Consider the following 122,500-nt stretch of genomic DNA (forward strand, 5'->3'; position numbering starts at 1 on the left):
ATTCTTTTCTGGTTTAACACCATATTAAAATGGTGTAAAATATTTGTTATTTTAAAATTATAACCTTATAACTATTGATTGATCATAGTTGCAAACCTAATTTGATTGGTTGTTGTAAATTTTAAATGAGATTTGCTGTTTTATGTTATTAATTGATGTTATTGTGTCACTCTTGTTCCTAGTGGTATTCTTATAAATTTTGTGAAATTGATTGAAACTACATTTGAGAATAACTGCTAAAGTGAGAGCCTCATAAATTTGTTAAAAATTTATAACTAGCGTTTGTGGTATATATTTTAAATAGGTTTTTGTCCAAGTTGAATATTGTGGGGTGGTTTGGCCACAGAATGATAGAATAGTCCCACAGTTAAAAAAATATATATAATGTACAATATTTTTGCTTTCTAAACAATATTTAATATTAATATTTATTATTATATAAACAATTTTATAAAATCATTGGGCATATATAAGAAATTATTGTATGATAAATTTATTAGATGTATTTTGAAGATATAATAAATTAATAGTTTTTAGATATACATTTAAAAGTTAAGTACTTTATAATTTAATTTAAAAATAATTTTCCAAAATTCTCCAAAAACTTTGTGTTTGAAAATGTCATTTGTTCTAATGGAATGCATTTCTTATATTCGCATTTCTTATCATTTAAAGGCTCACCGTAGCTGACTGTTTGTAGCCACTATATCGATTAGCATGTTTAAAATACACCATTATAAAATGCAAGCATCAATATTTAAAAAGATAGTTATTATGCCAATCGTTAATAATTATCTTGTTGCATTTTTGCCCCATGTTCCTAAATCTAAAACTCGCTGTATATTACATATGTTTCAAATGGTACACAAGTATATCCCCCCCAAAAAAAAGAAATCCTATAGTGATACCAATCTCCCATTGGCTATTCAAGCTTTGAAGATGGCACTAAATACAACATAGTCATAGATTACTTCAAAAAGATTTGTCCACTACATGGCATAAATCTCACTTAGATTACTCACTTATGTAAAAAATAAAAAATCTCTGGATGTGTTTTGCAATCCAAGTATCACGAAGAAGAAGAAATTCTCCATTAAACAAAAAAAGCAAGTGGCTCAAGAATGAAAAGGAATTTTTTGCTCAATCAAATAAAGCATATGGCTCAAAGAAAAGGAAATCCCATAGTTTAAAATCATTATTAAATCAAAAGCTACCAAGTTCATCAAAAGCTTATAACAGAAACAGCAAAAAATATCTCACTTCTGTTTGTGCGGTTTGGCATAGGTGGATTCATGAGAAGACTGGCTCCAATACGTTTCTTATCATAAATGGGCATGTGAAGTCTACTTTTGCATCGATATGTGCACAGAATGTGCTTAATTTGACAAAATATAGTAAAGCTTCAACTCTTTCTACATTAGGAAATTCCCCCATAAAAGGCGAAATGGCTCCTATAAAAAGCGAAATCCCCCCATATAAGTGTGTACTACAAATCGATGTTCATGAGTATAAATAATATATTTTTATTAAATTTTTAAATGCGGTCTAACTTAATATAATTTATTCAATATTATTCAGTCAATGGAGTACGGAAAAAGCGATCAGGTTGAACAGACAACATTAAAGCAGCAAAAGTGATGAAATCACCCCAGTCTACCCTATATATGTATATATAATAGTATATAATATATGTATATATAATAGTATATAATATATGTATATAAAATAGTAAAATAGTATAATATAGTAAAATAGTAAGTAGTAAAGTAGTAATATAGCAAAAAAAATAGTTAAAGTAAAAGTTATAGTAAATAGTAAGGAAAACAATTGCGCCATCATAATATATAAATGACACAATTTATCAACCTATGCGATACTAGGATGCAGCATTAAAGAAAAAATAGTAAGGTTTAAACTATTATTTGGAACGCTTTTAAATAAATTAAGTTTGAACCATTAATTGAAACACTATTAAATGAAAAAGTATATTAGTTTTATACTTTTATTTTCTCTGATTTATCCTTAAATTTATCATTGGTTAAGTTAGATTCTCTTTTCAGTTTATGGTTTGTTTATTTTTAATTTTTTCTTTTAGTTAGTTTGATTTTTTCAGCACATTTTTTAAACATACAAATAATCAATATATGCAAAACACAGAAGCTAAATTGTCAAAAAAAAAAATATACAGTTTGTGTACTGAAAAACTTTTTTTTGTATATATGTATATATATTTATTCGGTATATGTATATATATATATTTCGGTATATATATATATATATATATAGATCTGTAGTTTGTTCTCTTTGGGAAGAGCGGAAAGAAAAAAGTGATTCTTACGCCAACATATACGTCACTTTTAATTACTTTTGACTTTTGTCCAACATTTGCGTGTTGTCAGAAAGTAAAAACCATTAATTTAATTACAAATTAATTGTTTTTTATAAAAGCCGCAAAAACGCAAATTTAATTGACCAGAATGTTTTTTAAAACATTCTGAATGTTTTTAACAATATAAACAATGTTTTTATTTTTATTTTTTTTATTAAATTGTTTTTATTTTTGTTTTTTTTACTGTAAATCATGCGCGGAGTGTTGCTACATCGACTATCTTATAGCCTGACTCGCTAGGGAGTGCTGCTACATCGACTGACAAATAGCCTGACTCGCAAGGGAGTGCTGCTATATCGACTGACAAATAGACTGACTCGCAACAGAGTGCTGCTACATCTACTATCTTTTAGCCTGACTCGCAAGGGAGTGCTGCTACATCGACTGAGGGTTTGGTTGGGGCAGGCAGTCTATCAATTAATTAAAAAAAAAATCCGGTCTTGTATTTTAACTTTTACTTTTTGTCAACAAAATATGGAAGAAAACTTTCAGATAACATATAAGTGTATATATATATATATATATATATATATATATATATATATATATATATATATATATATATATATATTTATATATATATATATATCAATATTCTCAATCTTTAACACATATAGTCAACTTTCCAACTCGTTTTTCAAACAATCTGAATCATTTACCTTCTTTACTCAATTTATGTCTTGTTTCTGATCTAAGTCAGTGCTTAATTTCTCCACACTCACTTTTAGGTGCTTCTAATCACTGTCTCTAAAACTACCATCTCATTCTTCTTCATTATCAGAATCCCCTTATCATTGTACTTTTTACAGCTACCTTAAAGCTGATTGGGACTCTTTCAGTGATTTCCTTTATGATGGCCCTTATGTAGAAATCTTTCGTCTTCCTGCTGACAAATGTGCTACTTACTTAACTTCTTGGATTCAGGCTGGCATAGAATCCTTTATCCCTTCTTGACAATTCCAAGTCGAGCCTCACTCTTCTCCATGGTTTTTCTCTAATTGTGCTGCTGCAGTTTCCAATCGTAGTCATTACTTTCATATCTATCGGCAAAACAATTCTCCAGAAAACAGACATCTGTTTACTACTGCTAGAAACCATTGCAAAAAGGTTGTCTAACGCCAAAAGCCCACTATTCTCAGGTTACAAAATCTCGTATTTTATCTCAAAAACTAGGTTCTTGTAACTTCTAAAGAATCTTTAACAGTATCTATAACAAGGGCAAATTTGTTAGTCTTCCTCTTTTGTATGGTTCAGATTTTGTCACCGCACCTAAAGACAAAGCTGAATTGTTTGCTAAGAACTTCTCATCAATATCATCTCGTGGTTCCACTAGTCGTATTCCATCTGATATAGCCAACAAACAGGTTAATCCATTACCTGTTGTTTGTTTCACTGCAGCTTTTTATTTAAAGTTATTTTTTGCTTAAACTTTTCTACAGTTTGTGGTCCGGACAACATACCTGTTATAATCTTGTAGAAGTGTTCTCCGGAGCTGTCGTCTGTACTTTCAAAACTATTTAACAAGTACTTATCAGAGTCTTGTTTTCCAGCATGCTGGAAAGAAGCATCTGTTATCTCTATTTTCAAAAACTCTGGAGAGTGATCTGACTTGTCTAACTACCGTCCCATTAGTCTTCTTACTATCACAAGCAAGGTTTTTGAGTTTTTAATTAACAAACACTTAATCTCTCATCTTGAATCTAATAACTTACTTTCTGATCATCAATATGGATTTCGATCTTCTTGTTCTACTGTTGATTTGGTAACGTTAATAACTGATAGGTTTTATCATGCATTAAATATATGTGGAGAGCCTAAGGCTATTGCTCTTGACATTTCTAAAGCTTTTGATAAAGTCTAGCATGCTGGTCTTCTCCATAAGCTCTTTTCTTATAGTGTATCAGGTAAAATCTGTTAGAGGTGGGCAATGGGATTACTATAAAACATAGAACCAATTTTTTTTCAATAGAAATTAGCAAATTTTGAATATATATTTTTGTCTGTTTACCTACTTCGACTGACAAATAATAGAACATATGAGGAATGCTTCTACATTAACTGACAAATAGGTAGAATATGCAAGGAGTACATCGACTGACAAATGCTACATCGACTGACAAATAAGTAGAATTTTTTTTAATTTATTAATAAAAGATAAGGTATTTTATAGTAATAATATATAGTAATATATTAATAAAAGATAAGGTATTTTATAGTAAAATTAAAATCGATTATGCAAGAGTATATATATATATATATACATATATATGTATATATACATATATATATATATATATATATATATATATATATATATATATATATATATATATATATATATATATATATATATATATATATATATATATATATATATATTGTTTAGATGAACAACTGATTAGCGGGACTTAACGTTTCATGCCCGAAGGCAAATCAGCTGTTAATACAAACAAAAAATGTAAACAAACTGTTATGAAAATGTAAAAGTTAATGTCGAAAGACTTCTGATATTATTAACGAAAGTAAAAAATAAAATTAAAAAAAAAAAGCCGTTATAATGTACCAGTCTCCTGTGTCAAATAAAGAATTTTTTTGAATGCCGACACAGATACAGTTTAGTTTTTTTTATTCAGTAGTTTTTTATCATTATGTGATAAAATAACAACTTTTTCATATATATATATATATATATATATATATATATATATATATATATATATATACTTTTAGTAGTAAAAATCATGTAGTTATTTTTATTTAATCTCGTCAAAAAATCAATTATATATATATATGCGGTAGTGGTGTAGTGGTAGAGCGCTCGCTTCATAAGCAAGAGGTTCCGAGTTCGATTCCAACCACGTCCCTGGTAGTACCGCGCTCAACTTGTTTCTCCATGCAGCGACCTTGTTCGTGTTTCGGAGTTGTAGAGTTGAGAGAGGGTTATAACCACAAGTAGCCTCTTCATCTGTAATGGCCTTCTTGGCCTTGGGGAGGTGAATTGAATTAAAAAAAAAATATATATATATATATATATGTATGTATATATTTAGCTGTGCATAAGACATATAGCCACCTTTTGAGGTTTTAGTACATACTTTCGGGGTTTGTGTTTGGGCAGGCATTACCTATGTATAAAAAATATCTTATATTGCTGTTTTAGTTTTAAGTATTTTAAGTAAATCCTTGGAGGTTGCTATTTTAGTATAGTGTCATTGTTATTAATAAATATAGATTAAGTTCTTATACACAAAATTTAACTTACTAAAACACTTTAAGTTTTACGGACTTTATAAAAGTTATTTTAAGTACAGTTAAGTAAGTTTTAAATAAGTTTAAATATATTTAATTAACTTAATTTTTAGTTAGTCTTTATTTGAGCTAGATCTTTAGGTAATGTTGGTCAGATGCAAACCCACAGAATCTTTTTTGTTTAGAAATTTTTTGCTTAGATTTTATTTTTGATATTCTGAATAATAAGTGATTTTTCTAAAAAGTTTTTTTAATCAATGCTTTAACAAACAATCTGGATACTTGTAATAAATCTGGATACAGGGTAATTCCATGTCAATTGATCAAAAAGTTTTTTAAAATGTCACCATATAACTCAGATTTTCCTGATTTTTATACTGTTGAGAGTACTTAGTAAAATAAGAATTCCTTGAAAATATTACCCTCTAGTTCCAAGAAGATCCTGAAATATGACTGTTTCACTTTTATCAGATATTGGTCAGGCCCCTCTTGTCCCCTCAGAATTACAATGTTTATTTAGAGGTTTCAAATCATATAACTTATTTGATCTTTTTACTTAAAAATTTGTAAATGGCTATTTTCAGGGATGACGAACTCAATGAAATAATCAGAAATGTAAAAAATTTATTAACTACATATAATTATTTTAAAATACAAAAAAATTAAAGTGTCAAGGTTGTGTTAAGATGTGCTTAGATGCGTCAGTAATCAAAGTTTACATTCGTCCAGTTGTTGTTAGTGGTGCATCAGTGTTATGTTGATAAAACCCAACACCTTTCTGCTCTAGATGGTCAAAAAAGTTTGTTAAAAAGATAGCATAAATGTTACCATAACATCTTGCTCAATAATGTGAACTACATTTATCTTACCAATCCAATGAAAAATATCAAATTCACACAAAATTCACCAAACTTTAATCTATATTAATTTACTGATTAGGTTGTATACTTTGAATACCATAAAAAGAAAACATGCCTGTTATATTAACATCTTCACTTGTTAGTTTAAAGCTAATAGTATCTACAGGTTCTGGGTTAAGTTGTTAGTAGCTATTTTTTTGTATTTTATTTTGGAAATAAATAAAACAGAACAAGTACAAACGAAAAATTTTTTGAAGAAAACATTTTCAAAGTTATCTTTACTTTATTGAAAAAGCAAAAAAAAAAAAAAAAAAATTTCTTTGGAGAAACTAAGTGAGGCATGGCTCCAGTGCCATGTCATGGACCCTCTGGTCATCTGCCCTAGAAATAATTTTAACAAACATTCATCAGGACTACAAAAATGCTGAAAATTTCAGAGCTCCAGTTTATCTGGAATGTAGTGAAAAATCTATCACAAGATTCCATTACAAAAAAGTGGAGCACATGCCCTATTTTCCCCCCTCCCTAATGTCTTGGGTCCAATTGGAAGCAATTTTAACATGCATGTTCATTGGCATTACAGAAAAGCCAAAGTTTCAAAGCTCCAGCTAATCTGGAAGGTAGTGAAGAATCAATCGCAATACTCTGCTACAAAAAAGTGGGAACCATGCCCTGTTATTCATATATGGAAATCCATATACTTGGAGATCAAAATCCTTATATTATGTTAAAGATAAATAAATATAGAATGATGTGAAATAATATTTTTTTGATATCATAAAGGCCACTCAGGTTTCTTGAGCATTAAAATCAGATATATAAAAAATTGACTAAATTTATTTAAATTGATAATTATAGGTACTTAATAATTTTATACACTTCTGATCATTTTATTGGATTCATCATCCCCCGAAAATCGCAAGTTTTTAAGTAAAATAATCAAATATTTTTAAAGTTATGTGATTTGAAACCTCTAAATAAACGTTGTAATTCTAAGAGGACAAGAGGAGGCTGAACAATATTTGTTAAAAGTTAAATGGTCATATTTTAGGATCTTCATAGAGCTAAAGGCTATAATTTTTAAAAAATTCTAATTTTACTGCTTACTCTCAAGAGTGTAAAAAATTGGAATAATTTGAGATGTATGGTGACATGGCCTGGGTCAATTGGCATAGAATTACCATATGCACATATTTTGTTTCATACTCATCAAGTTTTAAATGTTTTTATATAAATTTAGAAATGCTTCAAAAAAATGAAAAGAAAAGAGACATTTTATGCTGAAAATATGAGTCAAACTTCTCTCTCCAATTCAAGTAGTCTTGGTAATCCTAGAAAAATTAGTCGCAAAAATGAGCAAGAAGAGGATTCGATAAATCATGAGCAAAAGTATGATCGTCAATTGCGTCTATGGGGTAATAATGGTCAGCAAGAATTAACTTCTGCAAAGGTTTGCCTTCTAAATGCTACAGCAGTTAGTTCTGAAATTTTAAAGTGCTTGGTTTTACCTGGTGTAGGAAGCTACACAATAGTAGATAAGCACTCTATTTCAAATGATGATCTAGAATGTAATTTTTTCATTAAAGATGATTGTTATGGGATGCCAAGAGCGCAAGTTGTTTGTAATTTAATTCAAGAGTTAAATGGAGATTCTAAAGGTTTTTATTATATTGAGGAGCCTTTGAAAATGTTAGACAATGATCCTGAATTCTTTAGGAAGTTTACCATTGTTATTGCATCAAGACTATCAGAACATGATCTTACTAAGTTCAGCAATTTCTTATGGCAGTTTAACATACCTTTTGTTATATGTGATAATTTTGGATTTTTAGGGTATATGAGAATTTCTATCAAAGAACATGTTGTTATTGAGTCACATCCAGATAATGTTCTTAATGATTTGCGCCTTGATAATCCATTTCCTGCTTTTCTGGATTATATCAATGATATTGATTTAGATACTATGGATAACTACACTCATGCTCATACTCCTTTCCTAATAATTTTGTATAAATTTTTGGATGTTTGGCGCACTTTAAGTAAGAAAGAATGGCCCAAAACAAATCAAGACAAATCTGAAATAAAAGCTCTAATAAAACAGTATGCAAGAATAAATGAAAGTGGTTTAGTTGAAGAAAATTTTGAAGAAGCTATGAAAAATGTAAATACTGCTTTTACAACAAGTAAAATTCCAGATCAAGTATTACAGTTATTTAACTGTAACATGTGTTTACGTCCCGCTGGCCCAAATATGAAATTTTGGATATTGGTCAGTGCACTTAAGGAATTTGTAAACCAATTCAAATGTCTTCCATTACGAGGAACTCTTCCTGATATGTTCTCTGATTCTGTTCGATATATTTATCTTCAAAATCTTTACAAAAACAAGGCTAATGAGGATGTCAATAATCTAACAAATATTGTGAGACAAGTGTTATATGACCTTCAACTTTCAGATGCCCTATTTACAGAAGAAGAAATAAAACTTTTTTGCAAAAATTCTTTTTTCTTACATGTTTATCAAGGTGAAGCTTTTCATGAAGAATTAAAACCAAGTGTAAAATTAAATTTTGAAGAAATGGCTGATGATTTTAAAAGCATATACACAACTATTCGCTCTATTTATTATTATTTGAATACTTCTAATTGCTTAGATGGAAAAGATGTTTATAAAATTTTTGAAGAAATATCTAATAAAATAACAAATCAACTAGGAATTTCACAAAGTTATTCTATGGACCACTTTGAAGAACTTCTACGACTTAATTTTAATGAGGTGCATGTAGTAGCATCAGCCATGGGAGGAATTTGTGCTCAAGAAGTTATAAAAATTATTACTAAACAATATATTTTATTGGACAATACTTTTCTTTACAATGCTATTAATCAGGAGACAACAACAGTAAAGTTGTTAAGATAATAGTGTTTTGTAAGATTTAATATTGATGCTAATCCTTTAATCTTTATTTACTTTATTTTATTATTATTCTAAAAATACACCAACATTCAATTTAAAGATCTTGTTTAAATTGAGTTTATAATTCTTTACAAATTAAGCTTTTCTAGCTAATATTATGTTAGATATGTTTCATTGTAATTTTTTCTTTAATTTTTTTTTCTTTGTCATGCCTAGCATGTTTATATATCTTTTTGCAATAATAGTTTACTCATTAGTGATGTTGAGTTGTATATTTGTTCTTAGACCTCTGTTGATTTTTACTCAATATTTTTTTAAAGGATTTTTGAACTAAAATTTATCATTTTGCTAATGACACTTTAGCACAGCTTGTGTTTTTGCATGGTTCATGTTTAACATTAAACATTAAAAGTGATAATTTCAGAGTATTTTTTCAATAATATTGTAGTCCTGATATAAATGTAGTCAGAAATTTACCAGTACAAGTTTAAGTTTATGTTTATAGAATTGAAAAATGTTTGTTTGTGTTGCAGAATTGATTTTTAGTTAAACTGATTAACATCAAAATACAAATACATTAAAGCACTTTTAAATTTAAATTTTTTGAAATTAGGCAAAATATAGTAAAATCACTGATGTTGTCTTAACTCAGGTTATCATGGCAGAGTTACTTGTAGAGTCTTAAATTTTGATATAACTTTTTATAATAAAAATTGCTATTTCTTACTCTGTTTTTTTCAAAACAGTTTTATTGCTTTTTTGCTTTTTTTTTTTTTTTTCTATTGATATTGTTGGATATTTAGGGCTCCATTTATGGTTCAAGTTTAAAATATCAAAAAAGCTATTTATATATTGCGTGGAACAGTTTACCTATGAAGATGCTGTTTTTTATTTTTTTTTATATGGTACACTTGATTAATTACCATAAGATAATGAATTATTGATCCTTATTATGAAAAATTAATTCCTAATTAACTCTTAATACAAAATAGGTTTTTTTTTTTAAAAATTTATAATTTAAAAAAAAGAAAAATTATTTTACATTTTATTAAATCAAATTTTAACATTAGGTTTATTATTTTTTGAATAGTTTGTATTATTAAATGTTAAATTATCTACTTCTTATTAAAAATACACCCAAATGTTGTTTAAATCTAAAATGTTTGTTCAGATATATACACTTAATAAATTAAGATATAATTAATGAGTATATAATCAAAGATAAAAATAATGAGTATATATGTTTGTGCATGCACATGTACAGCCCTCGAAAATTAGGAAATTAAGATTGGCAAACAATTGCTGACCTCATTTTTCCTCATTAGGAAAAATGAGGTTTTGCCAACCTTAATCTGTTAGATTTGCCAACCTTAATTTGTTAGAAGTTGGCAAAAAAAAATTAATACAATGGTTTTACCATAAAACATATTAACACTTCTATGTTGGCTGTTAGGTCGACATATATCAACCCTAATTCCGTTGAATTAGGGTTGATATATGTTAATTATGTTGAATATCAACCCTAATTCCGAGGGCTGCATTTATTATATATATGCAGCCCTCGGAATTAGGGTTGATATATATATATATATATATATATATATATATATATATATATATATATATATATATATATATATATATATATATATATATATATATATATATAGTTTGTTGCATTTAAGAGTACGGAAGAAAGAAATGATTCTTATGCCAACAAATACGTCACTTTTAATTACTTTTAACTTTCGTCCAACATTTATGTGTTGTCAGAAAGTAAAAAACATTAATTTAATTACAAATTATTTGTTTTTTAAAAAAACCGCAAAAGCGCAAATTTAATTGACCAGAATGTTTTTAAAAAAAATCTGAATGTTTTCAACAATATAAACAATGTTTTTATTTTTATTTTTTTTTAATAAAATGTATTTATTTTTATTTTTTTTTTAAAAATGTTGTTGTTTTTTTTTACTGTAAATCATGCGTGGAGTATTGCTACATTGACTATCTTATAGCCTGACTCGCAACAAAGTGCTGCTATATCGACTGACAAATAGCCTGACTCGCAACGGAGTGCTGCTACATCTACTATCTTTTAGCCTGACTTGCAAGGGAGTGCTGCTACATCGACTGAGGGTTTGGTTGGGGTAGGCAGTTTATCAATTAATAAAAAAAAAATTGCGGTCTTGCATTTTAATTTTTACTTTTTTTCATAAAATGCAGAAAAAACTTTCTAACAACATATATGAGTTTTATATATATATTTATATATATATATATATATATATATATATATATATATATATATATATATACAGTGGCGGCAAAAAATAAGGACAAATACAGCAGAAATTAAATCACTGCAACTTTTGTCCAAATAATTACCAGATAAAAGCGTCATAGCTACATTTATTGATCTCTGTTGTGTTGACATGTCAATATCTTTGCCCTTCCTGTTTACCTTAGCAACAAGCACATGTTTTTTTAGATAAATTAATATAACACATTGGAAAGTTGTTTATCATATTTTAAGCATAGGAAACAAGACAGTAGAGGTAAGTGATGTGCCTTCATTGTGATACTAATGTCATCATTATTGATTGGTAGAAAATATGTGTTCATTGTATTACCAATCACATATTGAGTCAGTATATACCATTTAAGGTCATTTAAGGTCATCTAAAGCCCGATATGGTTACTGAGAACCAGCAGTCAAGGGTAACTATTGAGTTTTAAGGTATTCTCCACCAAGTTTTTTTACTTTAGCTAATTTTTTTTGTGTTTTATTATTTATAGCATCTGCTTCCATTTTGACAGCTTCACTATCAGTATTAATATTATTTTGTCTGTTTTAGTTTAATTTAATGATCTAATATCTGTATTTTTTGTTGTAGAAAAAATGGCAAAATATCGTTGCTCGTCCCAGGAAGAGCGCCTCCGTGCTGTTTTCATGGCAGAAAATGATGAAAATTATAGTAAAATTGCAACAATTCTTGGTACTACTGCAAGCGGCATCAGGAAAATTGTTAAGAAATATCAGAATTCAGGTTCTACAGCAGACAAGGCACGTTCCAGAAGGCCAAAGAAGACGACGAATCATACTGATCGGGTGCTGGTCCGCATGTCACTTTAGGATCGTTGCCTGACTGCACCACAACTAAGCCGGAGACTGTTGGAGGAACATGGAGTTAATTTGGCCTCCAGAACTGTGCGGAAGAGACTACAAAAAGCTGGATTAAGAGGGTGTGTGGCAGCAAAGAAAGCTTTGCTCTCTGCCGCCAATGTCCGGGGACGGTTAGTCTTTGCCAGGGAGCACAAAGACTGGACTGTCGAGGACTGGAAAAACATTATTTTTTCCGATGAAAGTTTATTTCAACTATTCTGTGGAGCAAAAAGACTGATTGTTAGAAGAAGAGTTGGTGAAAAGTTTAAAAAAGACTGTATTGCACCAACTGTGAAACATGGCGGTGGTAGTGTTATGATTTGGGGGTGCATGTCTGGACACGGGGTAGGGCAGTTGTATCGGTGCATTGGGTCCATAAACCAAGGACAATACATTAGGGTGCTTCAGGACTCTATGCTACTATCTGCTGATCTACTATCTACTCTGTTTGGACAAGGAAATTGGTTTATCTTCCAGCATGACAATGCGCCATGTCATAAAGCAAAGAAGGTAACCAGTTTCCTTCGTCAAAATGGAGTGGACGTGCTCGACTGGCCTGCTCAGAGTCCAGACATGAACCCCATCGAGAATTTATGGAATGTCATGTCTAAGAGCATTGAGGGAAAGAAACCATCCAATTTGGATGACCTGTGGGTATTGTTACAAGGCGCGTGGAACAATATACCACAGACAACAATCGATGATCTTTTTGCCTCAATGCCTAGCCGTATGAGGTGTGTGATTAAAGCTTGTGGATACCATACCAAATAATAATAAAACAATGTTTATTTTACATATGTGTTCACTCTGTATGTAGTGTTCAATAATTTAGATAAGAAAACATACATCTCTTAAAATCTCTTTCGTTAGAACCTTTTAAATGTAAAAAATGCTAGATTCTGTCGGATTTGTCCTTACTTTGTGCCGCCACTATATATATATATATATATATATATATATATATATATATATATATATATATATATATATATATATATATATATATATATATATATATATATATATATATAAACAAGGGCTGTTCTAGACCGTTTTTGACAGTGTTAAACATATTTGGACGCCAGTTTGGGTGATGCCAAAATTAAAAAAAATATTTAGAGGTTTTTTTACAGCAAATATTGTTTTTTTCACAAAAAAATGATGATATTCAGCAATATTTCTGGTAAATTTCTTCAGTATGAATGGGGGTGGGGGTGTACTGCTGCCTAAATTATTTTCCTAAAATAGCCCCTGATATATATGTGTGTATATATGTATATGTATATATATATATATATATATATATATATATATATATATATATATATATATATATATATATATATATATATATATATATATATATATATATATATATATATATATATATATATATATATATATATATATATATATATATATATATAGGGGAAAGGGGGCTAAATAGTACCCCCTAAGGAAAAAAATTAATAAAAATAAAACTAAATGTAGGAAAAAGTTTATTTATAGATAGAAACAAGCATTGATGAAACTAAAACAAACAATCACGATTTCAAGATGTGAATATTAAAATAAAGAGCACACTAATAAAAACTAAAAACAAACAATGTGGTACTAATTATCCACAAGAAGGTTCAAATAGTACCACTAGTGAAGCTAATAAGGGTATGAAGAAAAAAATAAGCTCAGCACTAATAATAAGTAATAAGTAAAACAATAACTGGTTCATTCTACACTTGTAAAATATATTTATTGACATAATTCACATATATAACTATCATGTGACCCATTTTGAGACTCAGATGATGAGCATGCAACATGTACCCATGCTCCACAAATTAAACACTGGATCATATCCTCCTCATTGTCCTCATCACATATGAAGCAGTACCAACGATGCCCTTTGTTATCTTTAGAGGTTGGGGTAATTAGTACCACAGGTACGATTTACCCTACCATCACAGGTACGATTTACCCGGCTATGACTAAACATAGTTTTCTACTTCAGTGTTTTAATGGCCAAAGTGAATCAGAAAAAAACATATTTATTAATGAAGAAGAATGGATGGGCTAACACCATAAAAAAATATAAATAAGTTACCTATATCCACGCCTGCAAGGTATGACTAGTAGGACTGTAACTATTACATCAAATAGTGTAAAAAAAGGGAAACAGACTTACCTCCTTTCTTTAATGTTCGATTCCGCCATTTTTTGGTCAGTATACATATTTCATCTGCTGGCTTGATTTTATCATGTTTCTGCCAATTTCAACGAATCAGAAAAAGAACAATAACGCTGGTACGAATTGCACAGCGGTACTAATTACCCCCCTTTCCCCTATATATATATATATATATATATATATATATATATATATATATATATATATATATATATATATATATATATATATATGTATATATATATATATATATATATATATATATATATATATATGTATATATATATATGTATATATATATACAGTTGTGTGACAATTTTTTATGGCCGCCTATGAATTTTGATCATTTTGAAGTTTAATTTTTTCATATGAAGAGTAAAAATTCACTATTGAAAGTTAATCTTTTGTTTAAAATAAAGTTTTAGCTTTTTTTTTGCTACTGACAACACTGTCACTTTTGACAGCCATTTTGTATGATGCCATCTTAATTATAATCTTTTTGCTGTACACTTGTTAAGTTTTATTACCAGAGTTTTGAATTTGTTTATTAGGTTATCGTCAAAATATTTATCTAAATCAGTAAAAATATTGTTTCTTGAATATTTTATTTTAAATTTGATTATTTTATTTTAAAAAAGTAAAATAATTGTGTTTGATTTGATATTTTTAAAGTTATGAGTACCAAAGCAAATTCTTAACTGCAGTATTGAAATGTGATATCTTATTTTAGTTATGGAGAAAAAAAAGGACTTGTTACCACAAAAAATTGCTTAAATCAGGGCACTTTTAGTAAATACTAATGTGGTATTTGCCGGGTTTTCTGTACAAAATATACACACAAAAATCTCTAATATGGAGAACTTGATGCCAAAGAAGGTTGGTAAATGTGAAAAGAAGAGAATCCTAACACCACGCGGGAAAAGAATACTTACCAAGATTGTTCTAGAAAATACACAGGCCATCAACAATGAAATAACTAATAATAAGCTGGACCAATCTGGAGTCAAAATGTCAAAGAGAACGGTTCAATGTAGCCTACACTATCTTGGTTACATTTCACGACATCCATCTAAGAAGCCTAAACTGACGCCAAAATGATGCAAAAAAGGCTGAAGTGGACAAAAAAGTATAGGACTTTAACAGAAGATGATTGGAAATAGGTAAAATTAGTTTAGATGTATTTAAAATATCCACTTTCTTACACAAAACTTTAAATATTCACTTAACAATCCTTGTATAATATTTTAAGGTATGCTTTAGCGACGAGAGTACTTTCTAAGTTTTAACAAAGAAAGCTCTATATATAAGAGGAAAAAAAGGGGAAAAATACTTATTGGACTGCATCATTCAAACTGTTAAACACCCCACCTCTGTGATGATCTGGTCAGTGATATGTGGAAGCGGGAATGGGAAGGCTCTATATTGTAGAGGGAATACTGAATTAGTTACAATAAAAAAAGTCCTGGAACAAAGGTTGTTGCCACAAATGGTAGAATGGTTTAGTCCAGGCGAAAAAAAAACCTTCATTCAGGATGGGGCATCATTTCACACGGCTAAATCAGTTAAAAATATCTATCAGAACAAAATATTTTATTACTTGATTGGCCAGGAACCTCTCCTGACCTAAATCCTATAGAAAATGTTTGGGCGCTCCTAAAGAAGCAAATATCTAAAGAAAATATTACAAATAAAGTGTATTTAATAGAAAGAATTATTCACCATTGGAACCATTATAAAGAATTGAAGGTAGTGGCTGAAAAATGCATCAAAAGAATGCGAAAAAGGGTTCTTACAATTATAGAGGCAAGAGAAGGAATCACCAAATATTGATCTTGAATAAATTTGTAGTAATATTTGAATAATGAAATTTATTAACAATTTATTAAATGTTTTTATTTGTCAAAAAAATACCCATTTCTTAAATAAATATTTCTTTTGAGTACATCACAAAAAAATATTAAAATAATAGACTTTGAAACTTGTAAAAAATTGTGGGTGGCCATAATAAATTGTCACACGACTGCATATATATATATATATATATATATATATATATATATATATATATATATATATATATATATATATATATATGCATGCATACATACATTCCAACATACATACATAATTACATATATATTTTTTAAGTTGTTTATAAAAAATATGCTTATGCTAAACAAATATTTAGAATTAAAAAAAATTACATGGAAAACAATCACTTATTTTCTTTTTCAAATGATGTAAGTCAATTTTTTCATTTAATTGTAACATTTGAAGTTGTTTTTTAAAATTTTGAAGTATTTAATAAACTGACTTTGACGTTTGTTTTGTTTGCTATATATTTTTTTTCCTTAGTTTTTGCTTTTATAGATATTTGAAGCAATGGAGAACATGGAACTTAGATTGCTTGAGATGCAAATGTTTTGTGATGAACAAAACAAAAAGCGTCTGGATTTGGAAAATAAAAATTACATCAAAGAGAAAGAGTTTTTAAAGCAAAAACAAGACCTTGAACTAGAAATATTAAAGCTTAAAAAAGTTTATATTCATGACATGAATATGAAATGTTTAAAAGGTCATTTTAAAATATTTGTATATGTTTCAATAAAAGTTCTTAAAAATTCTTTTGTTTATTGTTCTGTTAATAATTTAGATAATTTTGTACCTCCATTATGGATCCAGAGCAACAATTTCGAAAAAGATGACATCATTGCTCAACTTAAAGAACAAGTTCTAAATTTATATTTTATTGTTAAATTTTATAGTTTATATATATATATATATATATATATATATATATATATATATATATATATATATATGCATATATATATATATATATATATATATATATATATATATATATATATATGCATATATATATATATATATATATATATATATATATATATATATATATATATATATATATACATACACACACACCTAAAGCAAAGGGCTTAGATATACAGTTTGTGGTAAAAAACAGCTTTTCCATTGTCTGTGGTTTTTAAACTGACAAAATTAAGGTTAGATTATAACAAAACACATTAAATTTATTATGGAAACTAATTAGGGTTAAAAAACCACAAAAGTGCAAATTAAAAGACAACAATGCTTTTAAAAACACTCTAAATGTTTTTATTTTAATTTTTCTAAAATAAAAACATTATGAATGTTTTTATTTTTATTTTTTTAGTGTAAAACATGTGCAGAGTGTTGCTACATCCACTATCTTATAGCCTATTGCTACAAGGAAGTGCTACTAGATCAGCTATCTTATTGCCTGTTGCTACAAGGGAGTGCTGCTACATCGACTATCTTATAGCCTGACTCGCAACGGAATGCCGTTTTATCAACTGAGGGTTTGTTTAGGGCAGGCAGTCTATCAAATATCAAATTAAAAAAAAAAAGTTTTTAGAAAATATTTTTAAATTTTTTCCAGTCTTAAAAATAATTTTTTTTTAAAAAAAGACCTAAAACTTACATTTTATTATAAAAACTTAAAAATCACCATGCAAGAGTATATACATTATATATATATATATATATATATATATATATATATATATATATATATATATATATATATATATATATATATATATATATATATATATATATATATATATAGTTTTATAATTTGTTGCATTGGGAAAGCACGCAAGGAAAAAAATGATTCTTACGCCAACACATACCTCACTTTTAATTACTTTTGACTTTCGTCCAACATTTGCGTGTTGGACGAAAGTCAAAACCATTAATTTAATTACAAATTATTCATTTTTTGACTGACAAATAGCCTGACTCGCAACGGAGTTTTGCTACATCTACTATCTTTTAGCCTGAACCGCAAGGGAGTGCTGCTACATCAACTGAGGGTTTGGTTGGGGTCAAAAATTGCGGTCTTGCATTTTAATTTTTACTTTTTGTCAACAAAATATGGAAAAAACTTTCGGACAACATATAAGTGTTTTTAAATACGTTCTAAATGTTTTTAAAAATGTTCTAGTCTTTGAATGTGTTTATTTTGTTTTAAAAAAATAAAACATTCTGAATTCTGTTTTTTTTAAAATTTTTTTACTGTAAAACATGTGCGTGTGTTGCTAATATATTATAGCCTGACTCGCAAGGGAATGCTGCTACATCGATTGACAAATAACCTGACTTGCAACAGAGTGCTGCTACATCGACTGACAAATAGCATGACTCACAACAGAGTGCTGCTACATCGACTGACAAATAGCCTGACTCACCACTTGCATTTTATAGTAAAAACTTAAAGACAACCATGAAGTGTATATATATATATATATATATATATATATATATATATATATATATATATATATATATATATATATATATATATATATACATACATACAGGGCTCGAAATAAGCGCCAGCCATCGGACATTTTAAATTTATTTTTTTCTAAAAATTTTAATGTAATAGTTATTTTAAAGCTTATAGAAACTAGTACTTTTTTTTGCTCTAGTAAATTTGAGTTGTTACTGACATTTGTTTTCACGCTAAATTTTTTCACTATTAAAAGTGTTTATAAAATTTTAACCTAGAAAAAGTTTGAAAAGATTTATAAAGTTATACATATTTATATAAATATAATTACATATAATACTCTTTGATAATTTAAATAAAATGGGTTTATTGTAAACATAATTAACTTGTTACTTTATTTAACAAAGTAATAAGTAAACTTAATAATTAATGTTTTAATATATTTACATGGTGGTTGATGTATTTAATAATTTTGTATTTTTATTATACATTTTTATTATATATTTAATTCTGTATTTGATAATTATATAATTTATGTATATAATATACTTACATAATAGTTTATGTATTTAAAAATTTACAAAGCATTTCGCATATTATTATAATTTTTAAAAAACATAATATAAATATATTGTCCTTTTCAAATTTTAGGTTTTTGAGCTTAGATTTTTTCTTTTTCTTCAAGATTTTTTTTTTGTTAGATAATTTATCTTACAAATTGTGTGGGCAGGTAGTAAAACAAAATATTTTATGTGTGGTCAGAAATGGTGTTCAATCACACTTCTTTAAAATTTACCGGACATGTCCGGCAAACTTGAGTCTTTATCGGACAAATTGTCAGGTACAAAAAAGTTTGTTAATTCAAGCCCTGTATATTCAAGCCCTGTTTATATATATATATATATATATATATATATATATATATATATATATATATATATATATATATATATATATATATATATATATATATATATATATATATATATATATATATATATATATATATATATATATATATATATATATATATATATATATATATATATATATATATATATATATATATATATATATATATATATATATATATAACAATAAATGCGCATTTAGATAAGCCCTTTGATGTCACACTGAAAAAGCCTGCTACCAGGGGCTTCAGTACATACATTGACTATCTTATAGTGGATGTATACACTGAAATTATATACTATCTTTACATTATCTTTTTAATTATTCTTCATTTTTGAAAAAGTTATATGCTATAAAAATGAGCAACACTAGTAAGCATATGCTTATCTAAATACGCATTTATATATATACATATATATATATATATATATATATATATATATATATATATATGATATATATATATATATATATATATATATATATATATATATATATATATATATATATATATATATATATATATTTATATATATATATATATATATATATATATATATATATATATAGTTCTATAGTTTGTTGCATTTGGGAAGCACAGAAGGAAAAAAGTGATTCTTACGCCGACATATACGTCACTTTTAATTACTTTTGACTTTCATCCAATATTTGCGTGTTGGACGAAAGTCGAAACCATTAATTTAATTACAAATTAATCGTTTTATAAAAAAACCACAAAAACGCAAATTTAATTGACCAGAATGTTTTTAAAAACATTCTGAATGTTTTTAACAATATAAACAATGTTTTTATTTTTATTTTTTTAATAAAATGTTTTTATTTTAATTTTTTTTACTGTAAATCATGCGCGAAGTGTTGCTACATTGACTATCTTATAGCCTGACTCGCAAGGGAGTGCTGCTACATCGACTGAGGGTTTGGTTGGGGCAGGCAGTCTATCATTAATAAAAAAAAAAAATTCCGGTCTTGCATTTTAATTTTTACTTTTTGTCAACAAAATATGGAAAAAACTTTCAGACAACATATAAGGGTTCTATATATATTTATATATATATATATATATATATTAGTAAACAACCCAGCTAAAAATGAGACATTTTGCAAATCCGGCCCTGGCAAAATTGTAAGATTTAGCTGGGGTTAATAGCCGGGGCTAGAAATAAATTTATAATTCTTTATATATTACATTTTTATACTTATATTTATTTACTATTTATTAAATTCTGGCATATATTTATGCCAGTACCTAATAAATAGGGACAGTTACAGTAAAAGGATACAACTTGTTGTTGAATGAGAAGACAAGCAAGAATGAGTTTTGGTTTATTGTAATAGAGATCATAGCCCGTTTGAGCATTGACCATGATTAAAGAAACAGCATAAAAGAGGAAGGCTAAAGCCTGCTGCCACTAATGGTAATGATGATAATGATGACAATGATGATGATGATGATGATGATGATGATGATGATGATGATGATGATGATGATGATGATGATGATGATGATGATGATGATGATGATGATGATGATGATGATGATGATGATGATGATGATGATGATGATGATGATGATGATGATGACAATAATGATGATGATGATAATAATGATCATGATAATAATGATCATGGTCATAATCATGGTTATGATCATGATGATTATGTTGATCTTAATGATGTTCATAAATGCATATATACACAAAATCAAACATAAATTTTGAAAAACAAAATGTACTTTAGGATGTATAAATGCTTATGCAACCCCGGTCTCAAACCCGGCCCTGCCCCGGCTATATTATATCAAACCCAGCCCCAGTCCCAGTCTAATATCAACCCCGGTCATTGACTTATATATATATATATATATATATATATATATATATATATATATATATATATATATATATATATATATATATATATATATATATATATATATATATATTATTATTATCATTAATTAATTTTTTTTGTTTGTATTTTATAGCTTTAACTATTTGTTAATTTCTTTTTTAAGAATAACATTCTTCGGCTGTCTATTGAAGAAAAAAATGCATACATCGAAAATTGTAAATGGAAATTAAAAGAAGCTGAAACAACTATAACATTATTGACTGCTGAACGCACTCAAATTGCCCTTGAAGCAGATGAACTTGCCTTACGTGTTGATCAGTATGAATGTGCATTAGATTTTGGAAAAGCTCCAGTGAATAAATGTTCTTCAAAATTAGGTATAAAAAGAAAAAAGTGAATTATATATATATCATAAATATATAATATTTATATTATGTGTGTGTATGTGTATAAATATATAATATTTATATTATGTGTATATATGTATGTATGTGTGTGTGTGTGTGTATGTGTGTGTGTGTGTGTGTGTGTGTGTGTGTGTGTGTGTGTGTGTGTGTGTGTGTGTGTGTGTGTGTGTGTGTGGGTATGTGTCTTTATATATTTGTGTGTGTGTATAAGTGTGTGAATGTGTTACCAAAATTTTATAGCTTGTTTAGATCGAGTCAAAAGTACTTACCCTAAAAATGGTAATTCTGTTTCAAGTATAAATAGTGTACCAGATACTGAGTATGATGATTTTAGTGACTACGAAACTTCAGGTAATGCTCTAGTGCGTGCTGCAAATTTTGCAAACATTTGTGCACTTGATGAAACACTGGATTTCAAGATGGAGTTAGATAAGCAATCTGTTGCTAGTGGAAATGACATTCTTTGGTCTGCAAAATTTCCTTCCAGTTGGCTTTCTACTTCTATTAGTAGTTTGAATAAAAATGGCTCACATAATAGTTTGCAAAATATACATGACTTTTTAGATTCATCTGATCCAAATATTAATGATAAATTTATTATTAATCAAGTAAATCATTTAGAAAGCAGTAAAAATGATTGGTACCCCTTCAGCAGTGATACGGATATTCCTTCTGATACTAGTGCATCTTCACCAATATCAATTTTCCCAAATATAAGTAATGTTAAAAGGAAACGTACTTCAGATATTGACTCTAAAACTGTTGATTTATTTAGTGGCAATTTTTCGAAATTATCTATGGAAGTACTTTCCCCAATGTCTAGCAACTATGACATTGATGATGGTGAATTATTTTTAACAGAAGTTAATAGCAAAAAATCTGGATTTAAAGAATTTGAAAATATCTCTCAGAACCAATTTGTAGTCGTACCCCAAATTATGCACACAAAAAAATCCGACATAATATCATCTGATGAATTATCTTCTACTTTTCCCACAAAATCAAATTTGATTGTAAACAATGATAAAAATGAATTAATTGCTGATGTTTTAGGAAAAAAATTTCCTGCCTTCAGCAAAGATTTGAATTTATCAAGCAATTATTCTGAGGACTTAAACAAAAACATTGATGAAATAGATTCAGTTGTTAATCTTGAAAATTCTGCTGAAAGTGGTATTTTTTGTTCTGATAAATCAGAATCAGATATACGAAGTTCAACTTCATCACTATGTCGACATAATTCTGACTGTTTACCTGAGTCTTCTGCTACTTGTAAAAAAAAATTGACACGTAATCAAAGTGATCCCCAGTTTGGTTGCCAATATGTAAAGAAGATTAAGAAGCCTCTTAGTTTACAAAGATATGAGGAATGGCTTGACAATGGCAAAATAGGCAAACCCCCTGTACAAATATCTGAGTAAGTTGTGTTTAAAATTTATCTATTATGTAAAACAAATTACCGTTATAAATATGGGTAAAATTTTGATATTTTTAAGGGATTTTTATTTAAATATTTTACTTGTTTAGTTTTACATAAATTACACACACACACACACACACACACACACACACACACACACACACACACACACACACACACACACACACACACACACACACACACAAACACACACACACACACTCTGCTCAACCACATGTACATCTGATCTTCATCTTCTCTCTGCTAATACTACACTTTATAAATAGAGAGTTGTCTAAATTGAAACAGCACCTTAATTGGAACACTAGCATTTATTTTAAAAATAATGGTCTGACGCTTAAGTTTTGCATTTTTCTAGTTTTGAAAGTTTATGAAACTAATGCGCCTCAAAGAATGCACTTACGCCAACAATTTAAAGCTTTTTTGCATCATTTTTTTAGGTTATTTAATTTGGTGTTTGCACTATATTGATTGCACTGAGTAAATATAATTCTGTGGGTTATACATCTTTTTTTGTTTAATGCGATGAGATTTAAAATGTAAGTAATAACATAAACTTATCTCTGATATGGGCATTTTATTAAAAGAAGCAAGCTGCTCTGAGGAATCGAAGTGTTTCGATTTAGAAAACCGGTTGCCTTGATTGGAGCAAAATGGTGCAATGACAAAATTGAATATATTTCCAATGCAATCCAATATTTTATTCTAATTTAATAATTTCCAATTAAATCCTGAATTCCTGTTCCTAAAAGTATGGTTCCAATTCCTGTTAAATTTTATAATTTTACCAGGGCTGGGTTTATCAAAAATCTCATATTTAGTTAGGCTAAGAACCCAGCAGCTTACCATCTATAGCATCTTTGTACTTTAATATTGCAATTTCAATTTGATATTGTAAAAAATAGAGAATATCTAAATACTGATATGTATATACACACATACACACAAATAATAATATTAAATGTGTAATAATATTGTACGTTTATTTATGTGCATTTGTTTAATTGGTGCATTTGTGTTATATAAAAATATATATTAGTGGAAAAAGTCACATAGCAGGTTTCAATAACTACCTATTTTTTACAAGCAATATTTAAGTAAAAAAACTGTTTACAGTAATACTACAAGAACTAACTACTTTAGTAGGAGCTTTTTTTTAAATTATATTTTATAGCAATATAATTATCTTTGAACTTTGTGGAGTACTTATGGTTGACTTCTTTTAAACAGGATTAAAACATTTTCAGAGATTTTGAAAATTAATTCATTGTGCAGACTGAGTTTAAAAGTATTTAAGGCTTCAATGGAGATCTTCTTGTGTCTTATAATGCGAATGGAGATCTTTGACTTTGTTATAATTCTTGATTTTTTTACCTGAGCAAATATAGTCAGTTTTTACATATCATATTCCAAAATTTAATAACAAATGTATATCGACATTAAGTTAAATTCACCTCTTCAAGGGTTCAGAAGTAAATTTAACTAAATATAAAAGAAGCCACTTTTGTCAAAGCTAATCTTTTTTTTTTCTAAAGCTTTTCTTTTTTTTTTTCAAATTTTCTCAATCCACTTCTCTCTCAATTCCAAACTCTGAATCACTACCCTTGTAAAATGAAGGATGTTATAAAACCTCGGCTATATATATATATATATATATATATATATATATATATATATATATATATATATATATATATATATATATATATATATATATATATATATATTTGTGTTTGTTGTTTGTAGGTGTTTGTTATTTTTTAAGGGTTTTAATTATTTTGAATTAGTACTTCATGGTTAATGATTGCCAATAAAAACTTTAGGTTCCATGTAAAATAGTTTTTTTTGCATTTTAAGTATAAAACGCTCTGTTTTCAAAATTAAATTAAATTCTTTTTAAAGTATAAAATAAATTGCTTATTAAGGTGAGCACTCTGATGTCACACTGAAATAGCCTGCTGTCGGGGGCTTCAGTACATACATAGACTGACAAATAGTAAGCGACCGGGGCTATAGCCGGCGCTAGGTTTGATAACACATAGCCGCGACCGGGGCCAGGTTTATGACCAGGGCTGCATAAATATTGATAGATCCTATTAAAATGTTATTTTTAATTAAAATTTATGATATGAGTTATAATTAAAAACAATACTTTTATAGGATCTATTAATATTTTGTAGTTTTAATGCAGCCCCAGTCGTAAACCCGGCCGGGGCTGCATTAAAACTGATAAAATTGATAAATCTGACAAAATTGATAAATCTGACAAATAGCCTGACTTGCAGCGGCGTGCTGCTACATTTTTTCTTTTCTTTCATTATTCTTCGTTTTTTTTCTTCTTTTTTTAAAAATGTCATATGGTATAAAGATAAGCAAAACTAGTGAGCAAATGCTTATCTAAATACGCTATAGAAGATATATATATATATATATATATATATATATATATATATATATATATATATATATATATATATATATATATATATATATATATATATATATATATATATATATATATATAGTATATATATATATATTAGGGTGTTTCAAAAAAAACGACTTGATTTTTAACTAACATTGTTTTCCATAAGTCTTACTCCTTTTTTGTCCTTTTTTTGGATGAGCTGAGGGAACTGTTCCCATTATGCATTTTTTTTTTTTTACTTTTATTGTTGTTTGACCAAGTAGAAAGAATTAAAAATTTAATGTTAAGCATAATCTATTAATTTATTTTAAGCATAATATATTACAATATTTGAGTAATGAAGATAGAAAAAATAAAAAAATGTGTTTTTCAAGCATTTTTGCGTTATATTTGTATTCTGTTTGATAAAATGGCTTATATGTTGGAAATTTGAAAATATGTATACAGATATGCACAAAAGTTTATACGAGAGTTTTTCATAACTGTGTGCCAGTTTTTCTAACATTAAAGTTTAACGGATATAGGTTTTAGGTTTATTTTTTTTCGTGTTTTGCTATTTATGTTTGTATCGCTAAAATAGACAAAAAATAATATTCACACATACTACACTACTTCCATAAAACTAATTAAACGTTATATAATGTACTTTAATGATGACACAAAAGTTTATTTAAGTTAATTATACATTTTTCACACTTGATAACTAATTAATATACTTGATTACCGCCATAAATTATAAATATTAACCCTTAAATGCATGATTTTTTTTAAAAACATTAGAAAAATGTCAACTCAATAAATTGTGCTGCGACAAAGTAAAATCTCTCTTGCACAGCGATTTTAAAAATATTGGCAAAACATGTCATGGACCGATGCAAAAGACAAAAATGGTGCAGAGAACATTTGCATTGGGCAGTTGAAGATTGGGCAAAAATGATTTGGATTGATGAGTCAAATTTTCAGTTTGTGAACCGCAAAGGAAGAATATACGTAATTGAGAAATATTGCAAGCCTTATTTACAAGCAAGCAAGGTGGTGGAGGCTTAGTAGGCATATGAGGATGTTTTTCCCACAAAGGTCTTGGTTTTTGTGAGCTATATAATGGCCGTATCAACTAATAAACCTACAAAAACCTTTGATTCCATTGACATGGCAATTGTACGGCAGAAGCAAGCAATACATCTTCCAGCAAGATGGGGCTCCAGCACACACAGCTCATATGATTATAATAATATAATTATATAATTATGTTATTATAATTATACTGTATAATTAGTTTCTGAAAAGTTGTTTTTATAACTTTTTTGTTTTTAAAGAAAGAGTTCTTTTCATAATCAGTTTTTTTGTTAATTGACTTCCTGCTCTTATATTTGTTTGAGAGATTTGGTGATTTTTTTTCTTTATGTGATTTATTGATCAAAACTACATTTAAATAAAGAATATTTAAATGATATTTATAATGAATATGTAGCAAATATGAAAAAAAGGAAAGCTATCAACTTGACAGACTTGTTGCTTCCATCAAGGTTGGTGGACAGGCTGAGTTTCTTGGGATTCCTCATTTTAATCGAAAGTTGTGTTAAAAGTAAAAATTGAAGATATTTTTGATTGACTGCAGGAACAGTTTAAGAAAGCTTTATTTTTTTCTCAAAACATTATTAAGAAAAAAACAATGAAGAAGCTATTAAAATTCTGAGCATACTGAATACTTTGTTAAAAAAAATTTCTTAACGTTCTGTTTTTATTTAAATGTTATTTAAGAATTGACAACAATGCCATAGCCTTGTGATGAGCCACATGTACATATAAGTATGATGTACAGACTAAGGAAGCCTTGGCCTGTACATCATGCTAGATTTATGGCAAAAGGTATATACTTTCTGAAGGTTTATCTCTTTCTAGGCAGCAATTCCAGCCTAACTGATTTTAAGAAAAATGAAATAGGAGGTAAGACTTTTTTACAGCTGTGTTTTACTCTGAGTGGTTTGTAAGGGTTGGAATTCCTGAAACTGTTTTATATCTGATGCCATTTTTACGCTTTACAAATTTTGAAGTTTTGGATAATTCTTTTTTTAAATTACTTTTTTGTTTGCATGAAATATTTAGTAGTCTATATATAGTATATATTAGGTCTATATATAGTAAATAGTCTATATTTATATAATTTAATATTTTGCATTAAATATTGTTGTATCATAGTCTAAAAATTTTTGAATATCAAGGCTCTTTGACAGAAGATATTCAAAAAATTAAACCTGATCAAGCAAAACCTGTTTTGCCTGAATTCATTATAATTTACATATAGTTACATAATATTCATTATAAACTTCTAAAGAGACACATGAAATTTTAAACCTATAAACACATTTAAACATGATAAAAAATAAATATTCAAGTTTTATAAATAAATTTTAAATATATGTCATTGTACAATGTGGAACAAAGTCATAAACTACTAATCGCCATTAAATAATGTAGTTAGACTAGTTAAATAAGGTACTAAGACCTAAATATTGTAGTGATGTCTCTGGTTAACAAAAATGTACAAAAATGGAGTGACATAGCAAAGAAGCTGTACTAAACTCTAATGCTTACGAATTATACTGTTGAAAGAAAACAGGTTTAGTTTACTGAACTTTCTTATGTTTAATGATACTCCACCAAGTCTGACTCCACTGATTGACAAGAGTTAATTTTTAAATGTTAAATCATGCAAATGCAGAAAAATGTGGCTTAAGACTCCAGCTGAGATAAGGGATCTTGTTTTTTTTTTTTTTTTTGTTAACATTCCCAAGGCCAATATGGCCACTACAGATGAGGAGGCTACTTGTGGTTATAACCCTCTCTCTATAACTCCGAAACACAAACCTTGACAAACAAGGCCACTGCGAGGAAAAACAAGTTGAATCTAAATGAATATTACCTAAAATTTAAACAGTTTGTAATTAATCTTGAAGTCATTGCAATGAGAGGACTATAAAACTGGTTCAATTAAATATTTATGTTTGTAATGTTGCTTTTGTTACAAATTTCAAGTTATTTCACAACCTAACTACATTTAATATATTATGGAGTAAGGTTGTGAAATACATCAAATATCTTATGTCCTAAATAAAATAATTAAGAGACATCGTTGCTGCAAAACAAAAATATCTTAAGTCTATTTTTTGGCAAAAATTTTGGCGGAAGAAATCTTGCTCTAATAAGAGTAAAGTAAGAGCTTCTAATAGTCCGACAACAAGAACGATTTTCAAATTTCACAATTTGAGTTTAAATATTGACTTGTAAGAAGATGATCGACAATCCAACGTTGATCTTGTAATAAAAGGCTCCTTGACTCTAGCTCTGATTTGTCTGCATATTGATGTATATTGATACTCTGCAATGGTTGGATAACCGTCAATTTGTAGATCAGACCAAATATCAGCCAAAGCCTGTCCAGCAAAACCAAAGTTCTGTTTTTCTAAATTTTCATCTATTGTCCTGCCTGATTTAAAAAGATGTTGGTTATTATAAGTTAAAAATGATATTAATATTTTGATAAATTAACTTTTGTCAATGTAACTACCTTGAGAATCAAGATGAGTTCCTTAATGTTTGTGCGGAAGAATCACCCCAGATAATTCTTTACTTAGAGGTGCCATTCGTCGCTCAGCTCTGTTGAATGTACTGCGGCCTCGAGTGTTCGTCATGATGAAAAGAGCGTCAATGTTATTCTTCAAGAAATGGTGAATCCCGATTTCAATTACTTTCTGGTATCTGGGATTTTTGTCGGGTCCTCCATCGACGCTAAACACAACGATAGGTTTAACCATATTAGTTTGAGGATCTCTGGTAATAGAGTCAAATTGTTTGATATCCAAGAGCCGCTGAAAGTCTAATCCATGAACGAAGGCGGTCGAGGATGTGCGTTTTCCTGATCGAACAGCAATGTAAGTAGGTTCAGAATAAGTTTTTCCGAGACCATCTTTTTTGATCGTAATTCCAGCGTATACAGATAGTATAAGCTTGTGTTTAGCAGCCACGACCCAGTCGTGGTCCGGGAGAGTAACTCGGTACTCCAAATGCATCAACAACGGCCCCTGTTTTTTGGCTGCTGTGATTTCAATTGGCACTCTAGACTTGTCATCTTGGCTAATGAAACACACTTCATCTGGCCCTAAATTAGAACAAACTTCTTCCACATATTTTATAGTTGAACTGCAAAAGAGTCCGTCAACATGTTTTAAATGAGATTCATTCCGAGAATTGATCTAACAGGGACTGTTTTGATGTGCCTTTTGCCTTCTACTGTTCCATAACTTCTCGGAAGTAGACGAGTATAGAGGGCGCTCTTGCTGATAGCAAATCCAATTTTGTTCATCTCGGATGTCAATTTGTCGAGAGTTTTAATGCTCTAAATAATAAAGAAATATATTTGGATATAGTTAACTTTTTTACAGAAAACGGGACTGATTTCGTAAATTATATTCAAATTAAATTTTGAAATTAGTTGTTAACATTTCAAGGATATTTACAATAGTGCAAGTACTAATTAAGAGTAAAATTCTAACAAATAAAATATTTACAAACATAGCTAAGCTATTATTACCCGAAGAACCTCTGACCGACGTCTTTTATCAGCGGACGAACCATGGAGAGCAATATCCATAATTGCCTTCAAAACAAGAGGTTGATCTACTTCTAATGACGGTCGACCAGGTTTCTTTCTGATTTTTAGTTTTTCTTTGACTTCTGGATGCTCCAAGCAGATTTCCTCCATTCTAGCTTTTTTCAGTTCTCTAGTTTTCTTCTGTTGAGCTTGATCATACTTTTTTTTGGCCAGTTCTTTACATAGATGAGCTAGTTTCTTCTTTTTCTTTTTCAAATCATCCTCTTCAGCTTCAGCAATGAATCCACTTCTCTTTCTAGTCTTCAGTCCAGCAACTTCACAATTTAAAGCTGCAATCTCAGACAGAATTGAGTCGATCTTGAGCCACTGTTCTTGCATTTTTTTGATTTTTCGTGGTCAACAAACTCAAAGTTTAAGCACTTTGTTCATCATCAATAACAGATCGCTCATTGGTGGGCTCAACAAAATGTGAGGAATGTCAAATTCATGTGGAGTATACGTGGGCCAATACTCCAAAACAGACTGTTTTGGAGTATTGGCCCAAAATGATAATTGCTTGCTCTTGAACTTAATTGCGTTTTCATTAAATAAATTGATTAAATACATTACTCTTGATTCAAGATCCTTATGCACCAGTTTCTCTTCTTTTAAAGAATTCCATAGACTATGGACTTCTTTCTGGATATTAGCTTTTTTTTTATCGGGATGAGCATTTCCATACAAGACCATCAATAAGTTAAGTAATGCGGTTTTATCCATATTTTAATATTGATTTATTAGTATCGTTTACATCACAATCAGAATAATGATTTTGCTCATCGTTAGCGCAAGCTTTTTAAAAGAGTTTCTTCAACTCGCTTGGGAGAAATTAACGTTTCGAGTTTTCAATAGACTTTATGTGTTTGCATTGCATCACGTTTTACAATCACCTAGAGAGCAATTAGAGTTTCGTATTTGAAATAACGACAATTTAATTTCAAAATTGACAAATTTATGAGTTTACTTTTATGAGTTTACTTTGAACCACATTTTATAATCTGCTAGGGAGCGAATAACGAATTTGAATTTTACATACAAAGAGTTAATATTTCTAACATAATTTGATTCGCAGTCAAATGATAATATATTAATAAAACGATAGTAATTTTTATTTTACGTTAGTAGTTGTTATTTATTTAATGTATCTGAGAAACTTATTATATTATTTATAATATTATATTATAAATATAATATTATATTAAAATATAATATCGAATTCCCCACATTTAATATTAATTTCCCCACAAACAAAACAACATTTCTATACTATTTAGTAGATGTAAACACTGTTATAATCTGCTCATTAAAACTAAAAAAGTAATTTAAATTGACATTATTTTGGCCTCAACACCTCCCTCCCCATTTTCAATTAGTGTCAAACTTTTCAGTACTCCCTCTTCTTCTCCTCCCCCTCCCTTCACCCCCATACATTTACTGACATCATTTATGGATGAACCCTAAATCAAATATTTAAATTTAATAATCATTCTCAAAATTATAGAAAATTAATTGTTGTTAAATACTAATAGAAAAATAACATAAGAAATTCTAATTTATTAATTAAATTTAACTTGAAATAAAATCGCTGTTATTGGTATAACTATGTATTTGCATAAAGGTGAGTTTCCACTCATTCGTTTTTTCACGAGAAAGTGAAGGAAAAAATAATCACGTGGACATGCGTATTATAAGTTTTAATTTGTCCATAGTAAAACTATGCATACTCACGTGATTGTTTTTGCCCTTTCCTATCCCGTTCCCGTAGAACGGATGAGTAGAATCTCACTTTAACTGTGAAAATGTCTCTTTGGAAAAACTTTGTAAGAGTTAGGATTTTTCCAAAAATAAAAAAAGACACACACCCCCACCACACACACACACTCCCCGGTGTTGTCAGCACTGCTTAAGTCTTAGTGCAAACTCTATTTCAAGTAGTACATGTGCTTTGCCGACTAAGTTTATTCAAAATATTGAGAAGCCGTTTGCGTCAGATACTTTCGATATTTTGATCAATGCGGATATTATAGTTATTATTTTTTTTGTTTTCAACTGAGGTTAACGACTATTAATATTTTATTACTTATCGGCATCGACTAAAATCTTTTACTACCTATCTACTATTATTTCTCGGCTAACTTTTTCAAAAAAACGCCTTTTGTGAAAAGAGTTTTTATTATATATGTCCTTTATGATAAATACTAGATAAAAAAGCCAGCACAATAAAATTTTCAAAATATTGTTTTCAAAAATGAAAATGATCAAAACAGGCATAAATCCTTTACAGTATAAGTAGTATAATTTAAAATACTCAAAAAAAAAAGGCGTTTTTTTTTCTTTACTAAAAAAAATATTACTAGCTATTATATATGGAACTATTTTATACGGAACAAAACTAGGGTGCATCTATTAAGATGACGTTAAATATAATTCTAAACAAATACATTTAGCTTGAAGTATAAGTTAAATGTTTTATGATTATAACTAACTGGTACCAGAAATTTATTTAACAAGGAAAATAGGTTCTTTTACTTTACTGCTCGCTTCCATTTAAAACGTAAATTAAATACGTTTAATAACAAAAAAAAAAATTTATTACAACAAACTGTTACTAGAAATTAAAAAACAAGAAAACTGCTTTACCACTTGTTTGAATTTAAAAAGAAAAAACCAAATTTAAATGTTTGAATGAACATTTTATGACTATAAATAAAAAAATAATTACTTCGTTGGAACAATAGCATTCAATCACTTGCGATCAAAATTCTTTATACAATTTATTACATAAAGGGTTTCCTTTGTGTTTGAGAAATGCGTTAATGATTTAGTTGTTTTCTCGATCCATTTACATGAATACCCACCAGTGAAAAAGAAATATATATTCAAAAGAATACTTTTAAAATGAAGGCTGCAATAATATATTAAGATTAAAATAAAGCCAAATATATAATTCTGAATAATAATTGATATATACTGATTAAAATAATATAAAATTCTTAGCTAATGTTAATTCTTTATAATCAAATTTTAATTTTTAATTTTAAGAATTGTTAATTCTTAATAATCAAAATTTGCCGTGTCGTTGTTAATTTTGTGTTGATTTCATATTCATCTTCAATAAATGTTGCAGATGGTATATTTTATTTGGAGTAAAAAAGGTAAGAAGAAAATAAAAAGTCTCCACGAATTCCCCGAACACATTTTAATCTCGGCGGGGGAGGGAGTGGGGAGGTTGGGAAATATTTTGACAAATTCCCTATTTCGTCAAAACACTGAATCAAATTTATTCCTTGTTAACACCCTATATATATATATATATATATATATATATATATATATATATATATATATATATATATATATATATATATATATATATATATATATACATACATACATGCATGCATGCATGCATGCATGCATACATACATAAATACATAAATACATATTAAAGTATAATATAAATACATATTACAATATAAATACATATTAAAATACAATATAAATACATATTAAAGTGGGTCTTAAAATATCAAATTTTAGCTGAACAAATCAAACATACTAAATAACGTGCTCCTTTATTTCCTGAAAAAGATGGTATAAAAATTTTTGAATAAAAAATATTTTTAGGGGTCTCAACTGACCCTTGAATATTTTGAATTTTTTGAAATCTTGAAAAATTTTTGTAAGATATTACAAAAATTTATTCATGAGTATGTTAACCTGGTACTTAAAAGAAGCGAAATTTTATAAAAATTTCAAAAATTAACCATATTTCATGAAATTTTTTAAAAAAATTTATAAACAAAAAACCTTTTTTTAAAATAATAAAAAAATATTCGTTTTAATGCATTAAAATCTAGAATAGTTTTATTAAAAATAATAAAAATCATAACTATTTTTTAAATTTTTATAAAATTTCACTTTTTTTGAGTACCAGGTTGACATACTTTTGAAAAAGTGTTGAAAGATAATATTAAGGACCCATTAAATATTCAAGGGTCAGTAGGAATTTCGAAAAATATTTTTTGTTCAAAAATTTTTCTACCCTCGTTTTCAGCCAATACAAAAGCAAATTTTTTAGTTTGTGCTTTTGGTGCAGCTAAAATTTTATATTTTTCGACCCACCCTTATATATATATATATATATATATATATATATATATATATATATATATATATATTTATATTTTTCACAATACTGTATATATATATTTATATATATATACAGTATTGTGAAAAAGTTAAGAACCACTAAATAAAAAAAAAATTTTTTTTCAAATAAATTTAATTAATTTTTATTCTATAGATAATAAAATAGTCTTTTTTTTTTCAAACATATTAAATATAGCATGAGAAAAAAGAAAAAAAATTTTTTTTTGAAAGTTAGTTAATAGAACCTATAAAAAATAAGGATTAAATATTATGTGTTAATTTTTTTTTATATTTTTTTTGTGAAAAAGTTAAGAACCACAAAGAATTTTTTGTGCTAAATGCGGCGGAAACGTCTTTTTAAATTAATTTTTCCCTTTTTTTTAAAACATTCTTTTAATGACCTGAGTTATTACCAAAGAACCAATAAAAACATTTGAAAAAAAATAATTTTTTTAAATACTTTTAAAAAAAGTATTTAATTTCAAACAAAAAAAAATTCTTTCCTTTTGAAAAAATGAGCAGAAAAGCTATTACCTATGAAGATCGTGTAAAAGTGGTGCATTTTCACCAGGAAGGTAAATCCGCCCGCGAAATTGGAAGAATAGTAAAGCGATCATATAGTTCGGTGCTAACAATCATCAAAAGATTCAAAGAGACGAAATCTTACGTTGATCGCCATCGTTCTGGAAGACCGCGTTTGACGGCACCCAATGATGATCGCCTTTTAATCAGGTTGGCAAAGAAAAATCGAAACATGCCGTCGCATGAATTAAGAAGGGAATGGAAGCTTTCAAATGGACGTCAAGCCTCGGCATCACTTGTGCGTAGGAAACTATTAGCTAACAATATGTTATGGAAAAAAGCTGTTCTAAAACCGCGACTTACCAAATGACATATAAAAAAGCGAAAAGAATTTTGCCAAAGCGTCAAAGAATGGTCTAAATAAAAATGGAGGACAGTAATGTTCAGTGATGAGATGAATATCGAGGTTGATAACCGAAAAAACCGAATTATGATTCGCAGGCAGCCTTCAGAAAAATATAATCACGATTGTATCGTTCAAAGAACAAAACAAGGTAGCGGGTCGGTTGGAATATGGTGCTGCATGACATCTTATGGTCTCGGTATGTTTAAATTATTTGATGGTCGACTCAACTCTACTTATTATGTCGATATTTTAAATAACAACTTGTTACCGTCAATTGATGCACTTGAGCAAAGCGTTCCGTTCATTTTTCAGCAAGACAATGCACCATGTCACAGGGCTAAAATTGTCTCTGAATGGTTCGAAAGTAAAAATATTGAGCGTCTAACTTGGCCACCAAATAGCCCAGATCTAAATTGCATTGAAAATCTTTGGAGTTGGCTTGATAAAGAGATTGCCAAGGAAGCACCAAGGAGCCTTGAGGAGTTACGCAATATTTTACCAGCAATACTTGGAAATGTTCCCAAACATATTTTAGAGAATTTAATAGACTCAATGCCAAATCGTATAAATGAGTGCTTAAAAATTCATGGTAGAATTACGCGGTATTAGGTGGTAAAAATTATCGTTTTTTATTCTGTGGTTCTTAACTTTTTCACAATTTTTTTAAAATAAAAATTACCAATAAAACTTTAAATACATTTTTTATATTTGTTTAAAAGTTTTTATAACTATTTTTATTTTTTATTTTGTCTATTTTCTAAAATTTATTATTATTATTCTTTTTACCAGAAAAATATATTCGGTTAAAAAAAAATTTAAAAATAAAAATAAATTATGATTTGTTTTTTTTGTGGTTCTTAACTTTTTCACAATACTGTATATATATATATATATATATATATATATATATATATATATATATATATATATATATATATATATATATATATATATATATATATATATATATATATATATATATATATATATATTATATACATATATATATTATATACATATATATATATTATATACATATATATATTATATACATATATATATTATATACATATATATATTATACACATATATATTATTATATACATATATATATTATATACATATATATACTATATACATATATTTATATATTAAATATTATATACCACGTTTTTTTAGATGCTAACGACAAATACGATATAATGGGTTTATAAATTATTTGTGTTTCTAAAAAATAGAATTATGACGTAATGTATTATTTCTTGAATAGTCTTTTTACTATCTTTTTTATTTACGATGATTTTTTCAGTTATTTTGGTTTTCTTTATTTTTGTAATTATAAAATTTAATAAAGACATATTTTTATATTTTTTTATAGAATAAAATAATCATTATTATTATTTTTTATTTTTTTTAATGCCTAAAAAAAGAAATAAAAAATTTAGGCGCTAAATTAAAAGTTTTGTTTGTTGTTGTCCGTTTAAACTCTACAAAATTTTCAACTTCTTTTAACTACCAAAAATTGTTTGAATTTTTGTATAACATTGTAATTTTTTTTTTATTACTAAGTAAGTTTACAATATTTATTTTTTATGCTTTGTTTGCCACTACAGAAACAACTATTTTATTTTTAAATGTTTACTTTAATATTAAAATATTTAAAATGTTATCTATTTATTGTAGTAATTACATAAACCTAACAAAACTCGTATTTATTATGTATTATAACGATACTTCTTGTCATTTTATTGTGTCGAAGATGATCGTTATTTTCCTAGGCCGCCCCAAATAAAAAAAAAACGAAAATGTTCCACAATATGCTCAAAGCCGTTACACAAATTGCGAAAATTTTGTTTGTTTTATATATCATATTTATATTTTTTTGGATGGCATCAAACTTTATCTTTTAACAACTTTTATATTTTAAAATGTTGTGATATAGCAGAGAATTACGTGCAGGCCCGCCGTGAGCTTTTGCGGCGCCAAGGGTCAAAATTTCCCAAGCGCCTTACTGAAAGTGAAAGCTGATCTAATGATCCATAATTCAATACATATAATAAGCCATTTGATAACAAATCAAAGAGGATAAAAGAATATAGAATTTTTTAATTTTAATTAATGAACATTTGAACAGTTTATTTCTAGATAATTGCAATGGTCTTTTGACTTGGTTATACACTCATACATAAAATGATAAAGTCGACACTAGAACATGGTAGAAACAGACCAAAGACAATCATTAAACACTATTGGATGTTAAGAGCAAAAATTTGTCTAGAATACAACAGCTATTGTTGTTTCAACTTCAGAGGAAATTGATCTTTCGAGCTTTACTCATGGCGAATTTGGAAATCACTTCACCGTAGCACAACTTTTTGGCAAGATCATGCTCAATGGAAATAACCAGAAGATTCGTGAGTCGTTCTTGGCTCATTGTAGACCTTAAAGCTGTCTTAACTAGAGCAAGCTTACTAAAAGATCTCTCGCCTTCCGCAACAGAAACAGGGATGGTGTTGAAGATGCGCAGCAAAATGCAGACTGATTCGAAGAGCGGCTGAAGACCTTTCTGGTATATTCCATTCAATAACGTCATGGAAGTGAGAGATTCTTTTGGACCAAAAAGATTGGATTGCTTCAGAGCATCGAGGTGGCGGACCTCTTCAATAAGTTTCTCTTCCTCAACATCGGTCGCGTAGATTTGTGCCAAGACCTTGCATTTCTCCTCCAATTGGATAGGTGCTTCAACACTTTCTTCTGGTTCTTCTTCATTTGACATAACAAGAGATTTCAATGACCACAAGAACGAAAACATATTCGTCGTCTTCTCAGCAGCTTGGAATCTATCGCTGACCTGCTGAATAAGAGTATTAAGAGCGGTATTGAATACGCTCACCTCAAACTCTTTTGCTTCGTCTTCATGGAAATGAGCGGTGTTCCTCACCTCTTCGTGAAAGGTCTTCCTTTTTTTCGTCCTCTTCTTCACAAATTCTGATTGAAAACCAAAAGAAGCAAGACCAGATGCTATCAAACGTGCCTCATTAATGATGCTGGTCCAAGATGATCTCAGTCGATTTAGATCTTCAATAAGAGTCTTAATGAGTTTCATCTCGTCGTCCAAGGAGATATTTTCTGATTGGAGTGCAAGGCTCACGTAGTTGATTGATTGAAGAGTTTTATACCAAAAGGTTTTCATTACGATGAACTCGAATGAATGAACCCACTTCTCCAGAGATTTTACTTCATTCAATTGATCAGCTGTTAGATCAAAATCGCGGAGCTTTTTCAAAGATTCGAGGATTTCCCTGGATCGCTTGACTAACGGCTTCACGGCCTCGATTCGCGCACTCCATCTGGTTTGCGACGTTTGATGAAGGGACAAACCAGTGGTTTCAAACAAGACTTTCCACCAACTAGGGCTTCCACTGAAAAGATTGTAAAGTGATTGGACTCGGCCAAAGTAGTTCTTGACTTCAACCGAAGATTCAGCAGAATGAACACCAGCAAGGTTGAGACTATGAGCGCTGCATGGCATATAGAGAGCTTGAGGATTTTTTTGCAGTATAATCGCCTGTACTCCTTTGTATATACCGGACATGTTCGCTCCATTGTCATATCCTTGACCTCTGCAGTTTTTGAGATTGATTCCATTTTGTTCTAAGACGTCCATAATAAGCTTGGCAATGTCAGCACCTATCTTTCAAGATTCTCGACCCTCAGAAAGCGCTCCTTCACGGTCCATCTTTTGTCAGTACCAAAGTATACAAAGCGAAGAACAAAGGTGATTTGCTCGGTGTGAGAGACGTCCGGAGTCCCGTCCACAAGAATGGAATAGTAGATGGCCATATGAGCTTCGTTGATGATGGCACCGTGAACGATTCCTCCGCACTCTTTGATGAATTCATTTTGAGTGCTCCAGCCCAAGTATTGGGCATTCATTTTGTTACCTTCTTGTTGGCAGCGGGAAACTTCTTTTAAGTGTAGTTGGAGAGTCTTGTTGTGCTTGGCCAAGAGCTCTAGGGTAGCTAGAAAGTTGCCATTGTCGTCTTCTCCAATCATTTTTGATGAACCTAAAAATTATAATAATAAGACAGATTTACTTAAAACAATAAAGAAACATTTGTTTTATTTTATGATGATTCTATGATGATTTTATATTATGATTTATGAATATTATAACATTTTTATTTAAAAGAATAAAGAAGAATTTGTTTTATTTAATGATTTCCAAAATATCTAGTTAATCTTATAAATATAAGCTAAATAGATTTAAAGATAGTCGGTATCACAATAGAATAATTGTAAATAGATTTACCTCTGAAACTAAGGTTTCGTGACGCTAAAAAAAGAGTAACATCTAAGATGCATCGTAGAATTTCACGCCACCTGGCTGCTTCATTTCTTATCGAGTTTTCAAGAGCTGCATCTATTCCGCTTTGATTTTCTAAGCTTTCTAGCGCCGTTTTCCATTCTATGTAAAAGTTTCGATGCTGGGCGTTATTCTGGTGACTTTTGACTTTCTCAGGTAGCTTGTTCCAGTTGCAGCTTATTCCATCATTCCATCTTAGAAGGTGCGACTGGTGTCCGATCCCAAAAGATTGTTTGCTTCCAAACAGAGAACACGGAAAGCAAATAAATGATTTCTTAGATACACTCCAGACCAGCCAATCTCGGCATGTCTTCTCCCCGTTGAGAGAAGTTTCGTAGAAAATTGATTCAGGAACCTTCTTCTTATTAGAATCTTTCGGGAAAGCTGAAGGATTTCGAGGAAGCCCCTGTAGAAGCACAGAATCTCTTTCCACTTTGGAAAGATGTGCTGCCCACAAAGCAGGATCATTGGAAGGAATGGTAGCGATGGGTTCTTCTGTTGGCAACACCTTGAATGCGAATGAAAAAGGAACGAGAGCTTGGCAAGTTTGCAATAATATCTTACGATAAACTAATCGTTCGAGAGTGGATTCGAAAGGAATAGTAATTATTATTTTTTTTATTTTTATTTATATTTGTTATCTTAAATTTATATTTTTAAAATGGAAACTAATCGATTATTTAGGAATAATTTTGATAATAGCGCTCTGATTAATATTGACATAAATAATCTTGAACCTTTCCTAATAAACAAATATATACCGTTAAAAAATCAATCAGATATTAAATTTTATAATGATGAGGAGGGATTATTAAATATAAGTCCTTATTACTATAGTTCAGATATCTCATGTATTACTGCTGACATAAATTCAACTGCATTATCTATCCTACACCTTAATATAAGGAGCCTCCAAAAAAATTTTGAGAAATTTAAGCAATTTTTATTCAGTGTCAAAATTAACTTTCAAATTATATGTCTAACCGAAACATGGTGCCGCGATAAGGAAATTGAAAACAATTCTAATTTTCAACTTAATAATTATAAAGTTTTGCATCAAATTAGAGACTCTGAAAAAACAGGTGGAGGATTATGCATTTTTATCCACAACTCCTTAGATTTCAAACTACGCAAAAATTATTTTGCTGTTACGCATGATTTTGAATTGTTATCAATAGAAGTTGTAAACAAAACTTGCAAGAACGCAATTGTACACGTCATATACAGACCGCCTTCTGGTAATAAAAAAGCATTTAACAAACAAATTAAAAGCTTAATTATAAGCGAAGAATTATGTGGCAAATGCGTTTACTTCGTAGGCGATCTGAATTTAGATTTACTTGAATACAACAAAAACAAAGACGTCAGAACTTTTTTCAATATTATGTTTCAAAATGGATTTATTCCTACTATAAATAAACCTACTCGAATTACAAAAAATACTGCTACTTCAATTGATCAAATTATAATTAATAATTTCAAAAACGTAAAAATTAAAACTGGAATATTTATTACAGACATATCTGATCATTTTCCGGTTTTTATAACAGCACAAAAATCGTTAAATCAACCTTCTAAAAAAGTAAAAACTAAAAAACGAGTAATTAAGGACGCTTCTCTTGTGACATTTATTAGCCTTTTATCGACAACAAACTGGGAACCCGTTTTGAAAACAAAAAATGTTAATGAAGCTTATGATAAATTTTATCATATATTTGAATGTCACTACAATAAAGCATTCCCAATAACAACTAAATTTATTAAATCAAAAACTCTACAAAATCCCTGGATAACACCCGGAATCATAAAATCTTCGAAAAAAAAGCAACGATTGTATGAGAAGTTCATTAAAAAAAGGACTTTTAAAAATGAAACAAACTATAAAAACTATAATCGCCTTTTTGTGACGATTGTAAAGCGCTCAAAAAAATTTTACTATAGTAGCCAATTGCTAAAATACAAAAATGATATACAAAAAACTTGGAACATAATAAAAGAGGTTATAGGTAAAAAAGATATGAATAATAGTTGTTTACCAAAAAAACTAATTATAAATGACTGTGAAATTATTAACGACGCAATAATTGCTAATTCGTTTAACCATGCATTTGTTAGCACAGGTCCAAGTTTAGCATCAAAAATAAATAAAAGTCAAACTTGCTTCAAATCATACCTAAACTCTAATAATAATATAATGGACAATAATATGCTAACAGAAACAGAATTGCTAGATGCCATGTACTTACTTAAACCAAATAAAGGTAATGGAGTTGATGATGTAAGCAGTAATGTAGTAATTAAATCAATGCCTTATTTAAAAATTCCGCTTTTGCATATATTTACGCTCTCTTTAAACCAAGGAATCTTTCCCGATAAACTTAAAATTGCAAGGGTAATACCTATACTAAAATCAGGAGATGAGACTAGTGTCTCCAATTACAGGCCTATCTCCATACTATCATGCTTTTCAAAGTTATTAGAACACATTATGTATAAAAGATTGTATTACTTTTTAGATGTAAACAATATTCTCTATAGTAAGCAATTTGGGTTTAAAAAGAGCCACTCTACTGATCAGGCTATTGTTCATCTTGTTCATGATATTTTTAAATCATTTGATGAAAATAAATATACATTAGGTGTATTTATTGATCTCAGTAAGGCTTTTGACACTGTCGATCATTACATTTTACTAACAAAATTAGAAAACTATGGTATTAAACATACAAATATTGCGTGGTTTAAAAGCTATTTGTCAAATAGAAAACAATACATTTCTTATAATGAAGGTAAAACAACCAATATGAACATAACATGTGGGGTTCCTCAGGGATCTATATTAGGGCCACTCCTATTTCTCATTTTTATTAATGATTTAAGCAAAGCTTGTACCGAACTAGATACAATATTATTTGCAGATGACACAAATCTATTTTATGCACATAATGATATAAATATTCTGTTTAAGTCAGTAAACAAAGAGCTATTAAATCTTACTGAATGGTTTAATGCAAACAAATTATCGTTAAATGTAACCAAAACAAAATATACTTTTTTCCATCGTTTTCATGACCGAGATAAAATTCCATTGAAACTTCCAAAACTTTGTATTGCCAATCAGGACATAAAAAGAGAAACCACTTTAAAATTTCTCGGCGTGCTTCTTGATGAAAATGTGACGTGGAGAGATCACATACAATATCTCGAAAATACAATCTCAAGGAACATAGGCCTGCTATGCAGAGCTAAGCCTTTTTTAAATCCAACTTGCTTAAAGCTTTTATATTTCTCGTTCATTCATTGCCATCTTAATTATGCAAATATTGCTTGGTGCAGTACAAATAAAAATAAAATAAAAAAACTATTTAATAAACAAAAGCATGCAATCAGAATCATTTCCAATGTGGGCCGTTATACACACTCCCAAGCATTATTTGTTAATTTAAATATAATGAATGTTTATCAATTAAATGTCTATCAAGTTCTTATATTTATGTTCAAAATTAATAAAAATGTATCTCCTAAAATTTTTTACCCATTATTCAAAATAAATCAGAATAGATATCTCACCAGATTTTCAAATAACAGTTATATCCAACCCAAAAGTTATTTTGCGGCGACCGAATTTTCAATTTCTACTAGAGGGCCGAAATTATGGAATAAAATATTAACTAATGAACTTAAAACAATTTCTATGCTAAATGAGTTTAAGAATAAATTAAAGCAAAAACTACAGATGATCGACGTAGCGCTCAACTTTTTCTGAAGTTTTAATGAGGCTTGAAAAAAAATAAAAATATATATATATATATATATATATAAAATTATGGTTTATAAGAATTATTCACATATTTAAAGGTATATGCTGGTGTAAAAGGAAAGCTTCAGGATTATGCGTATTTGCTTGCTTGCTTATTAGTAATATAGTTTCTTTGTACAAATTCCTTTTTTTCTTTTTTTAAAATTTTTCTTGACCAACACAAAAACAAAAAGTTAAAGTAGGACTTTAGGACCGATGATTTTTATTCTATTAAGTCTTTATAAAAATGTTTTATATTATATAGTGTTACGTTTTTAAATTTTTGTTGTCTTATATTTACGGTATAGACTAAGGGGCTTGGTGATAAGACCAATTATGTCTTCTTCTTGCCCCTGCTATTTGTATTTATATTATGCTTTACGACTTTAATAAATTTATATAAAAAAAAAAAAAAAAAAAAAAAAAAAAAAAAAAAAAACACCTGAGAATAAATTTTAAAAAATCTTATTTTATTAGCTTAAAAGTTTATTAACATCATTTCTTTTAAAGAGGTAGAACTTACCAAAATATTCTCTTCATTCACAGCTACCATTCCGATTTTTGATAGGGGCGCTCCCGAGCTTTCAGAAATGTCAGTGACATCGTTTTCAGTTCCAACTTATAAAAATAAGTTAAGAATTTATATAACATTGAATTAATCAAATGGGAAAATATCCTTTCACGGGAAAACGGGGATTTACTACTTGAATCGATTGACTTGGCAGGAAAGAGTTTGAAGCAGTAGGACTTTCATCTTCTCCTTTTTTTGTAACTGTAATATCACAGTCTTGATGAGTGCGTTTGTTTTTTTCCTCATTCGCAGTTCTTTGAGCAGCATTCTTTCTTACTTGACAACCAGAATCTTTCTTTTTAAAACCAGACATGTTTTAATTCTTTTTGAAACAGCATCCGCTCATAAGCAAAGAACTGTTTGAATTTCTTCTTGATTGGGTCTATCAGACTATCACATCGATATCACGTGTTTCAAAATTGTTTCAAATTTTAGAGATTTTAAAAATTAGAGAAATAAATTTAATAAAATTATTTTAATATTTTATATCAATGTCAAACTACTTGGATTTAATCTAATCTCTTTTTTTAATAAAGTAAAAAATCTCCGTTTTTAATTGAATGAAAATCTCCGTGCACTAAAGTTATTTTAAACATTTAATTCAGCGGGTTGTTAAATTATTCATTAGTATTCACTTTATTTGCGAGTTTTCGCTATATAAAAAGAATCGCTTTATTTAAAACTAATGCTTTAAAAGTAATGCTAATTTCTTAGTTTTAAAGCATTAATTACTTTTTTTATTTAAAAAGTCCAATTATGAAGCACTTCATTACAAAGTTAAAAATTTAAACTAAAAAAAATTGACCGGCCAAAAAAAGCAATTGACCGTCCATTATATGTTTTAGCTGGTCAAATTGACCGGCTGCTTTTGATTTCTTATTTTCCACGCTGCTTCCCAGTACTTCATCTTTTTTTTAAACAAACATGAAAAAAAAAATTATTTATATTCGGCTTCGTGCGCCCCTGTCGACCTGGCGCCCGGGACAAAACAACCCAGTAGAACCCCCCTCACGGGGGCCCTGATTACGTGTGCCCTAATTAGTGCCCCAGGGAGAAAAGCCACAACTGACCATAATTACTTATTTTTACATAATAATTATTATTTTCAAAAAAGTTCCAAAATTGCTGTATTTAATTGTCTTGGTGATAAAATCGTATTTTTAACGTTGTCAAAGTTTTTAATTGTAAGCCAAAGTTTTCAGAAACTTAAATGACATTCGCCGTATAAAAATATAATTTAAGATTAAGTATTTTTTTGATGCTAACGGATGATGATGGTATAAATTTGTTTTCAAAATTAGTTGAAAAATCATAAAAAAAGTGTTTTGTCAAAAATTGATACAAAGATATTAATTGCAATCTGATTAACTCATTAGTTAAATTTGTTTTTAATAATTGTCGCTTCCTTATATCATCGAGTATCCATTATTTATGTTACTAATTTTATGTACAACAATAAATAAAATTTGATTGACAAATATCTAAATAGAAATAAACCCAGTAAAAAAAAGACAAGTTTAAATACGTTAAAAAAATACGCGTTTTCTTGTGTTCACAGTATATTGACAGTATAGCCTATTTCGGTAGCAAAGTGTCCTAAAGTATTGAAACAATATATCAGTCAAATCGATTATTAAAAAACCACTGCTTAATATAAATCTGCGATGTTTTCGCTTAAATTAAATTACAATAATATAGCGTAGCAGTATGTAGGTAATATAGTGTAGTACCTATAAAAGCTAACTAAATCCTTTTTATAGAAAACAGAAACATGCTATACAAGCGAGTAGCTTTAAAAACAAAAAAGAACATGCAAAACCACTTTTTGAACAAACGCATTTATAAAAAAATTAACTTTTTTTAAACTCAATGTATGTAATGTTGTAATTCTCATAAATCATAGCAAAATGCAAAAAAACTCAGGCCAGGTTCATGATCATTACTAGAAGAAGTAAACTCTGACTTTACAATTCAATTGTTAGGGCATTTGGTTGAGTAAAGGGATATATGTATATATACATATATATATATATATATATATATATATTATATATATATATATATATATATATATATATATATATATATATATATATATACATATATATATATATATATACATATATATATATACATATATATATATATATATATATATATATATATATATATATGTATATATATATATATATATAATATACATATATATATATATATATATATATATATATATATATATATATATATATATATATATATATATATATATATATATATATATATATATATATATATATATATATATATATATATATGTATATGTATATATGTGTATATATATATATATATATATATATATATATATATATATATATATATATATATATATATATATATATATATATATATATGAAAGTTGTTCAGTTATTAATGATTCAATCTTGTGTAAATACCAGTAAATTTAAATAGTTCATCCATCTTCACAAGAAAGTAGGTTCTGCAACTATTTATTATGTATATAAGTTTTTCTTAAGTTTTTGTTTGTGAGTAAATAAGGGGGGGGGGGGGGAGAGGGATTGTTTTCCAAATGGTAATTTGTATGCATCTGCGTATCGTTATCGAAATATCGATACAAACCGATGTTTTTTACGATAATGGGTTTCGATATGAATTCCTATGATCCGATATGTTTCGATATGATTCCGATAAAATATCGTTTGGGTTTTGATATGCACTATATCAGTATCGCTTTTAGCGATAAATATTGCATAATTTATCGCTAAAAAATGTATAACGATATTTATCAAAAACTATTCCATATAACCAGTATATGGAATAGTTTTTGCTAAGTTAGGCCTTGCTAAAATAAAATGCTTATTTAATTTAACTGCAATATCGCCTGAAGCATATAAAATTTTATCATTGACTTTAATACCGTTAGGCAAAGAGCCTGATTTAGTTTTAGCTTTATCAGTGATTTCTCTTAAAACTTACCAAGTGCGTTTTGAGTTGTTGTTGTTTTTTTCAAGTAAGTAAAGATAGTATTTTTTTTGATATTTTTTCTTTATCTTTCGAACTCTCTAGCATAATTTTTGTAAATGGTTTTATTTTCAACTGATTTGGATTTCATGTACTTAATATATAATTTTTGTTTAATTGCGGAGGATTTTCTTAGTAGGGGAGATGGGGGCGCATTGATCGCCGGGGCAGTATGATCTTTTGGCTTTTACTCGTTCATTTTTGCCTTACTAGAAGTGAGGTTGCAATTTAATTAACCATTATGCTTCCCTAATTGATTATTCGTAATATTTTTTCATAAGGTTATTAGCGTCAAAAAAAATAAAGAAAATATTGTTTTTCGTCATAAAAAGTAATTTTTTTAAATCATACTATAATTCAAATATATTAATATTTAGATGTCTGTATGGGTTAACAACAATTTTATTTTAAATTTGTAAGTGTTAGGTGTATAATATAATATATAATTTTTATTTGGCTGCAATTTATACAGTAGATATTGCTATCAATATGTTACCTATACCTATTGGAGTACATTGATCTTTGACTATGCGGGGCCCATTGATCGGAGGATCAAAGTGCCCCATAGAAGACGAAGTGCCCCATGTTTTTGTTTATAAGCAATACAGTTAAACGAATGGAATTGTATTTATAATTAAAAAAAACAACTATATATAAACAAACAATAGCTTTTAGCATTTCATTTTTTAAATCTACTTATGTTATAAGCTAGTAATAATAATACTATTATTTTATAATATCAAAAGAATAATATTTAACATAATAACTAAAAAATATTTAACATAATATTATTATGTTAAATATTAGCATTTATTAAAAACATATGTTTTTATTGATATATTTTTTTACAGATCTTAAAATGGTTAGAAATAGAATTAAAAAAACAAATAAAGTTGCTATACCAAGTGAAACAATGAAAGTAGCTGTTAATAAAGTTTTAGAAGGAACACAACTGAATGTTGTAGCACGTCAGTTTAACATAGATAGAATGACTTTAAAAAGATATTGTCGTAAAAAGAGGCTTAATCCAAATGAAGCTTTCAAGCCTAACTACAACAATAGACAAGTTTCTACAGCAGAAGATGAAAAAAGTTTATCAAGTTATTTACTAATTGCATCAAAAATGAACTATGACCTTTCAACTAGGTCAACGCGATTATTGGCATATGAATTTGCTTTAAAAAACAATAAGATATGCCCATCATCATGGATCAAAAATAAAATTGCAGGCATTGATTGGTTGCAAGGTTTTATGAAAAGACAGCCAGAGTTGTCTCTACGAACACCTGAAGCAACGAGCTTCGCTCGATCAACAGCTTTTAATAAACACACTGTAAGAGAGTTTTTTCAAAATCTTAAAACGGTAAGAAATCGATATAAATATAATCCTAACTGTATATATAATGTTGATGAAACTGGTTTAACAACCGTTCAAAAGCCGGTAAAGGTTTTAGCTGGTAGAGGAAGCAAACAAGTTGGAAGAATCACATCTGCAGAACGAGGAACATTGGTAACTACATGTTGTGCCTCTAATGCTATTGGAAATTCCATTCCTCCATTATTTATTTTTCCTAGGGTAAAGTTTCATGATTAAATGGTTAAGGAAGGACCTCCTGGATGTGTGGGATTTGCAAATCCTTCTGGTTGGATGAACTCAGAAATTTTCATAGAATGGATTAAACATTTTGTTAAATATTCAAACTGTTCTCAGGAATCTCCAGTTTTGTTACTTCTCGACAGTCATGAAAGTCATATTTCTGTTAAAGGCTTGGAGCTTGCAATTCAACACGGAATTACAATGATAAGTTTTCCTCCCCATTGCAGCCATAAATTGCAGCCATTAGATAGAACTGTTTTTGGACCATTGAAAAGGTTTTACAATTCTGCATGTGATAATTGGATGGTTTCAAACCCAAGACCAATGACCATTTATGATATTGTTTCAATAGTTCGAGAACCGTATACAAAAGCTTTCTCACCATCTAATATACAGACAGGATTTAGAGTAGCTGGCATTGAGCCATTCAATTCTGAAATTTTCAAAGATGACGAATATTTACCATCATCAGTTACAGATAGAGCTGCTCCAGATACAGTTACTATCACTCCTGTCAACAACATGGAATCTGAAATGATACCAGCACATGTTAATCACATAGAGTCTGAAATAACTATAGTAAATATTGAAACAAGTATTTTAAACAAAGTGTCAACAATTGTTGCTTCTATAATCTCACCTGAGGTTTTAAAACCTTACCCAAAAGCATCTGCCAGAAAAAAAAATGTTAAAAGTAGGCAGTTAAAAACAAGGATCTTGACTGATACTCCTGTCAGAAATGAAATTCGTTTGTCAAAAGAAAAGAAAATTTTGAAGCAAACCAAAAATCAACAAAAAGTCTCCACAAAAGATAAGAAAGAAACTAAGAATTACTTGCTTAGGAATAAAAAACAATGTAAACCAAAAGCTGCTTCACAACTTGACTTTCACAAATGATGAAATATTCTTAATCAAAATATTGTACTTTTAACAAGTTTTGTAAACTTAAAAGTTGTATTCTTATTTCAGTCTTTATATTTCAGTTCTTATAAATTTCAAGTTGTTGTAAAGTTTTAAACGTATATAAAGCGGGTAGCTTATAGCTGCTGTGATTTATACATTTTTTAATTAAAAATTCGACTAGTGGGTTTAACTGCTATATTTAAAAAATCATTAAAAAATTTAGATGTATTATATGTTATACAATATTACCCTTTGACTAAATTATTTACAAGATTTAGTTATAGAAGTGTTAAACGTTTAGATAATATTACGCATATAAGATCAATGTGCCCCAAGTCGGAGATCATAGTACCCCATAGTTTGGGGTACATTGATCTTTTGAGAGGGTTGTTTAAAAGTTAAAATTATTCATGTTAATCATTTTTTTAAATCAAAATATTTAAATTTTCCAAAAGCCAGATAGTTCTACATGTGTTTCGTAGTTAATAAGTTTTTACATCTCTTTCAGGTTCTGCGCAATTTTCAAAACACTGCTACGGCGATCAATGCGCCCCCATCTCCCCTACATCGGTTATCCATGGGGATGTTATTTTTTTAAGCTTTTGATTTATTTCAATTTTAGGAAAATTTGCGTCATAAATATCATAGAATGTTTCAAGAAAATTGCTATAAGCTAAGTTGGCATCCTGAAAATGATCAATATGGTGCCAATGAAGCATTGATAATTGGTCATTAAATGATGCTAAATTTGCTTTGCTAAAAATGTGTTTACAAAAGCTATTTTTTTTATCTAGTGTTAATTTAGTACCTATTTATGGAGAAAAAAATCGGAAAATGATCTATGATATCGCATTTAATGATTCCTTTTTTGAGAGAAACGCTCCGTTTTTAAATAAGTCATAAAACTCTTTAATGTTGTATTTGACATGATACTGTAAGCAATCAAAATTAAAATCATCAATTAAATAGTTTAATTTCTTTTCGTGGTTACTTTTTTTAAAATAACTTTTTTTTGGTTTTGGTTACGGTTTCAATTACGGTTTTACTGAACCGAAATTACCTAGTTAATTGTAATAAAAATGTTTTTAAAATCTCTCTGGAAAAAAGTTTTAGAATACTCTTTAATTTACTTAGATATACATTATAAGGCTATTAAAATAAATTTTTTTTATAAGGAAAGATGTTAAAATTTTAGTTTGAATTAGTATTAAAATTGTAATTGAACAACATTTTAAAGAATGCCAAGACCAAGGACCGAAATTTGGAATCACTTTGATGAAGAGGTCAGTCCTACACCTGATGAAGAGCGACTTGTTACTGCAAAATGCTCGTATTGTTTTGCAATTTGCAAGTTGACGGACAGAAACACATCTGGCATGAGATCACATTTGACAAGGAAGCATCCTGTTCAGTTTGCAGGCCTGGAGAAAAAGCGCTATGTTCCTTTTGATGAGTTAGAGCAGGTGCAATAAAGTTTAGAAACGTTTTTACTTTTTTAATTTAAATATTAACTTTTATTCTCATATGTGCTAGTTATTATTACTATTACAATACCAAGATTTAACAAGATTTAACGATAAATGTCAATATATAATACAAAATTTAATAAATGCTGATGAATGTTTCAATATTAGGTATTTTAACAGGTTTCATATTAATTTTAAGACCTGCAATGAAGACGAGGCTTATGAGCAGGTCCGAGATGATAAGACACCATTAGTGTTGGGCAGTAAAGTTAAACAAGGAAGACTTTCCGGACCATCAGCAGAAAAGGTCCAAAATCTAAAGCATTGGGTCAAATACAAGCCACAAGACCGTGAACAGCTTAGACGAGACATTGAAATTGTCAAGTTTTTGGCCCGTTTAAATTTGCCATTCTCTTTGATTGAACATGAAGCTTTTAAAGATTATGTTCACTACTGGAACCCAAAAATGAATGTGAGGACTGCAACAACACACTCTCGGTTCAAGTATGCAAAATTTTAATTGTTTTAAATAAATTATTTTTTAGGGTGGGGAGTTAATTTAATGGGAGTTCCAAGAGAACTAAATTTTTTAAAAAGCTACTTTTTTAAGACCAATCCACACCAAGTTTTTTTTGGTTTTCTTAGTAGGTAACTAAACTGATATGTAACGAGAAATACCAATAATAACTAATTTTTTATTTTAATTTTAGGTTGACGTTGTTGTACAAAAATATGAAAATCTGTGTGGATGACATTTTAAAGGAGGAATTGCCAAAAGTAGTAGAAAAAGGCGGGTCCTGGGCCAAAAATTTTTAACCTATAAACTCTCCATAATCTCTACAATATTTCAAGCTAACTATAATTTCTACAATATTTCAAGCTAACTATAATCTCTACAATATTTCAAGCTAACTATAATTTCTACAATATTTCAAGCTAACTATAATCTCTACAATATTTCAAGCTAACTATAATCTCTACAATATTTCAAGCTAACTATAATCTCTACAATATTTCAAGCTAACTATAATCTCTACAATATTTCAAGCTAACTATAATTTCTACAATATTTCAAGCTATAACTATAAATATAATCTCTTCAATATTTCAAACTATAATTCACAATATTTAACTATAATTTCTGAGAGTAAAAAGAAAAGTAATATAAAGAAAATAATTTCAAAATTATAAAATTAATTTTATAATTTTTGTTTGCAAATTTAACATTATAACTAGATCATAAAAAATCAATTCTAATCCTTGCAAGAATTGGAATCTCTACATAAAATATAGCTACGCATAATAGTAAATTACCCCTATTAAATCAGAAAAACTTCCAGATTTTCCAACTTGCTCATCACCAGAGTTTATTGTTACTACAAATCTTCTACCATTAGTAACGCCAGGCATGGAGTCATTTTTACCAAAATTTCTGTAAAAAGAGATAGTAGTTGTAGAATCAATTTTTGGTTTTGACTGATACAATAGTCCAGATGATCTATTAGCAAATGAGGTAATATGAAAGCCATTCTGCGAATAAAGATAAAAATCTACTAAACCAGATGAGCAGTATATACATCTGCTATTATTGTCATATACAGGAAAAATTGTATAATTACTATATTTATAGGGTGTCCAAGGTTGAATAACTGAGTTATTGTTTACAGGAGAATTGATTGCGTCATACATGCGTACTCTTGATTCCCACCAACTTCCAGATCTACCAATAATATTCATTCTAATTTATTTTAAATAAACACCATTTCTATTATCTGCAGTGTTCAATAATATATATTCATTACCATAAGTTGAGTTCAAATATCTAAATGTTGATGAGTATAGTTTAAGATCTGAAATAAATGGGGGTATTAATGAAATAATATTTGCTTGTTGTGTTGAACTTATTGTAATAAAAGGTTGCAACCAATATGTAAGTAGATTTTCAGTTTTATTGTATAATTCAATTTTTAGATTAGTTCTAAATGGTAAATCAAGTGTAAAGTATCCTCCTAATTCAATATTAGAATGTATATTACAACCTTGTAAAGAGTTAGTATAAAATGGTCCACCAAGTGGAGCGAATAATAAATCACAAGCTGAACCTATAGTATTTATTCCAATACTTCCTATGCAAAGCGTATTATCTGCATATATCTTAATAAATACGTTACTTGATACACTTCCATTAGGATTTGTTCCTTTAAATTCATGTTAAACTTGAATTTGGTACTATTTCTAAACTGCAAGAATTAGGTATTATTGTGTCAACATAATACTTTGTAGCAGCATTATTTGGATTTGTAGGTTCTGCTACATTCATTAATTTATTTGTATTCATGTCAATATCACTAGTTGCATTGTTTTGCCCATCTCTTCTAATAAACAAACTATTAGCTTGAGATGCTGTTAATCCATTTTGTTGTACGTAGAATTTATCAACAGGCATTTTATATATTGATAAAAAAAAATTACCATAGATTATTAATAATATTCCGAAAATCATACCCTTCATCTAGTTTTTTTAAAACATAGAGACACAAACACAGAATGAAGTATTTCCAAACTGAACTCTATCACTATTATAATAAACAGAGTCTTTTAAATAATTAACAACTTCAACAGATGGGGGTTGTGCATAAGAGTCAAAACTTAATTTTTTTACACCGTCTTTGTACCAGCAAATCTAATGAAAACCCTGTGTACTTGAATCTCCTGTATTTAATATTCCACATTCTTTTCTTTTTGCATTTTTGGGTAAATGATCTCTTACAAATACACCTTTAATTTTTTTAATTTTAGTTTTTTTGCTGCTTCTAACAACTGAAAAGTTTGTTAAAAGTTCATTAGGTAGAATTATTCCTTCAACATTAATAAATTTGTTCATTTTTATAATATTGAAATATTATGAACATTTTTTATATATAGATTTCAATGTGATTGTAGTAACCTTTATATGGATCATATTTATCATTTTTTTGGCTGTAATAGATGGAAAAATCTACATTGTTAATACAGTCTTCACCGTAATATTTGTTTATTTACTGCTTTTATTATTTTATCAACTTCATCAATCTTATTTATCATTATTTTTATTATCCTTATTATACTATTTCCACTAATTAATAAAGTTTTTAATTTCAGCTTTCGTTTGTTATTAGTATTACTAGCATTTTCAATTGTCATTCTCATTTTATATATATAAGTAATTTATTTAGATCACTTTTAATATTTTTTTTTCTTGTAAAAAATTATTTTTCCATGTTGCTCATTCCTGCTGCCTAATTTGTGGATCCAAAGGATCTATTGCCTAATTGACCTGTTTGCTATTGATTTCTTTTAATTTGTAGTGCCCATATGCTAGTGTGTGAATTCCAACTTCTAAAAATTTTATTGCTGGATGCTTTGGATCAAATTCACTTGTATCAAATTTGCTTTTAACATCTTCAGAAATATCAGCATAAAAATCTTTTTATTTCGTATGCTAAAGAATCAGTATCTGTAAATAATAGTTTTGCTCGATCAGAATATTTATTCTTTATATAATCGTAATGAAATTTGTACATTAGAGTTTTACTTAAATCTCGAGTACACATGCCTAAGTAAATTGGTTTGTTATACATTAATTTGGTTCTCCTCATGTGAATCGCTATTAAATTTTCATCAAATATCGTTCGACTCTCGAAGTTTGGTCTTGAAGCTAATTTAACAGCTTCATTTCTATTCGTCGCTAATCTAATATCAACTCTGTTCTCGATGTTCTCCGATGTTATTCCAAATACTGAGTTGTTCATTAGTTCGAAAAAATCTTTTTCAAAATCATTCGTTGCCTTGGTTCTTAGATTAGTACTTAGCTTTCAGGAGCAAGTGGGTAGTCATTATGATCATCATGCAGATGTTCAGAATAATTTAAATCAACTTCTAGTATACATGGAATCGATTTCCAGTTTTTCAAATCATCTTCATCCATCCATTTAAACCCATGTGTTGGAAGTGGCTTACTCATCGCCCATCCATATAGATTGTTAGCGTCTAGATATTGGATGAATGTTGATTCTTTGCTTTTATCATATGCGTCATCCATGTACTTATTATTAGATGTTCCTAATCTATTTGATATCATACTGATTCCACCTCTTATTCCTTTCTTTATCATTAGTATCATATCGTAATCGCTTATTCAATACGCACTGAATCATGTGTATTACAATAAGATTTGTGTTTAGATAATGATTCTTCAGAATTAAACCCAAGTAAGCAATTTCTACAATAGTGGATAGTACATTTTTTCTTGGATGTTTGTGATGAAAGTAATTTGCTCAAACTTTTTATTAAGCAGTAATGATTAGATCTTCGGATCCATAAGAATTAGTTTTACTATTTGAGATTAATGATAAATCTATTAAATGCTGACGATCATTATTCTTTGAAACACGTAAAGGATATACTGAATTCTCGTATTCGTATACATTCACACTTATATCTTTATTGTTATTCTCAAATTGCGAAACTTGATTTAAAGATAATGGAAATTCTATTTTTTTCCCAATTAATTTTATTAGATTGTATTATAAGATCTTTTTCAACACTTTCAGGATGATTATCTTTTGGATTTAATGCTCTTGTAACACACCACTTAAAGCATTCATTATCTTCATTTTTTATATTAATGATTGCTTTTTATCTGCTAAACATTTATCAAGTTTAATATAAGATTTAGCTTTAAGAGTATTGTACTCTATAGTATTTATATCCATCTTTTTAACAGAAGCAAATCTCCAATTTGACCCTAGCTGTTGAAACGATGATAAATTTTCTAAAATTCTCAACTTTGCTGTTTCATAAAACTCATCTAAACCTGTTGATTCTAATACAACAGTACTCTTCATAGTAAATGGAACAGTTGTGGTTATAGTTTCTCCTGTTCTAATACTAGTTTTCTCCATTTCACAAGTGAAAACTATATTAACTTTTGATTTTCTATTTTCTTTAAGTATTTTAATTGCACTTTTTTTAGCAGTATTCATGAAAGATATAGCATCATACCCTTTTATTCGTTTAACTGAAAACTGATTTATTACATTCTTAACAGCTGATTGTGATAATTTAAATTCTATCGGATTTTTGGTACAAATTTAAAACTGTAGATTTTAATTCATCAACTTTTTTATTCACAACCTTTTTAATTGGTTCTGGAACATATGATACAATCCAATCTGCAAGAGAATTAATCTTTTTATTTATTTCTTTTCTAATTTGTGTAATAGGCTGAAAAGGTGACGGAGCTAAAATTGTTGATGATATATCTGGAACAGGCTCATCAAGTAGATACTCCGTATCCATGCGAAGTATATTTCTCCGTTCAACTGATTGCATCGGTGTGTGCGATAACTCTGTAATAAGATCACTTTTTCGCATATTATAATAATATTTAATTCCTCGCTCGTTAGCGATTTGTTTTAATTTTTTTACCGTTTTATTTTCCATTTTTATATATGTAAGATTTTTTTTATATAAAAAATTTCTTTATATCATTTCAAAATATTTTTTCTTTCATATGTAAAGTTTCATATGAAATTTAAATGCATCCACATCCTCGAATTCTGTTATAGATCCTTTGGATCCATAAGAATTAATATTTAACTTTTCGAAGTTTTGCAAGTTGACGCTCATTTTGAACAGTTGGTATTCTGTATACAATAGGTGACGGAGTTAAAATTTTTGATGATATATCTGAAACAGGCTCATCAAGTAGATACTAAAGAATTTTTAAATATGAAAGATAATAATTTAATTGCATTTGGATTTTTAGATAACCATTCAAATTTTACTTTATCTTAATTATCTTTTAATATTTCAATTGCATTTGGATTTGCAGATAATTGCCACCAATTAACTTTATCTAAATTGTTTTTTAATATTTAGCATTTGAATTTTTAAATAACTGATACCAATTAACTTTATCTAAACTATATTTTATTATTTTAATTGCATTTGGATTTTTAGATAACTGATACCAATTTATTTTATCTAAATTATTTTTTAATATTTTAATTGCATTTGGATTTTCAAATATTATTATTAATTATTAAATCCCATTTTTATATATCAAGATTTTTTTTTTAATTTTTCAGAATTTAATATTTCAATCTTATAACCATTATCAATCTTCCCATCACGCAATTCAAGATATCTATATCCATGCCCAGTTTCTCGCATAGCACTATATAAGGATTTATATACTGTTTCTTCTCCTGTTTCCATGTTTGTTAATTTAATAGTGACTGGTTTTTTCTTAATTGTTCTTAATCTTTCATATTTTGGATCTATTTCTTTTTTCTCGTCTTTTACTGGTCTTCTGTATTCTAAGTCTTCCAACTGACTTTTTCTCATTTACTTCTTTTACTGGATGTATTCTAGGTCTTCCAACTGGTCTTTTCTCACCAGTTGCTTCTGTTGCTTTTGACATGATTGATTCTTTATCTATCAACCCATTATCTACAGCAATCATTAACAATGTAACATAACATTTTAGATGTTTGTGAAATAATATTTTATTTTAACAACTTCTGCAAGTTTTCTCTTGTATAATACATTTTTATTATTTAAAGATAAAAAATTTTTTAAATCAATTCAAAAAAAAGTTAATAAACAACGTTCGATTTATTTCCGTCTGATTGAAAGTGCAAAAACTTATCAGATATTACAACAGCAAACGATTCAGTATCTGCTGGAACAGCTGCTTTAAATGTTGCTTTAATTTGTACATCTACTACTGATGATTTTAATTTTTCTGATTGTCTACTAACATCAAAAACTATAAGTGGGTATAAATCTTTATAGTCTGAAGGAGTTATGTTGCTTTGTGTTATCAAATCGTTCATTCCATAAAATTTTTCACTAAATACAGATGCATCTCTATAAGCTCTTGAAAATTGATAATTTGGAAATGATAAGTTATAGTCAACAGCTGGATATCTTTCTTGATTAAGCATAATGTACATATTTTTCAAGTCACAATAATCAAATATCGAAGAATTAACTTCTTGATTTCCATCCTTATTTGTTTAGAATCCAACAATGATGTATCTTGGTTTTTCTGGAGATGTCTTTACGCTAAGTCTCCAAGAAAACGTTGTAGATTGTGGAACAGTTATAGTATGACACTGCCTTGCGCGAAAAGTTACTGGAAGTGTCACTTTTGATTCAATACTTTTATAAAGATTAATTCTCTCTAATTCTGATGGAATCACATGTGGCATGAACAATGATATTCTATCAAGATTAACTTTTCCTGCAGCTGCAAGAGCGTTTCTAAAAATTGCTTCGGTATCACCTTTTCTAACAAGAGTTAGTGTACGTTTAAATCCGTAAATAACTTTGTTGTAATCATCGCAGAATCCAAAAATGTGTCTTAAAGGTATACAAAATGAAAATGTTCCCTTTGTAGTGGGTTTCTGAATTATAAATGTTTGTCTTAATGTAAACCTGTGTTATCAACTGTTGTTGTTGTGAAGAATCTTTGTACTACAATTGATTTAATCCTTGTGCTAATTGAAAGTCATTTGGGTATTTAAGCACTCCTAACATTGTTGTAGCTTGACCTGGATAAAAAGCTGACTCTATTTCTTGGTTTGATAATTGATATGATATTTGACTAAATAAGTGCGTAATACCATTATTTGTGAGTGGCACTACATCTGCATTAACATAAGCTGTCCCATCAAGTTTAAGAAGTCTTCCTTCAAACAAGAGATAAGCCTCAGATCGAAGTGTGAACAAATCTTGTTGCTCAATGTTAATTCCTATTTCTCCAGCGCTATTTAGATTTATGCTAGCTACTGGTTCATATTCATGGAATTCAAATCTTTCAATTCCATCATCCACAGTTGGGATTTCTGTAAAATTTAATACATCAGAAGTTGCCATTTTTTATATACAATATAAATTTTTTTTTTTTAAATGGAAAATAAATATAAAAAAATTAAGCCAATCGAAGACCGCGGCTTTTTTTTACTAGATCTTCTATCCTTATAGCATTGTTGTTTTTATTGCAGACCCCATCATTATATTATTTATATTTGGTGTAACTTCATCAGCTTTTTTATTTAAATTTGAGATTATGTCATTAACTATATTATTAATGATTGTATTTGGTTGTGAAACTTTAGAAGATGCTTTTCTAATTAATTGTTTTCCTTTTTCAACTGCGACATCTTTAGCAGCTTGTATTGCTGATGTTGAAAGTTCTTTCCCTGCTGATTGAGCAGCAGTTATTGCAGTTTTTCCTAAATCGCTAGCAACTAACCTCTTCAATATTGCTGATGACACTCTTGTTACATTTGATGATGCTTCTCGTTTAAATAAATTTATCAAACTTTCAAATATACCACTTCCTCCAACAACTTGCTTCTTAACATATTTCTTATTTTTAACAAATAGCATTTTTATGTACGCAATTTTTTTTAATTTTTTACTCATATTATCATATTCATATTATCATATTGCTAGATTATTTTGTATTGCTTTATATTGATAGTGATCAATAACACTTGTCTTAACAATTCATCACAAATTGCAACAGCTTCATTTCTTGATCCAGTATTACCTGCTCTCCACGCAGCTATACATAATTCAAGCCTATCAAGTAGTGCAATAGGATCGCTAGGAAGAATTATTGGCCCTATTCCTGTTCTCTTTGATTTAAGCTTTCTAGTTCTCTTTATATCTCTCCAAGTGGGGGCTATTATTTCTTTGTATTTTTCACTTCGAGATGACTTTGGTTTTCATGAATCAGTAGTAATTGCTTCTGTTTGTATTATTATATCTCGATAATTGTGAAGATCATCTATATCATATATTTCCTTATTAGGGTTAGACTTTGTTAGTAATTCCCAAAGACCAGGAGTACCAATGTATTTTATTCCATTTATATCTATATCATCGTTATTAATTAATATTGGAACTTTTTCTATAAAAAATTTACCCTCTTTAGAATGTATTCCAAATGTAGTGTCTGTAGACTTTTTACTACAAGTATACCTAGTAGTATACATCTTAAGATAGTTTGTTGCAATTTTTCCTAACTTTAAAAATATTTCCTCATCAGAAGACATTATTTCTTTAGATCCATAAGTAAGTATTTCAGGATATGCATTTGAAAAGGTAAGTGCAAATTGATTAGCTTGATCTTGCAATTTAGATATATCCTCCTTTATTCCAGATTGACTATCAATTAATAGCTTGTACAATTTTGACAAGTCTATCTGCAAATTAGAATCTCCAATCTTTTCACTAAGATCATTTTGCTGTATTCTTTTTTTACTCTCTGATAATTCTTTTTTAATTTGATCTCTCTTTTCAGTGTCGGTAATTTTTAAAAATGACATTGTGTTTTTATATAAAAGAGATTAAAAAACACAACAAGTTTATGTTGTGTTTTACGTTACGTTTTACGTAACGTTTTACGTTTTATGTATCGTTTTACGTTTTACGTTTTATGTAACGTTTTACGTAACGTTTTACGTAACGTTTTACGTAACGTTTTACGTAACGTTTTACGTAACGTTTTACGTTACGTTTTAGCAAACTTTTTAAATAATCAATATTAAACGTTCCACAAATATTTTTAATCTCAAAGTCTTTATAAATGATATCATTTGTTTCTAATAATCTTAATATAAGTGCCATTGATAAAATACTTTTTATTCGTTTTTTTTCTTTGAAATCATACTCTAATTGAAGTACATATTTATCTATAATTCTTAATTTATCCTGTTTTTTAACATTATTCCATTGTTTAAGTGGTTCTTTAATGTCTCTTTCTACACAATATAAATCACTATCTTCATTCCAGATAATTTTATAAAGTTTATTTCTCTCATCATCACTATAAGTTGATGGTATCTGAAAGTTTCTATAATCAGTGATAAATATAGAGTGACTTCCTGAATCAACAATAACACCTCCTTTTCCAATTCCAAAAAGTTTCAAATATTTTTTTTTATTCAAATCTCTTTCACGTTTACTATATTCTAAAAAGAACGGATATAAATACGGATATTAGTTTTGAATCAGCAAGCACTTTAATCGTTTCATGCTTTTCTGCTTTTAAATTCATTTTTTTATCAATTTGTCCGCCTATTATTGATAACACACCTGCTCCTAATGCTGCACCCTCACATGCAATAACTACTGGTGCTGCAATTATTGTTGATAAAAAACCAATTCCAATAGTTCCAAGTGCCATAGTGCTTGCCAATTTTTTGTTACCGGTATGATTGATCTTGGTTTTTAATTGATTTTTCTTCAGGTGCACAAGGAAGAGTTGAATAAATGTTATTGTACATTTTATTATTGTATTCCATTTTTAATAAAAATAAATGAAAAATTAACACAATAGATTAACAGAACAAAAACAATCTCCTTTTTTTATTAACACATCAGAATAAGAATTATTTACAATTGTTACTATAATATCATCAACAGACACTGCTATTATACAATCTTGTAAACTTAACATTTTTAATCTAAGTTCGTGTTTTAATGAAACTAATGCAACACCTTTTCTTACAAATATCCCAAACTTTAAAACAACATTTTACTGTGATAAAAATTTTATATTAATGTCTTGTTGCGCAAATACATTATATCTTCCATTTATTAATATTGCAGGATGCTGTAAATTTTTATGTGGTTTAAAAACTATAGGAGATGGTTCGGGTTTTTTATATTTGTTTATAAATTTATGCACTGGTATGCTATTTGGCATTTATATAAATTTTATTATATATAATTTTTATATTGAGTTTTTAAGAAATCATATTCAAAAATAGAATATTAGCAAATGGAGAATTTGGTCCAAATAATAAACCTGAACCTGTGGGATTATAACCATTTCCAGCACGTAAGTACAGACCATCACCTAAAGAACCTCCTTAACTCCATGGTCTCAAATATAAACCAGATCCTGCACATGTTAATTTAACTCTTTGTCCATTCTTTTTCATGTACACAATACCATTTCCAGCAATTTTATTAATCAAAGTTGATCCAGCTGCTGAGCCTACTCCTGAAAGCAGTCCTGTTGCAAGTGATGGTATAACTCTTGATGCTAAAGTACCAAGAAACGCTAAAAGTGCACCAATAAATCCACCCTGGTTAAGTTTAATGGTTCTTGAACAATTTTATATCCAGGATCAACACTTGGGAAAAATGAATATATAACGTTTTCTGTTGTTCCATTTGCATAGGATGATGCTATTATATCATTTGTTACACTTATACTATTAATACATAAAATGTTTACTATATTATTTGATTCATGAGATCATGTTGAATATACTTGACTGTTAAAACCAAGAATAGATCTAATTGAATTTATAGGTTTAAAATCAACTTTATAACCAGCTTCAATATTAAAAGTTGTTTCCAATGTGTTATTATCTGCTGAAAATATAATACTAGTTTCAACTCCATTAATAATTTTACTATTTTCAGTAATTTTTTCCACAATAGACTTATTTATAACATCAATCTCATAACTACCTTCTAGAATGTTTATATCCAAGTTGCTCCATTATCTGAACTATGTCTAAAATTGTTATTTGAAGAATCAACATTTGGAAAACTATAGAATGTATCAAGACCAACTAATGCCATTTCAAAATCTTTATCTTCACTTAGTTGTATAATAGGAGCAAACTTCTCTTTTATATGACTACTTTTATCATTCAATATTATATACATTTTTTTATATACAAAAAAATTATTTTGAATTTTAGATGGTAAATTAGATGGAATATTTTCCATTATATATTTTAGAGGATAAATCTATAACAACAAATCCATGAAGCTCTGACCAAGCAATCTTGCACAATCTTTTAAACTCATCTATTGACATATCACTTGAAACATGATCTCTATAAATATGTTTTAAATTCTTTGAATCTTGAGGAAATAAGCAAACAAAATTGGCATTTTCTCTAATAGTTTGTCTAGGTAAAATAAAATAATTTTGTGCAAGATAGAAACAGTCTACATTACTATGCCTTCCTCTTATGTAACATTTTTCACACTTATTTTGTTTTGTGAATTGCAAATCATCAAATATCATCAAATTATTTTTATGAATATCAAGATCTTCAGGATCTGGTACATCTTCAGCTGTTTCATAAAACTTACACTCTATATCTGTTTTCTCATTCAAATTTTTTGAAATGTCTTTAATTATAAATTCTGGATTTGCATTTAATTTTTCTATTTCACCTTGAAGCTTAAACAATTCAAGAATAACTTCTTTTTGTAATTATTTTTCAAAAGAGCTTTTTAATATTTTGTATTCTGTTTGAAAAAGAGATTTTCCAAAAACTTGTAAATTATTATAGTCTAACCAAGCAGGTCTTAAAAGTAAGTTTAACAATAAAGTAGTTTTTGCACAACCAGACTTTCAAACAATAGTTCCTCTTCTACTTTTAGGTAACAACTTGTTATTACTTTGCTTATTTTTATTAACATTCCATGATAAATCTATAATGTCCATTTTTTATATTTAGTAAGTAAAAAATGTACTGTGTCAAATGTAGAAACAAAACAAACACACTAAACCAGCGAAGCGTCGTGAGCAAAAATAATAGAAATATGTCACGTGGAACTTGCGCTACTTGTGGAACAACAAAAACTCAATTTGTATCATCCACTTTGCACGGATCCGAAGGATCTAATTCTAATGGGTCTGAAAGACCTAAAACAGGAGGTTATTTAGTTAGTTCAATTAATTCAATAACTAAAAAAATAAAATTACCATGGGCAAAGTTCCCTGGTGAAATGCATTTACCTGGAATGAACTTTGCTGGTCCATGTACTAATTTAGATGAACGATTAACTTCTACTGATGCATATCAAGAATCGAGTAAATCTATAAATAGAGTTGATAATGCAGCTTATCATCGTGACCTTGCTTATCAACACTTTATAGACACTGCAAATAGAAATAAAGCTGATAGAATAACGATTGAAGAAATGGATGCTATAAAAAATCCAACTACTCGTGAAAGAATTGAACGAGGTATTATAAAACCTATTATAGCATATAAAGCTATGTCTGGATTAGGTATGAAATGTTCATACGAAGTAGGTGTTGAAAAAAGTTTTGAAAAATCAAAGAATTTTCATGGATCTGAAGGATCTAAAAAAACTCAAAAAACAACAATCGATCAAAGAAAAAAACTTAAAATGGTGTGACGAACTTGCAAACGAACTTCATAAACCAGTTGTAAAACATTTCAGAAAAAGAAAAGTGATTGTAAATGGAATCAATGAAACATGGGCTGCTGATTTAGTTGACATGCAATCTTTCTCCAAATTCAACGACGGTATAAAATACTAATGGTGATAGATGTTTTTTCACAGCATGGATGGATTGTTCCATTGAATAGTAAAACTGGAGTTGATGTTGCTAATGCTTTAAATAAAATCTTTAAAGAAAGAAAGTGTAAAAAAATATGGTTAGATAAAGGCTTAGAATTTTATAATAAGCATGTTAAGGGAGGAAGGTGTGTGTGTGGGGAGGAGCGTTTCACCCCCCAAAGAAGGTGATTTTCAAGTTATAATCGTTCTTTTTACGAGTTTAATCGATTAGTAGGATATTTGACACAATTCAATTGGGTTTTAATTTTTTTAAGAACTAAGTCGGTGCTTGTTGTTGACGTGAACTTTTCTTGACCTCCTCCCCTCCCCCTTGTCAAAAATTTCCCGACCCCTCTTCCCTTTATTTTGCTGACATAATTAATGGATAGCCCCAAAGACATAATTAATGGATAGCTCCAAAACATTAAAATTAATACATTCAGCGCCTAACTTAATAAGTTAAGTTTTGTAGCAGTGCCGGTGCGAGCTAGTTATGCGTCCCAAGCGAAATTAGTAAAATGCTAAATAGATAAATATATTTAAAAAATACTATTAAATACACTTTTTATTATTTCATTAGATTAATTTAAACTAACTTCATTTTCAAATGAAAAAATAGCCAAGTTATTCAACCAAACTTCTGTCATAGACGATCACAAATAAGTTTTTATCAATATTAGTTTACTAAAACTTCTTTCACCGCTAGCAACATAAACAGAAAATGTTACAAGAATCTGCAAACTCACAGATTTGCAACTAATATTTAGTCCTCCAATCAGTTTAATGCATTTCTAGTATAAACAAACTTCATAAGTATAAACAAGCGTCAAATAAAGTATAAACATCATAAAACAAGCGTCATATAAAGTATAAACGTCATAAGCAAAGTTGGCTAAGTTTATATGCATACATTAATTAGGTGACCTAATTTGTAGTATGAATTGTACATTCTAACATTTCGTGCAATATCTACCCTCTTTCTCTATACTATCTTTCTAACTCGACTTCTTCTGACTTTCACTCTAATTCCTTCGTTCTTCTTGAAACCACTTTCACTTGGTCTGTGAAGCGGGTTATGATAATCTTTAGTGAGCTGAACTCGCCTTTGAGGAACTTGGTAATTTGGCCTCTGCATGGCTATTAGCCGGAGGAGAATATCCACAATCCCAGTTCAATTCATTGCTAACTTCTGTAATTTTAAACAGTATTCTCTTAAAACGCTCGATTCTACACTTCCACCGGGTTTCACTTAATGGTTTTGGATTTAATGATCTAACATGCTTTTTAATATATTCTATCTTCCAACAGATGCAGCAAATAAAGCATAAGTTCGTTGAACAACGCCAAAAAAGTAATACTCATAATTGAAGAAGAAACGCTATTACCAATTAGCAATAATTGAATGACTTCCGCAAGGCATAAAAACGCGCGTGAATTTTCTTTTAAAATCATAGCTTATTTTTACCTTTTACATTTTTATAGCCTTGACCTTTACAATTTTCTATTTCCAAATTAAAGTCTTCTACATTTTCTATAATATTGTCATATAAATGTTCCAAGATAAGTTTATTTCTTTTCGAAAATGTAACTTTATAATAATTTACCTTTTATTATATACAGTGGGTGATTAATAAATATCAGTAATAAATAATACTATAATCCTTTTCCAATAAAATTCTAGTAGAATCAAAAACAAAGTTTGAATTGTAATATACGTGCGATTATTTCCATGTTGTAGGGAAGACCAGGGTTAGTTGGAACGTTTTTTTTTATTTGTGAACTTGTGGCCAAAATGCAAATATTTTTTGAAATTTTTTTATTGCCTTAAAACTGCTTACTAAAGCACACAAAATTCACAAATAATGATTAAATTTAGTTATGTAGTTTTTAATGTATCTTTGATTAAAGAGAAGTAAATAAATGTTCCAACAAACCCCGCCATTGGGGCTAGTTGGAATAGATAATGGGGTTAGTTGAAACATAATATGAAAATTTAAATACGACATGTTTTATAATAAAAATGCACTTTAACATAACACAAGTACGTTTTATGTACTTATATATATATATATATATATATATATATATATATATATATATATATATATATATATATATATATATATATATATATATATATATATTTAAAGAGAGAGAGAGAGAGAAATCAGTCGTCAACACAGAAGTCACAGATGTATTCGGCAGCATGTGAGTCTGCGCTTGAGCATGCCCTTGAGCATGCCTCTTGAGCCCAAAGGTAACACACAGAGCACATAATCCACTTTTTTCCCGGATTGGACTCACCAAACAGTTTTCGGCAGTATATGCATGCTGCTTCTTGCTCGCTATTATTGGTTAATGAAGACTTTTTACGGTTTTTAGGTTTTTTTGTCTCGCATTTCCTTTTAATACTCTTATCTTTTACAGAATAGACTTTTTTTGTGTAATTTTTGTAAGTGTTTTCTTTTCTGGCACTTCGTTTTCAGTATTTGTTTGTATCTTCTTTTCTTTTGCTACTTTGTTTCTGGCAATCTCGTCTATCTCCGGTGTATCTGTTAAAATGCGAATCCTTCCTTTTTTGGGGCCAATTTGTTTTGAAACTCGTGGTGTCGAAACGTCCAATATTGGCCGAACGTTTTCAATTTCTTCAAAAATTTCTTGTGGGGTTTTTGCTACATCTACTAGTGGAGTTTTGAGAAGTCCTGGAGTTAATGGTCCGATATGCTTAGTATTATTTGGTTCTACATCTGAATAAAGGCAAAGTATCACATTCAAAATTCATATAAAAAATCACAAATATTGTTATTATTATAATTACCAGTAGCCAAGATAGGAAATTCTTGGCTGATAGTAGTTAAAGCAGGAACTTTAAACTGTACCATAGTTACTGCTGGTTCAAGGTAGTGTGTAACTTTGAAAGGCATATATTCGACATCCGAAAAAACTTCGCGATCGAATGATTCCTCTGACTTTAAACCCTGATTCCGCAGACAGATTCCGCTGACTTTAAACCTTGCACATATGTTTTTTGTTAGCATTGCCAGAGGAATTGCATAGCGTACACAGCTTAGAATGTTATAAGTAGTCATTGTTTTGCCTTTATTTGCATTCATAATTGTGTCACATGCAGTGTTGGAGAATTTTTTAAAAGGAAAGTAAACAGATCTGTCAAATGGCTGCAGGTTGTGTGAACAGTGAGGCAGAAAGGACAACATAACAACTCCATTGCCCTTCTCAAAATCCAAAAATTCTAGGTTAAAGTGCGATTCATGATTGTCAAGTAGCAATAAAGCTGGTCGTTATGGGGTGCATTGTACGTGAGTCACAAAGTGCTTCGTGAACAGCAAAAAACTCTGTCCATTCATCCATCCGGATGGATTCGTAATTCCGATGCATCCTGTTGGACCATCACGAACAAAATGGTCACAAAAATTTACTCCAGGAAAAATAAACATTAATTGAAGCGCTTACAGCACAACACACTGTCACTAATTTTCCTCTCTCGGCCGGTGTGACAGTTCCAATTTGCTTCACTCCCTTTCCGGCAACAATCTTTTGTGACTTTTGTACAGTTGTACAACCAGTCTCACATACATTCCAACTATCTGTTGCGGTAAAGCTGTGTTTTTGTTAGTACCGAATTCAGATTGTTTAAATATAAATTCACATTATATCTGTTAAAGCTGGTGGCACGACTCAACGATGTAGCTTCGGGCGTTTTTATTTCAAGCTCTGGTTTTCTTTTTAGAAACGAAGAAAACGACTCTGCACCAGCACGCTCGTTCAACAAGCCACTGTCAACGGCGTGCGGTAGCAATATTTAAATAAATGAAAACACATGCTAAATAATAAGATCCTTGATTTAAACTCTAATTTAGTATGCCAGTATGGATAATTATAGAATAATAAGAATAATTTATGAGCGATAATAGAAGGAATATAATTTATGCCTAAAAGCAAAAACGTTCCAACAAACCCCCATTTAACCAGTCCTTTCTTAAACAATTTAATTAAGGTACCCCATGCACAAAACCCTATAAAAAGCACATTAAAAGAAAGCCCACAAAAAATACTATTTAGATGCTATCAAATTATTTTATTATCTTTAATAATACAAGATTACAAAGAACAATACAAAAATCACAAAAAGTTACTTTCATGTGTACAATTCTCTAAAATCTTGAGCAACAATTAATTTTCGCAATTTATTTTATCTAACAACAAAATAGTATGTATTTTAGTTCTTGAAGCCTTCGTTTCTTGTTTGTAATAACAAACTGCTCGTTAGTCGGCGCAAAAGTTTAATGTTTCAGCTAACCCCGTGTTCCGACTAACCCTGGTCTCTCCTAAACATTATTAAGTCTTAAAGTTATGGAAAGGTGTTCTATATAATTTATGCGAGGTCGGCCGTCTAAAATAATGGAAAAATACTTCGATTCATAAGCACAATCCAAAATATGGCTTATTTTCATATCTCCAAGTGTACTTATTAATTTGTTTTGAATAGTTTTTCCACTGTAAAGAATATGAATTTCTAATTTGAATGCTATTTTAATATTAAATCAAATTTCCCTGAAAAGTCAACAAGACCAAGAAAATTCCCATTATGTGGAACAAACATAACTTATAACAAGACCCACAACATGCTAAATTGTTTTTTGAAATAATGTTGTTTTTTTTATTGTATTTTTTCTTGCGCTATCAATGATTGTAAATTGTTATCAATAGTTTTATTTTTATCAAGTATTTATCTTGTCTTTATCCAATTTCTTTCATATTTTAAGTGTGAAACTGACCGCTAGCGCATTTTCAAACGCTCGTGAATATTTCAAATTTGACGAGCCAAATTTACCCAACCCTAACCTAGCCTAAAGTTTGAAAAATAAACAATATACATAATTTTTTGATTTCGAATAAACCTTTCTAAGAAAATCTTAGAAACTTGAGAATTTAACAAAATTTTATTCAATATTCTTTTAAATTTTTGATATTTAAAAACAAAATTTGTTAAGCTTGTTAAATTGAAAAAATTCATTTAGAATACGCATTATTTATTAATTATTAGGTAATATAGATTGACATAAGACAAAATAGCATATCGTGATATGTGAATTATAAGGTTCTATCTCCCATTTTTCATATTTAGAAAATTTAACTTTCTTGGTTTTTATTATTGCTATAATCATAATTACATTCCTTTAATATATTAATCATTTTTTAATATATCAATCATTTTTTAATATATCAATCATTTTTTATTTATTTATTTTTTACTGTTTTTGTTAATTTCAACTTTATTCAATAAAATTCGAATTTAAAGCATTAGGAGTAGAGTTATATTCAAATGAAAATGAAGAAAAAAGCTGTGTAGTTGAACGTTGGAATAGAACAATAAAAGAGAAAATGTTTAAGAACTTTTCAGCTATTTCTACTAGAAATATATTGACGTGTTAGATGAAATGGTAAATACATACAACAACACAAAACATTCATCATTTAAAATGACACCAGTTGAAGCTAGCGATAAATAGAATGAGAATATTTTTTGGTTCAATCTAAATGGAAATTCTCGATCAGAGCCTGTAAAACTTATGTTTTCAATCAGTGACAGAGTTAGGATAACTAAAAAGAAGACAACGTTTGAAAAAGGATACACACCGAGTTGGACTGAAGAAGTTTTTACTGTTTCAAAAATTCAGTTTACACATCCACCAACTTATAATTTAACTGACGATAATGGCGAAGAAATATAAGGTACTTTTTATGAACAAGAACTGCAAAAAACTGATCGCAAAACTCAAAAACAAATCATTAGTAAAGTGGTATGGATATCCTGAGTTGTTTAACTCTTGGGTTGACAATAAAGAATTGATAAGTCTGATTTAATAGGAGTAAATTACTATTATGCGTTGCTATATTCTATGCAGAGATTCCAATTCTTGCTAGAATTAGAATTGATTTTTTATGATCTAGTTATAATGTTAAATTTGCAAAAAAAAATTATAAAATTAATTTTATAATTTTGAAATTATTTTCTTTATATTACTTTTCTTTTTACTCTCAGAAATTATAGTTAAATATTGTGAATTATAGTTTGAAATATTGAAGAGATTATATTTATAGTTATAGCTTGAAATATTGTAGAAATTATAGTTAGCTTGAAATATTGTAGAGATTATGGAAAGCTTATAGGTTAAAAATTTTTTGCCCAAGACCCGCCTTTTTCTGCTACTGCCAAAGACCACTGCAATCTCAACTGACCTCTGGCAAAGCAGAAACAATGATGCATACTATAAGCCAGTACATTACACAATGTGAGTGAAGACTTCCGTTTAAAGATGTTTGTGATTGGAGTTTTTCCGTTTTCCGGACAACATACAGCTGAAGCCTGAAATTTTATTTTTATTAGGTTAAAATTTCTGTAAATTAAGTTAACCGTTTGAATTATTTAGATAACTTTTTGTTACAAAAAAGCAAAGCCCGCTATTTAGTTTAAAATTAATGGCACAAATTAATACTTTTATTTATATCTAAAATAATAACAAAAATATCAAAAAGCAAACAACTAATTTTACTTTGCTTTTCAGGAATGTCTCAGAGTTGGCCGGAAATAATGGAGTTTCGTCCTTAATGTGTGTCCATGATTCAGCCGCTATTACGAAGGCAGCAATTAACAAACGCAATTTTGTAGATACATCTCTTTTGTGATCATCTTTTGAATTTGGCAGTTAAAGCAACTGTCAAAGAAACAAAAGGTTTTGAAAGTTTGGATCTTTACGCAGCAATCCAAAGAGCAACTGAATTAAGTTCAAGATGCCACAAGTCATCTTTGTCTGAGCAAAGAATTAAAAAAGAGGTAACTAGTTTTTAGTTTAACATCCTTTTTAGCTTTTGTAGCAATTTAGTTAATAGTTTAATGCAATACAAGCGCAATTTAAACTTCTCAGTACACTTTGTGCGACAAAATATTTCTAATGATAGCTATCATTAATAACTGATAAAATATTAACACTTAAAAAGTAAAAACATATAACATAGTTAATATTAGTTTTTAATAATAGTAAATAGTACTAATCACCTTTTATGCTATGTTTCTTTTAATTCTATTTTAATTTTTAGCAAAAGCTGTTGCTTGATGACAGTGATGTTGTTGGCAAGTATAAGTTGAAATTTGTGAAAATCATCACTCCCGTAAAAACACGCTGAAATTCAACTTTTATGATGTTGGAAAGCATTGTAAAAATGCGTCGTATCCTCAGCACCATTGAGACTCATCTCCATTAGAGATTTCATCAAGGCTGGTGGGGCATCACCAACAGCACAAATGTTTCACCAAAAATTGGTGAAAAACTTGGATGTTTGTTTTCCAGACACTGGTTGTCAAAACCTTTTTTACTCTGTTGCCAACTTGCTTAACTCCTTGTACAAGGGAAGAGCTCTGAAAAAACTGGGTAGATTTGATGAAGCCTATGAGGCACTGATTACTCAATCCGATGCTTACCAGGAATGGATTGCTGCAACAAGATTATTTAATGAACGGTTACATGCTGAAATCCAAGGTCATGTTTCAGAAGATGATCCCTTCTATAATGTTGGAATGGAAGAAGCTCCTGCACTTATGACTTCCTATTCTGGTCCGGCTCAACCTGCAAAGTCGGACATTGTCACTGAATAGGAAATATTTCAAAAACTCCCGGGGGTTGTTGGTGTGGACGTGGTGGAATTTCGGAGAGCAAATATGTACAAATTTCCTCTCCTTGCTCAAGCTGCTAAAAAATGGCTATGTGTACCTGTTTCCTCAGCATCTTCAGAAAGAGCTTTTAGTGCCGGTGGTGAAATCGTTTCTTATAAAAGAACAATATTGCAGCCTGAACAAGTTGAAAAATTGTTGTACATTCAGCAAAACTACCCTAAGATCAGGTTAGGTTTCATCCTAACCAGTCAGGATGAAAAAGAAGAATTGTTTGAAGAGGCTTCTACCAATGACTCTGAGAATTCAGCTGCTTCAAGTCAGGGACCTTCTACTTCAACTCTTACATTAGCAGTTGAAATGGATGACTAACTTAAAATAATAGATTGCCTAAGTGGCGTCATGGGTCTATTTCACTGCTTAGAGTTCCTAAAATTTGCCATATAGTGATTTAGTGATTTCAATAAACCTTGTCTTTGAGATTAAATTTTAATATTTTTCTTATATTAAGTCACAAGCACAAACTTTAACATGTTAACCATGTCAAGCCAACAATTTATTAAGTAAAACATTGTTATTTTTTGTTTTTAGTTGTTTTTTGCTTCAGCTTAAGTCTTAAATGAATTAAAAAATTAAAATTACAAATAAAGTTTTGTTTATTTCTTTTTTTACATTAAATAGTGCACTTGTCAGTAATTTTATTAAAGTTATTTAGGTTTTTAAAAAAATTATTTTTTTAGTCAGAAAAAGTAATATCGTAATGAACCGATAAGTATCGTTATCGTTTGAGTTACGATATGAGTTACGATATTTATGGTAATTGAACGATAAGTATCGTAGTGAATCGATAAAAATCGAAACTTTATCGTGCAAATTTAAAAAAAAAACTTACGATACGCACATTCCGATATCTTATCGTATCGTAATAAGAAAAGTTTCGAGACGCAGACCCTTAGTAATTTGTAAAATATCCCCCTTTTTTGAAATATTCTAAGCACAATTATCTGCCGAGGCTACATTGATTCAATGTTGCAGTCGGTAAGCATATTTTGAAACCCTATACAGGCTCAGAATAGCCAGAAAAATGAGCAATCTGATTCGCTGATTTTGAAAGAGAGGCAAGTGCGATTTTGTTGAAAAATATAATGAAAATCAAAACAAACAGATTTTTTAAATAAATTTCAAAGTAATGATATACTAAGTTTATCAATACAAGTCATGTGTTACTATCAACACAGGAAATTCATTTTATTTTAGTACTTTTTAGAGTATTTAAAATGTATCAAAATCTATTTGTACAAGAGAATTTTCACTCGTAAATTTCAATAAAGTTTATCTTGGTGATGAAGATTTTGTCTATTGTTTAATTTTAAGAAACGAAAAAAAAAAAATGTGTTGAAGTAAGTTTGAAAAAATCTAAAAATATGTTTCTCTTAAGATATGCTCTTGGCCTTAAAGCATTCTCAAATACATAGTTTATATAAGTATGTTGTACGAGACTAATAGTGAAGCACTTTTGCATACAAAGTTTATATGCAGTTTTATGTGACTACTAGTGAAGAACTTTATTTATAAACTGATTTACATGTTTATTATAAAGAGTTGAAAATTAGAGTTTTTTAAAAAAGAAAATTTGTACTAATTGCAAAACTAGTTTACATGTTCCATGTCAATATATGAGCTCTGAGGAGATTTTGTTTTCATGCTTTGTTTCAACCATAGTTTGGAGGAGGCTGATATATTTTTTTATTAAGTAACTTTAATAAAACATTGTGTTAAACCATTAAAATTTTTTTTAAAATTTATAAAAATTTTGGCAGGCTGCATTAAGTTATAAAATATTTGAAAATTTAACAAAAGAAGTGATATTTATCTACACTATCTATATTTGTCTACAGAACAGTAATTTTTGTACAGTTACATATAAACACTGACATTAAAAGCAAGAAAAAGTATTGAAGTCAAATAAGTTGACCAAATAAAAGTGGATTATGACATAAATAAAAGTGGATTATGGCAAATGATTGTGGCATTTTTTGTATTGCGGTAATTGAAAAAAAAAATGATTTAAAAAATTAAACAAAGTGGTTAAAATCAATCGTTTTAATGAAAAAAGAGTAATAAAAAAAAGAAAAGAAAATTATCAAAAAAGGAGAAAAAAAATTGTCATGCTATGAATATTTTTGCTATTATAAAATGTGTTTTGTATGTATAAACTCTTGAAATATTTCACTTGAATTTGCATGTGTGCAATTTTGCAAGATTTCTAAATGTGTTTCTTATCAAATATAATGTTCATGTTCTATAAAGCATGCTTGATACAAAAAGTGAATTTTTACTCAATACAAAGTTTATATGCAATTGCACCAGACTACTGGTAAAGTACTTAAAATATGCAAAGTATAAATTTTAAGCTGAGGTATAGGTTGTTCTAAGCTCGTTACTGCATCTTTATACCAACTTGTTAATTATAAACAGTTTAACATTTAAAATTTTGGAAAAAGAAAATTTTTACAGATGTTTTGCCAAACTAGCTTACATGCTCCATATAAATCTACGAACCCTGAAGAAGTTACTGTTCAACCTAAATTTTGAGAAGGCTGATAAGGGGTACATCAATATTTTTCTTTATATATTATATAGGATGAAAATTGGATATTAATCTAATGGAAATAATTTGAATAATAAATTGGATAATAATCTATTGGAAAATTTAACAAAAAAAGTGATATTTGTTTTTTCACAGAACATTAAAACTTTACTGAGTATTAAATTCAAAAAATTTAACCAAATAAAGGTGAATTATGGCAATTTTTGTAATAAAAATAACTTCATCAAGATTAGCTTTTACATTTGAAGAAGCAAGTTTTCAAAAAAATTGTTAATATTACATCAAAATAAAACATAACGCATCTCTGTTTTTATATTAATAAACAAGAGATATTCACTGAAATTTGAAAAAAGAACACTTGTTTTTATTGGTTATATTAAAAATTATACAATAAAACTATAAATAAAATTTGTAAATATGGAGTACATTTTATTTAAGATTTTTTTTCTAATTTTTTTAGAGCAGACATATTTTCTTTTTCTTCTAGAGTATATAATGTAAAATAAATGATTAGCATTATAAATATGTAAAATTTATCAAAGTTTGCTGCTTTATTTAATATTATTTACCATCAGTTGCTATTAAAGGATTTTATATTAATTATAGAATACAATAACGAGTATTTTGTTCAGGTTAAAAGCTATATATCAACAAAAATGTATTGAGTTTTGAAATTGAAATAAACAACAACATGAACTTATTTGAACATATTTGCAATCTTTCTTGTTTCTACCTTTTTACACTTAGTTTTTCATAAAGGTGTGGCAAGTTGAGAGTTGTTGCTTTTCGGTAATCACTATATCAAAACACACTTGTGGACATCAGGTTATAGATTTTTTCTAATAGCTTACAATGCTTTGTGATCTTTTATTACTATACATTACCAAAGAATATCTAAATTTGCTCTTGCTTACAATTGCTTTTAATTTAAGAGTGTTGCAAATCATCTGGGCTAGCTATAACAACTAATAAGCAAATCAGCGAATCCGATTGCGCATATCTTTGCCTATTCTGAGTCTGTATAGGGTTTCAAAATATGCAGTCGGTAGATGGTAACAATTACGCTTGTCAATGTCACAGAATTTTTTTTTATGTAGATTTATATAACTATAATATAGCTATCGTCTATATCATATAATATATATTTTTATTGACATATAATATTTTATTGACAAATAGTGTATAAATTTTATTGACAAAAAATTTCTAAAAACTTCTGCAAAACTTATAAACCTAAATGATGATTTAGGTTTATAAGTTTTGCAGAATTTTTTTTAGAAATTTTTTGTCAATAGGATGGTAATCATCCTATATCTATCTACAGCTATATGATATATCATATATCTATATAACTACAGTTATATAGATATATCATATATCTATATAACTATATAGTTATATAGCTGTAAGATATATATATATATATTATATATATATATATATTATATATATATATATATATATATATATATATATATATATACATATATATATATATATATTATATATATATACATATATATATATATATATATATATATATATATATATATATATATATATATATATATATATATATATATATATATATATATATATATATATATATATATATATATATATGATTTTATTGAAAAATCAGAAATCAAACTTTTTATTTATTTAAAAACTAGAAAAATGTTACTTAAAAGTAGGGTTGAGAATACCGAACCAAAATTCCAATACCGGTATTTCAGTATTAAAAATTTATAATCCCGGGATTCTGGTATTAAACCGGTATTATTAGATTTCCTTTAATAATATAAATGAATGAATAATATAATTAAAAAAAGGTTTGACAATTAAAAAAAGCTATATTAACTTATTTAAAGAATAAAAAAAAGAAAAACAAATAATTATATATTAAAGTTAAGTATTTTCCTCTTATGCCATTTGTCTCAAAAATTAATATTTCTTTTTTTATTGAGCTTGTGAGATTTTTTTATTTCGGTCGATTCCACTCTCAGATAATCTGGTGCAAATTTTTTTTGATATTGCTATTTCCAACTTTTCTTTTAAAGTCAGAGAAATTTCATTTCTTTGATCAACTTCATCATTATCGACATTGAATATTATATTTGTGTCTATTATATTGTTGGCTGAAGTAGATGTTGTTGCAAAAGGTGCAGCTTCATAATGCAAGTTGGCCACACCCAGTAGGTTGGTATTGCTATTAGGTAAAACCTTTACTTTAACTGTGGCAAATAATAATGCATTAAAAAGTTCTAATATTCTTGAAAAACTAACCTTAATCAGAGAAAACAAAATGCTCAAAAAAGAAAATAAAAATTTAAAAAGAAAAATTGAATCAATGATGGATTTAAAATTAGATTATTTTAAACATCTAAAAGATTTTGAAGATGTGTCTAACAATCTTCAAATGCTTGTTTCAAAAAACTTATTAATGGAAAGTGAACTAAACCATATTAAAAAACTTTATTGTAAAAAGGAAAAAAAGCTTAACATTATTGAAAACAAATTAGAGTTAGTTAAGGCACACAAATAATCATTTAGCGTTGGAAACTTAAAAAAGTTAAATGCTGTGATGCTCAGTTGGAAATAAAAAAAGAGCGAAATCAATTCCTTAAAAAAAGAAACAAAATGTAAAATATCACAATTTAAAAAAAAACTATTATGAGTTTGATTCTAGAAAGTTCAGAAATATTTCAGAATTAAAAAGAGAAAAACTGAAGTTGCAAAAAAAAGTAATTTTTATTTTGTTAAGTAATTTAAAAATTACTTTACAAAATAAAAACATTTATATTAATGAAAACAATATAAAAAATCTTATAAGTTTATAAAAAGAAGTTGCAACATTATATAGTAAGACAAAGGTTTTAAAAGAAGAGAATCAAAAACTTCATAAGTTGGTTTTTTTGTTGGCTGATGAGGAAATAATAACTTTTGAAGATGGTAGATATTGTGATGACATTAGAGAAACCATTATGAAATTGCTTTCAATGAATGTAAGTATGAATAGTGTCAACGATGTCATTAAAGTAGTACTAAACAAATTAGCAAAAAAGATTGTATCTAGGCTGCTGTTAAATGCAGTTTATTCAGGAAGCTGCATTGTTAGGTCAATTTCAAGTTGCTGAAGCAATGCTTGAAAATGATTTGACTAATAAAAACTCTAATGTTGGCAATTGTTTGCATTGTGATGGTAAACAGAAATACCATTTACATTACCAAATACATTATCAAAATTTTTAAATAACAACAAAAAGTGGAAAACATTATTTTTTGCTTTGTCTGAAGTGTTTGGCGATAATGCAACAACTATCTTGCAGAAATTTACTAACATAAGCGATATTTGTGATGTTGTTAGCAACTCTGCCATGGAAAAAGAAGTTTTTCTAAATTAATAACATCAATTAAATCAACTAAAATAATAAATCAATTAAATCATGTCAGACCTCTATTTAACTCGCAATTAAAAATATCAAGGGAAAAACTTTTACCAATTGCGATGAATAATTGGGATTTACTTTCTTCAAATATCAAAGATAATATGAAGGATACGTGTAATTTTTTCTGCAAACTCCATTTGCTTGCTAATTTTGCTTCTAAAACTGATAAAGTTTTAAATTCTTTTGAAAAAGTTTTGTTAGAAGATAATCACGAGAATGTTTTTGCTTTTATTAGTAAAGAAAGTGGCGCTGCTAGGTTAGTTCGTACTGCATGTAAGGCATTTCATTCAAAGGGTAGTGAGGAAGCTGGTGTTGCCTCATATTTTAATTCTTTTCTTTCCTCTCGTAATGAAAAATTATTTTTTGTTCCATTTATTGGAAATTGTTTTAGTATTTTGTATTATAATGCAGGTGTCCTATATTATCACAAGGATGCTATAATTGAATTTCTTAATGTGTGACCTTATCCAAATAATTTATTAAAGGCTATTAAGGAAGATATCACAAATCTTGTATTTATTGCTGAATTTCGTGTATTAGGAATCATTGATAAACTACTTGCAGGTCCTTTGTGGCGAATTATCAAATCACTTGATAACATTTTGCTATTGAACCCCTACCTATTGTTATTGAACCCCTATCTTCGTTTGATAATTAGACTTTCAACTCTTTTTGTAAGGATGCTTCTTCTTTATTGTTTGAAAATAGAAAAATTTTGGAGAATACTAATCTTCTTCATCAAGATAAGGTTTACTGCAAACTGTTTGAAAACACACGAAATGATGAGTTATCTTCTTTGACTGTGCAATCACTTGATATTATTTTTCATGATATTCTTATTATTTTGGAACGTCAGTGTGCTGATCAGTTACCTGGTGGTAATTATTGGAATCCATCTGATTCAGTTGATGATGCAGCTTCTAATGTCCTTGTTACTAACAAAGCATCAGAAAGAGGCTTAACCATTTTGGATTTAATGATACATATAAAACCAAATGCAAATGTTCAAACTATCCAGTCTTTGATGATGTGGTCTGAGAATCAAACATTAGAATGGCTAAATAGTAAAACAGATGATTCAAGAACCAAAGTATCAATGATGAAATACAAGTATGATGAAAGAAAAGAAGCACTTAAAAAAGATAAAGCTATCTGCCTTCTAGCAAAGCAAAAAGAAGAAAATGTAGAAGAAATTAAATTACACCAAAAAAAAAGTTTCAGTTTGTAATAGCTTGATAAATTTAAATGCAAAAGTATGGATTTCATTGCAAGAAGCAGAAGAATCAGTTTATAATATGGAAGAATCAGTAAAATCAAAAGTACTCCTTGCTCAACTTAATTTCTATCGTGTCATCTTAGGTGTGGAATGTGACAAATAACTTTTTTGTAAAACAAAGGTAGAAGGAACCAAAAGAAGAAACTTGTCTTGGCAGGAACTATATGAAAATCTTATTATTGTTATTCAAGCAAATTTAATACCAAAAAAACTATCTTTATGTAATTTGAGTAATAATTTAAATCCTCGTATTTTACGTGATGCAACTGTTGGATGCAAGATTAAACAAATTAATAGAGCAACAGAAAAAACATTCCTTATCCAGATTTATTAACAATCCATTCGATTTTGTTGGTACTTGTATTCAACATCGTGTTAGAGAAGATTCTTTTGAAGTATCTTGGGAGCATGCACAACTGGTAGAAGTTGATCAAATAAAAAGGAAGCGAGCCACATACTATGTTAAGTATGATAACGAACCTGATGAACTATGGTCATTTCCATTATTAATTGATTTTGAAATAGGCGATCTTATTATATCCAGATTGGGTTAGGGGCCGCCCATAAACTACATCACACAATTTTTTGCAATTTTCAGCCCCCTACCTCCCCCCATCAGAAAAAGTTAGACCCCCCTTAAAATATAACGCCACAAGGTACTGCCCCCCCCCCCACACACACACACACCCTCTATTTGGATAAATATCAAATTTATATATTTAATTTAAATTTGTTATGTTGAATAAAATGTATTGAAAGTCCAACAAAAGAACTCATTATTACTGCATTATTTCAAATTGAATTTGTTTAGAAATTCGTTTTTAAAAAGTTTAATATTTATGTTATTATTTTATTTTTTGTAATGTCACATTTCTCTCCCCTAGAAGCATGATGTCGTTTATGGACAGCCCCTTATGATGGAATTTTATTTAATATAAATTATTACTAATTTTGAATTATTTTTTGTTTATTGGTCATTATTTTTTGTTTATTGGTAAAATTCAATAAAAAATATGTTCCACTAATGTGTTTATTGCATTTGAGTACATTTTTATCTTTTTTGAATCATATTTGAAGTGTTTATATTTACCAATTTTATTTTATGTAAAGATATTTTTACATTATATATCAATATTTTTTTGTGTTACGTTTAACTGTTAATTATAAATTGAAATTATAAATTTAAAATAAAAAAAAATCACAAAAAAAAAAGCTTTGACAAAATTACATTTACATGAACTGCCTATCAAGTAAAGGAAAGAATCCAGTGATGGAGGGATAACCTTAGGCAAAATTACATTTACTTTTACATGAACTGCCTGTCAAGAAAAGGAAAGAATCCAGAAATGGAGGGCTAACCTTAGGCAACATGACAAATTATTGATGAAGTGCAAAGTCCTATGGCTTACCTTCTCGTTGGTGCACTTCGTTAAGTAAGTTAGACAATTTTGTCTAATTTATGAACGGAATAGCCAAGGCAAATATTGTAGAAAATGTTTTAATGACATTATGTATCTATATATATACATGTATATACAGTATCGGACAAAACGACTGCAACCAAATAATGCTAATTTAGTTTCTTTATATAAAAGTGCTGCATTTTTTCAATTTAGAGAAATAACTATGTAACTGTTTAGAGACAAAGTTCTTCAAGTTTTATTTATCACAAAGTTCATTATTTTTACACGAAAATTAATAAATTAATCAAAAGTATTAAAAAAAGTTGATTTCCTTCTGGGCAAAACAAGTGCAACTTGACAAAATGTTGACCAAGCTGTATTTCGCTATCAATATTTCGTGGCGAATCCTTTGTTGTCAATCACAGCCTTGCATCTTCGAAGCATAGATTTGATCAGGTGGTCAATAAAATTTTGTGGAATCGCTGCCCAGGCTTTTTGGATTTGTTCAAACATTTGATCCTTATTACGAACACCTTCACGATTAATTCTGCGGTTGACGATCTCCCACAGGTTCTCGATAGGGTTGAGATCCGGAGATTGAGGCGGCCAATCCATCGCCGATAGGTGGTTGTCTTGAAACCACTGCTTGACTACTTTTGCTGTGTGTTTCGGATCGTTGTCTTGCTGAAAAACCCATTTTATTGGCACATTCCATTCAGCATGAGGTAACATAACATCTATCAGGATATTTTTATACATGAAATGGTCCATTATTCCATCGTTTCGATGTATTGGACTTTGACCGCTAGCAGAAAAACACCCCCAGACCATTACATTGCCTCCACCATGCTTCACGGTTTTATGGCAGTAACGTAAATCGAGGCGTTTTCCGGCCGGTCGACGTACACGGTAAATGCCATCGCTCCCAATGATGTTGAACTTTTATTCATCACTGAACAGGACAGTTCGCCATTTCTGCACATTCCAGTCAATATGAGATGTAGCAAACAGGAGTCTTTTCTTCTGGTTTTTTAGTGAAATCAGCGGTTTCTTTACAGGGCGTCGAGAAAACAATCCGGCTTCAACAGCACGTCGTCTGATTGTTCGGTCCGATACAGGCAGCTCTAATTGCTTTTGTATCTCGACTGATGATATCCAGGGATCCTTCTTGACGGATCTGACGATCATAGAATCCTCTAGAAGTGGTGGAACGCGGTCTTCCACCTTTGTTATCTGCTGTCAACTTCTCCGTAGAACGATATTTGGAACGTAGTCTTGATACGGTCCATTTATTCAAGCTATATTTATCACAAATACTTTTTTGTGACATTCCATTTACGTAATCGCCAATAATTTCTTTCTTAGTTCCAATCCAAGACTGTCGGGAGCCATTTTTGCACTTGAACCCATAAAAATAATAAAAATGAATAATCACGCTTCTCAAGGCTTACCGTGTTACATTTACCTTGTGATGATACAATAATGCTCTGTGGAACACAACGTCTTGGTTGGATGTGGACTGTATTGATGTAATGAAACAATTGTTGTATTTCACTTCTTGTATTGATGTTCTTCGATAAAACACTTTGATAAAACTCACTTCGATAAATTGTCTTGATAATACTGACTGATTGATTTTCATATACTGACTGAATTACAAGTCGATTTACATGTCTCTTATATAGTAAAATGAACCTGTGTGAACCTGTTCTGGAAGATTCTAGATGCTACTTTTCGATGCTTCTGAATGCGTCTGGATGCTTCTGAATGTTCCTTCTGGAAGCTTCTGCATGCTTCTGGAAACTTCTGGATACTTCCTTTAATTATTAAAAAATTTCCGTGACGTTAACACGGACCAGACTTAAAAAAATGAAACAAACCAAAAAAGTTGCACTTGTTTTGTCCGCTGCAAAATGGCACTTGTCGACGAAATTTTGCCTGTGTGCTGTCATCTGTCAGCTGATTGCTCATGTCATGGCATGCTATGACTCCAGACTCCTGAACTGTTTGCTGTGGTATTATAGTTCGTTTCGTTTTTAAGACATGTAAAATTAGGAGCACTTTTTAGCATTGTTCGATGTTGGTTGCAAATGTTTTGTCTAATACTGTATATATGTATATATATTTTGTCCAATATATATATTTGTATATACTATTTGTATATTTGTATATATATTTATATATTTGTATATATATTTTGTCCAATACTATATATACTTAGTATACTTAATAATAAATAATTATAGACCAATTTCACTCACATGCACTTGTTGTCGTGCTATGGAAAGAATTATTAACTCGGATATTATTAATTACTTAACTCTCCAAAACTTAATAGCCAATAATTAACATGATTACCTCAAGAAACGCTCCACATGCACTAATCTCTAAGAATCTGTAAATGATTGGAGTGTTGCACTAGACAAACATCTAACAACAGATGTTGTATATATTGACTTTTAAAAAGCATTTGATTCTGTATCTCATCATAAATGATTAGCCAAACTTACTCTGTATTTAACATAAGAGGTAATTTAAGAAATTGGATTGCTGCATTTCTTAACAATAGATGTCAGCATGTTAAGGTTGTAATGTCGTTATCAAACCCAACTCACATCGTTAGCGGAGTTCCTCAGGGTAGCGTGTTAGGCCCAACATTTTTTCTAATATATATCAACGATATAACCGCTATTGTTAACAATCTTGACTGCTCTTTAAAGCTTTATGCCGATGATATAGCCATCACCTAACTAATGCTCTTGATAACATAATACTTTAATCAGAACATTGCAACTACCCATTCTACCAGTAAGTGTTTTGTTCATAGGATAACGCGTGCTTTATCGAGAAAATGCATTAACTTAGGTTAATGCAATTTCTCGATGAAGCACGCGTTATATTTAGTTAGGAGATCATATTTAAGCTTGGTCTTCTATTCCAAAAGATCTCGGTTAAGGGGTATACTCCCCCATTTTTAAATATAGTCAATATATAACAACTTTTGGCATAAAATGATTAACCATATCATCAATGTAGAAAATAAAATTAAAATTAAAAAAATTGGTCCACGGTTACTGTAGTAATCGTAAAAAACCCCCAAAAAAAGCAAAAAATAAGATTTGCACTGGCCAAGTTTTAGCAAAAACTAATAAAAAAAAGCTAAATGAAAACTGTTGGATTGTTTATATTAAAGTTTCCTTTTTATTAATTAACTTAGAAGTGTAAAAGTCATTTTGATATTTACACTTTAAACAAATAATAAAAAGTTCACATGTAAGTCCTCGCTTTTTGCTTTTGTTTTCAATTATTGCTAAAGTCGTTTGGAAACAAGTTGGACAGCTCAAAACGCTAATAACATTAGACAAAATCGAACAATCAATAATTCTATATCCTGTCAAAACTTTGTTTTTAGTATTGGTATATTTTTTTGATGTTGAGCTAATTACTGCCTCAGCTATGCAAAGAGAAGAGCTCGGCGTATCGAAGATGCCAGTTTGACTATTTACAGGTAATTCGATATTTACACTTAAAGAAGGAAAATTTACATTATTTACACTCACACTGCTACGTAACACTTTTCTATTAAAAATCTTTTTTCTCTTGCCTGCTCGCTTAGTTCTTACTTTAATTCGATCAGCTTTAACCATGTTTGAAAACTAAAAAGTATACGATTTCTGGCAAGAAAATGCGACAAAAAATGAGTTACAAATCAACAAAAACGAACTTAGACTTGATATACCAAAAATAAATTGTTAACAAGTCTAACAAGAAGTCAAAAATGCTTTTAACTTGTGATATCAATAACAACGTATTTGGTTTACAATTGATTTTTTTAGGGGCACCAAATTTTCTCTTTTTTGTACCTAACTCTCAAAAATAAAAAGTTTTGGTATTTATAGATATTTTTAGGTAAAACCATTATAATTTCTGAACCCTCATATATTTAATTGTCTAAATCAGTTTATCATTATTTTTTTTTGATTTTTTTTTAATTTATGGGGGAGTATATCCCTGACTCGACAGAATCTACTGCCCTGAAAAAGTCGTCAAAAAAACAACACACACCAAAATTCTCATCAACCCTTTTTCTGACCACAAGTTCGTGTCAACAACTGTCAATTTTAGTAAAACCAGGAGAGAACCAGGATACTGGAAAATAAATTGCTCTCTTTAGGAAATAGAAGTGCATAGGCAGAAAATTGAACTCTTAATTCAAGATTGACAAACTAAAAAACGGTCCTATACGTCAATTTTAAAAATGGTGGGACGACTGCAAACTTTTTGTTAGGGCTGAATTACAACACATATCGATACAGGAAAGTGCGAAAAACAAAAAAAATATCAAAAGGATTGAAAACGAAATCCAACGGGAGCGACAAAACGCTAACCCGAAATTAGATAGCATCACAGAAAAACGCGATTCTCTTTTCTTGCTCCAGTTTCCCGGAGCGTTTATTCGCACGAAACAAAAACTAATTGAAGAAGGAGAAAAACCTTCAAAACTTTTGTATAATTTGGAAAAAACTCAACAGCGGAACAAGTCAATTACCGAAATTCGCAAGAATGACGGCACATTGACGAGTGAACCTGGTGAAATACTAAACTCCCTTGTTTCATATTATAAAAACATTTACACCAAAACTAGTTTATGCAAAGACAGCCAAAAATATGTCTTGTCACACATCACTAAACGTTTAAGTGAAAATCAATTTTTAAACACCCGCCTAACCAGCGTGGAACTGAAAGAAGCCCTTTTTAAATTTGAAAACGGAAAATCTTCGGGCTATGACGGACTTCCAGCAGATTTTTATAAAACCTTTTGGCACACTTTAGAAAAAGAGTTTGAAGAACTTGCCTACGAAATACTTTTCGTAGAAAAAAACACTAGCCACTCTATGAAAAAATCAATTATTTCACTGATTCCTAAACAAAGAGATCTTACCGAATGCAAAAACTGGAAGCCCATATCCTTATTTGGCGCCGATTACAAAATAATCACAAAAGCGCTGGCCCTACGACTTACAAAAGTAATGGGGAAAATTAAAGAACCAAATCAAACTTGCGGAATCCCAAGTAGAACAATATTCTCAAATTTAGATTTAGTCCGTGATCTTATCGATTACGCGGAATTTAAAAATTTACCTAGTTTCATTTTGTCAATAGATCAAGAAAAGGCGTTTGATAAAGTCGATCGTGCGTTTCTGCTTCAGATTCTCCGAAAATTCAATCTCGGAGAAAATTTTGTGTCTTTTTTCAACACCTTATATTCAGAAGTTTCGGCATCTGTTCTGAATTGCGGTTTCCTGTCAGCCTCCTTTCCTACGGAAAAAGGAGTTAGACAGGGTGACCCCCTCTCTCTCTTGCTGTACGTTTTTGTTGCCGAAGCTCTCGCTTGGGTGATCAGAGCGGACAGCACAATAGAGGGTTTCCCGTTACCAGGTACACCTAAACCCCTCAAAATACAGCAGTACGCAGACGATTCGAACTTTTTTTCCCGGGACGTAAAATCAGTCCGCTTTTTTTTCGAAAAAATAAAACTGTTTGAAAAAAGCAAGTGGTTCAGTGATCAACGCCTTAAAAACCAAGGGTCTCGCTCTTGGGGGTTTTGATCCTAAAATGTACCCAGAATTGGACGACATAGTGGAACAACAACACCGGTTTCAAAATATTAGGTGTTACTTTTTACACCAGACTGAGCGATACTACCAATTTCAACTGGTTAGTAACTCTAAACAAAATATAGAATAAACTCAAGTTTCTGGGACTACGTACTTTGTCACTTAGGGGAAAGACTATGTTAATAAATACGTTAGTAATGTCAAAAGTGTGGTTTCTGGCAAACGTGCTGCCCGTTTCCGAATGGGCAATAGAACGTCTGCATAGAGCCATTTTCGAAAATCTGTGGCAAAAGACCAATTTCAATCCGGTCAAAAGAGAGACACCTTTTTTACCCGTCAAAGCGGGGGTCTCGGAATTTTATCACCGAAGGAGCAAAGTCTTGCACTTCGCTTCAAAACACTCTTTCAACTGAAAGAATGCGAAGAGGACAAAGCTCACGACTATTACTACTTTTCAAAGTATTGGTTGGCGAGTTCACTTATAAAATTTACGAACCAAAACCAAAGCTGGAACTTTTTAAAGCAGAAAAATTTTCCAAAACACTGGGAAACAAAACGTCTCAGTACTACAAAACAACAATAGAAATATTAGGCAAAAACGGGTCCCTTTTTGACATCCCTCTAAAACAACAAAAAAATTTTACTTAGAAGTGGCAAAAAACAAAAAGACAGTAGTCCCAGCAGAACTTTTCTGGAACGGTTCAACAAAAACAACAATGCCGTGGACCCAAATTTGGAAAAAAAACTTCACCTCCCACGCATGCGGACGGACTCAAAACATCCTCTTTCTTTTTTACACAACAGTTTACCTTCTGCGGCCTTGCTAGCCAAAAGCACAAGGCAGCAGATTGTCAAAAATAACAAATGCAAAACTTGTGGTAAAATCAAGGACAACATGCATATCTTTGTCTACTGTCCTCCTTCTGTTGAAATTTGGGAGTATTTTAAATACGTATATAACTCCTTGACATCCCAAAACAACTTTTTCTCCGATAAATTCGATTTTCTCTATTGAAACAGCGAATTTATCGGACAAAAACCCCACTTTGCAGCTTCTGTTGACACTCACTCAAACCATCATGAGTGCAATATAGAACAGTAGATGCCACCACATGTATAGTAACAAAAAAATTGACCCAATGGGAGTGATCAGGGTAGTAATCAGGAACATCAGGAATATTATTACCTTAAAATATAATTATCATGTCCGTAGAAACACCGCGGACATTTTTTGTGAGTATTTTTGTATTAAAAATGTTTTCTGTCAGGTGGAGAATGGAAGTCTGAAACTAAACATATGAGCTAAAATAAAACAACGGCTCGTTGTATGTTTAGTAAAGATTTCCTTTCCTCTTGCAATTTTTTATGTTATACAACACGATTATTATTATAAATGATTAGCAAATCACTGCCAGTCCTTATTTTATGAAATATTATTTTAACACATAAGTTTTTTGATCTATAGTGTTCGTAACGTAATGTTTATGAAAAAGTCCTGTAATTCTTTTTTAAGTTTTATTGCATATAAATCATTCATTTTACCTTATGAACCTTTCCTTAACCTATTTTAAAATTTGTCCTTTTTTTAACTTAATCTAAACTTTCGATTTCTTTCCGCACAACAGCAAAAAATCAAAAAATCAAAAAATACAAAAAAATATAAAATCAAAAAACACAAAAAAATATAAAATCAAAAAATACAAAAAAATAAACATTAAAAATACAAAAATTATATAACAAAATATACAAAACAGATTATGTATATAATTACGAAAGCTTGTAAAACCATATATTTTAAAAACTTAAAAACCTTAGTTAATGTTATTTAAAAAATTGTAAATATTTACTATTTTGTAATAAAAAAATAAAAAATAAAAAATAAAAAGTATAGGGGAGACCGGGGCTAGTTGGCTCGGTTTTTACTCTATGAGCTCTGTAGCCCTAACAGTACATTTTTTTAAAAATATTAAAGTGTAGTCTTAAAGAGTATGGATTAGGGTATCTTATAAAATTTGCATTCATTAAAAAAAAAAAATTCTTGGGGCCTTTCCGGACCCTCAAAAAAAAAAAAAAAAATTTGCGCCAACTTACCCCACAACGGGGTAAGTTGACGCAAACTATAAAAATTATTATTAATACACTATTAATTGTAAAATTAATAGAAATTTTTTTTAAATTAATTTTTGCAACAATTTTATCCCAAAATTTAATATTACTTTTAGCTGGTACCAAATATTAATCCTTTTATCTGTGGAAAAAAAAACTAAACAAAATTTTTTTTTAATTTTTTTGTAAGAATAAATATTTTCAATATTGTTAAAAATAAAAAAAATTAAAAAAAATAATTTTATAAAAATAAATATTTTTTTCCATAGTAAATGCTATGAGCCAACTTACCCCGTAAAAAATTTGTCAACTTACCCCGAAAGCATTTTTTTAATAAACAGTCTATAGATCCTGAAAAACAGCAGCTTTGAAAAAAAAGTCTGACTGGATATAGTAAACCAATTGTGACTGGAACTTTTACAATAATTTTTTTTTCATACGACTAAATATTTTCTTTGTAGAGTAAAAAGGAAGCGATGTTCTAAAAGTTACGTTTTTGTCCAAAAAACGCATAAATCTCAATAATCCCATGCGCATGCGCGAATCCTGACAATACTACAGTGAATGATGAAATGGTCAATGAGGAAGTTTCTGAGTAATTTTTGTCACTTTCTGATGAAAGGCTCTAAAGATAAACGCAGTTCGTCAACTTACCCCTGCGGCCAACTAGCCCCGGTCTCCCCTACCGCTTAATGAAAAAAATGACTCTGGATTCTCAACGGAACTATAAAAAGCATATTTCAAACGTTGTACATGCAGCTAATGCTAGATCATACCTTATTTTAAAATGTTTCAAGTTCCGCGATCCTAGTATCTTAGTAAGAGCCTTCAATGTATATATTTGACCTTTATTAGAATATTGCTCCCCAGTTTGGTCGCCATTTCATGCTGAATTGATAAAGGTAGTTGAGAACGTGCAAAAACGTTTCACAAAGAAAATCCTGCACTTAAGCAATTTGACCTACTATAACTGACTTCAGTTGCTTAATTTATAGTCGCTTGAAACATAATTTATCAACTTGCTTTAAAATTCTGCATAACTTGATCTTAATTGATAAATCTATGTTCTTTTTTATTGTTTATTATTACTTTATTATTATTATTTTATTTATTATTACAACAAATACAACACGCGAGGACATAAATATAAAATGCGCAAACAACAATATCGACATTTGCTAATATAGTATTGTACCGAATTGTTAACATTTGGAGTTTCGATGTTTTTAATGCCGATAATATCAACATATTTAAGAGTAAAATTAACTCAATAAATTTTGAAAAATTATGTCGGCATTGACTGCATATCTCATTTTTTATTTGTATATAAATTATTTATTCAATGTTGTACGATGTTACATAATTTATTTTTGGGCTCTGGTAGTAAATGAAGTATACTAGATAGTAAATTGGTGACAAATTTGTATGTTTTTGTGCTATTTTCGATAAAAGCATGAAACTCGGCATACACGTTTATAATATTGAAATGCATTTTAAAACTCAGACCCACTTCCAAATTGGCTCCACATGTCATGGTAACTAGATCATTTTCATAGCAACACTTTTTGTTTAATAAAAAACTGACAATTATGCATCAATGGAAAACTCATTTAACATACAGCAAAAAATTATAAAACACTATATGTTAAAAATAAATTGGTAACGAGTAGCAGGGCTTTTAAAACATAAAAATTAGTGGACAAAAGTGTTATTTTTTGTACTAAATTATATCCTTAAATTATACTTACATGTTTTTGTGACACAAATAGTTTAACCTTAATAAAAATTTGAAATTTTTTCAGAATAATATTAAAATATTCAATATTAATATTCAATAAATAATTAAAAACGCAATGTTACATATCAAAAGCTACCCCCTGAAATTTCACATAAACTTTAAAAATCCGTTTCATTTAAAACTTTTATGACAAAATTAGGAATTTAACGCTCACAATCACCAACACATTTGTCGAGTGAGGAACATTGAAGTAATGCTTTTACATATTTACAAAGACCTCTGCATATTACAAAAGCTTTCTTTACTTTGCACCCACATCGCATAAATTCACTGCACATTTGGGAAGCTTCCGGAATCATTGTCCGAACAATTTGATAGATAGTGATTTTCATAATCGAACCCCATTTACATGGATTAGACAATGATGTGTTCTTATAAAATGATTGTGTGCAGCAATACGAAGCCTGGTTAACAGGTCTAGAAATATGTAGTTGTAAAGAATCTTGCAGAGGGGGTATAACATCTGGTGAGTTTACAGCAAGTTTTTTTTTCTTTTTCTAGTGAAAAATGAAAACTTGATCAAAAATTGTTATTGCGTGAAATAGAGGTAAAGCTTTTTTGGATCGAGACATTTTACAAGATCATGCAGTGAAATAAAGCGTTGGTTTTCGCCAGTACCGAACCATATCCATAGTTCTTCTAACTGTAGCTTATGAAAAAGTCCTAAATCTAAAATGAAAAAAATAAATTTATGTGTTTTTTAAAATGAAAATACTTTAATTTTCATGACATGAAATATTTTTTGGCTTAAGAATAATCTAAAGTGCAAACAATAATTTTTACCAGTGACAACAACATCAGTATCTACAGTTCTAATCATGGCTTCTTTGAGTTCACTATTTACAGCAGCATTATACGTGTGAAGAAATACAAGAGTGTGCACTTCATCATGTTTGCAAGGCTTAGGATTGCCTTTGTTGATATTTTGGTTTGATATTACCGAGTCCCCGTCGGTCACAAAAATCAAGCTATCGGTTTAAAGACAAGATATTTGGACTTCAAGGAACCTAAATAGTTTGTATTTGTTCTGATTGACGCAAAAAAGTGACTGGCAATTACTCGGAATCTTTGAGTTGGGAAGACGACAAAAACCTTGTTCTCTTTTGACACTTGCCGATATTTTGAGGCCATTCTATGTGTAAACACCCCAAAATATCTCAACTTTTGGATACGATTGTAACTGTTCCAAAAAGAATTGCTAGAATATCTAGATTAAATCATTTTGGAAAGTTTCAGAACTCTCGGGTAATAAAATATTTGCAACAACAGATCGATCCATAATCAAGCATTCAACTTTGGGTTAATTTTTAAGAGGGTGGTGCAAATCAATGAAAAATCTGATTTATTTCTGCGTAACAGCCCATCTATTGAAAGAGGCAGTGGAAAAGTGTGCTTTTCATGAGCAAAACGCTCGTTATGGTTACTATTTCGAATTTTTAAGTAAGAACTTTGCTCGGTGCTGGAATTATTTTAACTATTGCAAAGACATTTATTCCGTAAAATTATTCAGTAAGACATTCCGTAAAATATTCCTCAAGGAAGAAAAATTATTACTACCAGCATTTTTTTGTTTACCATTATCACATCGTCGTAATGTTGTTTCTCTTTCTCTTTTCTACAAATACTATAATGGGCACTGCTCTAAACTGCTCTAGCGTCTCTTGTGCCATCTACTAAAATTCATTCTCGTGTTACTCGTCATTCAATTAAATCTCATCCTCTTTCTGTGACTATTCCTAAGTACTCCAAAAACTCTTATTTAGTGTAGTTTTTATCCTTGAACATCAGTTCTTTGTAATTTGCTTCCTTCATCTTGCTTTCCTAATTCATATAATTTGCTATCTTTTAAGTCGCCTGTCAATCGTTATATTGCTCTACAATCTTCATCTTTTCTCTTTCAGTAACTTCCAACTCTAATTAGTGGTTGTTTGCAGCCTTGTTGGAAGTAAAGATATTAAAAAAAAAAAGTTCCATTAATTAGTTAGTTATTTTAAAAAAAAATAAAGTTCAAGCGAGGATTCAAAGTTGCATAAACTGGTCAGAATTATGTGACCGCTGTCACTCAGTGTAGTTAAGGCGAGTCAGTAAAACTTACTATAAAAATTTCTAAAAAATTCCTAACTTTGACTATTTTTTACTCAGGCTGTAAATGAAATAAAATAAATGAAACTTTATGCTTGTTTGATAAAACTGTTTCTACTTGTGCTAAAGAAAAAATTATGATATATATATATATATATATATATATATATATATATATATATATATATATATATATATATATATATATATATATATATATACAGAAACAATAGTTTTTGTAAAGTAAAAATTTGAACTTTAATGCGATTTCGCTCAACCTGTTTGCATCAATATGTCTTCAATAAAACTATCTAGAATTTAAATATCATTATAGATCAAAAGAGCTAGAACTATTACCAAGTGTTTAAACCCTAATTTCTTAAAAAACGTGTTTTTTTCACTAAAATTTTTGGCGTTCTCTAATTATTATGTAAGAACTAAAAAAACAGTTGTTGCTCTTTTTCTTCTATCTGACAAATTTTCTATTATTTGAATGTCTTTGCAGTAGTTTAAATAACTCCACCACCTAGCGAAGACTTAACTTAAAAATAGGATTCAATAACTTAAAATTCTACAAGTCTGCAAATTGTTATAATAGTAGAAATTACTCTATATAAAATTATATTTGAAAAGATAATTTTATTTTGATTTCTTTTTAAATAAATTATGAAAGATTGCTTGCGGTCCACAATAAGACCCCACGCAAACAAAAAATTTTCTCAATAAACTATCTGCCGGTTTATCATACAGACTAGATATTTTACGGAAAAATCTCTCTTGTTTAAACTAACCGCAATATCTTGACTGACCGCAATATCTTGAAAATGACCTTAACTACGCTGAGCACATGCATTACTATAGTTCTCTAGCATCTATATATTCTCAGTTCTTTAGCGTCTTTATATATGTATGTTGGTTGATTGATTGATTGAATGGTTGATTGCAACTTATAGAGTTAAAGAATAGAATGAGTAAGAAAGATTACATTTAGGGTAGCTTAAAATACTATTAAACTAAATGGCAATTTTAATCTAATTATTAAAAACGATGCAACGAAATCTAAAAAGTACTTTAGATTTCTTTGCATCGTTTTAAAATAACTTTTAAATAATAAGAATATTTTGACAAAACTTGAGATTCAATAAAGATTCATACAAGAGATTCAATAAAGATTCATACAAGAGATTCAATAAAGATTCATACAAGAGATTCAATAAAGATTCATACAAGAGATTTAATAAAGATTCATACAAGAGATTCAATAAAGATTCATACAAGAGATTCAATAAAATAATACAAATCACTTAATAAACTTTTTGAACTTTAGGGTTAAGAAAGAAAAGTTTTTCAGAAATATATACTTACTGTTTTATAGAAATATATACTGTACTCATAAACATCATTTACTATAGAAAAATATTACTGTGTTTAAGTTTTACAAAAAATCAATGTATTTGGAATTTAAATAAAATTAATGTCCCCTCTCTTCAACCAACATGTCATCATTTATACACACTCTCATTAATTGAGAAGAACTCATTTGAAATGTTTCCAAACAATTTATTTTTTTGACTTGGCCAGGGTATAAGTTTCCTCAAACTCGGTTGGTTAATGAGGCAAAATGAATTTTCAACAAGCTGTTGGTTTCGGTGTTAGTAGATGTCATAAAAACTCTGTTCTTAGACACAGATTTCTTTAAATAACATCATTGTTTCTTTCAATTTGAAAAATCACAATCAACTTGGATTTGTTCATATGTCACAAGTCATGTGTTGAGTCATAATAAACTCTTTTATAGCATAATCATAATCTTTAAAAACATGTGCATTGTATTTGTTCACTTGTTCCAATAAAAAAACTGCATGAATTTTAGAAAAAAACTTTAATGAATTGCTCATTGTCCCCAATAACATGATAAACATCAACATATTTCTTAAAAAATTATCCATATTGAGTTAGACATCAATACTTCACATTATATTCACGTTGTACATCTGGTATTACTCAATTTAATTTGTTCTCTATGTTTTAAATGACTGAAAAATAATTTTATATGATAATCTTGCATTCGTTTTCTTGAAATACTATAAAGCACTTTTTCTTTCAATAACGGATATCTGTCAACATAAAGCTAACAACATTTTCAACCTGGTTGGCAATCTTTAAACTATTGTCTTGTTTTTTCTGCTATAGCCCAGATAGATTTTAACAAAACTTTTTATGTCATTAACATTAATTGGTATTTCTTTTATACTTATATAAAGTAAGTAATTTTTAAAACAATATTCCTAATCAATACTAAAGACAATATGATGCCCCACTAACTTAGGGGAAAGTGGTCTTAAACGGGCTTCTAAGGTGAGATGGGTCTCTATCAAATCTCTTGCTTGAACAATAATTACTACAAATGTAACTGTAGAATATTGTGCAGCTGACCATAAACATTTGGTAAAACCATCCTAAAAATTTTTTTTTTTTTATTGTTAATTTTTGGCAAAAAAAAAATATTTGAAAGAACTACTTTTGAAATTTTATCGAGATAAATATTTTTTAGTTTGACTATATTTGAAGTTATTGGCAATTTTTCTTTACTCAAAATGTCAATTTTTAATGTGAATAATGAACAGAAGATTATGTTTCATCAACAAATCAGTTATAGTCAATTTTTGATTAATAATCAGGTTTTATTCAGAAATTAAATTAAGGGGCCCGTTTTAGGCTAATTTCTCGGTAAAATGGGCTCCTAGCATTTCTTTGTTTAACAGTTGTTTTTTAACATGAGGCATAGAACATAGATTGAATTTCCTGAAAAAAACTTTATTTGTAATTTTCGGTTGGATACAGCTAGTTGATTCTATCATTTTTTGAAAAGAGGCCCGTTTTAGTTCTTTCTCCCCTGCAGTGTTTATTTTTTAATTTATAAAAAATGTTGCTTTGGGTACTTCAAAAAATTTAGAAGTCTCAACAATCGACATTTTTTCAAATTTAATTTTCACTAATTGGCTCTTGAAGAGTAGAATTTAAGTAATTAGATTTAGTACAATATTTTAATGAGCTAGATTGAGTTCTCAAACATTTTCTTGAAATTTTTGAATGCTAAAAATAGAAAGATATTGCTATTATTATTAATAATTAATTTATTAATAGTATATTAGCCAAAATTATAAAAATAGACATAAATATTAAAAATTAAAAATTTTAATTTTTGATATACATTTATTTTTTAATATGTAATCCGTAAAAAATTAAAAACATTTGTTTAATGTCATTTTATTTGATGTTATCCGCTAATTTAATGGGGTCAGGGCAATAACATCCGTTTTTGCCATGTAAAATAACATCCGTGAAACAACAACAGGAAATTTCATCGATGTATAATAACATCCGAGAAAGAACATCCTAAATTTCATTGATGTATAATAACATCCGAGAAAGAACATCCTAAATTTCATTGATGTATAATAACATCCGAGAAATAACATCCCAAATTTCATTGATGTATAATAACATCCGTGCAACTACATCTGTAGATTTTTCGGATGTAACTACATCCGAATTTTTTTTTTTTTAATAATGCATTATTTTAACCAGATGTAGTTACACATCTGATTTTTTTCGGATGTAACTACATCCGGGAAAAAAGTTATTTAAAAATACATTATTTTAACCAGATGTAATTATACCTCTGATTTTTTTCGGATGTAACTACGTCCGTAAAAATTTATTTCATTTTATTTATTATTTTATTTTTAACAATGAATTATTTTAGGCGGATGTAGTTACATATCGAGAAAAAATCCCGGATGTAGTTACATCTTTCTATAGATGTTATTATGCATCGATGAAATTTGGGATGTTATTTCTCGGATGTTAATTCAGTAAAGAAAAAAAGCGGGTGTTCTTACACAAAAATGCGCGGATGTTATTTCACTACTCCGCGGATGTTGTTGGACAGATGTAGTAATTTTTTCCCATTTAATGTTACCCAGAATAAATGTATAAAAAAGTTTTTTACTGTTCCACAACAACATAAATAGTCCAGCTTTTAATTTTTTTTTTTGATAGCAAATAGCACCTAAAATACCTTTCCTAATCAGTTTACATTTTTAAATAAAAAATAGCTACATCATTGTTTTTAGTTTTATTCACAGAATTTTTCTTATTTATATTGATATCTGATGGATAAAATGAAAACACACACACACACACGCATGGGGCTGTCCATTAATTGCGTCAACAATTTTTTGGCAATTTTTACCTCCCCTCTCCCTTGTCAACAACTCGTCAAGCTTTAGGGGCCCCCTGTAAAATTACCTCAACATTCGATCCCCCCTCCCCTTAAATTAATCAATCGCAATGATTATGTTTAATATTTATCTTAATGTATGTACAGTCCAGAATCAAAATCCATGAATGTGCCAATTTTTCTCACTTTAACTTTAGACCTAGTCCAATTTCACAATGAAAGCTAATTATTTCTTATAGAGTCAACTATAACATAAAATGCATTTAACAAATTGTATAAAACAGTAGTTGGCAACCTTTTGGGACGGAGGAGCCAAAAGATACAATTTACAAAATTTTTTAGTTTTAAAAGAGCTTCCAAAATCTTTATTTCAATATTACATTAATATTTGTACATGGTTCTAATAAATTTGTACATGGTTTTTGTACATAATTTGTACATAAATTTGTACATGGTTCTAATAAATCACATCTTAACATCGAAAGACTTATAGACCACACTTGTCCGAAAATGAAAATAATTACTCTGAAAAGCACCGAAAATCCAAAAATTGAAATCTTTTATGACCGTTCGAGAAAAAAAATTCACTTTGAAGTTTTCGCCATTGTCAAAAAAGTTGAAAAATGCTGGAAACGTAACATTTTTTATCTTTGTAATAAAAAACATTAAAATAAATAAGAAATTGTATGTTGACTGCTTTGAGAATCATAATAAAACAATTTTTGCTTTTCTGAACATTTTATTCTCAATAAATACAAGGTTATTTTTTCTTAAGTAATCAAAAATTTCTTCACGGCACTTTCCACATATTAAATTCAAAAAACAAACAATGCATTCCTTTAATTTCACTCAGAATTTTAAATTCAAAATGATGATTTTCTTTAAAAATTTCAACAGGTTTTCAAAAGGAGCCAATGCTTTCACAAGTTCTTGCTGTTGAAATCAACAAGACAATTTTTTTTTCTTTAAAAATTTAAACAGGTTTTCAAAAGGAGCCAATGCTTTCACAAGTTCTTGCTGTTGAAATCAACAGCACAATTTTGTAGGTTTTGCAAATATTCTGGATGGTCTATTGGCCTCTTGTATCTTTCCCAATGTGTCCTGAAGTTGTGATGCAATGCCTCTGTGGCCTGCTCACTGTACTTGCCAAGAGATTCCTTCCTGTGATCAATGAATTCCTTGACATGAAAGAAAACGGCGTGGACTTTAGGGGTCACACTTGTCTTTGGCAAATAAAGGAAGGGATTTTTGAACTGTGTGATTTTTTCAGCATAGCTACTCTGCAACTGACTTCAAAACAAGAGGACACAACTGCATCAAACTTTCTGAGTGTATCAATTCATGGAAAAATTTGGAATGCTGAGTTTTCTTTAGCAAGTCTTTGAAGAAGATCAACATGTTTCAAAAGTTTTCGGCATTCATTGCCAGCAAACTGGCTTCCATGAAATGGCTGAAGCTTGATGTGAAGTGCTTTTGGCCATTCATCAGCTTTATCCCAGGTTTCTTTCAGTGTTTTAAACAAACGGTCCATCACACCAAGTAAAAGATGAAGTTTCATGGATGGGATCTTGTCAAGAACAAAAGTAGAGTCATGCACATCTAAGAGTGGATCATGAACAACATTTTGAAACTACTTGGCCTGCTTGTGGTCCAGACCTGAATCTTGAAATGAAGCAAAGCACTTTCTTATTGAGCCAATAGTGCGGAGTTTTCCACATTGTGACAAGTCATGGCCTACTATAAATACACGGCCGGGTTTGTTGGTTTTTACGGAAAAAATTGGGAGGCCAGTTTTTTTTTTTTTTTCTAATTATTGAGTTTTCATAGAAAATACTGGAATAATAAAAATATAAATTATTAAAACAAATAAACAACTGTTTAAAATTCTTTTTTATTTAAAGTAGTATAAACATTCATAAAATCACAATAAATTTTAAAATACTGTGAAATTAACAACAAGAAATAGATTAATCATATTATGCTTTCTTTTTGTTCTGTTTGATTTAAAAGCAACAATCTCGTTTTTTCTTTTTCCACCATTGATAATTATTTGCTTGTAGTTAAAGTATATGTTTAATTATATTATTAATAAATATAATAGCATTATTAAAATGCTGAGGACACATGAAGATCCCTCCTCTTCCAAGATTCAGGAGCTTTCTTGCAGCATATCTGATATTATCAGCATTTAAAAATAAATTTTCTTGAGCTAAATCTAGTTTAGCAAAGCAATGGGATATATATGATGCAAGATGTTTCCCAGGTAATTGAAGCCTCCCTCTAGAGAGCAAATTTGTATACTCAACACAAATGGTGACCTTCTCATGATTTAATAACGCTTCACATTCAGAACAAACAAATTTTTTAGAGATTTTTTTCATAATAAATCCTGCAATATAGGTTGCCACCTCCTTGCTGTCATCGTCTAAATCAATCTCTTCAAAATCATTTTCAAAATTGATTTCACATGAAAAATCTGGACTTGTCTATGGTTTAAGATTTAAATCCCAGTAATTTATATCTTCTTTCATTTGAGATTTAATTTGAAGTATTTTCTCAAAAGATTCAACTTCACGTAAACCAACAAGAAAACGACCTCCACTCATTTGTCTATATTTTGAAAATCGACGTTCTAGAGGGACACTTTGGAAACGACTTGTTAAAATGTAAGTATAACCTTCATTGAGTAAATCATCACACAAATCAGCAGAACTTTTTAATGTTTTTATCATAGCATTTGCTGTTTGCTTGCTAAGAGTAAACTTTCCACACTCTTTTAACTGTTTTATTTGCCATTCATTAACCCACTTCGAAAAACAACGTAAGAATTCAGGTTTTTTATCTTCCCTCACAACTGCATAACCAATATAGTTATTTGAATATTTTGACTTTTAATTCGATATTAACCACCAACTTTTAATAAGGCGTAAAAATTCGCTGCAGATAAATCTTGTGGAAAATAACTTTTAATGGCAGCTGACGTTGTTTCATGAAAAACATTCAAAGCAAGAGGAACACTTTGCTTATCATTTCCTGGATGTAAAGTTTGAAATGTGAGTTTATGTGCCTTATGTAAATTAGCACTAAGTTTTTCATCTTTTTTATAAGTTTTATGGAGAAGATGCCAAGATATTTCACCAGCAGTAACTGAAATAGGATCATAAAGTCCATCGAAATGGAAAACAGGGAATATAAATCGCTTAGAATTAAGTAGGTTATTTCGAATATTTTTTAAGAGATGAACACTATCATGCATAAGGTAAATTTTTTTTTCTTCATACACAATAAAATGATCTTCTTCAGATTTACCAGTTCCGAAGCATTTAATCAACTGTCCATATCCTGATACATTTGTTGAATGATTGTCTGCAACTATTGAACGTACATTAAATCCTGCTAATTTCAAAACAGACAAACTTTCTTTAATTTCAAGGAAAACTGTATCTCCATTTATTTTTGTTTGTGGACAAGACTTTATGACATATGGGATAGATTTTTTTAAACTCACAACCATAAAAACAAGGATACTTTTGAAAAAGTTACCATTTTTATCCAAATTAACATATTTACCGCTACTATACTCACTACATTTCTGTAAATACATTTCATCCAACATTAAAACACAGTTTGGGTCTACTTTTTCTTCCTCCAAAAGTAACTTAATAGCTTTTAAGGGTTCAATTCCTTATAGGATAATTTATATTGAAGCCAGCAAACAAGGTTTGCTAACTTCATGTCACAGGACAAAGAAAAATCTACTCCACTTGGACAAATTAAAGACAAGATCTTTTGAGGTTATCACAATTTTCAGGAACATCCTTAGCAACTACAACGAGAATTTGGCGCTTAACTCCACTGTCTCTGGGTGTTTGAAATAACACAGCCTTTTTGCCTGGTGGTGAAATGAATGGAAGTCTTGTTTCTTCTTCTTGAATGCCAAGACTGACTTTAAGGAAATCATCTCTACCATCGATGCCCAACTTCACCAAGTAGTCACCTTGAACATGACGCTGCAACAAAACATCATTCAGTAGCTCAGACAAATTTTTGAAGTGAACCACAAGTTATTTTCTGGACTGCTGCTTGTCATTTGAAATGGATATGTATGTGTGTGAGAAGTGGTCTGCCAATTGCTTTCTAATGTCAAGAAACTTTTCTTTAAATCTTGGCTCAACAACTTATGTATTTGTGACTTGGTTTAATGAAGATGCAAGTTTTTTGATGTGTTGTTTGACAGTCCAGTGTTGTTTTGTATGCAGACAAGATCTTGAGCTCGTTGAAGTGGCACATCACCAAACAGTCTATTGGGGTTTGAAGGACCTTTAGGAAAGAAATTTGAAAAGTACCAACTTATACACTTAAAAAGCAGTGGTCTTATTAAAATGTAAAACATTTTATGTAGTACTTTTACTGTTGAAGTATTAAGCAAGATTCCCTTTACCTGGAGTAATTGGCATGGGGCGGCCTCCACCACTTTGCACAATTCTGACAGTTCCATGAGGTAAGGACTCTTTTGCTGAGATAACAGTCGATGCAACCTGTTCACTGGCTTTTGGATCCTTTGAGATTTTCTCTGAAGGTGTATTGATTGCACTGATGTGACACTCCTCTTGCAAAAAGTGTGACAATTCGACAAATAATGCAATCACAAGGCTGACCACGTGTCTCTGGTCTAACCAGGACTTCTGTGATATCATAAAGTTTTTGGAGAGCCACATTTTCACCTTTGCACTTTTTTCCTAAAAGAACCCTGCAGGTATTGCATATTCCACTTGGAACTCGTGAGTCAGAAAAGTCAAGTGTGAATGAAACTGATTTCTTGATTTGTTCAATCAAAAATCTTGTCAATTCTCGAGTATATTTGTTCAAACATAGGAAACAAACTGTTTTCCTACAGTCATCATGTTTTTTAACAGAGTTTGGCATTTTTGCTTTGAAGTTAAAAAAAAGTTGTCATACAGAATTTTTTTTACAATTACAAAAACTTGTTTAGAATTAAATATAACTCACTAGGGCTTTGTAAAAATAACAAAATGTTTTTAATACAATTTCTGACTTATTTTTTATGATTTTTATTCCAAAGATACATATTATAGCACTTTGCAAACTTTTTGAACAATGCCGAAAACTTCGAATTGAAGGTGTTTAGAGATTTTTTTTAATTTTTTTTTTATTAATATATATTTCGTCATCTTCATAATAAATTATTTAAAATATTTTTTTTGAGTTAAGATGTAACGGGAGCAAGCAGAAGACAAAAGTCTTATCATCCAGCCTCGTTGTATCATTTACATCTTAAACAAAAAATAATCATATAAAAATCTCAGTAAAATTATATTAAATACTTTTAAATAAGAGGTGTTACATTTTTTTTTTTTGTCGAATGCAACACAACTTAAAATAAAAAAATAAATATAATATAAAGATAAGTAATGATGTAAAGAGTGCTGTCGCTTTTTAGCAAAAGGAAAAGTTAAAAAATAAAAGAGAATAAAATAAAAATTAAAAATAAAATAGTATTTGAGATACGTCATAACCAAGTAACTATTTTTTTAAGATACTTTTAAAAGTTTGAATTGAAATTGTAGTTTTACTATTATTTGGGAGAAATAAGTTCCTAAAATGTGACCCTCAGTAAGTTATTGAGAGTTCGGATTGTTTTAATAAAGTTTTTGGTATCTGATAATTAAGCAACGAAGACTTTGTTTGATATTAGATGGAGTTGTGTCTCAGAACCCAGAGGTTCGAGGTTCAACGCCGGCTTTAACTCAATAAGCAATATTGGTGAGGCGTGAACTTTCTAATTAAATGCTCCTCCAAGATGCTTGCAATAAGACCGTAAGTGACCTGAAAAAATAATAGTGCTACAAGTAAGCATCTCACAAGTTCTTATTTAATTTTTTAGTATTTATGTGTCGGGTTTCTTTTAAGGCACAGCACGGTTTTTAAGTAATAAAATTTAGACAGCCCCTAATTTAAAAATTCATTTAATATTTGATATTTCATTTTTACCAGCAAAGATAAAAGGTTTTGTGACTTCATTATGTGGCTTCATTCAGAAAGCTCCACATATATACATATATATATATATATATATATATGTATATATATATATATATATATATATATATATATATATATATATATATATATATATATATATATATATATATATATATATATATATATATATATATAAATTTATATAGGGATATGTATTATTGTAAGTAATTTTGTAACTATTAGTAACTTGCTATTGTAAGTCAATTTTCATTGTGTTACTGATTTTATAATTATATCATAATATAGTAACGTTTGATACCTTTTTTATAACTTTGTAAATACACTTAATATTATATTATTATACGGCTATATCATGTAGCCACACAATAACTTAATATTATATGTGTATTTGCAAAGTTATAAAAAAAAATTAAATATTACTTTATTATGAAATAACCATTAGTTTAAATAAAACAAAAAAATTATTTAGCTTCTTCACTCATCTAGAAAAAAAATCAAAAAACATTCATTTGTGTTTGTTGAGAAAATGGACCTAAAAGTTGGGTTATATATAAGAATTCGTTTTACTATTTTTTTGTAAACATGATTCTTATTTCAGCATTTTAAGAATTTTTCTTAAATTCTGCATCATAAATGTTTTTTTTAATGTCATGAAAACCCGGACATTTTAGAAAACCAGATCAATATTAAAATTGATTTTATAAACTGCTCAACATTTTGAAATTTTGCATGCAACGTTTTTTTAATATGATTTGTTCTTCTAAATATTTAGAATCTATTTTTGTTGAAGTTGTAAAATCTCATAAAACAATAATAATATATTATACTATATACTAAATAACTATACAATATTAAATATACTTGGAAAGAAATAAAAGAAATCATTAATATATATATACATTTATATATATATATATATATATATATATATATATATATATATATATATATATATATATATATATATATATATATATATATATATATATATATATATATATATACATATATATATATATATATATATATATATATATATATATATATATATATATATATATATATTACTTTAAGTGATGTCTAAAAAATTATTTTCTAAGCTATTTGTTGAGGATATTGATCGTGGTGGAAATTTTGCTGAATTTGAAGAATTAGAATGTAGTAATGATGGAACTGAAACGTCGTTTATGGCCGAACCAAATTTGAAGACAACATCTAAATTAACACTTCATCAAAAATTGGATACTGTCATTACGAACGTTAGTCGAATTAAGAGTCTAGAAGATGTATTATATGGCGTTAAAAATATTACAAAAGAAATGGATATTTATGATGCAACGAAAAAGCGGACAAATAATTTAGAAAAATTATGTAGCGCTCTATTATCTTTCCCACCAACGCCAATCAATTCAGAAAGAGCTTTTTCGGCGGCAGGTCTTTTTGTTACGAAAATTTAGTCATCGTTATGTGATAGCGCTATTGACAATTTATGTTTTTTAAAAAATTATTTAAAAAATTATTATATAAAAAATATAATGTTATTGAAGTTTATATTTGTTTTGAGAGTCTTAGCTTCTAAGAATTATTTTGTATTTATTTTCTTGTTAAAAGTAATAGTATTAAAAAGGCGTTTTTTTTTTGTATTTGTTTGAATTTACACATTTCCTTCACCTAATTGGATATATTCTTGCTTGTTACCTTTTCCCGGGATTTCCCGCGATCCCGGGAAATTAATCATTTTTTTCCCGGAATCCCGGGAATTAGATTTTAACGGGAAATGAGAAACCCTAATAAAACCGTGGAATAATTTACTTTTTCATTTTCAATCACTCAACTCTATTTCACAATTTAAAAGCCGTCTTTTTGACTGTTTGAAAGAAAAATACTCTAGTTAAAATGTTAGGCTTATAATAGATTATTATTACTATTGTTATTAGTATTATTATTATATGTCATGTTAATGATTCTTACATTTTATTTACATTTTTATTACCGTCATTATTACCTATTAAAATTGTTTAATATTTATACGTGATATTTGTTAATATTATTATTATTGTTATTATTATTGTTAATTTTATCGCTATTATTATTGTTGTTGTTATTATAATTACTAATATAATCATTATTATTATATTTAATAGTATTATTGATATTATTATAATCCTGTTCTTTTAATTTACTTTATTATTATTATATAATTGCTATTATTATTTAATTGGTGTTTACCTTAGAATAGTACTCGTACTATTAATAAACAACCATGAAGTGTAAACTTTTATTTTAGAATAATAATTGCTATTGTTATTGTTACATTAAAAAAATTGTGTGCAAGAAGCATGCAATTTGAATTAGCTGTTTTAAATTAAAAACTGTTTTTTTAAACAAGAAAATATCTTACTTTTTCTTCCCAAAACTACTGGTATGACATTTTTCTAAATAAACCATAAGGGGGAATCGAACAAAAAAAGTTTAGGAACTACAGTCTTAAGTGTAAAAAAACACAATCAAATCAAATCCCTTGGCAACGCGGAATGGCCGTTCTGTTATTTTTCCTTTGATATAATGTTGTCCTCGAGATCCGATAACTATAGCAATAAATAAATCAGATAAAGAACATTACAAAAATTATTTACAAAAATTATTGCTAATTTAAAAAATTTCTAGCTAAGTATGGGGGATGAAAACATTTATCCCTCAATTAACTCCGAATCTGCTGATGAAAGAATACTTGCAAGAAGACAAAGAATAGTAAAAACACTCGAAGAACGTCATAAGTGACTTTATTAAAATTATTTTTTTGTGAAGATAATCATTATTGAACGTCAATCTTTTATATAGAAAAATTAAATGCTTTAGTTATAGCAGCAAAATTAATGCTTTTTTTTGATTAAATTGTTTTTATTTATTATTTTTTTAAATTTGTATAGCTTTTGCCAATTTAAGTCATTTATTTCATAAATAAAAATAATTTTTAAAAATGTGCACTTTTTTTTCTTTTGCATAAAAATAACAAAATTCATAACGTTATTTGTCATATTTTAGAGGTTTTTTACCAAAAGATCAGCAAAGTGAAAAGAATAAAGAGTTTTTGAAAAGCGAAACTCGAATTACTCAAAGCAACCAAGTAAGTGTCTTTTATGTAATATATATATATATATATATATATATATATATATATATATATATATATATATATATATATATATATATATATATATATATATATATATATATATATATATATATATATATATATATATATATATATTCTAAATGACAACATCTTGTATGAGAGTTGAATAAATTTAATATATGAACATCAATAAATACTAATTCTCTCAATACTAATTTTTTTATTTTATCTAAGAAATTTTTGCTAGATTATTGATACTAGCATCTTCAGCTTTAATTACAAATTATAAATTAAATTAAATTACAAACAAACAGTAACATCACTTTTTAATAGCTTCTTTAAAGTTCGCTTTAATTGGGCTTCTTTAATATTCTTCTAAATTTTGATTGCTTCTCGAACTTTTATTTCAAATTTTTTGGGTTCTACTTTTAACGTCTTTACTTGATCCCATTTTATACTACATGAATATTTAATTTTCTGATGTCCAATTGCAGATTGTTCTAATTTTTCTTCAAAAACATTTTTTTGGTGTTGTTTTGTTTTTGAACATGTCCCACACACACACACACACACACACACACACACACACACACACACACACACACAAACACACACACACACAGATATATATATATATATATATATATATATATATCTATATATATATATATATATGTATATATATATGTAAACATATATATAAATATATATATATATATATATATATATATATATATATTTTGCATAAAATCCCATTAAACACATAGATGATAAGTAACTAAAAAGGTTTTAAGAATTTTTATTCATCTCGACAACATAACAAAATATTTATGCAGTAAATTCAGTGGTAACATTTTTTCAATTTTAATTGTTTTTTTTTGAGAAGAATGTCTGAATTGTTTTGTAATATTCCTAATCAATTTTTTTGCTGTTAATATCTGTAATGCATCTTTGCAGCCTGTATTTATATTATGGGTGGATGCTTGGTCTCTTGTAACTTTACCAATTCTTACTGAAAAGATGATAGAGTGCTTCAGTTGTTTGCTCTGAATAAATTCCCAGAGAGGTATTGTGGTGTCGGATGAATTGTGGAACATGGTGGATGACAGCATGAACCTTGGGAGCGATGGTGGTATCCTGAAGTTGTAAATAAGAGACTCTGAACTGCTCAATTTTTTCAGCATAGCTTTAATCAAGAGCATTGCTAAAACAAATATAGAACACCATTAAATTTTCTTAGTGTGTCAATAAAGGGAACAGTTGGAAAGAAGGAATGATGCTGGGCCGATCTCTATAAAATATCTATATTTTTCAAAAGCTTCCTGATTTATGCTCTGTCAGTTATACCTGATTTATGCCCTTGTCAAATTACTTTCAAGTTTTTTGCTCAAATGATGTATCTTGGAGAGGAAGTTCTTTTCTAGAATCCGACTTGAAACATTTTGATTTAGTGTTGATACCAGGTTTTTCACACCAGAATTGGACATCCCTGTGTTGTTTTGCGTACAAACAAGATCTTTTGCTGTCAGTTCTGGTTCTTTATTGAAAAGTCTTCTTGCGTTTGGAGATGAACCTTTGAAATAATTAAGAGAAGTTTTACGTTATTATGCATTACATAGACTTAAAATCTAAAGCTAAGACTTAAATATCTAATACAATGTTACCTGGAAGAACTGGAATAGAGCGGCCTCCTATTTTCTGAGGTCTACTAAGACAAACTGTTCCATTGGGTGAAGCTTCCTTGTTCACAATGACTGATGCTGCAACTTTTTCAGTTGCCACAGAGTCCTTCGACACAACTTCTGCTAAAATCTTTCGCAAGGTAGACTTTGTGGGAGACTTTGCAACTGTGTGGGACCCTTGCTAACTATTGAAAAGCATTGAGAAAATCTTCTTTCAACTGAGTTCTGGTTTGCTTTAGGTTTCTGGGTTGCCAAGACTGGATGTGGAGAAATGTGCTTTGCTCTGCCAATTGAGCAAATCAAGCAATCACAAACTGAATCTTTTGTAATAAGATGGAGTTTGATATTGGAGAAGTCAAACAGCTGTAGTTGGGTTTGAAGCTTCCCCTGTTCTATTTAAGTTGGTGAATTACAATTATTACGTATACGTGGTAAAAGTCACGTAGGTAAACGTGATGAAAGTCACGCATTCATTTATGGTTTTTAATGACTATTGTTGTTTTATAATTCTCATGGGAATTATAACTTTGTATTTATATACGATTTTTTGTAATAAAACAGAAGGTTGAAAAACGCTTAGATAGTTGTTTTTAATATATGTATATAAGCGAATACAAGAATGCAACAAGCTATTTCGGCTATTATGCCACCAGTATTTGATGGCAACCATCAACGGTTTATCCGTCAACTGCGAACATATATTGCAGCAATGGACATTGACGAAGCAAAGAGAAAAACGATAACATTAACATTTGCCACCACAGATTTATTCTGCATTAGAAGATCTATGCTTGCCGGCATATCCAGAAGACAATTCAGTGACATACGAAGAGATCGAGGAAAATATTATGAAACTTTTTAAACCAAAGTCATCGTTAATACTACGCTTTGAATTTGCAACAATTAAAAAAGCAAGTAACGAGAGTGTGACGGAATTTTCACGACGGATTGCAAGAGCTGCTGAAGGATGCAAATTTACGGATAGAGATGACAGGTTGCGCGACCAATTTATCACTGGCTTTAACGATGAAGCTACAATCAAACGGCTATTACTGGAATCTGAAGAACTTACATTTGCAAAGGCTGTTGAGGTTGCTGTTACTTTGGAACGAGTGACTCAAGAAGCCCGACAGTTGGATGGTTCCGATAATGTGATGGTTGCAGCAACATCGCTACTTCCCCAAACAACTGGTTTTGCCGGAACAAATAAAATAACATGTTTTAATTGTGGGAAATTTGGACATTATGCACGGGACTGCGAGGTAAAATGTAAGAACTGTTCACACAATCATCGAGCCAAAGACTGCATCAAATGATTGCAAGGTTTAAAAGAAAAAGGGAGAATTTGGAAATAATGGCATCCAGTATTCTTCCTGAAACAGCGCTGCCATCATTAAAAGTTAAAATAAACGGAATGTTCCAAACAGCATTAATTGATTCTAGATGCTCAATTACAGTGGTTCATGCTGAATCTACACGTGGACTTGTTTCAAAAAGTGAAAAATGCATCACAACTTTGGGAGGAACTGTACAAGTACTAGGTGAAATGGTAATCAAATTGGAAATTGATGGAATATATCGGATGGTTAATTCGTTAATTATAAAGGACAAAACATTCGGGTTTGATTTGATTTTTGGAATGGATGCTATTGAAAAATTCGGAGGAGCAGTAATCTATGGTGATAAAAACCGTACCGTCCGAATGTTAGCATGTGACACGGAAAAATGTGGCGCAAATTATATAAGTAAAGAAAACGAAATAAACAAAAAGAACAAAATAAACAAAGAGAACAAAATAAACGAAGAGAATGAAGTAAACGAAGTGAACGAAGAGAACGAAGTAAACGAAGAGAACGAAGTAAACTAAGAGAACGAAGTAAACAAAGAGAACGAAGTAAACGAAGAGAACGAAATAAACGATGAGAAAGAAATAAACACGGCAAAATGTGGGGCAAATTATATAAGAAGTAAAGAGAACGAAATAAACGGAAAGAACAAAATAAACGAAGAGAACGAAGTAAACGAAGAAAACAAAATAAACGAAGATAACGAAATAAACGAAGAGAAAGAAATAAACAAAAACAACGAAATAAAACATCAGGATTTCACGGCAAAGTTCGACGGAAAAAAGTGGACGGCATCATGGAACTGGAATAAAGAGCCCGCAATTAATAATACGATCCGCGAATACAAGATGAGCGAAAAGCATGAAAGTAGTTACCAAAAAGAAATAAATGAATGAATCAACTCTGGCATTCTTGTGCCGTATAACGAGCAAGCATTGGGACCACCTAAAGTATATATACCGCTCATGTGTGCTGTGCAAGAAAACAAAGGTAGAAAGATACGCCCAGTGGGAGACTTCCGAGCTCTCAACGAATTTGTAAATTGTCACACAGCAAATGCCGATGTTTGTCAAGAGTAACTGGGTCGTTGGAAGAAAATTAAAAGTGCAAAAATCCTTGATCTTAAGAAAGCCTACCTTCAAATTCACATTGACAAAAAACTGTGGCCATATCAAACTGTAATTATAAATGGGGAACGGTATTGTTTCACCAGAATGTGTTTTGGCATCAACGTGGCTCCAACAATAATGACTACAATTCTTCGTCACGTGCTCAATATGAATTCGACTGTGAAGAAAGCATGTGATAATTACATTGATGATATATTTGTTGATGAAAGTGTAGAAACAGCTGAAAATGTAGCGAAGCATCTTGAGAAATTTGGGTTGCAGTGTAAACCTCCAGAAGAGCTAGAAAAAGGACGTGTTTTAGGATTGAGAGTCGAACGAAATAAAAATGGGGAATTGATATGGAAGCGGGACAATGTAGTACAATTCGAATCTTCAAATGCTGTCACACGATCACAGCTTTTTAGCAATTTAGGTAAACTTATTGGACATTACCCGGTGGCAGGAAGTTTGCGTTTACAAGCTCCATACATCAAACGATTAGCTGGAAATATTCCATGGAATGAGTATGTTTCTGAAGATTGCAAAGAAAAAATGAAAAGTTGCTTCACCCTTTGGAAAAAGAAGACTCGGTTGGTGGGAAATTGCTGGTACCAGTGAATGGAAAAGCTGAGCTTTACTGTGATGCATTGTCCATAGGACTGGGTGTAGTTCTTCTAATTGGTGAAATCGTTATTGAAGATGCAGCATGGCTACCACCAACGAGTGATATGCACCATATTAATATAAGTGAACTAGATTCGATACTTCGAGGGTTAAATTTAGCCAGTAAATGGGATATAAAAGAACTCACAGTATACAGCAATAGCAAGAGCACCGTGGGATGGTTAAACGCAGTTTTAAAAGAAGAATATTGGGTAAGACTCGGTGAATTTCTCAACTGCTAGTACAACGGCGGCTGAATACGATAAAGGAACTAGCAAAAGATATTAAGATTATTGTACAATGGATTCCATCTGAACTAAATCTGGCCGATTGACTTTCACGAATCCCTCAAAAATGGTGCAGAACAGTGTGTGCAACCGGAATAATCCAACAGAAAGACATATGGAAAGTTCACTCAATTGGTCATTTTGGTGTCGATCGAACATTGCAACTTTATTTACAAAACAACCAGAATGTATCACGTAAGGAGGTTTCAGCAGTAATTGCAAGTTGTAACCAGTGCAACTCCATCGATCCTTATTCCGTAAAATGGAAGCATGGTCAGCTGAGTGTAAAGCAAAATTGGAATCGGGTTGCTCTCGATGTGACGCATGTAGGTGCAGAACTATATTTATCAATGATTGACTGCGGCCCGTCACGGTATACAGTGTGGCGCAAACTGGTAACCAAAACAGTGGCTGAAATTATTGGAAAGCTGGAAGAAATATTTTCCTTATTTGGACCGCCAGCTTGCCTTCTAATGGACAATGAATTTCGTTCACACACGCTAACAAGGTTTGCTGACGAGTGGGACGTTGATTTAGAATATCGAGCAGCTCATCGAGCTCAAGGCAATGGTATCGTTGAACGCATACACAGAACAATCAAAAGAACAGTCGCCCGCTCACGTTGCTCAATCGCTCTGGCAGTATTACTGTACAATGAGACGATCTCATCAAATTGTAGTAAAATCCATCGCAGCAATTTAAGCAAAAACCAACGTCGTTTATTCCAGGTGTCGATACACGTAAGAAAGTCGAAAAATATGAAGCAGACAACATATTCAAGGAAGGTGACAATGTTTGGGTAATGTGATCGGTCTTGGATACCTGGTATCGTACGGAAGCAAAATGCCTGGTCGTTTGACGTCGAAACCGCAAATAGGGTATTCCCACGACATATCTCACACTTGGGTCGCCGTATTCCGGACTCTCATAATAAAAAAGACTCATTTAACGATGGTCTTGATATACCAAAAGATGGAGTTGGTAACGGTAAAAGACGATGTAACGAGAATGCCGTTCAAGTTCGAAATGATTGCAACGAACAAAAGATAATGCGCTCCGGATGAATAATAAGAGCCCCACAACGATTAGACTTATGAGGTAATTCACCAAGAGGGCATGTTCTATTAAAGTTGGTGAATTACAATTATTATGTATACGTGGTAAAAGTCACGTAGGTAAACGTGATGAAAGTCACGCATTCATTTATGGTTTTTTATGACTGTTGTTGTTTTATAATTCTCATGGGAATTATAACTTTGTATTTATATACGATTTTTTGTAATAAAACAGAAGGTTGAAAAACGCTTAGATAGTTGTTTTTAATATATGTATATAAGCAAATACAAGAATGCAACATCCCCTCCTCAAGCTTCCTAAGGTTGGAGCGGCAACGCTTACAAATGCCAGTTGGGACTTTTGGATCATTAAAGTCAATTAGCTGCTTCAGAATTTGTTGCATTTTTTCTGTCATAAAGCTGGTTAAAAAGCGACTAGCCTTGCCAAGACACAGGAAGCAAACAGTCTTCCTTGTGGTTTTTTGCTCGATTTGGCATATATTTTGTTAACTCAGATACTAAATCTATGAAAAAAATGGATTGAATTACTAATGCTCAAGCTTTTTCCCAGAATTTTTCCATAATAGTTTATAAAAAATCAATTTCGATATAAAAAATTTTTTTTTGGTATAGATAGCTCGTATATTCTTTTTTAAATGAAAAAAAAAAGCTCCAAGTTTTTACTTTTTTTCATAAACAACTTAGTTAACACAATCTATCAAAATTATCAAGTTTTATTGCTATAGAGTCAAATATATTGCAGCTTTTTTGATGCAATTTTACGCAAATTTGAGAATGGATTTTTTACCACGGACGGTGTAACCAGATTTAGGGACTTATATCCCAGTAACCACCAATGATTGTACAATCATTGGTGGTATTTTGGTATTACCTGGTATTTTGTTGATTAATTATTGGTAAAAATATTATCATTGAATATATACATAGACATTAAACAGTTACCGGAGTAGATAACATAATAATACCTAAAGGATTTTTCCGGGTCATGACATCAAGCAATTTTTCATTTTTTTTACAACAGTGAATGATTAATTTTTTAAAATTTTGGCGAATGCCTAGTTATGCATTACGGAACAAAAAAAAAATGTCACACTTATCTAACAGATGGCAGAGAAGTTAAAAAAACAATTTTAGTGACAGATTTGGGAGTAAAGTTTTCAAATGATCTTAAGTGGAAAAAACAGATTATACCATCTACTTTGAAAGCAAAATCAAAATCAAAAATAGGAGAAATAAAAAAAACTTTTGCATATCACTTTATTCTAATAACGTTATTGTACAAAGTATTTGTACGACCACATTTTGAATTTTTAGTACCAGAAGTCACAAGTTCAGATACGACAATAAAAATTATTATAATCAGACATAACTTCTTATCAAATAGAATTGCGCCATTATGGAATTCTTTGCAGGAAGAAGCTGTCAATGTAGAGTCTTTGAAGAAATTTTAAAAAATTTATGAAGAAAAGCATAAGTGACTATTTATACATAATAATGAAAACTTTCATTGATGTTTGATAAGGCAAAATGTGCAATTCACACTTGCTGGTCTATCAGCAAGTGTGAATAATAATAGTAATATTGGGCCTCAAAAGAAGTATTAGAGTATTAGTAAGTAAAAGAAGTAAATTATATAAAAATTTCAAAAATAATCATCATTTAATGCAAAAATATTAACAAAAATATTATGTAAAAATGCATATTTTTATTTTTAGTTAAAAATAAAATTTTTTTGATAATATTAGGGACCTTATAAATAATTTTTAATAAAATTAATTTTTTTTATGTGCTAAATATATATATATATATATATATATATATATATATATATATATATATATATATATATATATATATATATATATATATATATATATATATACAGCCCTTTAGCAATTTACACAAAGGTTTTACCATAAAACATAGAAAAGAGGTTGGCAATTTTTTGCTAACCTGAAACACATTAAGATTTTTTTGATAATGTACTTGTTCGTTGTGTCAAATTTTACATATTGCAAAGTTTTACACAATGAAAATTAATAAAAAACCAAGCAATGTGCAAAGATAAAGCATTTTGTTCATTGAATAACCAATATTTGCCAATAATATTGTCTACCTAGTCATAAGGTACTATATGATCTAAATACTTTATGATCATATATATATACATACATTATGATGATATGCATACACATACTTTATGATCATATAACTATACAAAAGTTAAATAGTTTTGATTTTTTATATAGAGCTTATCACGTTTGATCAGCGGAAGTTCAGAGTTAGTTTCAAATGTGGAAATTGCATGTCAAGGAAGATTAATAGCCCTTCGTGAAGAAGAGAATTTAAGAAGAAATCAAAGGTTAGATACTAAAGTACTTGAGTATATTCAAGTTAACAAACATCAAAGTTTAGCAATAATTGTAATGTTTGTTAAATCACAAAAACTTAGGGATTCCTCCGAAAACATCTATAAAATGTATGTTCTTGGAGAAATCCCAAGGAATCCAATATTATTGAATTTTTTTTTAGTTTTAAAGATTCTCAAAAGAAGAGTAATATAGTTTTATAAACATTATATATATATATATATATATATATATATATATATATATATATATATATATATATATATATATATATATATATATATATATATATATATATATATAGTATAGTATATCATTCAAAAAAGTTTTTTCAAAAATTTATACAGTAAGTACTTGGGTGAATCTCTGATGAATGTAATGAATGTAAGTACTTAATTATTATACAGTAATTACTTGGGTGATTCTCTGATAAATGTATGTTAGTACTTAATTCTTATACAGTAAGTACTTGGTTGATTCTCTAATGAATCTATGTAATTACTTAATTCTCCAATTACTGAGAACCAGACAAATTTATATTAAAAATTTATCAAAAAAGTTTTTATTGATAAATTTTTTGCATATTTTTACAAAAAAACAAAAACAAATTTATATTTTAAAAATACATTCAGAAGTTTTTGTATTATATGTATATGTTATTGTTGTAAACCGTAATAAAATAGTCTTATATATTTTGGCTTTTATCAAATATAAACTTAAATACAATAAAAGAATTACAGTATGGAATATATATAGTGTATTAATTATATATAAATAATATCTCCAGTTCAACTTACCATATTATTTTATATTATGGGAAATGGCATTAATTTCTGAGTTCATAATACAAGTTCTCTCACTCTCTATAAATCTCCAATCCCACCTTGTATGGAATACTGTTGCAATATCTAGGGCGGATCTTCTAATGATGCTCTTTCTCTTTTAGACAAGGTGCAAAAATGCATTGTAAACATAGTTGGACCTGCTCTTGCACCCAACCTCCAACCATAATCAGAGAAAGAGAAAGAGAAGCAACATTAACCGTCGTAATGTTGCTTCTCTTTCTCTTTTCTACAAATACTATAATGGGCACTGCTCTAAAGAGCTAGCATCTCTTGTGCTATCTACTAAAATTCATTCTCATATCATGAGCGAGATGTAATGACTTAACTTCAGATAATAATCTATAATAACCTTTGAAGGAAAACAGTCATCAAGATACTTTGGCCTTTTGTTTTGTTAGTATACAGAACCTTGTTAGTTGTTTAATTGCAGTGGTAGAGTAGGGTAGGTTTTGGGTTTTGCAATAATGCACCATTCTTTTAACTCCAGGATGACATAGTTGGGAATAAATATTGTAAAACGTTTTTATGGTTTTTTAAGCCCAGCAAAATTGAAAGAGGGGCTATGGTATTTTGTTTTTTCTGGTCTGTATGAAATTGCTTTTCATTTTTGATTTTTGTTGAACTCTGTTTATTGAAAATAAGTGAAAAACTCTGTTTATTGAAAATAGATCTTTGGTGTTTATTGAAAATAAGTGAAATAGATCTTTGGTGTTTATTGAAAATAAGTGAAATAGATCTTTGGTGTTTATTGAAAATAAGTGAAATAGATCTTTGGTGTTTATTGAAAATAAGTGAAATAGATCTTTGGTGTTTATTGAAAATAAGTGAAATAGATCTTTGGTGTTTATTGAAAATAAGTGAAATAGATCTTTGGTGTTTATTGAAAATAAGTGAAATAGATCTTTGGTGTTTATTGAAAATAAGTGAAATAGATCTTTGGTGTTTATTGAAAATAAGTGAAATAGATCTTTGGTGTTTATTGAAAATAAGTGAAATCTTTGGTCTGTGATTATATTAATATGGCACTTAATAATTGTTTTCCGTATTCTACAGCATTTTTGCTATGGCAGTTGCTAATTTCTCAAATTGTGTACTTTCTTTTAATATTTTTAAGTGTTTCTGAGATGAAGGTCATGAGTTTGCTTAGTTTTAGTAATGTTCCTCCCAGTGCTGTCTCAGAGGCATCTGTTTCTATAGTTAGTAAAACTTTGAAATTGGGGTTAGGCAAGCCCCAATTTCAAAGCTTAAGCAATAAACATATTAAAACATGTTTATTGAGGAATAAAGAAAACAAAAATTTCAGAGAAAAATTATTATCATCATATACCTTTTTCATCTTTATGATTTAAGGAGAAGACGTAAATTAATGGAAATTTTTTGTCCCAGTAGCTGTGGGTGCTATCCAAAATCTATCAGCAAGTTTGTTTTGTACAAGCTCTATTTCTTCAGTAGTGAGATACACAATACACAGTGAGATACAGAGATACACAATACAAGTGAGATACAGAGATACACAAACATGGTCCCAACTGATTGATTTTTGACAATATACAAACATTGCTTCAATACAAAACATTTGAGAAGTAGTTGAACTCTGCAAGTTACATATTCTATAACATGGTGATTTGCCATGGCTTGTTGCAAAGAAATTCCAGATTTTTTATTTATTTTATTTTTAAAGATAAAAATGACATAAATGAAGATTTTATTACAAAAATCGCCCTAGTCAAATTAGTTTTTTGAGTTGATGATGAATGTTAGAGCTTGTTACCTTTTGATTCGCGAAAAGCTCACATGTCACATGCTTGGCCTGGGCATATAACTATGGAGAGCACTCTTTAATTATTGTACTTCTCTCTATTATTAGCAAAATCTCTCTTTTCTCATCTTGAGTTTAATAACTTTCTAACAATCAGTTAAAGATGTTATGTTTGTTATGTTCATCTTTTTCTAATATTTTGATAGTATTTATGATATTTAATTTTGTTTTAATTTAGTATTATAATATATTTTTTTATAACATAATATTATAATATTTGATAATACTTAATACTTTTTATAATATTCAATTTTGTTAGTTTGGTATTGCAGTAATGTAAAATGCACTTGTTTAGCAGCATTACATTTTATCTACTTTTTTGTACTACTTATGTTGTAGCTATCAATTTTAATAAATGTTATTTTTTTAAAATTAATTGATTTTTTATTTTTAAATTAAGGCTAAAATTGTATTCTGTAGGTCAAAACTGTACACTGTAGGTGAATATTTTCAGCTATCGCAATTATCTTACTTAAGAAGTTCATGTTTCACAAGGCTGAAATTTGTCTTTTTGTCTATAGTGACAAAAAGACTAGCACAGGCACTGTACTAAGTCTTTTATTTTTTTGTTTGATTTTAAATATGTCTAACTTCTACAGTTTACACACTTTAGCTAGTTTGAGTTTTTCTTAATTGAGTTTAGGTTTGACTTTCTTTTATTTGAGTAGAAGCTAGAGATAGGCCTTCTTTAAGACAGTTGCCAGATGCAGTTAACATTGTGGGCAGTTGTTAACTGCATCTGGCTGCTGTTTTGTAGATAGCTTTCAAGGCAAAGACTTTAGGGGTGAGCATAAAACTTCTGTTGACCAGCTTCACACCCCCTCTTCATCTAATAATACTCAGATTATTAACAGTGTCATGTTGCGCATGAATGATATCTATATTAGTGTTTTTGATGTACATTGTTGAAGCCACATAAGGAGCCTCTTATAACAACTTAGGCTTAATTAGCATTTGTACAGCAATCTAACAATTGATTAGGCTTGATTAGCAGGTATGAGGCAACAGCATAGCTTATTGTGTTGCGCTATCTAAGACATAGGTCAGGTTCTTTACATGAACTTTCAATAATTTTATGTATCTTTTTCAGAGACTTAATTTTTCTGATTTAATGTCTTTTTTCTTCTGTTTAAGAGGCGACATTTCCTTTGTCGCCTTTTTGCTTTGAATAACAGATTAACTAGAATTCAAGAAAAAATGAACATATTCATCAATTAGTTATTACGCTTTATATATTATCAGTATAAACATTACATAAAGGGCAGCAACGCATTAGATATTTCAATTGACTTGATTGAGTTTTTTTTTGATGAAATATTACATTGAAAATACTAATATTAATGTATAGTACATTAAAATAAAACAGCTTTTACTACATCAGATTCATCATCTTAATACTTACCGAAGACTAAATGTGATTCTTTTTTTTTTTTTTTTTGTGATGGTTCTTAGGATTATGTCTTTTGTCTCTGCTATAAATTCTCCTTTATAATCTCTGGAATCAGGTATGAAAGCTTTTATTTCTTTTCAACAGTTTCAAGTCAAGATTTACACTTTCCTTTTTTTTGCAAATTCTATTTCTAATCATAATATTATTTTTCAGATACACAAAAAATTTTATTTTTAAACTTTCTTTTCAGATTAACAAAAAAATTTTTTCTCAAACTTTCTTTTCAGATGAACAATTTTTTCTTAAACTTTTCAGATGAACAATTCTTTCTTAAACAATTGTCTCTTTATTATTGTAAGAAATTGATGCAGAAGGTATAACCTGATACAAAGGTCCATTATATTTAGGTTAATAAATCTCATATTTTATATCAGAAATTTGGACTTTTGACCAGTCATTATTATACAATTAAGATGATCTTTCGCAAATTTTATTTTGGATATTAAATTTCTTGCAGATATAAGCAATATCTGGACAGTGACTATACAGACCATTTTGTTGCAATTGATGTTTAGTTGTTTTTTTTTAGTTTATTTTTCTTAGAATTTTTAATTATTCTTTAGTTGTAACTATTTCTGGTGTAGATGTCTTTTATTAAAAATCTTTCAGCTTGTTTGAGAAAGTTTGTGAAAAGTTGAGTGCATAGATATATACAATTTATAACAGCTGATTATTTAAGTTTGTAATTTTATATTTGTAATTTAGAGTGTTATGATGTAACAATAAACTATTAAATGCATAACTACATAATATATATATATATATATATATATATATATATATATATATATATATATATATATATATATATATATATATATATATATATATATATATATATATATATATACTAGAGCACTATTAGGCGCACTTTTTCTACTTAAATGTTTTTTTTTTCAACTTAAAACAGCAATTTCATATATTTCAAGTGCGTCTAATATGGCTTCCGTTATAATATATATATATATGTATATATAAATATATATATATATATATATATATATATATATATATATATATATATATATATATATATTTATATAAATATATTTATATATTAGTAGAAAATCACTTAACTAAATTTTTTTCCATTTGACACTGTTTCATCAACAAAGATTTATCAGAAATGAATGATCAAATTAATAAAACTTCAATGTATACCAAAAATTAAATTACAGGAAGTTGCAAATGTCTTAACTACTGTAAATTGTACTGTAAAAGATTTAGGCCTTTATCGCGACGATGGTTTAATAGTAATGCGTAGAAAATCTGGTCCACAGCTCGACAAAATTAGAAAAGATATTATAAAAATTTTTAAAAATATTGGCTTTCAAATCGAAATAAACATAAATTTAAAAATTGTGAATTTTCTTGATGTCACATTTAACCTCTCTGAAAATTCATATAAGCCTTTCAAAAAACCAAACGATGAACTATTATATATTAAAATTAACTCTAACCATCCACCCCAAGTTCTTAAACAAATCCCAATTTCAATTAATAACAGACTAAACCAAAACTCCTCAAATGAAAATGTATTCAATTCCTCTAAACGAATATTTGAAGATGCCCTCTAAAAAAAAGTGGTTTTGAAAATTTTGAACTAAAATTTGACCCTGAAAAAAAGAATACAAAAAAACGAAATAGAACTAGAAATGTAACTTGTTTCAACCCCCCATATAGCAAAAATGTTTTCACCAACATAGGAAAAGTGTTTTTAAAATTGGTTGATAAGCATTTCCCGCGATCTAATAAATTACATAAAATTTTTAATCTAAATACAATTAAAGTTAGCTACAGTTGCACAAAAAATATGGAAAGAATTATAAAAGGTCACAATAAGGCTTTGTTAAACAAAAAAGAAATCCTAAATGAAAAAACTACAGAAAATTGTAATTGTAAACAAAAAATCAATTGTCCAATGAGCGGAAGTTGTTTATCAAAATATGTGGTATATAAATGTGTTGTTTCCTCTAAGAATGTACCTGATAAACAATATATTGGCATAACAGAGGGTGAATGGAAAAAACGTTTTGCCAATCATAAGCAATCTTTCAAGAATAAAAAGTATTCAAAAGACACCATGCTGTCAAAATATATATGGGAATTAAAAGAAAAAAATATTGATGATTTTATACTGAATTGGTCTATATTTAAAACAGCACCTGCATATAACAATATTTCCAAAAAATGCATACTATGCCTACATAAAAAATTTGAAATAATTACACATGCAAATCAAGAATGCTTATTAAACAAAAGATCGGAATTAATTTCTAAATGTAGGCACGAAAATAAGTTTCTCCTAAAAAACTATAAAAATAAATGAGTTCAAATAATATTTACATTAACTACCCTTTTTTAAAAGAACATTTTAAAAAAATAGCATAAGTAATCATTTCTAAAGAATTCTTTTTATAATAGTGTCAGCAAATTCCACAAATGTGTGAAAATTTACAGTAGTTAAGACATTTGCAACTTCCTGTAATTTAATTTTTGGTATAAATTGAAGTTTTATTAATTTTCATCATTATTAATCATTCATTTCTGATGAATCTTTGTTGATGAAACACAGTGTCAAATGGAAAAAAATTTAGTTAAGTGATTTTCTACTAATATATAATTGCTCTGTTCTTTTAAGAACATTGAGCACTCTATTGTGTAGAATACTTTTTAAAGTTGTTTAAATGGAAGTTTGACAATGTTGCTGTTACTGTTGTTAAAGTAGATTTGAAATGCATTTTTCTTTTTTTACAGAAATAAAACCACAGCTTTTATATGATATATTGGCTGATATGATTTATGAATTACATAGGCTGATGACCTAACTGCTGATCTTAATGTGTTTGAGGTTGGCAAAAAATTGCAGACCTCGTTTCTATGAACCTTTATATCAAATAAGACCTTTATATCAAATTTTTTTTGCCGACCTTTAAAAGATTAAAAAAAGACCTCATTTTTCCTAATTCCGAGGGTTGTATATATATATATATATTTTTTGAAACTCGTATATAATTTTGCTACTTTTATGACCCAACATGATAATGAAAAACTTTTTTTTCTTTAAATATTAGGGACCTGTTAAAAAATAAAGTTAATTGAGCCTAAAACACATTATTTAAGCTTAGATTTTAAACTAATTTACCTTACCACAAACTACATCAAATCAAAGGGTAACCCAATTAAAATTTTTTTTGTTTCTCTTTAAATTAAAGGTTTTGCTTGAGTCTCTGTTTTTAGGACTACTCATTCTATTATCTCCTAAATGAGGGTACAGCTCTAAAAATCAGTTTTATGTTTTTGAGGCCGGCTGATAGTCAGGTTTCCCAAACTCTGTGGTGGCTCTCATGGAGGCTGATTTCATCAACAGCTGTAAAATATCATAAAGTTCGTAAAGATAATAAAGTTCATACTTT

At 29.0% G+C, this 122,500-nt stretch overlaps 7 protein-coding genes and 1 long non-coding RNA gene across 16 annotated transcripts in view; 5 read left to right on the forward strand and 3 right to left on the reverse strand.

Moving 5' to 3' along the window:
- Positions 1–7,723: 7,723 nt before the first annotated feature.
- LOC100207493 (NEDD8-activating enzyme E1 regulatory subunit) lies at positions 7,724–9,675 on the forward strand. The gene has a single exon (XM_065795978.1). The coding sequence runs from the start codon at positions 7,754–7,756 to the stop codon at positions 9,416–9,418; it is 1,665 nt and encodes a 554-aa protein (XP_065652050.1). The 5' UTR covers positions 7,724–7,753; the 3' UTR covers positions 9,419–9,675.
- A 1,533-nt stretch (positions 9,676–11,208) lies between these two features.
- LOC136079727 (uncharacterized) lies at positions 11,209–13,886 on the forward strand. Its single transcript, XR_010638161.1, has 3 exons — positions 11,209–11,970; positions 12,080–12,152; positions 12,310–13,886. It is a non-coding gene; the product is annotated as an uncharacterized LOC136079727 (long non-coding RNA).
- A 3,000-nt stretch (positions 13,887–16,886) lies between these two features.
- On the forward strand, positions 16,887–37,286 carry LOC101235735 (uncharacterized). Of its 4 annotated transcripts, none has more exons than XM_065795979.1 (7): positions 16,887–17,003; positions 17,134–17,338; positions 17,417–17,493; positions 22,011–22,224; positions 22,495–23,671; positions 28,026–28,070; positions 37,034–37,279. In XM_065795979.1, exons 1-6 carry the CDS (start codon positions 16,968–16,970, stop codon positions 28,045–28,047), a joined length of 1,731 nt encoding a protein of 576 aa, XP_065652051.1. In that variant the 5' UTR covers positions 16,887–16,967; the 3' UTR covers positions 28,048–28,070; positions 37,034–37,279. The 4 variants fall into 4 exon arrangements, with proteins under 4 accessions (XP_065652051.1, XP_065652052.1, XP_065652053.1 ...); XM_065795980.1 differs by having other exon boundaries at positions 22,504–23,671; positions 37,034–37,276; XM_065795981.1 differs by lacking the exon at positions 28,026–28,070 and having other exon boundaries at positions 37,034–37,270.
- An 873-nt stretch (positions 37,287–38,159) lies between these two features.
- LOC136079319 (zinc finger MYM-type protein 1-like) lies at positions 38,160–39,521 on the reverse strand. Its single transcript, XM_065795051.1, has one exon. The coding sequence runs from the start codon at positions 39,519–39,521 to the stop codon at positions 38,160–38,162; it is 1,362 nt and encodes a 453-aa protein (XP_065651123.1).
- Positions 39,272–41,441, reverse strand: LOC136079320 (uncharacterized). The gene is made up of 3 exons (XM_065795053.1): positions 41,373–41,441; positions 40,167–40,728; positions 39,272–39,921 (listed from the first exon to the last, which is right to left on the reverse strand). The coding sequence occupies exons 1-3, from the start codon at positions 41,439–41,441 to the stop codon at positions 39,545–39,547; spliced, it is 1,008 nt and encodes a 335-aa protein (XP_065651125.1). The 3' UTR covers positions 39,272–39,544.
- Positions 41,442–51,364: 9,923 nt separating this feature from the next.
- LOC136079052 (uncharacterized) lies at positions 51,365–52,598 on the forward strand. The gene is made up of 3 exons (XM_065794793.1): positions 51,365–51,592; positions 51,795–52,099; positions 52,306–52,598. Exons 1-3 carry the CDS (start codon positions 51,368–51,370, stop codon positions 52,409–52,411), a joined length of 636 nt encoding a protein of 211 aa, XP_065650865.1. The 5' UTR covers positions 51,365–51,367; the 3' UTR covers positions 52,412–52,598.
- A 6,061-nt stretch (positions 52,599–58,659) lies between these two features.
- Positions 58,660–59,521, reverse strand: LOC136079321 (uncharacterized). Its single transcript, XM_065795054.1, has 2 exons — positions 59,174–59,521; positions 58,660–59,049 (listed from the first exon to the last, which is right to left on the reverse strand). The coding sequence occupies exons 1-2, from the start codon at positions 59,519–59,521 to the stop codon at positions 58,660–58,662; spliced, it is 738 nt and encodes a 245-aa protein (XP_065651126.1).
- A 46,352-nt stretch (positions 59,522–105,873) lies between these two features.
- Positions 105,874–122,500, forward strand: part of LOC100201871 (dynein regulatory complex protein 1) — a 144,716-nt gene continuing 128,089 nt past the window's right edge. For 3 of the 6 annotated variants that reach the window (XM_065795984.1, XM_065795987.1, XM_065795985.1), the window contains exons 1-3: positions 105,875–106,079; positions 106,348–106,429; positions 114,851–114,963. In XM_065795984.1, coding sequence (XP_065652056.1) covers positions 105,976–106,079; positions 106,348–106,429; positions 114,851–114,963 — 299 coding nt within the window. In that variant the 5' untranslated portion in view covers positions 105,875–105,975. Of the gene's footprint in view, positions 106,080–106,347; positions 106,430–114,850; positions 114,964–122,500 lie in introns of all 6 variants that reach the window. The other 3 variants (XM_065795983.1, XM_065795988.1, XM_065795986.1) reach the window with 2 other exon arrangements.

Source organism: Hydra vulgaris, chromosome 04 (assembly GCF_038396675.1).
Source record: "Hydra vulgaris chromosome 04, alternate assembly HydraT2T_AEP".
Taxonomy (NCBI): Eukaryota; Metazoa; Cnidaria; class Hydrozoa; order Anthoathecata; family Hydridae; genus Hydra; species Hydra vulgaris.

Coding starts and splice junctions, on each gene's coding strand:
- LOC100207493 (XM_065795978.1), top strand. CDS start 7,754: ATGAAAAGAAAAGAGACATTTTATGCTGAAAATATGAGTCAAACTTCT.
- LOC101235735 (XM_065795979.1), top strand. CDS start 16,968: ATGGAAAACAATCACTTATTTTCTTTTTCAAATGAT. Junction 17,339..17,416: donor GAATATGAAATGTTTAAAAG/GTCATTTTAAAA, acceptor TTAATAATTTAG/ATAATTTTGTACCTCCATTA. Junction 22,225..22,494: donor TAAATGTTCTTCAAAATTAG/GTATAAAAAGAA, acceptor AAAATTTTATAG/CTTGTTTAGATCGAGTCAAA.
- LOC136079319 (XM_065795051.1), bottom strand. CDS start 39,521: ATGGACGTCTTAGAACAAAATGGAATCAATCTCAAAAACTGCAGAGGT.
- LOC136079320 (XM_065795053.1), bottom strand. CDS start 41,441: ATGACGTGTACAATTGCGTTCTTGCAAGTTTTGTTTACAACTTCTATT. Junction 40,729..41,372: donor ATAACAATTCAAAATCATGC/GTAACAGCAAAA, acceptor TTCGCATTCAAG/GTGTTGCCAACAGAAGAACC. Junction 39,922..40,166: donor ACGAAACCTTAGTTTCAGAG/GTAAATCTATTT, acceptor TATAATTTTTAG/GTTCATCAAAAATGATTGGA.
- LOC136079052 (XM_065794793.1), top strand. CDS start 51,368: ATGCCAAGACCAAGGACCGAAATTTGGAATCACTTTGATGAAGAGGTC. Junction 51,593..51,794: donor CTTTTGATGAGTTAGAGCAG/GTGCAATAAAGT, acceptor ATTAATTTTAAG/ACCTGCAATGAAGACGAGGC. Junction 52,100..52,305: donor ACAACACACTCTCGGTTCAA/GTATGCAAAATT, acceptor TTTTAATTTTAG/GTTGACGTTGTTGTACAAAA.
- LOC136079321 (XM_065795054.1), bottom strand. CDS start 59,521: ATGGCAACTTCTGATGTATTAAATTTTACAGAAATCCCAACTGTGGAT. Junction 59,050..59,173: donor AAGCTACAACAATGTTAGGA/GTGCTTAAATAC, acceptor TTTATAATTCAG/AAACCCACTACAAAGGGAAC.